General features: G+C 40.4%; 5 protein-coding genes across 9 annotated transcripts; 1 reads left to right on the forward strand and 4 right to left on the reverse strand.

Annotated features, from left to right (window-relative positions):
* Window positions 1–352: 352 nt before the first annotated feature.
* gxylt1 (glucoside xylosyltransferase 1) lies at window positions 353–11,053 on the reverse strand. 2 transcript variants are annotated; one of them, XM_004083006.4, is made up of 7 exons: window positions 10,744–11,050; window positions 9,921–10,122; window positions 8,886–9,017; window positions 8,139–8,390; window positions 7,940–8,063; window positions 6,024–6,196; window positions 353–623 (listed from the first exon to the last, which is right to left on the reverse strand). In XM_004083006.4, exons 1-7 carry the CDS (start codon window positions 10,953–10,955, stop codon window positions 456–458), a joined length of 1,263 nt encoding a protein of 420 aa, XP_004083054.1. In that variant the 5' UTR covers window positions 10,956–11,050; the 3' UTR covers window positions 353–455. The 2 variants fall into 2 exon arrangements, with proteins under 2 accessions (XP_004083054.1, XP_020569856.1); XM_020714197.2 differs by lacking the exon at window positions 353–623 and adding an exon at window positions 3,383–3,653 and having other exon boundaries at window positions 10,744–11,053.
* Window positions 11,054–12,316: 1,263 nt separating this feature from the next.
* On the reverse strand, window positions 12,317–30,423 carry LOC101157658 (YY1-associated factor 2-like). Its single transcript, XM_004083007.4, has 4 exons — window positions 29,547–30,423; window positions 29,062–29,187; window positions 17,180–17,335; window positions 12,317–16,214 (listed from the first exon to the last, which is right to left on the reverse strand). Exons 1-4 carry the CDS (start codon window positions 29,570–29,572, stop codon window positions 15,962–15,964), a joined length of 561 nt encoding a protein of 186 aa, XP_004083055.1. The 5' UTR covers window positions 29,573–30,423; the 3' UTR covers window positions 12,317–15,961.
* A 495-nt stretch (window positions 30,424–30,918) lies between these two features.
* zcrb1 (zinc finger CCHC-type and RNA binding motif containing 1) lies at window positions 30,919–33,619 on the reverse strand. The gene is made up of 8 exons (XM_011491042.2): window positions 33,491–33,619; window positions 33,249–33,351; window positions 33,066–33,094; window positions 32,828–32,939; window positions 32,631–32,738; window positions 32,085–32,194; window positions 31,928–32,003; window positions 30,919–31,253 (listed from the first exon to the last, which is right to left on the reverse strand). The coding sequence occupies exons 2-8, from the start codon at window positions 33,330–33,332 to the stop codon at window positions 31,107–31,109; spliced, it is 666 nt and encodes a 221-aa protein (XP_011489344.1). The 5' UTR covers window positions 33,333–33,351; window positions 33,491–33,619; the 3' UTR covers window positions 30,919–31,106.
* Window positions 33,620–33,621: 2 nt separating this feature from the next.
* Window positions 33,622–53,885, forward strand: pphln1 (periphilin 1). 3 transcript variants are annotated; one of them, XM_004083008.4, is made up of 11 exons: window positions 33,622–33,700; window positions 34,140–34,176; window positions 37,062–37,126; window positions 37,256–37,474; window positions 37,553–37,614; window positions 38,178–38,294; window positions 38,458–38,636; window positions 40,468–40,554; window positions 44,286–44,341; window positions 50,180–50,314; window positions 53,178–53,885. In XM_004083008.4, coding segments are annotated over exons 2-11 (1,194 nt in total). In that variant the 5' UTR covers window positions 33,622–33,700; window positions 34,140–34,175; the 3' UTR covers window positions 53,451–53,885. The 3 variants fall into 3 exon arrangements, with proteins under 3 accessions (XP_004083056.1, XP_011489343.1, XP_011489342.1); XM_011491040.3 differs by having other exon boundaries at window positions 33,659–33,837; XM_011491041.3 differs by lacking the exon at window positions 40,468–40,554.
* Window positions 53,886–55,579: 1,694 nt separating this feature from the next.
* Window positions 55,580–93,313, reverse strand: LOC101165857 (prickle-like protein 1). 2 transcript variants are annotated; one of them, XM_011491044.3, is made up of 8 exons: window positions 93,104–93,313; window positions 67,501–67,698; window positions 65,879–65,992; window positions 63,985–64,122; window positions 58,618–58,821; window positions 58,354–58,540; window positions 57,295–58,269; window positions 55,580–57,203 (listed from the first exon to the last, which is right to left on the reverse strand). In XM_011491044.3, exons 2-8 carry the CDS (start codon window positions 67,684–67,686, stop codon window positions 56,257–56,259), a joined length of 2,751 nt encoding a protein of 916 aa, XP_011489346.1. In that variant the 5' UTR covers window positions 67,687–67,698; window positions 93,104–93,313; the 3' UTR covers window positions 55,580–56,256. The 2 variants fall into 2 exon arrangements, with proteins under 2 accessions (XP_011489346.1, XP_011489345.1); XM_011491043.3 differs by lacking the exon at window positions 93,104–93,313 and adding an exon at window positions 72,477–72,671.
* Window positions 93,314–144,179: the final 50,866 nt, after the last annotated feature.

Below are 144,179 nucleotides of genomic sequence, written 5' to 3' on the forward strand. Positions count from 1 at the left end.
AAATTAAGTGATAAACCGACCAATCAGATGCCTCAAAAAAAGTAGGTGGTGTGACTTCAAAACATTTGACAAATTTCGTGTAGCTCGCTTTCAAGTGGTAAGGGGGCTGGACTTCCGATTGGCAAGGGTGGTTACCATAGAAACGACTCTAACACATAAGCCGTTCTCTGTGAGTGATGTCACACTCGCTCAGTCCAGTTCTCTCGTACAGTCAATGCTCTCATCTCTTCTAATAAGAGTTTGACATCAATTCTCCAATATGGAAATTCCACAACAACGTCTGCTTTTCTGCACTGTTGATCAGCAAAAAAAAAATGCAGACAAACAAAAATGTAAACACCTGAACTATATATTTTTTTTCAAGTCTGTTAAAGCTTTTCAGAATTGGACAATCAAACTGCTCTCCTGGTTCGTCTGTTTCCTCCTTTCTTTCAGCGTTGTGCAGGTTTGGGCATCTAAAGCCGGGGCTTCTCGCCGTCGTCTTTCTTCACGTTGGCCAGACTGTGCGCCAGCTTCTTGGTGAAGAGAGTGTGAGATTTGCCGCAGTAAGTGTGCGTGGTCTTCGATAGTTCTTCCACTAGGGCGTCCAGCAGGGCGGTGACGGGGTCTGTGCCGAAGACGTACTGCCAAAACATTCAAACAAACAGTTTGAAACATTTCTATTCTCCTTTTTACTGCTTCCATGCAATAAAGCTGCTTTAATAAACCCGGGCAACCTGTGGATTAAGTGGGTTTTTCTTCGTCATATAGAAATACATAAACGTTAGCAGTCAGCTGGACTTTACCACTTTACCGCTGGGGGGTAACTTTACTGCTATAGGCTTTGAGGCTCCGTGTCTTCCCAATAAAGCCGAGGTCTTTACGGCGCTCGGAGGAAATCAAAGGGGAATCATCCGGTATGTTTTTATGCCGGCTCATTTGCCTGCAGTTGGGTTGTTGATGACGGGTCGCAAAGAAAACGGCGTTTTTATGAGCGCGTGGCGCTGCACAGCCGCTGCTCATAATGCAGCGTTTACAGTTGCTGTATTGATTCGGTGCGGCTGGCGGGGCCCCGCGGGCTCTGAAAATAAAAAAATACAAATAAAAACCTCAACTGTCACTGGCAGGGGGCGGGGCCACGGGACGGACAGACAAAAGAAAAAGCTTTGATCATGAGCTTCTGAGGTTACAGAGCATGCTCTTTTCGTGCAGGACCAGCATTCATCAGTGATAACTCTAGAAAACGTTTCGTAAATTGTGTTTTTGGTGTTTTTAAAATGTTCTTGAGCCATTTTTGTGATAATATTAAATAAATTAAGTTAATTTGTCAGTATTTTGTATTGTGAATCAGGAGCAGACGGGAAAAGGAGGCTTTGAAAAGGAGCTTATCTGCGACGTGGAAAATACAATGGCCGGGCCACAAGCTCCCTGCTTCTAGCTCTTGGTGATGGGGAGGGAATAGGGGGTGGGGTTCCCCCATGCTAACACCGAAAACCTATTTTTTTCCAGCTGAAAACAATATAATCATAATAAAAAGACCACTGGGGAAACCCTGAAAACAGATGAAAAGATGATCGGTGAGGTTTTTTCAAATCAACACCCAGGAAGTGGAAGAATCCAAAAATGCTACGAAGGATTGCTCCACAGAAATTAAGGAAGGCAGGAATCGGACCATTGAGGTGAACAGGAAATCCCGCCCCCGTTCCCGCTCCCCACAGTGATCAAGCTCTCTTGTTCGACCTCCACCCACATGAATAGAACCTTTGAGAAACCAGAACATTCCAGCACCAGATAAACTCAGAAGGAACCAACAAGGTAAAGAGCCGCAGAACAACAGGCTCCGGAACGGAGGCTCTCACAGCTGGACTTTAGTCAGAATGATCTGAACCAGGACCAGGGGCCTCATTTATAAACGTTGCGTACGCACAAAAGAAGGCGTACGCCACTCTCTACGCAATAGTTGAGATTTATAAAAAGCAAACTTGACGGGAAAATGTGCGGTCCTTCACGCAAGCTCTGACCCAGGCGTACGCACAAAAACGGGTGAAATGAGAAACGGCGACACCGTCGGCAGATGGAAGAAACACGTGAAAGTGAAAATGACAATACTGCCTCTCAGAAATAACATGAAGACTTCACAAAGCAAGTCTTACAATTAACAGCCAACACGAACACCCGTTTGATCGATCAGCAGTGAAACTAATAAAAAAATCAAACGAAAATTACAACAGAAATTCAAATGAACACATATTTGCAAAAAGAAAAGTGAAACATGTTCTGCAATATTGGCATGTTGTGCAATTCATCCTCATAAATAATATATTTAACAGAACGAAATAATGTACAAAACTGATATTCTCGTTAATGTGTCCGTCTGGCGGAGCAGATATAGGAGCAATCAGACAGACAGATGGATAGATAGAGAGAGATGCATTAATTGTCCACTGGGGAAAGTTGTTTTCATAGTAAAAGATTTCTTCATAAGCTACAGAAATATGGTATTCATGCATATGCCTTTAGTTTGTTTTATTTTTGATAAAACAATGTATGGCGTATGTCTCAACCATTCAGAAAGCAACAAGAAATTACATTTGCGCTGATCAATTTCCCATTTCCACGTCGATTATTACTGACATCTGTAGCTTGTCAGATGCAATTAAATGGAGGGAAATAAAATGCCTCATCACAATGCGTAATGACGCACAATGGCTGATCTTGCGCTCTTAGAAGATGTGGCAAATGGAAGAATTCGGAGTGAACGCATCTTTAGACGGCAAGAAGACGTGCTGGCAAACGAGGACGAGTGGCTTATGAGCCGGTTCCGACTTCCTCTGCGGGTTTTTGGGGGTGTGTCACCCGATGCATCTGGCGCTCCGGTGGAGCGCTAGATGTTTTTTGCCTCGACTTTGATGTCCGACTATTTCTTTTTTATTTCGGCCACGGTCCGAGGTTGTGAGGCTACAGCATTTACGGCGTCTGCCACCGTTTGCCACTCACGTGCCTTTTTGGCATTAGTAATGCCCACACTGTGCCCTCCAAACAACATTTTCTCCTCTTTTCCACCTCGCCAACGATAAATTCTACTTCACATTGAGTGAAGTTACGTTTTTTTCATTTCCTCTCGGTGTGTTCCATGGTTTCGCAATCAATGAATATTAATTTGTGGGCGTTTCACGGACTATTTATGGGCAACTATGGGCGTGTCACTAAGCCGCAAAAGCTGCGCTGCATTTAGAATTGGTTGTGATTTATTAAGGGAAAGATGCGTAGGATGTGCGTGCGAACGGTTTTATAACTCCGAATATTTCTGTGCGTACGCACATCCTATGTTTCATCCGTACGCTACTTCTGACGCAAATCCTACGCAAAGTTTTATAAATGAGGCCCCTGGACTCTGAAGGACAGCAGACACCCCTCTGAACACCAAAAAGTCCTGCTCTGGACAGAGATGACAGATGGTTGGACGGTGGAGGTCCGTACTAAAGAAGCTACCGGCATTCAAATGAGCACCCAAAGATCGTCAAAATAAAAGTCCAGAACCAAAAACTAGCAGTTTTATTTTATTTTTTGGTTGGAGTTCCACAGAAGGCTTCCCTTCAATGTTGTTTCCATTTTTCTGTGTCGATGGTTTCTCGTCAACAGACAAACCTTGCTCTGAGTTCAAAAAAATCTGCCTGGAGACAAAAATAAAAATCTAATTTAATTGCAGATCTATAAAAATCCTGCAGTGTTGTGTGTGAGTGTTGTGTGTGTATCTATGTACGCATGTTTGTGTCACTTGTGGCAGCGCTGTAAAACACGACGCTACAATAATTGATCCTGTCCTATAAAAGCCAAAGTCTTAACTGCAGCCTCTGGATGGAGGTATAGATGCGCCATCAGCCTGATCTATGCTCACCTGCCGAGCAATGAGGCTTTGATGGCTTCATTAAGTAAATGCCACTTGTGTCGTCAATACCACGACACAGCAGGTGAGCGGAGCGTGAAACGTCGGAGGTCGACTCTGACCCCAAACGTCCATCCGTGGAGGGCCTTCTGTGTCACGGAGGTCATAAGAACCGCCTTTTTCTGTCACGTTTCGGGCTAAATGAAACCCGTGAGGCTTGGCAGAGCCGTGGACCCTGCTTTTCTTTACGACGTGTGGACCCTTAAGAGACGTCGATGTGGAGCTCTTTACTCAGGAAGCAGCTGCTTTGAAAACCCATGAATGAATGGAAGAATATACAGTCAGACGTTTGATTTTAGACAACTTTTACACGTGAACACAGCAGCAGCAGATGGCGTTTGTCATCTTTCCATCACTCCTCCGTCTCGTCTGTTTTTCAGCTGCTTCAGGTTCTTCCTCACATTTTTCAGCTGTTTTTGTAGTTTCATACGTTTTGTTCCTCACTTCATTTTGATGCAGCCCCCCTTTTTTTTACCTATTAAGTGTGCTTTGAAAAGATGAAGATGTGACTTGGAAAATATTTCATTCAGATTTTAAAGGGAGTTTTCAGGCGAGGAAATTCTATTTAAGGATTAAATGTTTCTTTTTTTTAAATAAAAAAATATTTTTTAAACGGACTAAATAATTAATCCTGATAAAATCGTTAGTTGAAGAACACTTCAGTTTTTGAGCAATCTCAATATTTGTTCTGACGTTTTAAAGTAAAATTCCACACATGGTACGTTAGCTCCCCCTGCTGGTATAAAGTCCAAACTGACAAAAAAAATGTAAAAAGTTTCAAAAATTTGTTTATTTATATGACAAAAATTGATTCCTTATCATCTGAAAAAAGTCAGAATTCAGAAAATGATCATAGAAGAAGGGGGATTTTGTGGCTTGATTTTAATTTTTCATCATAAATTACTACATTTTCTTGGCTTTGCTTCAGTTTTCTTAAACCATTTCAAAAACAACAGCTCCACGCAAACATCTCCAAAAGGTGAAATAACAGCCGTTTCAAAGCCCTGATTGCCACTTATAAAGAAAAGTGAAGCTATTTATTTGGTTTAAGGAATACTGTGAATGTTTCTGAGCGTTTTTCCAGGTTTTCTAAACTGTCTTTCCATCCGCATGCATCAGATTTAAGATTTTATTTTTATGTACAACATACTTTAACATAAGACAAAGGGGAAATGACTGTCCCAAAAGAAAACACAGGCTTAAAAATAGAAATAATAAGTAAAAAAAAAAACTCCCCCTTTCCTTACATGCCTTCACTGGCTGAGTGGGTACTGCACGCCCCTCACTCTCCCCTCCCTGTTTTCCAAAAAGGCTGCTTGTCTGTTGGTTTTATCACCATAGTAACCATTTTATTTTTTGGTCGCCTGGGGGTGAGGAACGTGCCTATGTAATTTTTAGAAGCACCTGCAAAAGTAAACTTTTGGATTCCCTTGGCAACGGGGGCTTTTTGTTAACCACGCCCACATTCCTAATATGTTCATATCGTATGTCATATTGTTTTATTCAGCTTGAGCCAAAAGTTCAAATTCGAGGTCGTTTAAACTCTACAAAGTCTAAAACAGACATTTTTTCCCCCAAGAAGCTTTCCAATGATGCTTGAAGAGTAAGGAGGTGATGGGAGGAGTTTCAATTCGGAAAAGAGGATTTTTTTTAAATTCAAAGGTCAAAAGGTCAAAGGTCAACAAAAGTTTTTTTGTGGTTGTCGAATTAACCTGGTGCCGTTTCATGACGATCGCTAAAACGTAGTTTTCCTTTTCCAGATCGTGCAAAAAATGTCAAACTTGCCAAATTTCCCCCTTTGCCACAAAACAGGCTCTGTGGCATCCCATAATAATTTCAAAACTTCCGTTGGATTTCCCCGACACGTGTTTTGGTTTTGTTGGTGGATTTTAAATATTTTCCGATTTGGCCACATTCATTGTTTTGGACAGTTTCTCCCGCTGTGATGTCATCACTTTATGTGGTCGTTACGTCAAAAAACTCGGTTGAGTGGGAGTTTTTGAGGAAGTGGCGTGGGCTAAGTTCTGGCTCAGAGAGTTGTAGGACTGGAAGATTTGTGAAAAAGACGTAGAGGCGGGTTAAAGAAGCGCACACCCACCTTCTTTATAGCCTGGTAAACGGCCCTGAAAGCCGGCTGCTTCTGGTCGTGGTACACGCCTCTGTTTCCGTGCATGACGCAGACGCCGTCCTCCTCGGCTGAAGCGCAGTTACTGCCGTAGATGCAGTGGTCCGGACGGTAATTCCACTTGCAGGGAAACTCCAGCAGCCTCTCTGAGAACCGCGTTCCAACAGAAGAAAGACAACCCACTCAACGAAAACTGTGTTTTTCACATGTTCTTGTGGCATTTTTCTATAGAAGCATTTGTGTAGCATTAATAAAAATAAATACCAGAAATGCTTTTTCATTTTCAAAATGAAGCTGCGTTTGTTGAATCAAAATTAAAAAGAAAAAGCAATCCACCAAACCGCTTTTTCTTTTTATTCTTCAACACCGCTCCCTCTGTCACTTAATTAAAATGATAAAGAAAATGGTATTTGACATTTCATTTTCAAAAAGTTCTCTGGTAAATGTGTAGCAAAATTCATTTAGAAATGTCTAATTTGACAATTAAAATGGATTAACAAATGCTTTTTCATTTTCACAATCTAACTGCATCAAATGACTCAAAAATAAAATAAAATAAAAATCAATCCTCCATAATAATTTTTCCTTTTCTACTTTAAAACCGCTTATTCTGTGTCATAATTAAAATGAAAATGCAAAGAGTGGATTGCATTTTCGTTTTCGCATAACTCCAGTTAGCATCTCCATTGCTACACAAATGCTGCCATATCTTTCTGATGGAGGACATTTATTAAGAACACTCAGCTTAAAAATTGCATTTCTGATTATTTTTTATCAAATTATAGTAAATTAGGAGCAGACGAACAAAAAAAAAAGCAGTTTTTGTGACATAAAAAACTGGGCGGGGCACAAGCGTCCTGCTCCACTGAAGCTCCGTAATCATTTGGCGTGGGTTGAATAACGTACAATTAGCTTCTGATGTTCACACTAGGCTAGCAGGGAGGGGTTCTTCTTCTCTTTTTTTCCTACTGTTTATTATCCAAAAGAGGCTTGGTAAGAAATGTCAAAGGAGTGCAAATCTTGCGATTTGGGATGCTAGCATACATTGACTGTACATAGAACTGGACTGAGTGAATCCTCCCCCTTCATTTTCCAAACAGGAAGTACCCGCTGGCTCCAAGAAGCCAAAATAAACTTCTACTGAGAAATGAACAGCTGTTACTCAGTCATTCCTGCTCTGATACCTTTTTCTTAACATCTTTTTACTAATTCTATTTTTTCAGATTCTCCAGAGCTGCTTTCAGTGGCCCCGGAACAAGCTCACTTCTGATTCCTGACAGTAGTTGCCATAGAAACGTGACTCAAGCCGACTCGGACCAATCACTGTCGACTGGCTCCAAGCGGTGGTGCTCCTATCGTGGACAAATGGGAATCTCGAGGTAAGACGTTTCCAATGGGTGACATCACAGTCGCTCTGTCCAGTTCTGTGTACAGTCAATGCTAGCTAACATCCTTGCAATGGTAGATGTGGATTGCCATAATGTCAGGAGAGGAGCTTTGGTTTACCTTTTTCAGAAAAATCAAACGCAGAGATCGACAGAACCAGCTACACTCTTGGATTTGGTAGTGATGTAGTTAAACTCCCCAAACTCAAGTCCTTGATTGGTCAACACACAAGACGCGCATTTACGCAGATGTTTTTCATTGGAAGTGGCTTGTTGAATGCGCGGACGAGGACGGTGTCAAAGTAACTTGGTGGATCCACGTTCAACTTCATTTTCCTCAACTGGAATCTGGCTCAAAACTGTACGGCTGGATAGTACTTGTCATTTTTGTATTATTATATTATTTGTCTTTATCAAAAGACCACTGGGAACCCTTTGAAAATGGATCAAATGATGATCGGGGTGAGTTTTTTCATAATAAAAGCAGAGAGACGACGGTCGTACCGGGGTTGTGGTGGAAAATGATATTGAGAAGGTCCTGATCTCCCCAGGTTATGTTCAGCTTGTATTTCTGCAGCAGAGGCATCAGCAGCTCCTCCCACAGCAGCCCCACCGGCGTCATGTCGTTCTGCAGACAGACAAACCAGCCCCCGGTCACTTTACCGGGCCTGCAGCCGACCAAAAGGCGGCGCTTCGGCTTCACCTTGAAGTAGGCGCTCCTCATCCTCGTCATGTTCATGAGCATGACGCCCGAGTTGACGCCCGTCCTGCCGTAGAAGGGGTGCATGGCGAAGCGGTTGTACCAGGCTATGCGCGGCTCCTCGTGCTCTGGGGCCATGGCGGCGAGCTGGGAGCGGTCGAACCGCGTCAGAAAGCCCCACAACTCGTCCACGGGCCGCAGGAAGAGGATGTCCGAGTCGACGTAGACCACCGAGTCCACGTCCTTTAGGATCAACTGACACGGGGTAAAGCCAGATGTGTTACAGGGACTGAAGATGATGATGAAGACTACTAATCAGCACAGAGAGTCCATTTCCTGTTTGGCTAAGAAAAGATTTCAAAATAAACCTACGAACTAATCCAAATCCAATGAAATTGAGTTTGTGTCTAATAATAGAAAACGATTCATATTCAGCACAAATTAAACACGTTTGTTGTTTTATTATTACACTAAATTTGCTAAATTTCATTTCCGTGTTTGCATCAACTATGAATTTTTGTTTTATTAATGTTTACAACATAAACCCAAAAATCTCATTTGGGTAACAAGAGTCCCCCCCATATGCATTTATGATGAACAACATGTTTACAATTACAACTAATCACAGTTTTTTTTAAGTTGGAAGTTTGGTTAACCAAACTATGAATAAAGAGAAGTGTCCCCTTTTTTGGGTTGGGAAGTTTCAAAGTAAAAGTTGGTTTAAGGGACAGACGTTCGCGTGAAACTCACAGGCAGGAAGAGTCTCTGCGACGCGCAGGGTTTGAAAAGTTTCTTCCATTCTTTTGCATTTTCGCTGGGAAAGCTGATGGGGTGGAGGGTGTAGGTAAAGGTGGAGCGAACGAACCCAGGCCAACTCTCCAGCTAGAAAACAGACGAAAAAAAAGAAGCGTGGATGTTTGAGGAGGAAAAAGAAATATAGTTGAGAATGCCGTTGTATGGCTTGCCCTCGGCCCCCTCCTTTATCCCATCCTGGGAGGCTAAATGCCTGCACATAACAAATTCATTAAAAACAAAAATGTTTATTTTTCTATAAATGGTGGCTTTTCAGTTGGTTTTATCTCCGTGGTAACCATTTTATTTTTTTGTCGTCTGAAAGTGACGGACAGATTGTTATTTTTAGAAGAATCTGCAAAAGTACAATTTTGGATTTCCTTGGCAACTGAGGTTTTTTTCAAAATGGCGGCTTTCTGGTTGGTTTTATCTCCATAGCAACCATTTAATTTTTTTGTTGTCTGAGGGTGACTGACAGATTGATGTCGTTTTTAGAGGAATCTGCAGAAGTAAATTTTTGGATTTCCTTGGCAACAGAGTTTTTTTTTCAAAATGGCGGCTTTTCAGTTGGTTTTATCTCCATAGCTACCATTTAATTTTTTTGTTGTCTGAGGGTGACTGACAGGTCGATGTCGTTTTTAGAGGAATCTGCTAAATTATATTTTTGGATTTCCTTAGCAACAGAGGTTTTTTGTTAACCACGCCCACACTCCTAATATTTTCATATCTTATGTCATATTGCTTTGTTCAGCTTGAGCCAATGAACTATGTGGCCAACCCATAATAATTTCAAAACATCCTTCCCCGACACGTCTATGTTGGTTTTGTTAGTGGATTTTGAAATATGGTTTTGAGCCCCATAAGAGAATTCTGGCCCCATTCATTTTTGGGATAGTTTCTCCTGCTCTGATGTCATCACTTGTGAGTTTTTGAGGATGTGACAGGGGCGATATTTTTGCAAAAACAACACACAAAAATGTAAATGTTTCTTACAGCTTCTACAAAGCTAGCATGGAGCTGATCTTCTGCAAAGATGTGCAAATGGAGGGGCTTGATGCTGAACAGCACCCCCGATTTGATCATGGTGAGGGTCTCCTCCAGCCTCTCCCCACAGGTCACCACGGCCAGATGCATGGGGGGCGGGAGTCGGCTTTCCGTGCTTCCGACAGCATCCCTGCCGTCACGCGTGACATTCCTTAAGAGGGAAAATGCACGGAGATGCAAGACCAGCACATAATTAGTATAAATACATACAAACTCTCATGGATGTCAAAGAAATTAACGATACTGTATTTATCAAAAAAAACTTTGTTTTATTTATTTTTTAATTAACATTATGTAAATGCAGACCAACTAGCTTTTTTTTAAAGAGGCAACAGCGGCCTCTGCCGGCGACCAGAAAATCTACTGTCGTCTCATTTGCTAGTTCTTCCTTTTGACTGTAGGTTCCTCTTTTCTTAAAAAAAAAAAGATAGTCAAATAAATAAGTATGTTATAAAGCACTTTTTTAACTTTGTGTTTTCACAATTTGTATTTACAGTAAAAAAAAAACAGTTCTAGTCAATGTGTGGTAAGCGTAATTTGTGTTGGTTTGTTGCTAAAACAGTATGAACGTTGCATAAATGAGAGTAGATGATAATTATAATATTATTTGCCTATTTAGTGACTTTAGATCTGATTTGGGTGCCAGACATTCCTATGCAACACTGGTCAGAACCAGCAGTTATGAGCATGTGTCCACACCATTTACACTAAATGCTATACTTTATGACTGTTTTTGTTGTTTTTATTTGTAGCCTAAATATCCCGTCTTTACCTGTTGGCCCGGTGTGGGTTTCGCTGCTCAGCGCCCGTGGCGGCTCCGTCTTCTTCTTCTCCTCCGGCTCCGGGGTCTTGCGGGGGGCTGACCAACCTCTTGGCTCCGCTAGCGACTGAGACGTCGGAGTAAAACAGTTTACTGTACACGAACAAGCCCGAAAACACGGCAAACACCATGCACAGCACCAGTGCACGAATGTAGCGCCGCATTATAGGATTTCAAGACGCGCATTGGAAGGAAATTCATGACACAGAAACTGTCGCGCGACACTCGACGCTAATTTGGACGCTTTGACAAAGCACTTCCGGTTAGCGTTTAGAAAATAAGAACCCTTTACGACGTTTTTGACAAAAAAGATTCATGAAAGTCATTTGGTGACCAACTATTATTTATATTTTTCAGATATCAGCTGATTGCAGATTAGAATATTTTACTTCTCTTATTTTCCCCTATCAATTTTTGCATATTAGAACAAGACAATTCTTCTATAAAACATTTAAACGACATTCAAGTTAAATTTTCTTGTATTGAAAAAAATAAAGCTATCAATTTTATGGTCGTATTATTGTTTTCATTATTATTATTTAACATAGCTTCAAACATCAACTAGTGGTGACTGATTTCCGTTTTTGACACTCTTAATTTGAAGGACGTTTGAACATTTCCGGAATTGTCCTTTGATTTTTCCGTTGAACCTGACCCTCCTCCGTCCGGATCCCGAAACAGAAGCCGGAGAGCCTCTGTGGGGGAAGGGTGTGAGCCAAATGTGAATAATGGCTTCACCTCTGAAAAGATTCATTCAGTGTCGCCTTTAAGAAAGTCGCCCTCTTTGAAAGGGGAGCGTCTGACTAGCAAACATGAATGTCAAGTGAATTTTTATTAAGTGTGGGAAAATTGCATGGTTGACCGATGATACTCAGGAAACGACAGTGGCACTGCAAAAATAAAACCAGTATCTATATATATTTAAAAAAGAAAACAATTACTTTTACAAAGTACTTTTAGAAATTAGTTCTGAACAACCTAACATTGATTAATTGTCAAATCGATCTAATTTCAAATGTAATTAATTACATTTGAATTGTTTAAATTACAATTTAAAACCAGTTTTGGTCTATTTAAAAAAACGGCTTAGCACATTTATTAAATTTAACAACCACACAAACATTACTAAAGTTTAAATTCCTTCATTTAAAGAAAAAAAAATGACATTAAATCAGGTAGGGTGTTAAGAGAAATATACTTCTTGTAAAGTAAAATCAATTTAATGTATTTTTTAAAATGAAAAGCAATTTGGTTGAGTGATCTAAATCAGCGCTACGCTACGGAAGGCAAACACGGTCTACACCATTTTTTTTTATCCCGGGAAAACCAGCAAAAAAGAAAAAAGGTAGTCTGTTCTCGACTTCCATGGAAGTTTTCTTATGTTGTTTTTTGTTTGTTTACATTTTATTCACTTTATTTTATTTTTTTTTAAATTAAAGGTAAAACTTAAAAACTGTCAGTCGATTTCCCAAAATTATATTTTCCAGAAATTTGTTCTGTTATTAAAAAAAAGGTTTTTCAAAACTTTCATTTTAACCATAACTTTAATTGAATGCAAATGAGAAAAAATTAGGCACAATTATTTATGATCCAAACATATTTTAAAGAATTCAAAAGTTGTTTAAAAAAAGAGGAAAATAAACTCATTACACAATAAAAAATGGACAAAATACCTCTAGTTTGTCATTTTTCTTAAACAGACAAGTTCACACATGTTCAGACAAAAACAAAAAAATGTGGAAACAAACAAAAATAAAAATTGACTTTTCCTTATCAAACAGTCCTTTCTACAGTTCACACACCTAGTCCCAGCTAGAGTAGTGAACGCGGCATAAAACACATTAAACAAGGAACCACATTTAACAACACTAACTAATAAACACAGCCCGTCCCACAAAATATATATAGACTTTAATATCATCATGCCATGACAATTCTCAGGATGTGTGCTAAAATGGTTGGTAAAAATCTCAACAACACTGAAATGATAAGTAATAACACCACATCAAAAAACAAAACAAAAAAAACCCAGCTGTAGTACAATATTTAGAAATATGTGTCATCTTTGTATTTATTCTACAGGTTTTATAAGTTACTGTGTACGGTTGTTCTTTGAGAGTTAAATATCCTCTAAATCTCTGCTTTACCAGTCCAACTCAAAACTCCCCCCTATGGTTGGAAAAAGTTCATCCAAGAAGTCAGTTTTTTTTCTCCCCAATTGGTATCCAAAAAAGGGGGAAGATTGGGGGGGGATATGAAGCGGGGTCTGTCTCCTGTGCTTTTCTGCGGAGACGTCAAATGAGCGCAGTTCCGTTTAGTCACTTCTCCGTCTTTCTCCTTTCGTCTTCCTGACCGAGTCGAAAGTGTCTTTGAAAAGGAAGCCAACCAGAAGGGATTCTGCCTTATATGGTCATAAAAGTAAAAGCACATGAACTGAAAGCACAAATGAGAGAATTTGGACATTTATATCAAGATGTTCTGAATGGCAAACATGGTTTCTGTTTAATCATGATCTGTAAACAGGATACAACAATTTAAGCGTGACATGAAAGCCAGGCTATGTCCAAATTCCCGACTTACTCCCTAACCTGTGAAAGATGATAGTGCGGGACTATCTACTCCCCTGGATTTTAACAATTCGGACACATATCCACTATTTTTTACTTTTTTTTTTAAAATGGAAAATATGATGTCACACATTTGCCTAAGTAAAATTCTAATAAATACAAGTATTTTGCAAAGATAACTTGGATGGTTTATAAAAATAAAAAAAAGAATGAACATACATTTTTTTTTTTCTAATTATTCAAACGTAATGCATTGTGGTCTACGTTTGCCAATCAATCAGCATCCATGCACATTAGTTTAGCAGAGACTTCTGGGATATTTCCAGGGTACTGGATACAGGAATTGTAAGTTGGGGACACCCCGAAAAATAGCGACCGCTCTTTATAGTGCACCAAGTAGTGAGGGAATTTGGACACAACCCAAGAAACTTTTGAAACATTATCCTACTGCCTCAAACTTTGACTACTTTCTTTTTTTCCCCAGCGCATTTCATGTTGAAAGAAGCAACAAGCCGAGTGAATCCATGCTAACTGCAGTAGCACTAAGGGGAACAGGTGAACGCCAAAGCGATCTAAGGTTTCTTTAGGTGTGATGCTAACTTTTTTTTTTTTTTTTAATCAACGCAGACCAGTGCCCCCACTGCAAAATGACAGTTGCCATTCAGGGCAAATTTTTTCACACTTCAATAGACTACCGTAGTTTCTGCACTATAAGACACACTTAAAAGCCTTATTTCTATTCCAAAAATGACAGTGCTTCTTATATTCTGGAATGGCTTTCATATGAGTTAATGTTAGTTATGTTTACTGATGTTTTTTAGAGGTACGCAGTGCTCTGTCAAAATGTCTTTTTTTTTTTGTACAAGTTGCAAACAAGGTTTGGTGTAAATATGCTAACGGGGCTAACGTGAAGCTGTGTCACTGTTATTTATTTTTTTAACGTGTTACTGACAAGGTTGGGAGTCAGCATAGTCACAGTAACACTTGTTTTAGTGAGTCTGTTTTTTTTAAGTGTTGCAAACACTTTGTTTGGAGTTAAAAGGTATTGTGAATACGCTAATGGGGCAAACATGTAGCTTTGTCCGACTGTTGTTTTAAATGTTACTAACCAAGTTGGGAGTTAGCATAGTCACAGAAATGTTTGTTTTAGCGGTATCAGTCTGTTTTATCTATATGTAGTGTAAACAAGGTTGAGAGTTACAGGTATTGTGCATATGGTAACACCGCTAATGCTTCTAATGTGGTTTACATGTAGCTGTTAGAATGTTTTTATACATTTTACTAAAAAAGTGGAGAGTCAGCGTAGTTGCATTAACGTTTTTTTTAGCAGTATCAGTCTTGTTTTTTTTTATGTGATGCAAAAATGGTCAAGTGTTCTACGCTAATACGGTTAACGTGTAGCATTGTCGGACTTTTTTTATGTTACTAACAAGGTTGGGAGTTAGTGTAGTCACAGTAATGTTTGTTTTAGTTGCATCAGTTGGTTTTATTTTACGTGATGCTAACAAGGTTGGGAGTTACAGGTATTGTAAATATGCTAACGCTTCAAATGTGGCTAACATGAAGTGTGTTTGTTTTTAAAGTCTGACGGACTTATCTCTGGCTCTTTTGTCCCGCTTAATGCACCTTATAGCTTACAGTTTATAGCCTAACAGTTTATATACGACTTAGGTTTGATAGACCATTTATTGATGGTGTGTTTAATAATCCGGTGCGCCTTATAGTGCAGTAATACATCAAATTAGCTGAAAATAGAATCTGGTCAATGTCAGAGAATAAAACCCCTCAGAGTATGAATTCAAGTTGCTTGTGGGAGATCTTGAAAAGAGAATTTCTCCAGGAGTTACAGGTATTGTAAATATGCCAACGAATTTCTCCAGATAGTGAACGCTCCAAACCTTCAGTTTTAATTTTAAATCACTGCATCCTTCTAACTGGTATCTCAATATGCAAAATTACAATCATTTCTTTAAGATGAAACCTGTTTCATATTACATGTAAATGGTTCACACAGAGCCAGGAGCACACACTCTACGAAAAAGCTATCCGACACCAGAGGCAATCCAGAAGGAAAAGCTTTGAGTATCAAGATTACGAAAGAGTAAGGGTTTGGTGTCAGTGTAGGGACACTTTTATTTCTTTCTCCATTAGATGAGTAAAGGTTCCAGCCAGAAAACAGAAATAGTTTTGGGGGGAAAATGGTCGTCCTGATGGCCCATTGCCACAGCGTTTCCAGAGGAGGATCCAGCTCTGTCTGAAGTTTGTCCAAAACTTCTAGTCCCATCCATACGTCAGTTCTGAGGAAGCCTCACATTAGGATCAAACTGTCTAGAAGTAAAGGTTCTGGCGGCTCTACATGGGACTGGCATCCTTTTTCAATGTCACAAAATATTTTTTTCCCCAAAAAATAGGTTTTTGCAAGGCTCCGGAATTACTGACTTCCACCTGTTGGAAGAATCCTTCAGCAGATGTAACACGCCAGGTCAGAAGAAAACAAGGTCCACCTGAGGTAAGAGTTAGGAACGAACTAAAAAAACATGTGGAACTGCAGGAAGGTGAGGAACACGTGGGGGATTAGGGTGACGTTTGTCTGAAGGAGTGACTCAGTGGGACTCCCCGTTGACTGAGCCTCCTTCTCCTCGAGGCGACGACGAACGGGAAAGCCCTCTCTCTGTGGTTTCCGAGCTGGAGCCGTTCTGGCTGTGATGATCGGCCGACGAGGCGGAACCGGAGGAAGTGGCCGAGGCGGCGGATGGCTTGGGCTTCTCCTTAAAGTCCGTTATGATGACCGTCAGGTCTCCAACCGTCACCTCCAGGTGCTGGGCGCTGCTCCTGTCAATGTTTTTTAATCTGGGCCTGACGGGAAAGAAAAGACGGAGACAGTTTGACTGGGTATTTAAAAACGACCAATAAAGAAACAAATTGGATGTTGTACCAAAAGAAGAAAAAAAGTCAAATGGAAGAAACCCTCCACCATAAATGTCATTGAAATGTTGATTGAATTGGGAAGGGAGGGACTAAACTTTTTTGGGAAAGGTACGTCTTGAAATAAGCACCAACCAAAGAAGTGTGAACATTAGAAAGAACATCAACACTGTTAATGGGTTAGCAAAACCTAGCCACGCCCACTCTGTCACTTTCACCGGTTCTCGGATGCATGGAGCAAACCAGTCAGTCAATGAGCCTATACGACTTCAGGGATGTTTTTTGGCATTTAGATGTCCATTATCTGTCCAGAGTATAAATGTCTGTCCTCCTCACTACAGCCCTTTAATGCATGAAACGTGTTGGGAATCTGTCTTCTCTTTAGTGATGTAGTATTTCAAAAATGTTCTCTTCCAAGTTTCCTGCGCTTACAATGCAAAGGGATTTTGACTTATTTCCTATTGTTGATTTGCTGGGTGGTCTGCTTGCATTAGCACTGTTGCTGAACCATACCAGGATTCACGTGCAAGTGAATCGAAGATATCGTTCTTATGCTAACTAGAGTTTTGCTCATTTGATCCACGGTTGAGGTAAGCTTTTATATCCAACAAAGAAACATACTGTTGTTGTCCAGTGGAAAAGCAATTTCTTTTTTCTCAAATTACTGAGTAAAAACAAATCTCAAACTGAGTAAAAATTGACCACATCTTGTCAATAAAAGTCTTAAACCGAAAACGAATATTTCTATTTTGTCAATAAACATCTTATCCCTTCACAAATTAAAAAGCGAACTAAATTGAAAGCTCTCAAAATGTGCGACACTCAAAAACCAAAAATGGAATAACAAAATGGTTCATTTCCTCCCCCCGATGGTCCTGAAGGAGGCGGTTGTTTACCTCATCTTCTTATTACTGTTCTTCTTGAGTGTCGGCTCTTTGTCACTCTTCTCCTTCTCGACCCTTTCCTTTTTCTCTTTTTTGGGCTGAGACGGCAACACAAACTGCTGCGTTACCTGCTGCTGGGAGACAAGTTGGGAGACGGGACGAGGCTTCCTGCATCCGACAGAAAAGAAAGCGGGGGAGGGAGGGGGGGCAGATGAATGGGAGGGAAAATCAGAGTGAACACGTGGCTTCATGCTAGCCTAGCACAGTAATCGAGAGTCAATAATCGCTGCCAGTGCTGGTTAGGGTGGTGGTGCTGAAGTGTGCTTAACACCGGCTGAAAAAAGGGAACACGTAGCTAAAATGAGATATCGAACATTTGATACTAAGCTCTGTGCAGACGAATTCAAAAATACACTTGGATTTCCAAAGATCTGTTTCTTTCTAAGACATCTTACTGGAAGGATAAACCAAGGGGGTTGTAACTTTTTTTGAAGGGTATTTAACCATGTTCCTCTCTGATGACAAGTATAGGAAATTGGATTTTATCCAAGTTGACAGATACCAAATGATGCTCCTGTGGTTTCCATGGCAATCAGCTTGATTTTTTTTATTGCAAACCTGTCCACAACAGCTGGTACTGAAAAATTAACTTCCAGCTCAGAGGAATGGTGAAAAGATGATTAGGTGGTAGATTATTGCATCTAGGAAAGCATCACAGTGTAAGAAAAAAGTCTTTGAGTTGTAAATGTCTAAAAGAAAAGAGAGGAGGTTAATGGAGCGTAACCCTAAACCTAATTTTTTATCACTTTTTACCATCATCATGACACGTGTGGGCATTTATTTACAAATCAGTATAATCTGACACAGATATTTACTCTTCTTATGTAGGCTGTTCCTTTATCTAAACCATACAGACCAATGAAACACACCAGTTTGAGTCTTATAGAAGAATTAGTTCACTGCTTTACTTTGTTTCAAACCTAAAGACCCCGCCCACCCACATTACGGACTGTTCACACGTTCGCCCTCAGGCCAGACATATACAAGTGTGAAATGCAAAACAAGACTCAAAAGCTCTTCTTTTCCCAGTTGACAAGATTCCTATTCATGCAATTACTTCACTACACTACAGACTACGGTACTTCAGTGTCTTTGCCTCGCAAAATCATTAACCAAGTTACTGTTGACTTTATGCATTTCTGCTTTGATTCTATTTTGCATTTTAACTTATTGCATTTCTTACTTTTATTTTTTTTGTATATGTCAGTATGGTGTAGACTACAAAGTAAGAATTTCATCGCACGGAGAACTTTTCTTCCCGGTTGCTCATTGTGACAATAAACACTTTGAATCTTACAAACTTGGTGCAAATTTATGACACTAATTATTTTAGACAACTTTAATTCGACTACCGTAAAGCTTCAACTGTTTACACAAATAATGTAATTCCAGCAGATTTGGAAGCGGAGAAGAGTGCCTTTGCGCCTTTACATGACGCTACATTCACAGCAAATGTGTTGCGTTCAAGAACATGCTACACAGTGTTTCATGAATGCGCATACAGCCTGTGGTATTCACAACGGACAATCACGCCGACAGAAGGGAGGGAAATCTGCTTCTTTAGTTTTTCTACGGTTTACAAGCTCTTGTCTTCCTAGAGTTGGAAGAAGTTTTGTGCGAAATGTCGTTTCAAAGCTCTATTCCGATGTATGAAACACTTTGAGTCATATAATATAAACTACGATTATTAATTTCCCCTTAATGATCACTTTTCTTGGCACTTCCTTGTTTTAAAAGGGACGCTACCCATAAGTCACTACCAAATCCGACTCCATAATTGGTCAAAGTTTTGCTGTTTGACGTTCACATGGTTGAACTTTCAGCGTGCGTTCAGTGAACACCCATTTTTTTTCGTAGAGTCCGAGAACAGACTTAAATACTTGCATAGTGACGCGTGGATTCAAGGGTTTCAAACCCAGAAGCCCGAAACGAGAGTTTCAAGGGCATTTATTGGCTTTTCATTGAATGTGGCCGCTTGCAGCAGCCGGGGTGAACATATCTGAATGCTTTACGTTAGTAACGTCTTGGATAACAGTGCAAAGCAGAAACGAAAAGCTAGTTTTCTTTGCGTCAGGATAGGCCGAGTCCTGTTGATCTCACGAACGGTCGAAGTGTTATGGTAGGTCAAAGAACGTGTGATTTATAGGCGTCACCGTCGACATCCCCGGTGTTAAAGGGTTAAGAAGGTAGTAAACACGTGACTGAGAGGAACGACTTCCGTCAAGAGTGAGTCACGGACAAATGTGGAATCCAGTGGTTTTAAATAATAAAACTTTTTTTTAGAAATAAGTAAATAAAACAGAAAAAAATGCAACTTGAGCCTTTTTTGCTCTGCGGCCTAGTACTGTGACCCATATAACGGTACCGATCTGCGGGCAGGGGACTACCAAGTGTCTGATATGAAGACTGAGACCCACTAATAAAACTGAGTCATCAGTAAAATAGAACCAAACTACAAACTGTTGTTTTCTTTCTACAGAAGCATAGTTTTTTTGTTATTTTGACAATAAATACAAAGATACATTTTTTTTATGTTGAACAATTGCAATTTATTTACAAGTTCCTTCTTATGTGAATAATATATCTATAATGTAGAATTTAGCACATCTTCTGCTGAGAACGACTCCTGAAGTTGAAGAACTGAAGGTGAAAGAGGCAAAGCAGCAACTCCCAACAGACCTGCTTCTGTTCACTCAATCAGCTGCTGTTTATCTCCCCACTTCACTCCAGCGACCCATTGAGGTCATGAGTGTCTTTTTTAATTCCACAATACCTTCTGCATGTAACGTTTCCTAAAGGGATTCAAGTCTTTCCCCTTATATGCACCACTTCGTTCTCACCAACCTGCTTTCTGCTGGGATGACTCCACACCTTTTTCCAGATTCTAATTCTAAAACTTGAAATGTGAGCACAACTGACTTGGGAACTGTGGGAATAAAATGGTGCAGACGAATTTTCTTGTTTTTTATTTCAACAAGGAACTCTGGGTGACCCCTTCCTCAATACATCTCACCTACGTCTAGCTTTGTGGCACCCGTTGACCTTTCACAACACAACGCGTGTTCCAAGAGGTCAAACTTTACACAATCAGCACGTTTGGCTTCACAAACTTTATTTCTTTCCCCTTGGTGATGTGTTGTGTTTGGATTTTTTTTCTTCCCCGTGCAATGCAAAATGCATTAGCTAGACTGACATTGATTTTTTTTTTCCCCCCACCCGTTTTTCTGAAATGGCTCCAGCCCCTCCTGTGACCCTGAACAGGATGGGATAGAAAACAGATGGATGGAGGGATCATTTGAGGCTATCTTGGCTTGTGACAATTCACAATAGACACATATTTATTTAAACAATCCAAGAAAATAAACCCTGCATTTCTTTTATATTTCATGTTTATTTTACTCTAAAAAAGCTTGAAATGCGGCGTTTGTCCTGACCGAGCAGCTGGAACAGTGTTTGGTGCACATGAAATATTTAGAAGTCGTGATGTTTGAGCCGATCAGTGTGTGAAACGCCGCCTCAGGACAACTGATGGTCTGCAAATATGCATCAGAAGATGAGGGTTTGAACAAATCTGGTTTTGTTTGTCTAGGATTATTGTAAAATGGGATATTTTACACCCCGATGAACGCCAAATGTGTTCGTTTGGGTGTCTATGTGAGGTCATATTTTTCTATTTTTATTATCAGCAGATTATACGCTGCTCCAAGGAGCTCCTCCAACCTCCATGATGGATGTCTCTCCTCCTGCCTGTACATGCTGCCGCGCTATGCGAGCGTCGCACACAGACAGATGGCTCTCTCCGCGTCCCGCGGCTTATGACACCTTCCGCTGTCCGCCGGCCACACTGGGCTCCATTCTCCTCTCGCACGCGCTCTGTAGACACACGCCGTGCGGAGTGTCATGCATCAGTGTCACCGCAGTAATTACATGCTTATTGCGTCGCCGCGATCTTGAGCCACGCGGACGTGATAACAGCCGGCATTCGTTTGTGTGCTTTCCGTCCTGTACACAATGTGAGGCTTATTCCATCCAGGAGGGGATTCTTCAGAAAAACACGCCGACACATGGACGCTGTGTTATTAATAACCTGCTTGATGAGTGTGCTACCTGTCAATAAACCGACATTATGTCTGTCAGTCACTCTACTGCTACCACAGCTACTGTTAAAGTTTTCATACATGATGTCATATTAGTCTGACCCGTTCAGACCATCAGAATTGATTAAAAAAAACTCCCAAATTATCCGAACAAAGAAATGTCCCCTTTATGGATTTACTAACATATTTTGTCTTTACCGCTCTTCTATGATCGCCAAAGGAATGCCGAAAAGTTTCACATCTTTATTGGTTTTTGCTGATTGGTCACTATATCTACTTTTGATTTTTTCTGTCCCAATACCCCTTATATAATGGTTCGGGTCAAAACTGACCCGTTTAAACACTTGAAAATGGGTCTAGAACTACGTTAATTGTGAAAACGGTCACAGTGGTCAAAATAATGCTAAAGGGTTAAAGGCAATCAGACATAGTAGTGTTGGACAAAGAACAAAGGACGTAGTGACTGTGGCAATACATGGTGATGGCAACATCACGAAGAAGGAACATGAGAAACTGGACACATACCAGGGACTCGGGGAAGAACTAGAGAAAGCATGGAGGGTGAAGATGACAATGGTCTCTGTGGTGATTAGAGCCCTTAAGGTATTAACCCCCAAACTGGAGAAGTAGCTACAGCAGATCACTGGAAAAAAAAGGACCCTAAAGCTCCCGGGCTTCTGGTAGACGACCCAAGCTTGGGTTAGAAACCAACCGTGGAGGGTGAGAAGAGATTTTTACATTATAACAATATCTATAAACACAATTATCTGAAAGAATATTTAAAAAAAAAGATTAATAAGCTAGATTTTTTTATCCTCTTAGCTTCTCATCTCAGTCTGATCAACTACAGATTTCACCACATAACCTGGTTCTTTGTTTTTATTGATCTTTTAGTGATTTGCTCATCTTTGATTTATACTTTAGGCTGTTATTATTCTTTTACATAAAGTTTATATGTGTTCCTCAAATTCCATCAAGATTCTAAGTAATACATTTGCATGCACACTGTAAAGAACTGCAGCAGGGTTCACTTGCAAGTGAACCAAGGCCTTCCTTTCCTAGCAGTTTGCTCCGGCACGAGAAGGGCTTTTATGCTGGTTAAAAAGAGGAGACAAAATGTGCAGATTATAGAAAAACTGCCTCAGAAACTGTGAGATATTTAATGCCAGGAGTCTAAGACTCCCTGAAGAGAAACAAAAAATGAAATCTAGCCTTATTTTTTTAGTGTGATAAAGATCTGACTGTCATCTTATTTATTACGCAATCAGATTACTTAAGCTTAACCCATCAACAGCAGAGCTTTAGCTTCAGTGTTGACATTCCTTCGACTCTTTAATCATTTTAAGCAATTAACATAATTCCAGCAGATTCTGAAGTGGAGAAAAACCGCCTCGCGCTGATTTGTCCCACTTTACAGTAGTAGTGAGGTGTTTACACAGTCAACATGAAGAGAAGTCCATATGGAAATCGGCTTTTCTGCGCATCACACATGACGTAAACCATAGAAGTGTTACGGTGGGTGAAAAAGCGCACGTTTTTAGGCATCATCACTGCTGTTAAAGAGTTAAACCAAATGTCTTATGTCGGATAATAGCAGATATGAAAAAAACGATTAAAAAAATTTATATTTTTCATTGAAAATCTGATCATTTCCACCAATTATAACCATTTATTACTTACTTGAAAACAAAAAAATATAGAAAATAGATAGTACATAAAATGTGTAGCCATGTTTAACAAGATCAAACCAGTTATTAAAAAAGAACATCTCCGATTTGTTTACTTCTTTTTACACATTTTTGATAGTAAAATCGCAGAATCCATAAGCAAAGCCCTCCATTCGGTTATTCAGACCCAAAAACCAAACAAACAAGTCCATAGCTCTGAATGGTTTAGGATAAAAATAAAAAAGGTGCCTCTACGTTAAAATAATTTGCATTCAAACAGAACAGATGCAGATGTGTTGAATCCAGGACAGACTTGTCTCTGCAGCTCTCCCTGACTCACAACCTCCTGTGGGCAGATTCCTATCTTTCCTTCATCTATATTACATCTGTGATTGAAACTGGCAAAGACCGAATTCATAAAGTTCATGTTAGAAATCCGACTAATATACGCAGGTTTGAACTCCACATGAAATCGAGGCTTTTCCTGTGATTTCATTAGTTTTTTAGGTGACCTGCCTAAAGAGTTTGATTTAAAAATTGAAAGAAGAAGGGGGATTTGCAGCTTTTATAGACATCTAATTCTTTAGGGGTTTTCTGCAAAACCTGATTCATTAAGTTCTTTCTTTTCAAATATTTCAGCAAGATTTCATAGAAAAAAAACATTTTTTAAACTTAAATCAACTTTTTTAATTTGTTTGAGGCAAAACTCATGAAATCTTAGATTTTTCTTTTCAAAATAAAGCAGCAAAAAGAAACAGTTTGCAATTAGTAGTTTCTCTTAATTTCTCGAGCTTTTTTAAAAAGATGAATTAGTTTTACGATATTTTGCATTCTGGTTAACCGGCAGTGGAATAGCTTTTGGTGTGTGGGCTGCACAACGTGTTGCAAAGCTTAAAAATAAAAGAACAAAATGTCATGAGTCAAATGCCGACTTGTTACCATTAAAAAACGGATTGTGCTTGTCTGGACGAAGATGGAAAAACATTCATCAAACCTGTCAGAAAGATGCCCACAGAGACGTTTAAATCGAAGTGGAGGAGAAGCAAATGCTGAGAAAAGAGCGGTAAGGACAGAGAAAAATTAAAAATGAGGGGTTGGAATGTATGGAAGCATATTCGATTCACTAAAATTTTTTATTTTTTGTGTTTTTCCGTGCCATTTTTTTTTTCGTGTTTGTCGACCTCATTTTTTTACAGTGCGTTTTGTGTTCATTTTTCTTATTTTGTTTTCCGTGTTTGAGCTATTTTTTTGTTTAATTTTTAAAAAATTGTTTTTCGTGTTTGTTTTTTTGAGCCAAATTAAAAAAAAATGTGTTTGTGATAATTATATCATTGTTTTTCAAGATACATATTTATATCATTTCCGTGCCAGTTTTACATTGTTTACTTCGTGGTAATTTTTTTCATTTCAAACTAAATTTTTATAGTTTTTTTCGTGTTCGTGCCATTTCTTCTTTTTTTTTAACTGCGCACTTTGCGCTAATTTTTTTTATGAGTTACTAAAACTTGACTTTGTTTGTCTGAGGTGTTTTCCTATACTTACTAGATGGTCTCTGACTCTTTTAAAAGCAACATCAAGGTAAACATCAAAGCTTAGAACGGGCGGATCCTATTTATCAAAAATCTCCGGCTGTTACTTATTTTCTGCATCACCGCAAACAAAAATAAACAGTTCATACTAGTAACTTATAGCTGGTGTCACGTTCAAACCGGCATCAGCGACGCACGTTCAAGCAACCATTTTCAAAGACAAGTCGATGTAAACGTGTTTGTAGTTCTTAAAAAAATTCGCACAAAACCCACTTTTTTGGTTTGTTGTTGTTGAATGCAATATGCTTTAAAGGAACACAAAGAGAAAACAAGTAGGACCTGCACAGACGCTCTGTGAAATGCTGCCGAACAGGCTCCTCCAGCCCGGCGTGTCACTGGTGGCTCTGGCTTGTCAGGTCGTTTCAGCCAAGTGTTGCTGGTGGAGCAGACACCAGAGAAGGTCGCACACGGCTCGGCTACACCCTGCAGTGTTTGGCTAAGGAGGCTGTTGGGGGGGGGTGCTGTCAGCGGCCAAACGCTTTACGCATCAAACGGAAAACAAATCTCAAACCAGCTTTTTGTGTTCTTAATCCTGACAGGCCATTATGGATAAAAGCTTATGCTCTGAAAGTTTCAACTTTGCACCTCCTTTATTAAACGGCCTCCTTAAATAGCGGCTGTTAAACATCCATTTGCACAGGCAGCTTCTGACTTTTTTTTCCCTCCTGGGGAAAACTCGAAATGACATTTTATGTGCCCAAAGCTACTTAAAAGGGATATTTGATTAAAAACGGGTTAGCAATCAATGTTGTGTGTGAAGAAAAGGAGGCGCGGGGATGGGTGGAGTGCAGCTCCGACATTTTCTTCATTCTCAAAAGGGAACAGCTCGTCGCTCATCAGTTCCTGCCTAGTTGAACCGTTATTCGTTCACGCCATTTCTATAGACGAGCATGACTGTATACGGGAACTGGACTGAGTGAGTTTGACGATTTCTATAGAAAATTGCTTATTTCTGGTTCCAAAGTCAATTCAGCCCCCAAGTTTTCAGAATACAGATGTCGCCATGATGGAACCAGTAATTCTCATTAAGCAATGACTGGTCCAAGTTGGTCTGAGTCATCATTTCTCTGGCAACCACTCTGGCTTGACTGTATGTAATAACTGGACAGAGTGAGTGCGACGTCACCCATAGAAAATGACTTGCTACCGGTTCCAACGACGTATTGAGGTCAATTCTTTTTGCGATACGGACGTCCCCATATTGGAACCGGACATCTTCAGCAAGCAGTAATTGGTCCAAGTTGGTCTGAGTCAACGTTTCTATGGCTACCAATCAGGAAGAAGCTTGTTGGAAGGCCACACCCCTACCACCTTAAGGTGGGCTCAGAAAGATCTGTAAAACATTTCAAACGTGCGACCACCTGCATCCATTGAGGCATCTGATTGCACAGTTTATAACTTAAATAACAACAAAAATATGAAAGGATTAGGATTAGCAAGAACGTGTTAAACAAAAAGGTATCACAGCGAGAATAGTTATTCGGATGAATAGAATGACTGAGTAACAGTCGTTTATTTCTCTATTGAAATCTATGGGATTTTGGGTTCTTGGAACCCGAGGTGGAGAGTGGTAACTCAGTCCAGTTCTCTTATACAGTCACCCCCCCCCCCCCCCCCACACACACACACACACACATCTAATTTTGTCCGGAAGAACGTCCAGCAGCTTTCATCTGATCTCATCCTCCACATACCACCTTCATAAAACATTCATCAAAATTATCCGAACACCTCTGCACTTCAAGGCCTTCCTCTAGACGGTTTTAAACATCCAGATCTTTGGTCTTTGCTGGATTGTAGCTGCTGACACTAGGCTAAAAGCGTTGGTTGTGCTCTTTAGAGGTCTCTGTGGCTTTAGATTTTCCCCCTTTAATGCTTTAGTCTCAAGATCGAAGCCTCAAGGCTTCAAATTGGTGGAAACAACATTAGAACGAAAAGTTTTCACTGAATCATTACTCGTCTGTTTGACTCAAGAAAGGTTGCTCTCCATTTTCTCTGTTTTGTGTAACCGCTGGAGTCTCCACACCTCCTGTCAGACACCAATTCATCACTTCTTCACAGCTGCTCAGTCATGCTGATTTGGTAACCTGTGTCCTTTGACGGGGTTGGTCGAGCCTCGCGTTTGCTTGCTTTTTTTTTTTCCCTTCTTCCCCCTGCATTGCCCTTGAGAGCCTTTTGGTTTTGCTGGCAGAAAGAAACCCACTTGTCTAACAGCTGTGACCACCTGTGCAGCCATCTTTGCTGCAGTGCAAGGCCACGTTTGGCATGTGTATCCATGTGTGTCATCCCGCTGGAGCACAGCCACACTCCCAACACTTTTGCAGCAGTGCAGTTGCAGAAACCTCAAACAGCACCTTCTTGGCATTCCTTTCTTTTTATTTCCTTTCATTAAAAATTCAGCTTCATTAGGAGGACTGTTCTGGCTTTGGCCAACTTTCCAGAAACGCTCGTGAGATGAAGTCTGTTTGCAGTCACGTTGAAAATGAGCATGATGAGTGCATCTGGATGCGTGTGTCTCTTGATGACAGCCGGCTGATTAAGCTGTTGAATAGTAATGAGCTAAGCCTGTCTGTCTGGCAGCTGCTCGGACAACCTCTTTTATACAAGCAGCCCTCCCACACAAAGCAATAAACAAAACCCTTAAAACAAAAACAAAAAAACAAGTGAGCCCACAAGAGCCATCCAATGATTTCTGTTTATGCCTAATCGTTCGGAAAGTTGTGCCGTTTGCAGACGATGACTGGTGATGCATTAAGGAGGCGGATCATGAGAGCTTGTGTATCTTTGTTGTGTTTTCATGGTGATGGGTTACATATGCAGCTACACACACACACAGGGCATTTGACGCACGTTAAGCCCATGGTGTTCACACTGGACAGGGAGGGGATTCTTCTCATTTTTTTCTTTTTCTTCTGTTTATTAGCGCCAACTACCGTCGAAGCCTTTGCCTTTGTCTTTCACAGCTCTTTTCTGACATATGAAAGACTTGGTGTTGTATAATTGCGCCCGAAGAGACACCGATCGGAATTGATCATTTCTCCTTCATGATTCATTTTCCAACGACTGGCGCTTGGCAACTCGCTACCAAATCCCTGATTAGTCCATTTCAACCATGCATAACTGGTAACGGGGGCTCAATGGCCATGTGTTTGATGTGAAAAGCCCGAAAACCGTCGTAAAAACTTGCTTAGCGAGAGTTTTGAACACGGAAGCCCCAAACATGCATTTTCGTGCGTTTACGTAGACTTTTCATTAGTAGTGGCCGTTTGAACGTAGCTTTAGGGATGTAACATCCACTTTCCCCACGATTCGGTTCAAACTTCGATTTTTGGGTCACGGTTTTGGTTCAATGTACGCTTTGTGTATTACAAAATAACAACAAAACACAAAAAATTCGGGGACATCACTGTTTTTTTAAATTTGCTAATAAGCAAGGAACAAAAAAGAAAAAGTGTACAGTTGGCTGATTGTAAGCCTAGCGTGATGCTATAAAACAATAAATTCTTCATAAATTAAGCCCACTTTCAACCACTGACTGTATATGAAAACTGGACTGAGAGACCAAACTCGCATTCCAAACAGGAAGTACCCACTAGCAACAAAAAGTCAAAATCCCATAGACGTCTATTGAGAAATAAACAGCTACGACTCCGTTATTGTATTTGTCGGAATAACCGTTCTTCTTCTGCTACCTTTTTTAACACGTTCTTGATAACCCGATATCTTTTCCTTTCACGTGTTATTCAAGTTATAAGCTAGCCAATCAGATGCCTCAATAAGAGTAGGTGGTCTCACGTCGAACGTTTGAAAAATTTTGATTGGCATATCCACCACGATGGGTGTGGCTTTCCAACAAGCTCCCTCCTGATTGGCGAGAGTGGTTCCCATAGAAATGTCTACTTGGACCATTCTGACACGGCGATGTCAGTATCGCGAGAAATGGCGACTGAATTGACTCAGTTCGGCTTTTCCTGTGGGTGACATCACACTCACTCGGTCCAGTTCTCATTTACAGTCAATGCTTTAGTCGTAAACATAGCAGTAAGGATACACTTTTCCCACGCTTCTGTTTCTGATCGACGTGCCACTTCCTCTTTTGATTTCACCGGGGAAGCATCACAAGCGGGAGTGAAGGTTATACCAAGTGGACACTTTTCCTCCTGCTGTTTATTTGTGAGCGAGGTCATGTGCACCGTTCAGAGAGACATCCATATTCCCGCCTGACTTCCAAATATCTCCAGGGCAACAAAACCAGTGTGTGCACATGGAGACTAACGTGTCTGGAGAAGAAATCAGTCAACTGCGTGCTTTTATTTTCTTAATCTTATGTACAAATGGTATAAACAGTGCCCTGTTTCAATCAGATCTTTACATATACATTATTTTTTTTTAATTTATTTCTTCTATCAGGGACCTCCCACCCCCTCGTTGAGGCCCACTATTATCAAACACATAAAGGTATGGTTGATCGGTCGCCTTACCTTGTTGATGTTCCCTTTCTGACATCACACATCATGCACTTAAAAGCCTCCGCTGTGTTCTTGTATGTGCACACGCTGCAGTCCCAAAACCCCTCGTCGGAGGAAGGCTTCAGTTGACGCTTCGGCCTTTTTTATAAGACAATAAATAAAAAGGAAACGTTAAAAAAATAAATTACTGGAAGCAAAAACATGTGAAAAGGAAGAGCGACGTCACGTCGGCTTTTATCCTGAAAGGATTTCGACGTTTGAAATAAAAACACATCTATACATATTGCGGGGTTTTAAGGAGAGTGCTGGATCTGACACTGATGAGGTTTTAAGGCGCTCAAACACAAGCGGCGAGGGAGAGGGAGAGACCTTAATGAAAAAAGAAAAACGCATTTTTTTCTCTTCTTCACCCCCCTCCCCGAACAACCGCCAATGTCCGCTCCCCCCTCCACCACCCCCAAGCACGAATTTTTCGGACGCAGGAAGGCGGTAGTTACCTTGTGGGGCTCCTCTTGTCGCCCATGCCAGAGCAGGGTTTATCGGGAGAAGCTGAGACAAGCAGGAGTCCAGTTTTTGTCTATTATTTCAGGGAAGAAGCGATGCGCCGCTCCGCGCCGCTCGGCTTCCAGCTGTCGTGGAAACTCCGCTTGGGAAACAGACACGTGACTCGGTTGGGCCAATCACCGGTCGGGTTACTTCCCGAGGACATTCCTCTTCTTGAATCATTGCGGCGTTCACGTACTCGTGGTAAAAATCCAACCTTTGTGTTTTTGTGTTTGGCAGCTGTTCAAAGTACTCCTTTTTCTTTTTGTGGCAACTTATAACGCACGGATTCTCATTCATATATCCGTATGGTGTAAAAATAAGAAAACAATGCTACAATTTCAGGTAATTTATTGATATGAGAAGCCTTCGACACAACACACCATAAATATTCTGAGCTGCACACAACAACCACGTTTTTGTCCGCCATACCATGTCAAATTGGCTTTTCCCCTCACAAATGGGCTTTAAAGACCCGCTACGATGAAAAGGCTGTTTTTAATATTTATGTGGAATTGGTTGTAGGAAATATATCAAGGAAATTAAACCAGATTATTTCTTTATTCAAATAATTGTGAATAAGGAGCGGACGAAAAATAGTATTTGTGACATTAAAAAAAAAAGGCTGGGCGGGGCAACAAGCTCCCTGCTCCGCTCCATTCCACTATATTCACTTTTAGTATACTAGATCCATGCACACCTTTGTTTTCCTTGTCCGAGCTGGAATCCGGCTTGAAACTTCTACTTTCCCGGTGTGTACGGGCCTTTAGGCTGGGGTTGTAAGAGAGGCTGTAAACTAGCGGGAAAGCATGTTAACAGATAGATGATGGGAAGTGGGGGCAGAATTCGAATAAACTCCTGCCGCCCTGCAGAAACTATGTCCTAGAAAAGCACATAGGTTTTGGAATTTTGGCTAAAAGTTGCTTAGTTGAAAAAAAAAAACCCTCAAACAATGCTCGGAGTGAGACTTTAAAAATGTAGCACCATAAATGAGGAACAAAAACATAAATAAAAAATAAGGAATTTATTTCCTTTCGTCTTCCTGTTAACAACTTTTCAGCGATCTAATCTGGCAATCTAGGTGATAATAATTATTGCTCTTTAAACCACAAATAATTTACAATTATGAAATGAATTTTTAGTTTACTTTATCTTTTAAAACCAACATAAAAACTACAAACCTCAAAATTTGTCTAAAATATATGTTGTGAATCTTGTAGTTTTATGCAGGTTTTAAGCTTTTAAACTGTACATTTAAAGGAATTTAGATTTATTTCCTATTATATTGTTGTTTTTCCAAGAAATCAAGAAGCTCAGTCATTCAGATTTTACAGTTAAAACTGCATAAAAATGGCAATGACTTTATTCAAAGAAGCAAACTATACACTCTGTCTTCATAAAACATCAAATAACTTTCCTCAATCAAAAACCTTCAAACTATAACATCTACAATATGTTTATGTAAAAAAAAAATTGACATCATTCTATACAGGAAAAAAAACAACATTTGCGTTTTAGTCACAGAGCTCCTCCTCTTCATCACTAAAGTATGCACTCTTTTTGATGCGCGGTTTCTTCGCGTCAGAGGAAGTTGAAGCACGAACGCTGTCCTCTTCTGCTTGTCTCTTCTGTTTTCTCTCTTCTTCCTCAATATAGGCTTGCTGGAGAAGAAAAGAAAAAAGTTAAATAGTTAAGATTTCCCACAAACAAACAGACAAACAAAAAGGGACAAAATAAAATAGACATTGGAAACTGGAAAGAAATAATAATCACATTTAATTTGAAAACAGTTTTAAATACAACCTAAAGGTGATGTTATAAATTTGAAAAATAAAATTGTAAATGAAAAAAAAAAATCAGATTTCTGTATTGATGATACAGGCCCTTTAACCACGGAAGAAAATCCAGACCAGTAAATTACTGAACTCTTTGCTTTCAAAAGAGGTTACCACGGATACAAACCAAGACGAAGATAACATCATTAAATCTCCATAAAGTTTAGAGAACTTAAGAACTAAATTTGCCACTTTGTAGTCAAAAGTACAACCTGGCTGCTCCTCACTCATTTCCCTTAGATACATAAAAACCTTCCAATTGAAATATCTTCCATGAAATGAAAACTTTAAATAAAATTAATATTCTATAATAGAGACTTAAACAAACCAAATGTGCCTGATTTGAACTTCTGTTTTCAAATACATTTCCTTTAAAAAGCATTAGTCTTGGAGTTCCTCAGGGATCTATACTTACACTCTTATCTTTTTGAGTGCTTTCGCAGTATAAAAGACACAACATTTGTCAATCAAAATGTAAAAACGAGTGTGCTCACACATACCTGAAAAGCTATAGCTTGACTTAAACTTTCCAAGGCTGGATCTTCTCCCTCTTCTTCACTTTCTTCATCTTCTTCACTAAACCAAAAATAGCCTTGAACGTTGAGTCACCCCATTGTTAAAACGAAAACCATTTCTGGGTTGGCTAAAAATACTCACAGGTGTTCAGGTTTTTGAGCCTTTTTCTTCTTTTTCTTTTCCTTTTTCTTTGGGGGCTCCCTTTCTCCGAGAATGTTTTTTGGACACGCGTAGCTCAAATGTCCCACATCCTGGCAGATTGCATAAAAGGAAATACAAATCTATTGTAAAAGCTTTCCCAGTGGTCTTTTAACTAAGATTATGCTGTTTTCAGCCAAAACTAAGAAAAACCTGAATCGTTTTCCAAGACATAGTTTCTGCAGAGTGGCAGTAATTCATTAGAATTTTGCCTCTGGGTTGTGGGCAGGACTGTTAGCTTGGGTGAAGCCCATCCAAACTTCCCATCATCCGTCGTTTGTCACAAATACATCTTTTTTTAAACTGCTTTTTTTTTTGTCTGCTCCCGATTCACAATAATTTGGATAAAGAAATACTCAGAAATGCAAATTTTAAGTTTAAATTTCTTAATCTACGACTTCAATCATCACAAAAAGGTCAAAAAACATGTTAAAAACACCAAAAACAACGTTTTCATAGAGGGAGGCTTCAAGTCACAGATGCACTGACCCCACATTCGTAACATTTGGACTTGTCTGTGTAGTTTCGTCGTCGGATAAACTCAGTTGCCCGGCCGTTGTCGATGGCAATGCTTGCTTTAATCATTCTGCCAAACAACTAGAAAACAAAAGAAGCGAACAACATCCATTTGAGGAGGTGAAACTGCACATTTCTGTGTTATGATACCCTGTAATGTACCATCTTACTTGTTTGTTGTTGATTGCCCTTGCACAATTGTGCGCAGATTCTCTATCAAGGAAAAGCACAAATGCAACGCCTTTGCTTTGACGAGTGTCTTTATCTTTCACAATAGTAACCCTGAGGAGAAGAGAAAAAACATTAAATCCTTTTTAAATCCTGTTTTTTTATTCTATTTTGTATTTAGCGATTTATTTTCCATTTAGCAAATAAATAATGTAACAAAACAGTAAAAAATATACTTACTTCACAACTTTTCCATACTTGGTAAATAGCTTAAATAACAGGAAAGTGTTTCAGTATTACAGTAACTAGGAGAATATTTGGTCAAATGTACCTATTTGCAGTAAGTTTAGCAAAAAAGCAAAAAACTACATTCATGGAGACACATCTGGCTAAAACTGTGGATGGAAGTCCTATTATTATTACCTTGTGCAGATCATTGTTGGTCAGAGAGAATGGCAGGTTTGACACATACACTGTGCTTTTGCTTGGTGCTAAACCGCCGCTCATACTTGCTACAAATAGCACTCTAGAAGAAAATAAAAGTACATTAAATATACTAAAACAAACATAAACACAGCGCACCGTCTCTCAGTTGAAGCAAATACGGTCACTTCGAAGAAACAAAATGTAGGTTCAGACAAAAAAACATTTCATAAATCAATTACCAAACACGAAATTTTGATTTAGATCATCAAATTATCCGACGTTGTGTGTATTAATAGCAAAAACATAAAAATAAATAAAATCCAAAGCGCAGCAACAAACGATCTTCCTGTGCGTCGCAGATTGATGACGCAATGGCGCAATGTCACGTAGATAGGTCTTTCTCCCGTGGCTAAAGGGGCTAAGCTAGGCTAACTAAACGAGTGTGGACGGTACGAATATTTCACTTCTTTGCTCGTCTTTGTTCACAACAATTCACCTTTGGTTACGAAATGTTGCAAGTAGACGCCCTCATTTATCAGTAACATGTAGCAGAAATAACAACAAGTCTTCAAAGGAAAACGTGGAGGTAGTTGCTGCACTGACGTAGCTTAGCTTGTTAGCAAATGCAGTCCTGAATACTGAATGGATCTCGGTGAAAATTCACTGATACCGGGAAAGCTGTGCCATATTGTTGCTACAGCTATCATATTAAGCTGGTTTAATGTGTATATATTTCAATGGTGCATAACGTCAGCTGTGTTAGTTGCAGGATAGCTCTATCATGGTTTCCCCAGCCTGACTTGAGAAATGAAACGTTTTCTCTATGATATCTCTCACATCAATACTGTCTTTATGTTTACAATTTATGTTTTATCTCTTTAATTACAGATTGTTCTCCAGGGCTCTTAGAGATTTCCTTCAAAAAGTAAGTGAATATAATATAAAGTGCATTATCTGACACCATGTTTTCCTATACTTGATAAAAATGAAAATCAACTTTTATTATAAGCAGCCATGCATTAAAAAATGTCTACTAGTATATATATTTTTTATGTTTTGAATCCAAACATCACAGATGTTCTTTGAAGAAATCTCAAAAATTGAGTCATCATCAATAAAAAAATGCAAATGTGTTTAGTTGTACAAAAAATATCTTTTGTCGTATTTGTCTTAATTCCTTTCTGCATTTATAGTAAACCCTCCAAACATGGCAAATTTTGCACGACCTATAAAGTTAATGAATATTTTTGTCATCTTTAAATCACCTACATAACAAAGTGACAGATAAATAAAGCTTTATTTCTGTTAAATTTGGGAGTGCATACACTTAAAGCTCTGAATTTCTATGATCTTGTTAGTTTTCATGCTGTTCTTTTAATGTAAATAGTTAAAAAGAGGTTATTGCCAAAAATGTGTTTATTTTAAACAAAAAATGTGAGCGTGATCTCAGTTTATATTTATAAACTGTTTATATTTCTTTTCTTTTTTTGTTAGCCCTGGAACACTTTCGCTATAACAAGTTTCACCGTCACGTTTGGCGGGTAATTTTTACCCGATATAATATTCCCAACAAAAAGTACTTCTTATAAAAAAAAAAAAAAGATCAAAATGTGACAACACATGATAAATTAGAGTGGTTGTCTTTTATTTTCAACTCTGGGATGTGTAACTAAATGAAAAAGAAAAACAGAGGTAGTTCCTAAAAATAAAATAAAAACATGCTCAAAAATTACTGAAAAATTTGGAATTTGAGAACAAAAAAATCCTTAAAAATAGTAAAATGAAACTAGACTTGGTCTTTGGTCCTCCCATTCCTGGGACATGTCAGACTTCCATGGTGAAGGCCCAGACTCTTTGACACGCGACATATTAAAATTCATGTAAATAGTTTTGCTCGGGTGAAAATTACCCGGCGATACTGCTTTAAGGTGAAAAAGATGGAACATTTTTGTTAAAATTTGACTGAAAACTGTGTTTTTAATTTGCATTTTAGCTATTGCTGTCCAAAAATGGAAAACCTTGGTGGGACTTTGTCTCAAATGCTTTTTGACGGAGACAGAAATGTAATTAGGACCGGCGGAACAAGCCACTACCTCAGCCTGCATTGAAAACGATTGAAAACCTGAAGAAGAAGAAGAAGAAAAAGTCAACTTGAAAAAAATATTGAAGATTTAAAACCTGAGTTAAAAAAACTGTGTGCAACGGTGCAGCACAGTGCAATGTTTGTCATGAGGTGGTATACCTATGGAAATAAAAAGGGCTACAGCACATACATTTATCCGGGGTTTGGCTATGCAATATGAGGAAAACTCGCGATTTGCGATATTAATGATCAATATTGAGATGACAATATAACTTGCGATAAATGAACAAATAGCAAAACCACCAAAAACATAATTTCCATTTCACTGCAACAGTTTAATTGAAATAAGAGTCAACATAACTTAAATCACACTGCAAACGACCCGAGTCTACATCTAAAATTAAAGGCTCCATCCCATTGGTCAAATGCATTAAAGGATTTATTTGATTCAAACAAAGCTGCCATAAGATTGTTTTAGCACATTTAAGGGAACCATTTATTGCAGTTTTTGCCGTCTTTTGCGATGTGCGTATTGCACAGCTTGATATTGCAATAACGATTTATTGTGCGGGCCTAATCCTCGCCATGTATCAGTGGAACAGAAAAACTCCAGAAATGTTTTCTATGTTCCAGCTGGTTGGTGGTATATTCCACTTGATTTTCCTTTTGGGAGAAAAGAGTCTGGCTTCTTTTTAGTTAAAAAGATCATTATTACTGTAATTTCCGAACTATAAGCCGCTACTTTTTTCCTGCGCTTACAGCCCTGCGGCTTATTCAGCGACGCGGCTAATTTATGGATTTAATTGGCGGCCGCCGTGCACGTACTTTTGGACTCAGTGAGTGGTTCGAATTCTCTATCTAACACTAAGCACAAGGCATTTATTTTTCAACACACCTCTTAGCAGACAAACAGCATGGACTTGGCTTCAGGTCTTAGACACTTCAGTCATGGTTCAACAAAACGAAACACGCATGCCCGGCCGCATCCCAGAATCCTTTGGTGCCATTAGACCCAACGTGCACGTGATCGCCATTACAGTATGATGCAGCTTTCAAGTTAAAAGCAATCGTTAAAAGCAGCGTTAAAAAATCCACCATCACCAACGGGTTTGGAAAAGCCGGTCAGCTGCATGCAAACACGCACAACAGTATGGCGAGCCGGGCGTTGGCCCCGCCTTTAGCCCCTAAGACTCATGGGAAATGGGGAATCGCGGATGTAAATTTCCTCATCATAACTGAGGGATGTAATGTTGATTATATGGTTACTGTTTGTAATTTTATGTATGATACCTAGATTGTCAATAAGTAAAAAAAAAAAAAAAATGTAATAAAAACACCATAACTGAGGAACTTGTGAACAGAATAGAGGTGCGTGCTGTTTGACGGATGTTGACATATTCAAAGACATGACCCTGAGTCAAAGCTAACTCCACTCATGGTGTGCTAATGAATTGCACTTACTCTGGGATTCAGGACGTGATCTGTACGTCGCCTAACACATGTGCGGCTTGTGTATGTATAAAAGTAATTATACACGTGAAAATGGGTGGGTGCGGCTTGTAATCGGGTGCGCTTTGTAGTCCGGAATTTACAGTAAATAGTTTTATCAATATAGATCATAAATAGTTTTGCTTTTCAAACTTTTCTATGAAATGAACTTCCATTTTGTGCAAAATGCGTACATTTTCTATTTTTTATGGATTTTCTTCATCATTTCACCTCGGCAGTGACGTACAGGAGGGACAGAAGTATTCGGGAAGTGTACGATGAGCGCTATTTACCAGAAAGACCAGTAAGTGACCCGCTGGGTCGTAAAAGTTTTCATGCAAATGTCCTTAAGCATGAATAAAAAAGTTCTATAAAGAAATGAAAGGCCCTGTTTTTAAAGTGCTTCATGGAAAGTCCTTTGTGCTCACCTCAGGGCCCCTACCCCCGAGGAGGAGGTGGGGTAGAGAGGAGGGGTCCTTTTGGCAGGCCGGAGGACGACTATGGAGGTCGCGGCGGGTACGACTACGAAGGAGGGTCTCGTTTTTACCCAAATGGAGGGGGCCCCAGGGGTTTTCATGAAGACCAGAGAGGCTACCAGGGGGATGGCCCCCATTTCCCAGCAGAACGCAGAGGCGTTCCCCCATCGAGGAGGGTAAAAACGGTTTTCCTTTACGAAACGGTTTAGTCTTCTTGGATTTTTCCTTAAAATGTTCCATTTTGTTTTATGAAGGAGGAGTATCCTTACAGAGGACCGAGGGAGGACCCCCACCCGGGACGGCCCATGGAGTTTAGGTAAATCGTTTAGTTATCAAAGCCCCACTCCCACCATCTTTTGTTCGTTAGCTAAAGCGTTCCCAGCGGTCTTTTAATCATGATGATGCTGTTTTTAGCTAAAGTAAAAAAAATGCGTGTCGTTTCTTGGACATAGGTTCTGCAGAGCGGCAGCAGGAGTTTGATAGAAATTTATCTTTGACCCAAACAAATCACATTCTATGAAATCTTTTACTTAATACTGTGCAATTTGATGTGTTTTTGGTCAGGATTCTCGACAGTGAGTCGACCTCTGACCTTTGAATGCAAAAAAAAAGTAGAAATGACTTCAAACTTTTAGTTGTAAACTTATTTTTAAAATATATTTATGCATCTGCTATCATACTTGTATATGTTTTACTTTACATATTAATTTGATTTAGTTTTAAATTTCTGGAGAACGAGGAGGATTAGTAACAGTAAATTCCATCAGTTTCAATTTTTCTATTTTACGGTTTGGAAATCTTTTTGCACATCAAGTTTTTGTGTCCTGACTGCAAATGCACCGTTTTCTTTTTCTTTTCTTTTTTTTTTTATGTCTGCAGCGCCCGTGCTCCACCACCTCATAGCGTTCGAAACCAGGGCATCTATCCCGCCCCCCGGTCGCTCCCTGAAAGCGGGGAGGACACGTTGGTGCAGGCCATCCGCAACCTAGACAGGGGGTATGGAGGAATGTTGTCTCAAACACAAGTGTTTACACACATTTTCATTTTGTTGTCTTTAGTTTGTCGTTTTAGTTAAAAAAAATAGGGGGGGGGGGTTTATTGGAATATTAAGTAGGATTGGCGAGATTCCTCTCTTCAAACGTCCTGCTGTTCTTTCCAGGGAGGACAGAGACCCCTACAGGAGAAAGGCGGCACTGTTTCCTCCCATCAGAGAGCGCTCCCCTGTTCGCCGGGAGGCTGCCCGCTCCCCCCACAGTCGCTCCGGCTCCAGCGTGAGCAGCAGAGGATACTCGCCAGACAGAGCCAAGAGTCTTCCTTTCCCCTCACAGCAAAGCAAGAGTACGTACTAATGATGTCAAATTAAAGCCATAAGAGACATTATTTTAGGTTTTTTGGTTTTTGTAGTTTATCCACTGACAACCCAAGTAGGGATATACAGTGGAGCAAAAAGTCAGCCACTAATTGTGTAGTTCTTCCTACTAAAAAGATGAAAGAGGCCTTTGCATCATAGGTATACCTCAACAGTGAGACAAAATAAGAAAAAAAAAACATCCAGAAAAATCACAGTCTGATTTTTTTTTTTTTTTTTTTTTTTAAAGAATGTATTTGTAAATGATGATGAAAAATAAGTATTTGGTCAATAACAAAAGTTCAAATCAATACTTTGTTACAAACCCATTGTTGGCAATGACCACATTTAAACATTTTCTGTTATTTTTTCACAAAGTTTTCACAAATTGTTGCTGGTATTTTGGCCCATTCCTCCATGCAGATCTCCTCTAGAGCAGTGATGTTTTGGAGCTGTTGTGGGGCTACACAGACTTTCAACTTCCCTCCAAAGATTTTCAATGGGGTTGAGACCTGGAGTCTGACTAGGCCTCTCCAGGACTTTGAAATGCTTTTTACGAAGTCACTCCTTTGTTACCTGGCCGTTTGGGATCGCTGTCATGCTGAAAGACCCAGCCATGTTTTATCTTTAATGCCTTCACTGATGGAAGGAGGTTTTCACTCAAAATCTGACTATACTTGACCCCATTCATTCATTTTTTCCTTTACATGAATCTGTCGTCCTGGTCCCATTGCTGAAAAACAAACCCATAGCATGATGTTTCCACCCCCATGCTTTACAGTAGGTCTGGTGTTCTTTGGATGTAACAGCATTCTTTCTCCTCCAAACATGACGAGTAGAGTTCTTTCCTAAAAGTTCTATTTTGGTTTCATCTGACCATAGGACATTCTCCCAATCCTCTTCTGGATCATCCAAATGCTCTCTAGTAAACTTAAGATGGGTCTGCACATGTTATGGCTTTAGCAGGGGGACACGTCTGGCAATACAGGATCTGAGTCCTGTTGTGTGTTACTGATGGCAGCATTTGTTACTTTGGTCCCAACTCTACAGGTCATTCACTAGGTCCCCCCGTGTGGTTCTGGGATTTTTGCTCACCGTTCTTGTGATCATCTTGACCCCAGGGGGTGAGATCTTGAGCCCCAGATTGAGGGAGATTATCAGTGGTCTTTTATGTCTTCCATTTCCTAATAATTGCTCCCACAGTTGATTTCTTCACATCAAGCTGCACACCTTTTGCAGATTCAGTCTTCCCAGTCTGGTGCAGGTCAACACTTTGGTTTCTGGTGTCCTTAGACAGCTCTTTGGTCTTTGTCATAGTGGAGTTTAGAGTGTGACTGTTTGAGGTTTTGGACAGGCGTCTTTTATAGAGATAACCAGTTCAAACAGGTGCCATTAATACAGGTAACAGAAATCTTGCTTGTTTGTTATTGACCAAATACTTATTTTCCACCATAATTTGCAAATAAATTCTTTAAAAATCAGACAATGGGATTTGCTGGAATGTTTTTCTCATTTTGTCTCTCATGTTCAGGTCTACCTATGATGAAAATAACAGACCTCTCTCATCTTTTTAAGTGGGAGAACTTGAAGAATTGGTGGCTGACTAAATACTTTTTTACCCCATTGTACTTTTACTCTCATTTTAAATATTTCAGAGCAAATATTCACTGATTTCAACCAAAACATTTTCACATTTCATCTTTTAATATAATAAATCTTTGGATGAACATTTTTTCAACAAGCTAAAGACAATTGAATATTTTTTCCTCACTAATATTTGACCATGTCCAACACTGATGATCTGGCTGATTGGCTTTTCAGGCGTGGACGGTCCAGAAGGTCATGCCAGTGTTTCTGAACACCTCTGGGGGGCGATGTTTCCTCAGCAGAGTGGACATGACACTTTGGGTCTGTACTCTGAGCCACTTGAACGAGCTTCAACTTGGGTGACACTCTCTGCTGCATCCTTGTCAAGTAGACTTGAGAAGGATGTGAAAACAAAAAAAATGGAGGCAGGAAGTCAATTTTTAGGACTCAAACACAAGATTGGAGATACTTTCATTCCATTTACCAGTAGCGTTTTTTTGTTGTTGTTGTTGTTTTGCATGTTTTCACCCAGGTTCGAAGTAAGTTTCCTTTTGAACTTTTTTTCTTTGAATTGAATCCAGTTGAATCTTTAGTATTTGACTCGTATGTCATTTTCCTGTCATTTCCTGTCCTGTCAGAGGTACATTACCACTGTTTGTGCTACTATTTAGCCATTAAAAAGAAATATATAACTAAATCTTCATGGCATGGCAAACAGAAATGTGAAGATGTTGCTGCAAAATGCATTTAAGGTGCTAAAGTACCTCACTGCATGCTCCTAGTTTCTTCTAAATCCTCCTAGTCCCCCTTTTTCCAACAAGTGTTCTTTTGTTCTTGTCCATCGTAGTTTGTTTATATGGTGGTGTCCATGTTTTCAATGTATTTTCCATACAGTAACCCTATATTTCACCCACTACATTAAAGAATTGACAAATTAAAAAAAAAATTGGAATTAAGATGCATTTAAACCCCTTTGAGGAAATCCTTAAATACATTTCAGTATTTATGAGACTTTGAGGGCTGCAGCTCATCTTACAGTTTGCACTAAAACGGAGCAGCTGTGTCCTGCACGTCTGTTTCTCATCCAGTAATAATAGAAAAAAAAACAAATTTCTATGTCTTCTGCTGCAGCTACGCATATTTCTGCGTTACCTTTTCACCAATACAGAGTTCTCTCGTTTATTGCAGGAGTTACGTTCTAAATAGGCCTGCACAATATACCGCAAATTTATCGTTATCGCGAAATCAAGCTGTGCAATATGCATACCGCAAAAGACGGCAAAAATTGCAATAAATGATTACCTTAAATGTGCTAAAACAAACTCATGGCAGCTTGAAATATTGAACAAATGAAATAAATCCCTTTATGCATTTAACCAATCAGAAGGACCCGTTTATATTGTTGATCAATTAGATGAGCCCTTTTATGTTTGATGTTTGCCTCCTACGTCGACAAGGGTCATTTGGAGTATAATTTTTAAACTGTTGCAGTGAAATGGAAATTATGTTTTTGTTTTTTTTGCTATTTGTTTATATACCGCAAATTATATCGTTATCGCAATATTAATTTCCAATATCGCATATCGCGAGTTTTCCTCATATCGTGCAGCCCTAGTTCTAAAAATAACCGGTGATCAGTGAAATCCACTGAATGATTACAGACCCTAATCTTTTCTCAGACAGACATGAACATTTTCACCCTTTTCTCTCCTGTTTAAATTCTCAAACCTTCATAAAAAATGAGCTCCAGGATCTTAGAATGAAAACAAAGATCTGATCGTGATCACAGATTTCTGATCTGAAGAGCTCCGCGTTTCTGTACAGGAGACATGGAGGAGATTGATTGACAGGGTCTCCAGCCAATCGGGACACAGAACAGGGTGCGCTGTTTAAAAAAAGCAGCATAATCGCTCTAAAATGATGAGCTAAACGGGGAAAGATGAACTGCGACGTAGAAAGGGAAGACTGTCTTCTGTTCTATTTGATAGGAATGTTAGAGGGTTTCAGGTTGGAGCACAGACTGCAGAAGGGTGGAATAAAATGGTACATTCTATGCGGGTCTTGATCGTGTGGCCAGATAAAAATAAAAAACATGGGTCTCTTAAATTGTTCAGTGGGCCGAACCAATCCTGGAGGCGGGCCGGATCCAGCCCGCGGTAGTTTGCCCACCCCAGTTCTATATCATGGGTCGATGTATGCTCTATAGAGTTAATCAAGTTCCTAAAAACGGGATAAAAGTAACAAAAAATATTTGCTGTGCTAATATACAATAATTTTTCCCTCAACATAAAGATTTCAAAAGTGACAAATAGAAAAATGATTTTAATTCCGCTTTATGAAATTCAAGATTTCTGCTCTTTTAGGAAGCTTTTATTTAAAAATAAGTACAAATTGTAAAATCTTCAATTAAAAACATGCTTCTGATTATCTGAATCCAGTGGGGTTTTATTTCTAAGAAGCTACTAAGACAGAATCAGCTTAAAAAGAAGAAGCTGGAAAATGTATTATTTTTGTCAGTCACCATCTATTAGTGAAAGAAAAAACCTTTTAAGTATGCTGAAAAAAACTAAAAATAACAATTTAGTCCATGCATATTAGGTTTTTACAGATTTTAAAGGCTCTTGTCCAGAATTTTATATGGTAGTCATTTTTTATTTTGACATTTAAATCATCCCTTTCTCCTAAAATGTGATACTTTAAGTACTAGGGGAGCTTTATATTACAAGGAGTGTTGGGTGCCATAACTTGATGTTTTACTCATTACAACTCAGTTAAAGCAATCTGAGGTGACACTTGGAGGATTTGTTTCTGATCTATGCACTACCGCTCTGTCAGGCCTCGTAAAGACGGCTCCAGCTCGTGCATGAAAGTCAACGGCGCGGGTGTAGAGTGTCTGATGGATTTTCCCGAAGCCCTAGCTTCCACTTTGGTTTCCTTTTCCTATTTCTTTATTTTTTGGTTGCTTTGGTTCTCGCTAAACGTTGTAGTTGAAAACCAGACAGCCGGGTTTCAGCCAATGCAATGGGTGGGCGGGGTCTGTCATTTCCATTGACTGTATATGAGAACTGGACAGAGTGAGTGTGACGTCACACATAGGAGGAAAGTGGCTGACTTCCAGTTTAAAACAATTCAGTCGCCGTTTTTTCACGATACGGATGCCTCCATGTTATGGCCAGATGGCGTCAGTAAGCAGTGATGGATCCAAGTCTGTGGGAGTCGGCGTTTCTATGACAACCACTCTCCCCAATCAGGAGTGAGCTCACCCCTACCACTAGAACGCAGGCTCAGGAGTTTGTTTGACGTCAGCACATACTTTATTGAGGCATCTGATTGGTCCATTTCTAACTTGAATAACTTAAAAAAATATGACATTAAATTTGGATTGGGTAGAATATGTTAAAGACCCACTTTGATGTGTTTGGGCGTTTTTAATGTTTTCTTGTAAAATTTTTCCAATGGTGGAGGTCATGTATAAAGAAAATTAATGGCAACATTTTATTCTGAGTATTTCTTTATTCAAATGATTGTGAATCAGGAACAGATGAAAAAATTCCGTCTTCCAGTCTGAGTCGTCCACTTGTAGACGACTAGATCAGCGTACGTCTTCGTTTGTATCAGGCTCTAAACTGTACGGGTGGATGGCTCCAATATTGCTCGCTGTTTTTGTTGCAGCGCTAACGTTAGCTTGCGGGTGTGATGGTCAGTGATGAGCGTGTAAACAGAAAGCTCTCATCAATAGGGAGGGTAAGGGGGCGGGGTTTCTCTGTGCCTGCTGAAGAAACGATGTCCTAGAAAATACGTATGACTGAGTAAAAGCCATTTCTCAATAGAAAGAGGGGGAGTGACCCCTCCCCCTCTCGTGAAGGGGGAGGGGTCACCCAGTCCAGTTCTTATGTGCAGTTAATGGCTGAAACCATCCGTTCTGTAGTGGTTTTTACATTCTTACTCCACTGTTTTTCCTCATTTTTTCCCCCTCATTAAAAGACCAAGTTTGGCCTTTATTCATGTCACGATGTTTCACCTTTTGACCTTTTCTCTTTTTATGATTGTAGACAAAATTCCCGGCCTGTCACGAGAAGGATCCCCAAACAGCACGACGTTAACCAAGGTGAGCTCAAGCCGTTTCTGCGTCCCAAACCTCGTTTGTTCCACTCGCCGCTGTGTTCGCCGGTTTCTGTCTCTGTCATCCCGCAGCAGGAAGCATCTGGAACTTTTTAAATCTTTCTTCTAAGCATTCGGAGCACGTTAATGGGTTTTAAAGCGGCGCTCGCACACGCCGCTCAAAAGCCAGGAGACCCGGGTTTTGTTTACCTGCACTGTAAGCAGACTTCAGTCACAAGGACTCCTAATAGTTCAGGGAAAAGGGGTCAAGTGTTGGCGATTGTGAAAATACTTTTAGTGCCGCATGCGGACGTTTCCTGAGCGATTTGCAAAGAGCAGTTTGTTTTGCTGACGCCATCCATCTTCAGCCGTGCCAGGCGGGAGTGTAAATGGAATCAGATGTGATTAGGAGCGCCGGGTCTGGCCGCGGCCACCCAGAAGCGTAAGGTCAGTCAGTAGCCCGAGTCATGACTTTATCACATGATCTTCACCGCAGAGCCGGGTGGAAGTCCCTGCGGAGGTCGCTGGGATTTGTTGACGCCGTTTACAAGGAACAGTTGCTGCCTGATGCAGATGAAGAAAATCTGTCTGTTGGGTTATCTAAAGTAAATTTAGTGAAAGTTTACCTGTCAATCACAGGCCGCTTTGCTTTGAGTCTTTAGAGCTTTTTAATGAAACTAAGTCTGGCTGACTTTTATTATCATTTTTTGTTATTGACATTTGATTACGAAGGCTTTACACCGCCATCTGGGGGAATGCTCAATTAAAAGTGATAATGGACAACCTGCAGCCAATCAGAATCGGACTCCTGTTTGGGGAATTCAACGGATTTAAAGACCAGCAGAAGAGATTATAGGGAGATGAGACACAAGGAGGCGACATCGGAGGAATTGGACCATTTAGACTTTGTTTGGATTAAACTTTATCTGCATCATTTGGACAAAAACAAGTGGTAAGAGGTGAACCTTCCCTTTCAACTGTTGCTTTGTATCACATCGGGCTCTGTGGGCGTTACCATGTCAACACATCGTGTATCAAATAGTCTGCTTCTTGTTAAAATCGATTTAGACCTAAAAAAAAAAAAGCAAGATGATAGTACTAATATTTGATTTAATATTTATGTCTTTTGTATGTGACCATGGTATAGGCAGCATAATGCCTTTTGAGGTGTACATTATCGGAAACTAACGGACTTCGTGGAAGCAAGCGTCCGACCTGATCAGGCTTCCGCGTTCTCCGTTAACTTCTGATTATACACGCCTCGCTGGGCGTTACCCCTCTATGAAACCCCCCAAAGAAGATACCAAGAACAAAAAGGATTCTGTCAGTGTGGTTTTCCCAAACTGAATGGTTTCCATTCTGATTCAAATGTTCTCATTAAAATTTGATTTTCACTTCTAAGAAAAATGTTTTATCATATAAAAATCCATGAAACAGTTTACCTTAAAGCAATGGTACCTGCCAATCAGACATTGGACCAATACTGATCCGTTAGTCACTTGGTACTGGGCTGCAGAGAAAAAAAAAACATAATTTCCGTTCTATTCAGTACTTGATTTAATTAACGGTTGAATGAATTATTGAACTATTTCATCTGGTAGTATAGTCTAGTAGTAGTCAGATGAGGCTGAAGTTGGCCTCCAGTTTTTGGCCTCCACTTTTGTCGATGTCACATTTTATGGGCTCCTATGCGACATCTAGTAAACAAAGAAAGTTTAAACCAGCTGCAGATATTTTAGATGAATATATTTCCCTTAAAAGTTAAGGGAAACCCAAAGCTACGAATTCCATTCTAATATTAACCTCTTCCAGGCCCATTTGTGAAAATATTGTCTGTCTTTCATTAAACTGGAGACCACTGCTTTAAAGCATAGTAATAACATAGTAATAATTGGTTAATAATGAGTGATTACTACCGTTGTACAATGTTTTAGCCGGCTAATACTAGTGAGTATCGCATGTTTATACTAGGCAGGTATTTAGGTAAACCGTAGGCTTCGACTATGACTGTGAGAATGGTGGAGCTCCAAAATTTGAGTGTTTCTGTTTTAAAAAACTTTAAAAAATGTGTCTGTAACGACAAAAGGTGAAAGAATGACCCTGTAGCGCTTGCAGTGGTTTTTGTATTAAATGAGGAATTTTTGTATTAAACTTAACGGAAACAGTTATTTTTTGTCAAAAATATAAATTTTTCTTTGTGAATTTCTGTACTTTTAAGATGTATAGTTTTTTTTTAGCGCTTTAAACAATACAATGCAGAGTGTAAATAAACGACGCAACGACCCTCAAAGGAAACAAACAAGAGAACTTTAAACACGAGGAATGACGAGATGCCAGCTGTAAACGCCTCTCCATCAGACGCCGCGCTCCACCGCAGATGAGCTCCATCCGCGCAGACGCGCTCGCTCGCTCTCACTGCAGCCCCCGCTGCTGCGTTTGATCCCGGTCGCCGCATTGTTGCTCTCTCTTTGCCGACTCCTAACCCTGACCGAGATGAAAGGCCCCAGCGAAGCTCCCCCCTAATGGCTCTGGTCGCCGCCTGTGGTGGAGGGTCAACAAGCGCAGGCTTCCTGGAGCCCCCCCCCCCCCCCCCCCCCCCCCCCCCAGTACCCAGAACGTGAACGGGGCCGTCCTACAGCAGAATCCAGGTCACCAGAGCAGCCAAACAAATTCCCTCCAGTCACAGTTCAATATTTCAGCAGCAATGATTTGAGCTGAGGAGCCTGAAGAGAATTCATTGTGTTCATTTCTTTTAGGGTTCCTTCACACTGTACAGCAGAGGAATGTCAGATTCCCAAACTTTTCTCTTAAATTATTTGCAAAAACTGACGCCTTTTGGGATTGTGGATGTCGGCCAACGTTATCTTCATAAGCTACATCAACAGTGGATCCAGCAACTTGCTTTGAAGCGACGGTTGAATAACAAGTCTACGTCAGGAGTCCCCAAATCCAGTCCTCGAGGGCCGGTGTCCTACATGTTTTCCAACCAACCTGCCATTGAAGCTCCTTGCTGGCTAAACACACCTGATCCAGGTTATCGTCAGCAAATAAGGCAGGTTTTCTGGAACACCAGCAGGAGACCGGCCCTTGAGGCCCTTGGATTTGGGGACCCCTGGTCTGCGTAAACACGCGTATGTGCACGTTTCGGGCTTCTCCGCTCAGTTTTGAAGTTTGTTTTTGGGCTGTACGTACGCAATGTCTGATGTGCGTTGAAAACTAAAACCATTATAACTTTGACCAATCAGGGACTCGGATTCGGACGCCGTTCTTTTTAATTCACGGAAGTGATCATGAGGGAGAAATTAATAATTGCGATTAGCGCCCAGCCAGAATTAAATGACAAGTCTTTCATATATCAGAATAGAGCTGTGAAAGAAAAGGAAATGTGAAATTTGCACCGCTTCGGCGGTTGGCTCCAAGCCTCTGCCAGGTGTGGCTACATTCATCGACTCCATGTGCTAAAAGCGTCACATGCCCGGTGTGAACGTAGCAAAAAATATATATTTCATAGCAAACTAAATTCAGAATGAAAAAAGACAAAAAATCAATGCGTTTTAATAAATCAAAGTATTCATATTTGCTAATGTACAGTGAAATAGAAATGTCTCCTCATGCCGTAGAGCCAACTGCTGCCTCTGGGTTCACGACATTCTCTATTTAGGCCAGTTGGCGGCAAACGTCTCTGCCCAGCTTTGAATTGAGAACATTTCCAGGTTTAACCGCAGCCAGCCAGCCGAAATGAAAGATTCTGACAGGGAAAGTTTTCCCTTTTTTCAAATGAGGCAAAGGAGGATGGAGACTGCCAAACTGGATCTCTCCTACAAGCTTCTACATGGGGACGTTTCCCAAGCGTGGCTTCAGGCGGCGGGGGCGGATAGGCCGGAATAATTGGATGATTCTTTTATGAGTTGTGTTTTTTTTTTTTTTTGGACCACATTCTGGCCTTGTGATGTACCATTGTCTGTAATCTTGAGTCGGTCATGTAGGGATGTGAAGTGACTCAGAGCGTGGCCCGTTTGCTGTTCTTGTAGGGGTGGACTTTAGTCACGGTCAGGCGGTTCTGCTGCTGAGACTGCGAGCTCCCGTGGAATCGGAAAATGAGCAAAAGAAATTGATCAATGGTCCAAGATGGGCTGATTTCTACAAACCCTTAGCGTGGCAGCTTTTGAGTTTGCAGATCTGTCTATGTCCGAATTTTCTCACTACTCCCTAACCACTAGAAGCCTCCAAAGCGTTCCCAGTGGTCCTCTCATTGTGATTATGCCCTTTTTAGATGAAATCATAAGAGCCGGTTTCATTTTCTAGGTCATAGTTTCTGCAGAGCGACAGAAGAAATTTCATTAGAAATTTGTCTCTGAGCTGTAGGCGGGACTGTTGGTGTGGAGCAAGCCCGCCCCCCTTCCCCTCCCCGATGCTGAGAGCTCTCTATTTTGCAGAGCAGGGGTCTTATGACCCGCATGGCATATTTTATGTTACACCTAAGCTCTTTTTTTTTTTCAAACAGTATTTTTTGTCTGCTTCTGATTCACAACAATTTAAATAAAAAATAAATAACATATTTTCTGTATTATAGGGCGCACCTGCGTATTATATAAAATGCTCCATCAATGAATGGTCTTTGTTCAAACCCGTCATATATAAGGCGCATTAAGCAAAGAGACATAAGTAAGTCAGTTTGTCAGACTTTTAAGTGTGTTCCCAACAACACTAGAACCTGTTTGTAACGCGCTACATGTTAACCACGTTAAAAACGTTAGCCTCGTTGGCGTGTTTACAATATTTGTGACCTTGTTTTCAACACACATAAAACAGACTAATACCGCTAAAGCAATCATTAGTGTGACTACGCTAACTTTTAACCTTAAAAGTAAGACATTAAAAAAAAAATGACTCCGTCGAACACAAGTTGCGCTAGCATAGTTACAATAGCACCCATCCTTGTTATGAAGTAAAAAAACAGACAGATACAGCTAAAACTAACATTATTGTGACTACGCTAACTCACAGCCTAGTTAGTAACCCAACTAACACCGTGTACCTCTCAAAATGGCTTTAACATCTATAAACGCAACCAGAAGTAATCCATGTATAAAGTGCTCTAGATTGTAAGACGTACTGTTTTTTTTTTGTTTTTTTTAATAATGCTTTAATGTGTGCAAGAAATACCATACTCATCGTCAGTAAAAGGCCACAAGAAAAAAAAAACATTTTAATCGCCGTTCATCTTTAAATGGAAAATATTACGTCATCCATTTGATTAAATAAAAACCATATATATAATATTTATGATAGATTTCTGATCAAATATAATAATAAATGTAAATACATTTTTTGAAAGACAAATCATTCTAACGTAATGTGGTCTATCATTGTGGTCTATATTCGCCAATCTAGTGACCATCAATGCACAGCAGCCTTTTCCAGGGACTTCTGGGAAATAATTGGAAACTGGATTTCGGAATTCTAAATTTGGACATCCTGAATTATGGCGACTGCCCTATATAGTGCACGTAGTAGTGAATAGTGAAGGAGTTTGGGCACGGCCTCTATGTGTCTAGAGTTCTTAGATCTGCTAGTTTGCTTCCACAGAATCACACAGCGCTAACTTTGTGTAGAGCTAAAATAAGCCACGCTTCCTCCTTCAGCGCGCTTCATCAATCTCATCTTTTTTGTAACGTCGGTAGACAGGCAGAGGGTTGGACTGATGTTCATCTGCCAGCTACTGACTCACGTTCTATATATTCCTCTCTATAGAGAATTTTGTCATCCCTCAGGTTACTTTCTTTCCAGTTGTGGTGTTTTGACATCTGTCCCACTGAGTTTTGAGTCCTTCCATCCCTTCCAGGAGGACAGCCATCCGCCAGACGTGGAAAAAGAGGAGCCCGCCGTGGCGTCGGTTGTCAAGGAGAACAAGTCGACAGATAACTTCCAGGAGAGGCGGGCCTCGGCCATCTCAGCCAAAGCTCTGGAGATAGAGAAGGTACAAACTGTTCAAAACTAGCCAGAAATAAGGAAATTTAAAAAGAAATGTGGAAAATTTAGCTTTTTACTTCTTACAATATACATATTGTGTATATTTTTGCAATTCTACTTCTGTTGAAGTTGGAAAACCAGAGCATTTTACTGGGATCTTGTTAAAAAAAACGTAATCGTCTTCGCATCAGAGTGGCGTTTTCCATTTTTTTTTTTTTTCCAATTTTTAAGAACCTAATTGTTTTCCAAAAAGACTTAAACCAACTTAAATTTCTTGAATTGGCTGGATTTTTGTTTTTTTAATGTTGATTTTGAGGTACAGGAGGAAAAAACTGGTTACTCACACTCAGATTTGGAATCATCCTGAATTTGACCCCCTTTGGGCTACGTTTGGATAATATATCTAATATAGAAATGTCGGCCTAAAGTCAGCAGAGCAGAAACTTGGTCATGAGGTGGAATCCTGCACGCCTTAAATCCAGCACCCAGCTGCTGAGTAGAGCTCCGAACCCCCCAGGCTCTGCTCATGTGGCGCTCAGACATTCCAGCTCTGCTCAGGTATCTAATGAAGGTCGTCTCTGCACCAGTGAGCGCCACCGAGGCCTCCTGCGAGCGTTAAACCCATTGACTGTATAGAAGAACTGGACCGAGTGAGTGTGATGTCACCAATAGAAAGGGATTTACGGCTGGCTTCAGCCAAATGAAGTTTTTTGACATTACAGGCGTCCCATTTGAAAGTAAACCCAATGTTTGGAACATTCTATGTCAGATTGGTCAGTTTTTAATGATGAATAACTTGCACTATAGAAAAAAAAGGATAGAATTAGCATTATTAGCAACACTATGTTAAAAAAAGGTATCAGAGTGAGAAAGGTTATTCTGATAAATAGAATGACTGAGTAATAGCTGTTTATTATTTTTTGGCTTCGTTGAGCCAGCTTGTACTTCCTGTTTGGAAAGCGAGGGGGGAGGAGTCACTCAGTCCAGTTCTCTTATACAGTTAATGGTTAAACCTGAGGCAGCTTTGCCCCTGAAGTACTCATGCCACTCCCACTTGAAGCTCCAGTACCCAACATTTTTCTATCCCATCATTCCTTTCTTCTTGCTGGTTTTTTCCACTGTGAAAAAATGGAAAAAATAGGAAAGGTTTCTTTTAAAATGTACAAAAAAATAAATTTTCTGGATTTCTTGTTCTTAAAAATCTCAAATCTCCTCTTTTTAAAATACAAACATTTTTTTTGATGACGTCTTTAAGTAGTCTAGGTGCTTTCGTCGCTTTCCTTTGTTTACTAAAAACTTGATTGTTCCAAAGTCAGGAAAATCTGTAAAAAAAAAAAAAAAGTAAACAATTTGTGATTAAGGAGTAAAATGTGCCTCTGCCTGACGGCCTGCGTGAATCGGTGAACGCTGATTCGCTGTGGCGACTGAAGGGAAATGCTGAGAAGTGAACAACAAATGTGTTTTTTGTCGAGTTTGTGGTTTATCATGGAATTTTGGAATATTTAAAAAAAAAAAAAAGTTATGGAATGCCACACAAAAAAAGATTTTAAAGGTAAAGTATTAGAGCAAACCTTAGATGAACAGCCTGTTTCTTTACAAAAGGCATTTTTTTAGGGGTTTTCCTCCACCTCTTTGATTTTCAAGGATTCTCGTTTTGGGGATCCACAGAATCCCCCCCACCCCACACATCAAGAACTTGCTCCTTCCTGCCTGAGGGGTTAAGAGGCTGGACTCCAGGAAGTGCGTTTTCACCACATTGTACTCTCCGCTCGTCTCTGAAAATGTCGTCCACACCCTGATGAGACATTTCCTGATTGGACGCTTTGTAGGGAACAGAAAAGATCACAGACACGACCGGAATGTGTGTCTGAAACACAAAAAGAGTTTCACGACAACACCGTTCTTTTTCCGATTGAGTTTGTAAACTAAAAACTTCAGTCTCGCAGCAATCAAAGCTCATTTCTAACAAGAGTTTATGTTTTTAAAAGCAGGAACAACTCATGTCCGCTCTCTGTGTTTTATCCTCTCATTTAAAAATCTACTGTTAGGAAACAGAAGTAGTGAGAGCCAAATGGAGGCAAAAAAAGTCCATTTAGCAGGATCACAAATGAGCCTGTTAGCCCTCGCGTGGTTTTATTTTCACTATTTTCACGTCTATCTCAGCCCAAAATGTCTAAAAATAGATCAGGAAGCCTTGATGGCTTTTGGTTCCTTCAGTCACTTTCCGTTGCAGTTTGTGACCAAAACTTTCATCTGTTTTCCATATTCACACACGCAGCCATCAGTCAGTCGTAAAGGGTTTATTTTCTTTACATCATGAGAAAAATCCCACAAGAGCCACCAACTGCAGCCGTGTGCTGTTGGTCACGCTCGTGCACCACATTTAGGAACGGGAACGACGGCGTTGGCGCGGTAACTCGCTTCGACAGCAGCTCTTTATTTGGGGTTTTTCTCCGTGCGGCCGTTCTGTTCTGGGATCATTGTGAGGATCCAGAAATAAGCCCGGCAGGCGACAGAAGCCACTGTTGCCATCCGGCGAATGCCGGCCCTGACCCGTCTGCTCCTTCCACACACTTGTACACACGAAAGCGTGTTGCTGTCTCTATGCAGAAACGCCACACGCTACATAGCAAACAGCAGCGTTAGATTCCAGAAGCTCTTTCTCTTTGACAAACATGAAGCATGAAGAGTTCATGTTTATAACCATATTTATCCCCTCTGTGTTCAGCTGGGAGCAAAGATCTAAAGTATTTGGAGGTTTTTAATGTATGTGATGTAAGCATCTAAACATGAGCATTTGCGTTTCTTCAAAACGGCGACTGTTTCCCGTGCATCGGTGTGTTCAGTGCTCCTCCGCTCCTCGCTTTCAGGTGTACCGCAGGGACTGCGAGACCTTCGGGATGGTGGTGAAAATGCTGGTGGCCAAAGACCCCAACTTGGAGAACCGTCTGCAGGTGCCCCTCCGGGAGAACCTCGGGGAGATCCGCGAGCGCTGCTTGGAGGACCTCAAACACTTCATCAACAAGCTGGACCAGGCGGCGCCGCATTCAGAGCCTCCCACCTGCGACTCCACAGCTCCCTCCACGTCAGCGGCGCCCAGCAAACACTCAAAGACAGGGGTCAATCACAGCTCGTCCTACTGAGGCGTCAAACTTTCAGGATGCTGGACGAAACCATCTCCATAGCAACCCCACCAACAAAATAGGACAGAAAAGAACAGTATTATTTTTGAACACTTTTTCTTTTTTTCTACGGTTGTGTCTTTTATGTTAGAAATGAATTCAAATGGTTTTGATTTTTCTGTTGAATTTTGGTAGGAAATGTATTTAAGAATGCTTTGACATCACCGTGGAAACGGTTCCCGAGTGTGCTCACTATTTAAACGTGATTTTTTTTTTTGAGAAAAAAAAACAATTCTCAAGCATGATAACACTTTTTGTACATTTTCTTTTTCAATATTGTCATACTTTGTAGCAGTCAAATGTGTTTTGTGCTGCTAAATTTTGCAACGCTTGTATGTTGGCAAAACGAAACTTGTATAAATTTATACTATACATAAAAGAAAGTGGAGTTAATTTTTCTGCATCTACAAAACTAGATTTACTCTGATTGTAAAGAGAATAACACTTCACCCTGATGCACAAAGTTTCATTTCAGATGTGTATTATTTTCATTGTTGTGGTTATTACTCATTTTAATATGGAGGCTTTTCAAAGCCACAAATTCCATTTCCCAGCAGGCTTTGCCCCAAACCAACAGAAAAAATACAATCATGATTTCATGGCCGTGTCACACAGCCACTATGACATTTTGCACATATAGCACGGATGAAAAGTAGTCATACGCGGAAAAAGCGAGAAAAGTTGTGGTCTTTACGTTACATTTTTACAGAGGCATGTTAAAACCACGGAAAAAGTACGGATAAATCATGCAGACAACACGTAGAGTAAATCTAAAGGCCACACAATATGCCAATCATACATGAACTGTTTAGGATTATTGCACTGTTTATATGCTCTGATTTGTGCGTCAATTATGTTATTTTAACGTATACACAATATCAATGTTATACATTGGATGGTAAATCGATGCAAGAAGTTCATACTGTCTGTCAGCCAGGAACCGGGATGAGGGGGGCCTTCCAGCTCTCCCATACCTGGAGCAACATCCTCCAGCAGCAAACGGACAGCAAGTTGACAGGTGACTCCGCCTCAGTGACGATTAACTGTTTTTATGTACGTCATGCACAATCAGCTGATGACAACTCTGACGATGACTGAACGTCCGTCGAAACATGTCATGTATGTTTAAACATAACCCATGTCTGATTGAGCAGTGTGGGGAACCCACAGGGCACTGTGCTCTCTCCCTTCCGGAGCATCCTCTCTATCCTGTTCTTGACAGTCAGTGGAGCACCTTCTTCAACAGACTAAGGCAGCTTCGCTGTCACACCAACCGCTACAGAAGACCATTCCTAACTCACTCCATTGGACTCCATAACTTGTCATCCATTTGCAATAGATAAACTCATGTAACCCTTGTGCTATCCTAGGCACTTTAACATTGGGAGTTGGGTCATCTAGACCCACTAGACAGTGCACTGAACCTTTTTTCTTCTATGATTTGTGAACCTCACTGGTGTCCATGGATTACATGAAATCTTTCCACCTTTATCCACCCTTGTCATGGTAGGGAGAACACGTCAATTCAAGGGTGGGGTCATCTAAGATAGCATAAGGGTTAAGGTCTGTCTGTTATTCTCCAGAGCTGTCATGCAATACATCTGTTTTTCACTGATGTTTCTTTCTGATTGATTCTTCTGTTCTCTGTTGTCACCCCTTGTTTGTATGTTTGTATCTTGAGCCTAATGCTGCAACAACCCAATTTCCCAAGCTGGGATCAATAAAGTATCTTTATCTTTATAACAAGAGAAGCAAGAAGTAAATTGGTGGTACATGCATTAAAAGTCAGTTGTGGAAAGCCACAGATTTGCATATACGTTTTGAAAAACCCAAGGACAATTGCATAAGATTTACGTGGACTAACTAGGAAAAATACGCATAAACTGCGTAATTCTCAACAAAAAAAACTTGTACAGCTCAAAACAAAATTCACGTAAAGACCCGTTGGCGGAAACCCTCAGACATCTGCGCGCATCAACGAACGCAAGAAGCTCTTTGGAATCATCACGCATGTGTCACGAAAGAATGAAATCTCATACGTGGAAAACGCACAAAATGTTAGTACAGGGCATGTAAAAAAAATTAAACAACCAAACAATTCATCACCGCTTTTTGTTTTCCTTTTATTTGAGGGAAGCAAAATGTTTTTTTACAAGCATCCTTAAATCACAAAACATTTATTTGTGTTTCTGCGACTTTCATTATCAAACAGCTGGAAATATTGCTGCCTGCTGGTTTATGATTTCTACACCAACACCGTGTTTGGAGACATCCGTCTTATTAAATAGCCATGAATTATTTTTTATGCACAAATGCTATGTTTTTAATTATACATTTCAAAATTAAACAGTTCTTCAAACCGTGTATAGAAAAATACCATTAATAAAATCTTAACTTAATATATACATTTTGATTTTGTGCTATTGTGCATAAAAAAAGGGTTAGTTCTTATTTTCTACTTGAATGATGCACTTTTGTACAATAGTGTTGCTTTTTTTAATGCTCAAATGAAGAAATGGGACGATTTGAAAAGCACGATGGGAATGACAAAAAAGGCGGGGGAAGAGTTTCCATGTCCACTGTAGACTTTGTTTAGTCTGTTGGGTCTAAATGAGAGCGTCCAACTTCAGAGTTTTAGCAAAAAAAGGCAGCAAGGTGAATTCCTTGCTGTTATCTTCCATGACGTTTGAATTTCTAAAACCTGTGAACTGAACCATCGTAGTTGGGGAAACAACCTGACAGAAATGGCTGTTCTGACGTTCATATGTTAAGAAATTATGCAGTTTTTGGAGCGGCGGTTCTTCCGACGACTGGTCTGAGAGCCTGGGCTCAGGGCGGTTACCCGAGTGGGGTAGTCCTCTGCATAGTATTTCCCGGCAGGTCTTGGCTGAGGAATCGGTTGGCCCAAGAAATAGCCCTCTTCTTCAGAGTCCGAGGATGACGAGGAGCAAGTGGAGCACCAGTCGTCCTCGTCTCTCTGAAATTCCGCAAAATGTGCAAGCCGCGGGTCGTTCTGTGCCGAGCAGCGGAGCATGTAGTCGGATCGGGTCTGAGAGTAGGCAAGGGGCAGCATGTGTGGGGGTTGCTGGAGGCGTACGGCGCCACATTGAGGGTCTCTGACAATCTGCTGTTCAAATGGTCTGTGAGCTCGTTCCACGGGCATCATGTGAAGGGCGTTGTCCGAGCGGGATTTGCGGCTCCTGTGGTGCCGGCTCTGTCGGTGATGGTGCTGCCTGCTGCGCCTGTGGTGACTCGTGGAGTGGCTTCTCTCTCTGCCCATCTCCTCTGGGCAGAATAGCCTCCTTTGGGGTTTCTCGCTCATGGGATGTTTTGCCATGCTAGCCTCGTAGCCATCATTGTATCCATTGTCCACAGTGTCTTCTGAGAATTTGACCATCTGAGGTGGCCTGGACTGCGACTTGCTCCTCCTTAGGGCTGGAGGTTGTGCAAACGATGGAGAGAGGCACTCGGGTTGTGGAGAGTGAAGTCCCACTGGTATGCCTCCCCTCATTCCGAGCACCACTCCCTGCTCTGCCTCTTCCACTCCCTTTTCTATGCTAATGGTAAGCGAGTTGGCGCTGTGGTGAAGATGGGAGGAGTTAAAGGTCCCCATGTTGCTCATCTTGTCGCAGCCCTCCAGCAAAGAGGAATCCTGCATGGCATGAAGAGAGTAGAGTGCAGGTCTGTCCCTGGTATCTACATCCACAGACGTGCCTAGGAGGGGTAAAACAGGAAGAATCAATCACATGCACATTTTTTTTAAATACATACACTACAGAGCTTGTTCTTCAAGTACAATCCTTACCTGTAATATTTGAAAGTGCCAGAGAATCCATGGAATCTCCAACGCCCTTCTCAACTTTCCTCAGCTCGTCAGCGATACATTCAAGGGAGTCTTCATACCACTCCCTTGTTTCTGGCCAGAAAGCCTGTCTTCCTGCACCTGACTGTTCCTGATCTTGATCCAGCTCCAGTTCTTGGATCTTTCTGGCACTTGCAGGACCTGGGTGACTCCCATAAGCCGAGTCTCCCAGTCCATCCTGTGACTGGGCCCAATACATTTCAGGTAGGTGCTTCTTGTCCATTAATCCAGGACTGAGACTGTTTGACAGGGATTGGCTAGAGATCTGGCTCTGGGTGGGGCTGGCAGGGGTGGGAGAGGAGCTGTTGATCCCCAGCAGTACAGACTCAGCTTTCAGCCATGGATCAGATACACTTAATAGCCTGTTTCTATCGTTGGTGGAACTGGGTGATTTAGCAGATGGCTGCTGAAGTTGGTGTAGCATTCCGCTGTCTCCAAACTTGAGTAAGAGCTGAGTCATGAAGTCCTCATGCTGGGCCCATTCCTCTGGTTCCTCCTCACCACTAGGATCCTGTTCCTCCCTTTCCCTCCAAAACCTCTCTTCCTCCAGGTCGAGGCGGGCAAGTTTCTGCCCCACAATATCAATATTGCCATCAGCATCTCCATCCCCCTCGCCGTCCCCATACTTGTAGAGATTGAACAACTGCGACTGTCTCCACTGTTCTGCAGGTTTGCTGTTCTTCCCGATGCGGACACTGCGGCGTGATTCACGAGATCGGGCCGACTGGAACGCAGAGTCCGAGGAGTCTGAGGCGTGAATGTCTTCCCCCTGACTGCACGCCTTGGAACAGTATATACGACCTTGCTTGGGCAAGAAGGGACAACCTAGCAGTGACATCTTACACTGGGCACAGCAGAAGCACTGGTCGGTGGCGTGCCAGTGCACACCTTCGTAGGTCATCTGAGCATGATCGACCCCTTCAGATGGTTGTGTGGAGACAAAAAAAAAAGTCAGGTCCTGAAGTTGACCCTACCCAAAGACAAATACCATTCTTGACTTACCAATATTTTCGCCACAGGCCTCACAGTATTCAGCATACAGGGACTCGAAGCAGCCACAGCAGAAAGGTCTTCCATCCTTCATAATGTACCGCTGCCCACCCAACATCGTCCCGCACTCAAAGCAAGCAAAGTGCTTCATGTGCCAATGTCGGCCCTCGGCTTCAGTACACTCGTCAGCAAAGATGATCTAAACAGAAAAAAGACGTAGCTTTGATAAGCATTTGTCCCTTTCGATGACCTAAAACCATAACTACTGGGGCCTACTTCGTCACAAGAAGAACATCGTGGTTTGAGGAGCTCGGCGTGATGCCTTCCACAGAAAATCTTGCCATTGTTGAAGAAATAGATCAAATCCACCAGTAGTTCTTGACACGTAGAGCATACAAAGCATGCTGGGTGCCAGCAGGGGGTTGGCCCGGCTCTGGACGCAAAAACTGCCATCTCACCTCCATTAATGCCGCTGCAACACTGGGGAGTTCACACAAACAGATATGAATTGTTGGTCACATTTGAAGTTGAATGACAACTGACAACGCACAATTAGCAAAAATTTTTACAGTACAAAATTGATAGCTAATAAGCTTAATGAAAATTTATGAATGGGTCATAACAAAAACAAAGGAGATGGTTTTCATTTTTTCCAGATATTTTGTAGCAGTGAGTATACCCATGCAGAAAAAGACAAAAACCAAAAGTATCTTACGATAATCGATACAATAATAAAGTTATTACACAGTTATACACAGGCGCTTTAACTTCAGTATTTACAGCGTTTCCACCACTGTAACTCTTTTCCCACAAATAATGTAATTCCAGCTGATTTAGTCTCAGGGAACAACAGCTTTGTACAGTTCTGTAGTATTTCGGTGTAAAGTTGAAATGAAAAGCATGTGTTCGCATTGTTACGAATTGACACAAAAAGCAGCTGTTTCATTGTGATCAAGTAAACGGTCAAAGATTTACAGAAAATCAGAGGGCCTTTTTTTTATTTTGGTGTCGTCTGTGACATTTCTGGTATTAATGGGTTAATAAAACCATATTGTTGTCAAAATTTAACGACACACAGGAAGTCAGGGTTCAATTCCCAGGGTTTGCAATGAGCTTCATCCAGTGTAGGCCTTTGGGCAAGACTATGTGGCCAAAAAGGGGCCCAAGACTGGGTCTTTCTTTGCCGGTCCCCAGCCTGGATAAAATACAGGGTGGAGGCCCAAAACAGGGTCCCCCTGTGTCGGTCCCCAGCCTGGATAAAATATAGGGTTGTATCAGGAAGGGCATCCGGCGTAAAACTCTGCAAAGCCACCTGCAGGAATTGGTAAAAGGTAATGTGCTCTGGAAACCCTTGACATGCCAAAAAGCAAAATTCAGAATGTTTTCCAGTTTTATTTGTACAAATGGCAGTTTCACGTAGTTCTAAAGGCATCAATTATTTATGGTGCTGCACCACGTGTCTCCTGGAGAACCATGGCCTTGATAGATCTTACGACTCCAGGAATCTTTACATAGCATGCCTCAACTTGCAGTATTTATATATCTAAGCATTCAAGAGACACACCAATGGGCAGCTAAGGGATAGCATACCCAGCTGTTAGCCATTATTACCAGTTTGGACACACAGGGGGCCTTGGTTATGGGGGTCCCTCGGGGTTAAAGTGCAAAGAAACTGGAGAGGTGTGTTTATATTTGTGCAAATGCCTTCCTGATATCCGAACGCTCTATGCCCCGTTGACCACAGGATGTATTTACAGAGTCCTTGTGAATGTGCAGGTATGTTCATGAGTGCAAATGCACACCCATTGGTATTCCTGTGAATCTCTTTGGCTTATGCGGGGGGGGGCTTGCATCCGTGTTTGAGCAATGACAAGCTCCATCTGCCTGTTCAGCAGGAATTAGCGTGGCTGTTGCCCCCGGATCCCAGCGCACAATGGGGTTTAGTCACTTGTCATGGATGCATTTGGACAAAACCACATGGGAATCCATGTTTAGCACTTGGGAAGGATGTTTTTCTGAAATACGATCATGGTTGAGGCGACTGGTGCCAAATTGGGTCGACAAAACATGAGATATTTGTGTGTTTTTTTGTTCTTTTTAAGCTGAAATGTTAAAAACTTTTAGGAGGTTTTTTTTCATACAGCGGGGTGCATTGCATTCCATAAAATTTCCTGCAAAGCAGCCGCACACAGGGAACAGATCTAATTACAGCAGTTAATGTGGAATTATCCCCACATACTGGGACTTGTTATGCTGGGGGGGGGCAAACAGAACTCTGCAAGAAGGACTAATTAGCTCGAGTGTTTTTGTGGTCGTTCATGCTGCGATGTAGATGGGTGGCAGGAAATTGGCTGAACTTCTCACGAGGAACTGGCCTCGTCATTCGGCTCGAGCAGAAACCTTGCAGCCCCCCCCCCCCGCTTCCTCCTCTGTTCTAATGAGGAAGTTTGTGCCTGTGATTAAAACTGCTATAAATATCAAACAAGATTGTCCTTTAGGCTACCATAGATAGGACAGTGGATGCCACACAGGATAAGAATAACCCCCAGTTGTTCACTTTTTTCCGTTGAACTTAGACGTGGGTACTTAAGTAGATTTTTGATTTAAAAATTGAGTGTTTTTACTCCGTTACAATGGGCCGGACATGTTTTATTAGTTACTATTGCACCATTTTATTGAATGAATACAACCACATGGTTGTAAAATTGGTAAGAGGCAGAGCAGGTATATATTTTGTGCTAATAAATCTCGCCATTATAGATCTATTTTGACGCTCCAAACATAGAAATACCAGCATGCATGCAACAAACTTCCACTTTTTCAGGATGAAGAACTGAACTGTTTTTTTCTTTTTTAGTTTGTAGGACAGCTTTGATGTTTCTAGTTTATTTATTAGCATAACTAAAGTCAAACAAGGCGCCAAAAAATAAAATCCACAAGCGAGAAAGACAACAATTAAGTAATTAACAATAAAAAAAAGTAAAATATAAATATAATTTTAAAATAGGAACACTGATAAAAGCAGGATCAAGTAAAAAGAATAATAAAAAAAAAAAAATCTTGTGCCATGTCAAAAGACTGGCCATCAAAATGGGTTTTCAGATGTTTTTTAAATCTGGACAGTGAGGCTGCCAGCCAAATGCTCAGTGGTAACGTGTTCCACAGCTTCAGTAGAATAAAAGTGGTCCCGATATAGAGCCATGTGGAACCCCAAACAACAGCAGAGCAGTTAAAAAATAGGATCCAGAAGATTCTGTCAACCAGATATGATGAGAACCAGTCAAGTACAGTTATGAACGTTTACCACTGAAAATATCTTATTTAGTTGAAAATAGGTTTGTACTGCAAAGACATAATCGAGCGTGTATTATTTTAAATGTAGTTTCTAGTTTATCTGATTACACTTGATATGAACCAAACTAACTAGTTGAAACAACTTGTTTTAAGACAATGAATCTTGAAGTAATAATATCTTGAGTCGTTTATTCAGAAAAGCATAATGGATAGGATTTAACTGCGCTTTTCCAGATGCTCAAAGAGCGTACAATGTGTCCATTATTGATTTGATTTTTGATTTTGATTTAATGATTTATTTCAAGTATTGTAGTCAAAGCAATAAAGAATTTACATGTATTTATCAAACGCATTACAGAAATGTTGCATAGTTTAAAAAGACAGAAAATAAAGCAAAACAAAAAAGTCACTTAAATGACATTTGCTTAATTAAATACAGTGATAATTAACTAAAGTCAAGTGGATCTTGATTTATTGCTTGAAAAGGAGTGGGAGGAAGTGAATTTAAATAATCCCACCCCTACTGAGTTCATTCATTTTATAGTTTTACAGTTTTTGTAATCTGGTTCTGATCAGATAGATTCTTTTCAAGTAACAAAATAATTCATTATCTTCGGAAAACAGTCATTCATAATTTCAGTAAACAGTATCTATAACCAATATGTAATAATCATTGATTCTTATTGGAACATATTATCACAATAAATCAGTAATTATTTCTACATATTGCAGATCAAGTAAACAAATCAATAGCTTATTGATTGTAATTTAAGCATTTTAGTAATCATCATTGCACATTACAATATATTACTCATTGGTTGTAATCAAAAGAGCTTTGATTATTTCACCACAATCAAGTTCACACATTTCTGGAAATAATTTGGAATTATTCAAACACCTATTGAGCCTTTACTCCTCTTATCTTCAAATCCTGAAATAAGAGTCTCTTTATACATTTTCTTGAATATTTGGATATTGGAACATTTTTTGAGCTCATTACTTAACCCGTTCTAAAGTTTAGTGCCACAAACTGACACACAGCAACTTTTCTTTGTGGTTCTTATCAGTTTGATCTTGAAGTTCCCACATCCCCTCAGTTTGTAGCCTCCTTCATTTTCTAAGAACTGTTTTTGGATGTTGAATGGTAACGATTTCGCACTGACTCTGTATAAAAGTTGTGCATTGTCAAATCAACATGGTCATACAGTTTTAAAAGTCTAGATTGATAAACTAGATTGTTTGTATGATCAAGATATCCGGCTTTATGTACAATTCTGATGGCTCGTTTTTGAAGTAAAAAGAGAGGATGTAGTGAGCTCATGTAATTATTCCCCCAAATTTCTATACAGTTAGTCAAATATGGTAATATTAAGGAGCAGTACAATAAATATCTACCGTTGTATTCTAATATATGTTTAGACTTATTTATGATTGAAATTCTTTTTGAGACTTTAGTTTGTAAATGTCTGATGTGTCGCTTCCAATTTAGTTTGACATCGATAACAACCCCTAAGAATTGGATTTCTGTAACACTTTCAATTAGGACATTGTTTATTTCAATTGAGAGCTCGGTATTGGCTTTGTAGTTACCAAAAAACATCACTTTGGTTTTATCAATGTTCAAAGATAATTTGTTGTAATCCATCCATAATTTTATTTTGTTTAACTCTGTGTTTACCAGATTGATAAGTTCCCTATGATTGTCTGTAGAACAGAATATGTTTGTGTCATCAGCAAATAATGTGAGTTTCATAAGCTTTGAAATATTGAGTGTATCATTTATGTATATATTGAATAGCAGCGGGCCCAGAATTGATCCCTGTGGGACACCACAACTTATCTCTATAGTTTCTGATTATTCATTCACTCTTCAATTCACTTTTTATTTACTCTATACTTGGTGATGGCAGAGGTGTGGCTGCCAATTCGCGCTTACAGTCCCTTTGACCATCATCATTCATGCGCATTCATGCTGGTAAGGGTCTTGCCCAAAGGCCCTCACTGGGTGATGTTAATTGCTCGCCGTTGATATGGTAATTGCCCCAGTACCATTTTTCAATCGAACTCTGGTTTCCTGCGTGGCGGTCTCTCACCTTACCAACCGAGCTACCGCTCACCGAGCCGCTTGAATGCTCGAATGAAATACGTTTTTTCTAACTCTTAGTAGATGTTTGATTTGACTTACAACATTTACAAAGACAAATTTATCTAAAAATGTGTGATACTAGTTTTATTTTAAGATGACTGTGGTCTAGAAATAGGGACAGTTGGACTATTGTAGCGCTTAAAATAAGATAAGCTCAACCGCCACCAACTGACGGAAGCAAGCGTGTGAGTGATGAAACCTACGTTTTCACAGCGAGCGTGCTGCAAAGCTCTGGGAAGGATCTTCGGCGCTCCTCGCCCCAGTGCCTCCCTCTTCCTCTGGGAGCTGAACATAAGGAGCTCCTTCTTTTCCTCTTCTGTCAGAGAGTGACAATAGCTCACCTGATGGGGGGAAAAAAAGTAACAAAAAACACGTTTTTGAAGAGCTAAATTCTCACAGTTGCTGCTGATAGACCTGCTTTTATTTTGCTGCTCAACCTTAAGAGAGAGAGTCGAACAACAAAAGTCCATATATGGTCATGAAAAGGGTTTAATCAAAGCCAAATTCCCCTGAAGGCCCACTTTGGAGGAACACGCACACATCCTTCATCTGTGTTTACAAATGGGGATGAAAGTCAAGATAAAAGACTGTCATGACGGTTGTTTAGACAGTCGCTTAGAATAACCGCCAGATCCTTTTTTTTTTTTTTAGAGTTTAAAGAAGCGACCCGGCTGTTCGCTGTTGTGGGACGAGCTCGTGCTCGAATGTCGCTTTGATACGCCACTTCATTCCTCCTGCACGACAAACATCATAAATGTGGTGAGAGCCCTCCAACCGCATCATCGAATGTAAACCCCACTAACGCAGATGTGAAAGGAACGCCAGTTTGCACGCCATAAAACGGTCGTACGGGGAAAGCCGCTGTGTGCTTTGCCGTCACCACACTTTTTCTCGTCTGGTTTTCGGAGAATGCGGCCATTGTTGTGGAAAAAGAGCAGAATGGCCGCACAGACTTTACTCAGCTGCAGCTTATTTCAGGGCTAAGTGCCATTAAACTCTTTCTCTTTTATTACCTGATAGTGAAACAAAAGACGGCCTTTTTACACTTGATAGGCTTGCCCTTGCACGTACAAATGATGCTGTCGTTGGTGTTTAGTCTTGAGTGCTGTCCTTGCAACACTCTGTAATCAAGCAATCCAGATTCTTTTAAGGACGCTGCGGGTTTACAGCGCCTTTTACGTCCTTAACTTGAGGACTCCACTTTCCACATGGCAGCTGAAATAACGCCCACAAAGGGTTATAAGGAGGTAAGGAACCCAGCAGGTGTCAAAATTAAAAATCGGAGGAATTCCATCTGCACAAACTACCAGATTATTCATTCATTTTTGCAATCCGTGCACACAAATTATTCAAGTAATTATTTCCTAATCTGCACATGGATTACAATGTTAACAATACAATTGCTCTATCTGTGCATAAATATTACTAAATTATTGGTAAAAATTTTTAATCTAAGCAAACAGATAATTTAGTTGAGAGAACGATTTCTTAATCTGGGCATAAAGATGATTAATTTAGTAGAAAAATGTTTTCATCTGTGTATACAGATTACTTAATTGAGGGAGCTATTCTTAATCTGTACACACAGATTACTAATTAAAGAGAACCATATCTTAATCTACTATTTTTTTCCAACCTTCTCCAAAGATAGCAGAGATCAACTACTTCCTGGAAATATTACCCCGTTTCTTTTCTCTTTGGAAGCTAAATTTGTCATTTTTCAGATCCGAAACCCAACTAAAAGCGCTAATTTTCTTTGGTTGAGTCAAGCGTGGGCTTGTCTTTTGCAACACCTCATGGGTAAAACCACCACGACAACCTTTGTGAACAGTACTATAGTAAAAATGTCTATTCATGTCTTTTTATTGTGTTGATCTATGACAGCTTTAATGTCATAGATAAAGGTCCCGCCCACAACTCATAGGTGAACTATGAACTCCTGCCGCTCTGCAGAAACTATGTCCTTAAAAACGACACTAGTTGTTGGATTTTGGCTAAAAAACAGCATCATCGCGATTAAACTCTATTACAATAGATCAAAAGATGATCCAAGTTTTTCCATCTCCCAAATAATAATCCAGTTTCTGTTTTATTTACCTCGCTGTCATGTGGTGGCAGCTGGTAGAGGAGCTGACGGATCCTGTGCTTCTCTCCTGGGCTGTTGATGTACGGCACCTTGTCGTCAGGCAGGCAGGAGAAATACATCTGGACCTGCACACAGGAATCGCACGAGGGTTTTTAGAAAGACGGACAGCAGTGAAGTCATGTCAGGTCACGCGACTTGACTGTTCCTGTACTTCAAGGCTCCTGCTTTTACCAAAGTATTGGAAAGTTTGTCTTTTTTCATTGACTGACAGCCAAAGACGTCAATGTGAATCCAGTCACTGTGAGATCTCAACCCACAAGGAGACACCAACGGACTGGAACGCTTAATGTTTGGGTTTCTTAATTCCCCCTGACGAGAACAAACCGAAACGTCAGCAACATGTGGGGCAATTGAACATAAACAATGATTTCATGGCATCTGACTGAGAGGAGATGAAGGTTTTTATTGAAAAAGAGTCAAACCTCAAACTTTGAGAGCGTTCTCACTGTACAACACATCAGAGGGAGGCCATATGCAGAGCCAACAACAGACGCTGTTGTGTTGCTAAATTTACACCATATTCTCCCTGGGGATGTCACTCACGTCCCAGCAGCCAATGGGCACAAAGCGCAAAGTACACTTTTTTTCATTTGGTGACAGTTTTAGGGTTATAGTTTCTGTTTTATTAAAACTTTTAAATATACTTTTTATTTTTCAAATTCTCAATATTTTCTTTCAAGTTTACTTTTTTTCCAGTTAGAATTTCTTACCGAGTAAATTTTTTTTTCCTGATTTCAGTATTTTTTTTAACGTTTTAAGTATATATTTTTTCAGAATTTCCTTTTTTTAAATATTTTTCTTTAAGTTTAAAATATCTTTATTTTTTGAATTTACATTTTTTCTACATTTTTAATGTTTTTTAAAGTTTGAATTTTATGTTTTTTCAGATTTCCTTTTGTTTTAATTTTGTATTTTTAAGCTGAAAGAATTTATGTTTCGAAAAAAAGCTGAAACATTTTCAATATTTCTTTAAGGTTTAAATATTATATTTTCAGATTTCCTTTTTTTAAATTTTCTCAATTTTTTTTAATTAAAAAAAATATTTACAAAAACATTTTCCCATTTTTTGAAGTTTAAAAAATATTGCTTTCAAATTTACAATATTTTTTCAAGTATTTAGTATTTCTTTAAAATTGTGTTTCTTTTAAATTTCCAAATTAATATTTTTTGCAAATTTGTTAAATTTCTTTAAAAAGTATTTTTTCTGATTGTCAATGTCTTTTAATTTTAAAATGTATTTATTTTTTCAGATTTACCTTTTTTATGTATGTATTTTAATTTCTTTCAAGTTTACTATTGAGTTTTAAACTGTTTTCAAATTTAAATTTTTTTTCCAATCTGTTGTCTTATTCCCTTTCAGCTGATTCTGATCTGACTCCACAATAATCTTCCAGCAAAGCGTAACAAACAGCGTTTTGGTACAAATCCCCTCATTTGAACTCAAACACTGTTTCAAGCCAACTGAAATTCCACTTCTGTGGGTTTTTCCAGCTCTTTTCTGGGTGACAGTCAGATCCACCAAAACACTCGGAGCTTTAATTATTCAACTGACATCATTGGAAGGGACAGCTACCTGCTCGGGCCTGAGCCCCGGGGGCACCCAGGCGTACTCCTCCAACGCACATCCGGAGTCGTCGTCGGAGGTGGAGCTCCTCTGGAAGCCGACGCTCGTCTTTCCCATTTTCCCTCCAGCACGGGTTTCCACGTCCGGGCCTCGAGGTGAGGGCCGCTCCCCTCTGTCTTTGCGCTCTAAATTCATTGCTCTTGGGTGCTGCAAACAGATGAAGACAGATGGAAGATTGATGTTTATGCACGTTTTTATTTTGAAGCCACGCTCACATCGACATGGCGTTCAAGCGGCGACTATGAGTGAAAAGTCTATGTCAACGTGCGTAAACACGCTTTTCGGGCTTCAAAACTCTGATATTTACGTGTAGCTACAGCGGTTTCTCTGAGCATGTACGAACAAAACGTGTGGCCATTGAACGAGCATTGCCGTTTAAAGCAGGTTGAACTTTGACCAATCAGGGACTCCGAGTTGGTAGTGACTTATGGATGATCTTCCTTTGAATTCACGGAAGTAGGGAGACGAGTAAATAAAGTAATAATCGCGGTTTGTGCCCGGATGGAACTACATGATGCAGAATCTTTCATATTTCGTAATATAGCAAAGTTTGTGCCACTTCGACATTCCGCACTTAACCTCTTCCAACTTTAGGCGCCAGTAAACAGTAGAAAAATAAGAAGAATTCAGATTTTCCAATGTGAAAACCATGACTGTTCCAAACCTGCGTTTAGCGTGCATAAGGCGTGTAGCGTGTTTAGCATGTTTTTGAACCAATGCTTGGTGTGTCCAAACTTTAATTAAACATTCAGATTGATCAGTTTTTCTTTGCACAAACCATAAATTCCTCAAGTTAGTGCTTGCAATCAGTCACTTTGTCCGTGTTTATTTTTGTTACTCAATAAGATAAATGCTCTCATCCAGGCAGTGTTAAAAAACTTTTATCAGAATAGCCGCATAAACATAAAAAAACCCAAGAGGTTTCTTCTTATCAAGACAAAAGAATCATTTAGTCACACTCTGGAAGTATTTTTTGTTCCCATTAGTGCTTTTATTTAGTCAAACTTCCTTTGTTTAACCATCCCTGCATACTGCTTGATGAAATAATGCCTCCAGACAAACTTAAAAAGATCGAAGATTGCATTTTATTGCATGCTTCAGCAAACATGTAGCTTTAAAAGCCCCCATCTCTTAAAAAGTTTATGTAACGATTGAACATTTCCAGCTGTTTCTTGCAAAACATCTGTTGCTTTTACTATCCGCTGCTGACGTGGTCAAACTTTGCCTCCAGAATAAAGCTGAGCAAACGTCCATTCAGGCTGCATCCATCTCCATGCAGCAGCATCTCAAATCGCTTTTGTTCTCCGTCTTTTACGAGCTGATAGCAGCCGGGTCGGTACGTGAACTCGTCGCCCCCTCCCTCTTTTAGCGGTAGCTTCCTTATCTCAGCTGCTACGTTCTCCAGGCCCTGATTGATAACAGGCCGCCGGATGTGTTGAAAAGGCCAGTCGTCGGCTGGCTTTGCCTTCTGCCTCTTTGGCATGCAAATCCCAAACAAGAATGGGAGTCGTTTCACAGCAGCCCTCCAAACTGTATGGAGATTCCACCTTTTACATAAGAACAGCACTTTCAGGGGTGTTGGCAACTCCACGGCTTCTGTAGTGTGAGTTATAACCCTGTCGAAAGTGACTTTGGAGCACTCAGATGAACATTCAACTGCAGAAGTACTGTTACTTAAAAAAAACCCACAAATTTGCTGTAGACCCTACTAAAACAGGATATTATTTCTTTAAAGATCATCTAAACCTATAAACTCTCATTTGGACCTCCTAGAAGTATAAACACACAAGGCCCAAGAGCGCAGAATTCAGTTAAAGGTCGACCTGCTTTTTTTTATTTATTTTTTTAATCACAGGACGAAAAGGTTTGCGAGTGTGGCTTTGTTCTTCAACAACTAATCCAGAAAGGTTTACGGTAGGGTAGATACTGTTATCACGCAGAAACTTTCTTCTCTGCCTGTCCTGCTTTATCTCATCTAAAGGCCTGTTCACACCGGGACGAATTTCGTTTAACGCCTCGTGACTAAACAAAGGGCACCAATGAGAGTGTGCACACCGACGCGAAAAAACGCCACGCGTTAAAGCGGCAAAAAAAAAAAAACGCCTCGGGTTCGTTTTTTTTTTTCGACGCGTCGCGTCGAAATCTACTCGACCAATGAGAATGGCGCTTTTGCTCACGTGTCTGGAGCTTCTGAAGTTACAGTAAAACACAACTTGGGGGCGCTCAAACACAAAACTGCCTTGCTGAGCACTCATACCAGCGAAGAAGATAGACGCCAAGTAGCGTCTACACTGCCACAACGAAATAATGACGGACATTTTAAAATATCCCTGAACCAAGCACCAGTTGGAGTTACTGGTGCTTGAAATATTCATGTTTTCTTTGTTTGATTCTGACAAGCGTGTAAATACTTGCTCTCTTCTTCTGAGTGAAAAGCGACTTTAAGAAGCGTAAAGTTGTGCAGCGCCACCTTGTGTACAGGAGTATTTCTGTTTACATTAAGCGCCATCTAATGTCAGGGAATGAAATAGCATGTTCACTCCACTCATCGTCAGCGAAAATCGACTGGGTGTGAACACAAAAAACGTGGCGAAAAACGCTGGCGAATAACGCCTGGCGAATATTCGTCCCGGTGTGTACGGGCCTTAAGCCAGTTAAGGTCGTGTCACACAGCCACTTCGTACAATTTAACAGTGGTGGGCCGTCAGGGCCTTCAAGCCTTCTCTGAAGGCCTAAAAAAGATCTGAATCATGGGTTCATTTTATTTTGTCCATGCATACTTATTAAATCATTCCAAATGGTCTGTCCATTCCCTTGAATTGTGTTTATTATGGTTATGCTGTAGCCGTAGCGTCAGTTGTTTTCTGAAAAGTCCCGCCCCTTTAACCGTCTCCGCCAATCATTCTTGAAAGGCTTAATCACACGTCATCAGTCTGACCAATCAGAAGTGGTTCAAGTCCTCACTTCCTTGTTCTGATCAGCTCATAAAGTCGCTCAGTTCTAACAAAAATACCAGTTAAAGCTCATCTTTAGCGGTGTAGCTTTCTGCAGAATCCGGTGTCAGACCGTGGAAAAGTGAACAAAACAATGAAGCTCAGAGACGCTTGTCTCTCTGCGTTCGGCTGCTGTTTGCACTACATCTCCCATAATGCATTGGGTTAAAGTGACAGCGTCTCAGCGCACAATGAGTCTCTCCTCTTAAACGTCTTGAAACAACGAACACACACCAAACAGTTTTTAAATCTTCTAACTTAACTTCTATTACATCTTTTAAAAAAAACAGCGGCAGCTTCCTGCTTTTTCTGCCACAATTATCACAAAAATGCACGTGTAAATCAATACAGACTATGAGTTTCTCCTTTTTTTTTTCCATTTTTGGATGCTGGTGTGCCGCGGGATTTTTGTCAAGGTCAAAGTGTGCCGTGGCTCAGAAAAGGTTGAAGAACACTGCGTTAGACATATACGGAACAGTCGTGGAAAGCCACGACTATCTCCAAAAAAACCATGCACAATTGAATAAGATTCACTTGACAATTGCATAAAAACTACGTAAAATACTACTGCTCAAAACTAAATTCGCGTGAAGACCCGTCAACCCACACCCTCGACGGACATCTGCGCACATCAACGAACGCAAGACACACTGATGAAAAAACAAATAACTAGGGTGCGCCAATGCTCACTAGATTGGCAAATACAGCCCACAATGCATTGCACTGGTGACGTCACATTGCTAGTGAGGTCAATGGTTGACATCATTAAAAAAAAATACCCGTAGTGAACCAGAGTCCCACACAATCTTAGGGGTTAGGGGGCATTCAGACACAATGACTGATTTTAAAACACTTTTTATCAGAAACAAGAAGCAGATGATTTGAACTGTTTTGCACTTAAAATTTGTTTTTAGGATGTGTGGTATATGTTTGTTTATTAAACCCCTGACTCCTGTTTGCCCTTCAGCTCCTCATCCTCGCATGGAAAAGGTGACTGAGCCTAAACCTGCAGCAAGTCACATTTCACCGTGTCACCACTTGGCAATAACACAAGGGTTGTCTTTGTCAAAAAAAAAAGAAAAACTGTCAGAAAGTTCACCTTATTATGGTTCAGGCAGCTGTGCAGACATGACAGAAGGTGGTTAAGTAGTCAAATGGAAAAAAGCACTTTTTTTATTTTTTAACTCCGTAAAATCCCAATACATCAAAGAATTGACAGAAAAAATAAGATGTTTTGGGGAAAATCCAAAGAAAAAAGTTTTGGAATATAATTTTTTTGTTTGCTGTAGATCACATCAATTACTATTTTTTCTGTACTTTGTGTCACTTGGACAAATGGGCGGGCAACCCGGGAATTGAACCCACAATCTTCCGATCAGAGGTCGAGGCTGAACAACATTTTACAAACACTGACAGACTTTTTTTTAAGGGAAATGAACTTTAAAACATTTTTATCATGCTACTGAGATAGAGGGTCTCAAATATGTTTTAAAATTAAAAATGATAGTAGTGGTTGAGCCTGACGTACTTTTCAGGATGCTCTAGCATTTAAACTAGCTTCCTTAAAAATCAAATATGTGCTCAAGCTGATCCTATAAAAAAACTTTATTTTCTGACAGTTAATTTAGAGGACAAATGTCAAAAGTATAGTTTTTTTATGTCGTAAGATTTACTTTAAGAAAACTATTACTCAGTGTGGTTCAAAGGTCGAGGTCATTGCTCTTTGCCTGCTGAAGAGTGTTATTTTAAGGCCAAATGGATATGAGTGATGTGGGGGAGGGGGGGGGGGGGGGCACGGAAGACTGGACCCAGCTGGAGGGAGACCACCTGCACCGCTGGAAAATAACCGAGGCGTGGAGCTACACGCACACATCTGTTAAGGATTGAAAGATTTGTCTGAAAACAACAGTCTTCAGTTGTTTTGAGGCTTACCTGCTGGAAAGGAATCTTCCTATCCACCTCCGCAACAACAAAGCTGCTCTCAGATCCGCTCCTGTGGCTACATCTCCGCAGCATCGGAGCTCCAAACAGATCCAGATCATTCCAGATCACCTTCCTCTGAGTTTGAAAGTCGACTGTTAGGAGTGTCTGTCTGAAAGTCTGCAGGTACCGGAGCGACCTGTTCAACACTTAAGTGTGGAGAGTCTGATCCCAATGAAGGTCTGTGCCCCTGGGGGAGATGCTTGCCTCACCCTTCCCGCCCTCTGTCCTCCTCCCCCAGTGCGACCGAAAGCCACTGCATGTCAACTTCTCACACCGAATCAACAACCTCCACACCCCTTCCTCCCCCCACCCTAAAACTACAGGATTCCTGAGAGCCAGATGACATGACATCTCCTCCTTCCTTTGTCTCTTTTTTTTTTTTCCTCCCTCTTTCAGAATCTTTCGCTCTACAAGCCAGACGAGTGCTCACTTTCATGGATTGAATCCGCCTTAAGCTTTTGGAGCAAAAACTGCAGCTAAAGCATAAAAACCCACTGAATTTTCCTCTTTTTTTTAAACATTTAAGACAAAATAGCTCTATTTTCTGTCTCCTGGTGTCTCTGAGGTCATATGATCCCATTATGTCACATTAATTTGTATTCAGGTGCTGATTAGATCCCCAGTGTGGGTCTTTAATGGGGTCCTGGCCCATCTGCTCCAATATCTCAGCCACAAATGTCGGCGCTAGCTTTGGAGTTGGCCTCATGCATCTCTGAATATTCTCACGCACGGGTTCTGCCAGCTCACCCCGTCCCCTTAAACTGGCCGCCCCCCCCTTTCTCTCTCATTCTGGAGAACTGAATGAGTCCGAAGAATAGGGTCCTCCTGTTCTCATCTCTCACTTCGCGCGATGACAATGATGTCATTGTTGAAGAACACTTAAGGCAACTCCCAGCCATCCAGATCTAGTTATAGAGGAGACTTATTCTAACTGCGGACGGAGGCAAGTGAGTACCAAACAATACGAGGAGGAGAATCCGCACTCGGACGAAACTCGCAAGAATGGGTCAGGCGATGTTTGACAAGCTCCGCACTATCAGTCACAGCAAAAGGACAAGAAGAAGAAGAAGAAGCAAAGGCTGCATTTAGAGAGTCACAGATTACAAATGAGTTTGCTGAATGGTGCCGTCCACAAAGCTGCCCTCTCCTCTATCAACGCCACAAAGTCAGAGAGGGCAACAGGGCTGTTTGTCACGTTACCTGTTACAAACAATAAATGACTCCGTTGGAAAGGAGGTGGAGAACTCTTTGTGTGAGTTAAAGATCTGCTCCCATGAAAATGGGATTTTTGATGTTTTTAAAATGTTCTTGTGGCATTTTTCTCATGATGGAGGACATACAGAGAGAAATTTTAGATTAAAACTGTTTCTGAGCAATTTCCTTATTGAAATCCTCATGAATAAGGAGCAGATGAAAAAAAGCTGTTGAAAAAGAACCTATTTGTGTAAAATATGCTGGGGGGGCAACAAGCTCCCCGCTCCGCTCCATTTTGATGCATCCGCTTATAGGCAACTACATCCGTGTACGTCTGCGTCCTCATCTGAGGTGGCATCCGGCTCAAACTGCACGACTGGATGGCTCCAAATATTGCTCAGCACTTTTTTTGCACCGCTAATGTTAGGTTGGGGGTGCGAGAGGCTGTAAGCTAGCGGGACAGAATGCAAACTGATGGATGATGGGAAGTCTGCCCATAATGCAGAAGTGAATTTTCTAATGAACTACTGCTGCTCTGCAGAAACTATGTCCTAGAAAACAACAGGTTTTTAGGATTTTGTTCACGCTTTTAGCATATAGTTTTCACACAGGTCTGTCGCTACGTTGGCGCACGTTGGAAGAGGCTTGGTGCAAAATATTAAAGCGGAGCAAACCTTGTGAACTTGCTCCAGCCTTTTTCTTTCACAGCTCAATTCCGATGCATGAAATTACAGCTGAGCACAAACCCCAATTATCAACTTCCTCTTTAAAAGCGATTTTGGCACCTAGGTGTTGCGAAAACCCAAATGCCACTACCAAATCCCTGAGATTTGGTAGTGGCAAAGTGGTTTAACTTTTGGAAACAGAGAAAACGGAGTCATGCGTGGACACACAAGGTTTCAACGCAGAAGCCCGAAAACACTCATTTACGCCAGTTTACGCAGCGTTCGCTTAACACCCAAGTTTCCGAGCCTGGTGTGAACTTAGCACGAGACGTTTTATTCGCAGACATACTATCGTGTATTAGAAGCTAGGTGACGCGATGGGCGGACCCTCACTGTCCAGCCTATCAGAGAAAGCCCTTAAAGCAAGTGGGTTCTGCAAAAAATCTGGAGAGGAATTTCACGGATCCTTCAGAAGCCGTTCGATAAACCATTGAGGAAACATTTGTGTCTTTCTAGAAAAGTTCTTCATTATATGTGAGGGAAAGAGAAATTGAGATCATATCTGGTGATGTTGGGGTGTGGGGGGTCTATTTTCTCAGACAAAAAATGAAATCTATTCCTCAGACATAGGTTAGGGTAGCGGCCAAAGACCTGATTATCATGAAAAACCACAAGAGGACAACAGACCTTGTAGTTTCCTCAACTTCCTTCTAAAAGACAAAAGATTACAAAACAAAACGAAAATAAAGACATTTCAAAAACTCACTTTTAGGATTTGTCACTTGACTATAAGCAGTGACCCAAACAAACTGTGGTTTCATGAACTCATAAATTTGCATAATCTTGACGTTTTTTTGTCCAGAAAGCATCTGAGCATTATTAACTTTTCACAATAATCTCTCTGAGATGCTTTTGTGGTGAAAGGCTGGTGTCCCGGTTTCATTCAGACGTTGAAGACTGATTACCAGGAACTTAAGAACAGAGTTTGGTGCCCTATGGCCCCATGTGACACAAACGCACAGAAAACACTGAGAGATGAATGTTTTTAAAATAAAAAAAAAAAATGCAGTTAGTCTGGTTTGTTACAACAGCTCCCAAGTGAAAATGCAAAATAAGGTTGCATACAAACCTTTTACTTATCTAAAGGCAGCCTGTGGCTGGAACTCCACAGAAAGTACCAAAACAGGATGAATCCAGACTATTTTACAATTTATTTTTGGCCAAAACCCTGAACCAGGGCTTCTGGGTAAAAGGAAAATGTTTTTGTCACCCATTCTACCGATTTTTGTATGTTGCCTCTGAGGCGAAGACCTTGTTTGTACACAAATAGCCAGATATTTATAGAAACACAACAGAAAATCCAATTCACTCCCTTTAAAAACAAAAAAACAAAAAAATCATTTCCAGCATAATCGTTGTCAAAGAATCTTACATCAACACACAATGCTGCAGTTTATATGCCAAACCCCTGGGTGGCAGGAGGTTATGAAATCTAGACCCATTTTTGGCATTGACTGTATATGAGAACTAGACCCATAGAAAATGACTTACTTCCCTCTCCAACGAAATGAAGTCAATTTAATCACCGATTTTTCCTCACGTTGGAGTCAGACAGCGCTAGTTAGCAGTGATTGGTCCGAGTTGGTCTGCGTATTGTTTCTATAGCAACTACTCCTGCCAATCAGGAGTGAGCTTGTAGGAAGTCCGCACACTGAAAGCGGCTCTGGAGAGTTTGTCAACAAGTTTGAATGTTTGTTGTGAGAGCACATACCTTTATTGAGGCTTCTGATTGGTGCGTTTCTAACTTCAATATCTTGCACAACAAAAAAAATTAGGGGTGTAAAAATACCGTGTTAGTCACCGTTAATACAGACAAGTTAGAGCATTATTTTTTTTCGAGTCAATCCCATTTTTAATCTTTAACTATTATCTATTGTGTAAGAGATAAAGCCCAGACAAAGACAAATTATCATAAATTAATGATGATGCAGGAGGCTGATCACATCAGGCGTATGCTTCCGCAAAATCCACTCATTTCTGATGATGGACCCCTCAGCTGGAATTATCCTGCTCATACCTCGATTGCTTATCAAATAAAGGGATATTAACTATCCAGTGACTGTTCTAAGTCTCTGTCATGTTGTCGTTTCTATGGCAACCACTGTCACCGATCAGGAGTGAGCTTGTTCGAAGTCCAAATCCCCTTTTACTGAAACTGGCTCGTGAGTATCTGTCAATCAAACATTTTGAACGGTTTACGTGAAACCACATACTTTTGTTGAGTCATTTGATTGAACAGTTTACAACTTGAAGAACTTGGGATAAAGAAAAAATTCAGATTAACACGAACATTACAAGAAATGTGTCTGTGAAGAGTCTCATTCATCCAGGATGATTCCATCACAGTAGTAGGTTTAAAAATTGTCATCTGGACTTGGTTTTTCAATGTTGAAAACGTTTCACCTCTTACCCATAAGGCTTTGTTAAAAGCTTTAAAAACCAAGACCACCAAATGGTTCCCGAGCACAGCTGTGTCTGCAGCTCACCGCTCCCCTGGGGATGGGTCAAATGCGGAGAACAAATTTCACACACTGAGGTATGATGGTACTTTAACTTTACAGGATTAAAGAAAGCTGTTAAAGAAAAAAAATGAAAATGAACAGTACTTTTAAATTTGAAGGTAAGGTTCCTCTGGGAAATTTTAACACTTTCTAACATTCAGACTTGTATTTCAACGACAGGCTCTATATGAAGGCCTCCTATGCAGATGTCAATTACCATCTATTGCTAATCCACCACTTGACCTCATTCTGCCATATTCCTGCTGACGGATGTCTCACAGCCGCTTTTCATGACAGGAAATGCAAACCTAGGCTGACTAACCTCCCTGGCTGGACTTGCTGTTGCACATCAGATCCCTCAGTCCTTCTGCCAGGTCAGTGCTAATTTTCTTTGACCCGTTCAATCCAAGAGTAATTTAAGATTCTGGTCGTAAAAGCTAAGATTAACCCATGCAGAGTGTTACTCACACACATCAGAGACAACAGAGGATCCAATAAAAGTGCAATAAAATGCCGGAAATGGTGGAGTGTGAGGACGGCTTTGGACCACTAATGGTTCTTGAGTTTCCCCTTTTTATAACAGTCGCTTAACCTAATACATGACAAAATCCTTCCATCAACACATGCAAAAATGTCAGGAAAGCTCTGGATTCTTCTTAGATTTATGGTTAAATCTAAAAATGACTGTTGTATAAATCCCTGTTATAATAAATTATGATAATTCTGGTGTTGCAGAGATCCCAGAACCACATTTACAGTTGAACGACAGTAAAATTCACTTGATGAAAACCCAAAGATGATTAAAGGATCTTGTCTGTTTTGTTTGTGCTTCCATCAGTTATTTTTAAAGACTTTGGCAACAGCAAAGATAAAAAATAAAAACTAAAAACAGCCGAGCAGAGAAAAAAACAACCTACATTTTTTCCAATTTATTTATAATCTGATTGTGAAGGAAGTTTTATTTTGAAAAACTACTGCATCCTTTCCAACACATCCGACTCATTCTTGACCCATGTGAAGTCGATAAATAATACATCCGCTACCACAAGCTAGCAAGGTAAAACCAAGCCAAATGTTTTAGGAAAGTTTCTTTTCACAAAAAAATGGAAACAGAAGAAGAGCCTTCAACTTCAAACCGGTTCGTGGCCTGAAAGGGATGGAGACCACAGATCTATGGTTCTGCATCATGTTGGTGCGTATTGACATTCACCTCTGCTTTATTTAAAAGCAGTGAGCAGACGTCCCTTCACAGACGAAACGTCAACAACATTTCTCCAATGAGGACAAAAGCTTACATTCAGCGTTATCTTTGCATGCCAACAAAAGAAGAGAATCGACACTTCAGTAAGGTGGTTTAACCCACTCGTCTGCCCCATTTAAATAAATAGGGCAGACATTTATGCATTAAAATGGCAGCATTTTTCTTTAATTGGAGGATTTCAAGTACCGTAAGTCTTTTTCACAAGTGAGGAAAAGATGCAGCACAGTCGACAGACAACAACGTTTGATGTCTGTCACTTACATGAGCATTTACAATAACAAAAATGATGTTTGACTCTGCTTGGTCCAAGGTGGTCAGGTCGCATGTTCAACTTTGTCACCACTGTTTTTTTCCTGTTCCTGTGGAAGATTGCAGAGGATGCACCTCTTCATGCGTGTTTTTATGAGGATGGACATCGAGACCGCTCCTCCATGTTCCCTGTACAGTTCCTGTGGAGGGTCACCGGGGCCGCTCCTCTTCATGTGTGTGCCTGAGGAGGACCGCTCCTCCATGTTCCCTGTTCAGTTCCTGTGGAGGGTCACTGGGGCCGCTCCTCTTCATGTGTGTGCCTGAGGAGGACCGCTCCTCCATGTTCCCTGCCCCTGAGGATTCCTCTTGGCTATGTTTCCTGTTCTAGAGGAGGGTCACTGGGGCTGCTCTCCTTCTATGTTGCCGTCCCTGTCTGTGAGTCTTCATGCCTGTTCCTGAGGAGGAGTTCTCTGAGACTCCTTTAATCTGTTTGGCTGCCGGAGCCCTGACTGTTTTCTGGTTTAGCTGTTTTTTTTCCCGTTTTTTTTTTTCCAGGTCCTCTCCTCTCATGTGTGGCTTTGTCTTTGGACATCTGTGATCTGCCCTTTTAGGAAGGGGTACTGTGAAGATTCTGGGGTTTACTTTGGTTTTCAGTTGTGTTTTTGGTCATGTTCTGAGTCAGTCACTCCATGTTTAGGTTAACCATCCACAGCTGTTTTCATTTAGTTAATTACTCTCAGTGTATTTAAGTGTCTGGTTTTTTAAGTCATCTGTTTTGCTTTGTCACCCTTTTTGTTTTTTTGCCGCTCCTTTGGTTTTTGACTTGTTCTGGTCAATGTGTTAAATGTTGGGTTTCTGTCATGAAGCCTGGTCTCCTGCATATTGGGTCCACCAGTCCACAAGGTCGACAAACTGAACTGAATCTACTATGATTGGAGTTAAAGTTAGTTTCTTATTAACAGTCAAACTTGCTGTTAAATGGCTGCAGCTAGGCGACTCATTAGTATCTGTCAGCCTTTGTTGCCTTTACTGCTCCGCTTCAGCATGAATTCTAACATTGCACGAGGCTTTTCTGTAAATACCTGCAAGACTCTTGATTAGATTAGGCTGAGGAATCATTTTGCTGTTAACTCAAGTTGCCAAAACATATTACGGAGGCTCATTCTGGACATTATTATCAGCTTGTTCACTTAGGCGGAGTTAACCTTATCCAATGTGCGTCGATACCTAAATCCAGCTGCACACATGCACAACACCCCTGCGGGTGCTTTATGTTTTTGCCAAATGTTATCGAGCTTTATCTGATGATAGGAGGCGTAATAATGCAGACGACTAATCATGATGGATCGGAAACAAATGATTTTCTTTCTACTAATGATGTTGCAGCTTAACAACAACATGGTGAAAGCACTGAGCGGCTCACCACAGAATGCTGCCTTTCATTTTCGCTTGCTCCATTGCAGACTCTGATTAAACTGTTGCAGAAAGGAAAATGCAAAATCAGCGATTATATTCATTGAGCATTGCATTTGTAAAGTCCCACTCCAATCATCTTTTGATGTATTGTAAAATCGTTCTCAGTGGTCTTGTAATTTTCGTTATCCGGTTTTTAGCGAAAAATCTCAAAACCTTTAATTTTCTAGGACGTGTTTTCTGCAGAGCGGCAGGAGTTTATAAGAAATTCACCTCTAAGTTGTGCTGAGAAAACCTGCCCCCACTTCCCATCATCCATCTGTTTGCACACTCTTCCTGTAGCTTACTGCTCCTCACACCCCCCAACCCAGCAAGACTGAGCGAATGCATCAGAATGGAGCAGAGCAGGGAGCTTGTGGCCCCGCCCAGCGTATTTTCTACATCACAAATGCAGCTTTTTTTTATTATCCGGCTCCTGATTCCCAACGAATTGAGTAAAGAAATAAAATGTTAAGCCTAATTTTCTTCATGTAAAAAAGACTAAAAACACTATTTTTTATTTGAAGTGGGTCTTTATTGAAACCTATTAAAGTTGCCTTTCTATAATAGGTACGAGTCTGTGTGGAACAAGGAAAACAGCACATCCAATTACATTTAATTTGATTTTGTCAAGCGATGCATTCCTTCTCTAATAAAAGCCAGGTGACATTATCAACATTGTGACCACCTCTTCTGAGAGAAATAGGTGTGTCTAGTCTGTGCTTGTTACCTTATTAGACCTTTCCTTGGAAAAAAACACCAACTTTGTTGACTAAATAGAAAGATGATAATGTTATGGGTCACGATTAGGATCATTTAGATGTAAATAGAGGTTAGGGTTCACAGATGCAAAGTAAATAGAAGTCTGACCTAATAAGGAGAGCCGCTCAAACTCTACACGGTTTCTGAGTGTCCTGCGTGTATGAACACAGATGGAATGCTGTGTTGATGTGGTGCTGACTTGCCTCCAAGCTTGTATTTTCTTAATTTGATGTATTTCCAGTGCGAAAAAAGGATTTTTGTGGAGGGAGGGGGTTTAGCTTCAGTCAATTTGAATAAATAAAACTTTAAATATAAGGTGCTCTTCTCATGGCAAAGATAAAAAACTGACCTAACTTTGCTCTTGTTGACCGAGCAATAAGAGCGACACACGTCACCTGCACTTGTTGAAACGTTTTATTATTTTTTTTAGTATTATTGTTGGCCTTAATATTCACAACGATATTCAGTCCCATTCTGATAGATCTATGGCGTGCAGCGTTTCAGCCAAAAGAAATATGGCTTTAATGAGCCGAGCACCAATAAAGACGCAAGTCATTTCCTGTATTACAGATTAAAAAATAACAAAATGAGGTAAAATGAGCCAGATATGATGATGTGTGTATTAGATCATGTTGAGCATGGGAAAACCGCGCTAACTTGACGTTACGTGTCCTGTACGTGTGAACCCCCCCCCGCCACCATGACTTAGAATAAGAGATAAATGTGGGCTAAGGATCGGGGTTGTGTACACAGAGGCTTAATGATAGGACCCTGAAGGGATACATCGGCAGTCGAGCGGAACAGACAAGCAGACACATATACACGCACATGACGTCTTGGTGTTACACAACCAGCACCTTCACTTTCCCATCATTTAGCTTAGAAAAAAAAACACACACAAAAAAAAACCTGGGAATCGTTAGTTTGGAGTTCTTCGACTCTGAATGCAGTCAATCGTTCGTGGGATTGTGAGATTCCTTACAATTCCCACCGAATATCCCATCATTTTTTGATTTTGAGAGCTATCGAACAGTTCAATTAACATTTACATCATATAGTCTATAGTGAAATATTGAATGATTTTTTTACACTTTTCCCATGCCCACGTCACTACCATATCCAAGTCCCTGATTGGTCAACCTGGTTTAACTTTTGACGTGCCTTCAATCATTGCACTTTTTGAATGTAGAGCCCCAAAACTGACTTAAGAAACTTGCATAGCAATGTGTGAACGCTAAAGTTTCATGTGCTCGTGTGAATATGTGCTTTTGTGTTCAACTGTTTAGTTTTTTTTCTTGTATCTACATATTGTATCACAGTGTTTAGATATGACTTTTTTTGTCACCATTGCCCCTATAACCCCCCCCCCCCCATTTGTAACGTATCTACACCCATCCTAAGAAAGGCAGCACATTTACTATGATCTTGTTCGGGTTGTACTGGAATTCATATCGTATGTCAGTGTAAAAGCTGTGCAAATTACAATAAATTCTATCTATCTATCTATCTATCTATCTATCTATCTATCTATCTATCTATCTATCTATCTATCTATCTATCTATCTATCTATCTATCTATCTATCTATCTATCTATCTATCTATCTATCTATCTATCTATCTATCTATCTATCTATCTATCTATCTATCTATCTATCTATCTATCTATCTATCTATCTATCTATCTATCTATCTATCTATCTATCTATCTATCTATAGCTTTGATTGAAAGTGGTCACTCACTCAAACACATGTTGCAGAGCCCATTGGGAACGCATGAGGCAACCAGGTTTATTTTTCTCAGGGCTTACAGAGAACAGCAGCAACATATATTTACCGGCATATTCGGACTGGAGGAAGTTCTGAAAGTTACACTATTTCTGCAAAATAAAGCAGGTCGAATACTAGAGTAGATTTCTATGTTAATCGGCATAAATCAGATTATTCCCGCTTGTGGGATGTTTGTGGGCATGTAAATGGGCTCACTGGTGGAGTGAGAGTGTCTCAGACGCTCCGTGGAAACCACACACTTCTACTTCTACAAATCACATGTTAGCAGCTCCGCGTGCTAACATGTCGGTGACACATCTGGATCCCACAAGGGTGATAGATATCAAGGCAGTGTGTTGTGTGAACGTTTGCCTTCCACTCTTCACAGTGGGAGTGGCGTGAGCGGCAACTTTAGCGAAAGGTTTGTCTGCTATGGACCCCGTGGTCGGATTTGCTTCGACCCTGGACGGCATGCGGAAAGCAGGTTTTTGGTCTGTGACTTCAGGGCCTCTCTCGCCCTCTCCACGTCTGCAGCAAACCCCACGCCACCCCCACCCCCCATCCCTATCCCCCACTCCCACCCAACCATAGGCCTCCGTCGGCCCTCTTTGTTAATTCAGACCTACCTGACAGTTCTGACTAAAAACCCTCTGGGTTTGCTATCAGCTGCACTCCGCAGCAGGCTTTACTCTCTAAACACACAGGGAAGACTAATCTGCAACAGATGGGAATCCAACCGAGGAGAAGCAGTACAAAAGGATGCACAACAATTTGTACCCTTCAGAAGGAAAACGGTGGGATTTCAGCTAAAGTTCCGAGCCTGCAGAGGTTTATAATGGCAAGTAACTCCCAGAGGCTCAGCAACACTTATTATAAGAGATACGAGCAGATGTCTGAGAGGCCCTCAAGCTAAATCCTGGGGACTTTTTTTCTCTTTCAGAACCATTAAACCTTCTTTCATGAATCAGACAGTAACCAAACCTGTCAGTATCTTAGCAGGATGGGGCTTTTTCTTTGTCAGTACTCAGCAAAAATGCAACTCAATTGAGAAAAATGATATTTTATTCCTTGAGCGATCTTATGGGGTCACAATGACCCCACTTTTTCATTGTCGTGTTAGTCCTACCATGACAAAGGGGGACAAAGTTGAAGAGGATTTAATATAATCCATAGACACCAGTGAAGATCATTGAAGCAAAAAGGTTCAGCGCACTGTCTTGTGGGGTCCAGATGACCCCACTCCCAACGCTAACGTGCCTTGGATAGCACAAGGGTTATAAACCGCACAAGACAAATTTGTGCTATGTTGATCAAAAACAATCCCCTGGTTTAGGTTGTTTTAAAGTGTTGTGGCTTGCTGTCAGTCAAAAAATAAAACACGTCGCCTTTCAAAATAAAATGTACTTCCTTAAATATTAACCCAAATAAAACACAGAATGTTTGATCAAGTGGGTAATATTTCTTCATCTGGTTTACTTTTACTCATCACATGGCAAAGACTAAAATGGACCAATCTATAGTTACAACAGGTGACCCTTTAGTGGCACTGCTACCCAAAATGCCCCGCTTTGATCATCTTGTTTTTAAAGCGTTCTCAGTGGTCTTTTAATTATGATTATGAAGTTCTTCCGTCAGTGTTCTTTTCTAGGACACATTTTGCAAATCTTTTCAGTTTTATGGATTTTTGTGATCAAAGGGTAACTTATCACGAGCTTTTACGTGATTCTTTCCTATTTAACGAGGATTTTTTTTCTTTCTCCAAAGAAAGGACAGGCTGGTGACCAGGCTAGGGTGTACTCCACCTTTGCCCAAAAGTAGCCAGGTTGGGCTCTGGTAGCCCAAAAAGAATAAAAGCGGGTTAAGAAAATGGATGGATGGGTGGAAATGACGCAGCGCTTCCTTTGATTAATTTTTAAACACTGATGCCGACTTTAACTGTTCAAATGAGTTGAAAAACCACACGCGTGTGCAAGAAGCTGTGAAGAACAAATACAGATCTGGGTCGGCAGGACTCCAACTTTACCATGACGTATGCTAAAAGATTTGGTTTTTAAACAATCTCATTCAAGTGGACACAAAAGAATCTGCATTTGTTATTGATACTATTTTGATTTCCAGTAGGCGTCTACTATAGATGTTTATTAGGTATGTAATATACATCATGTGGGAACCGATCAATGACTAACACAAAGGATTTGTTACATCCTAAACCCAAACTTCTGCAAACACCAAGAAAAAAAAGCTGCATTTAACAAATTTCTTGAAAACGCTGTAATTTTCTCCCCCCTAACATGTACTGTGTTTATCTAAAGAGAGCATTTCCTGACTCTGGGGTGGCATTAGATTTGGAATGAGGGAGGGAGCCATTTCCAGTGCTCCTTTGGGATGTTGTGAGCTGATGTGGAGACAGCTGGAGGCGGGGCGCGCCACGACCGCCCTGTTATCAAACCGTACCAAGAACTAGTCGAGCACATTGTTTTCAATCCAAGGATTTAGCTGTTTGACGGTTTATGTTTGGAATTTCGCCGCACAAAAATACTACAAAATAAAACAATAGAAGTGGGGATAAAAGGTACACAGCGCTTCGGATGATCCAACACAGGACATGCCCCCCCATGTGCCGTTACAGCCCCCAAATGTGATGGCCCACAAAAATCCACAATTAATTAAAGAAATTCCCCCCAAAAAACAGAAACAACCTTTAAAACAAACACAATAAATAAATAAATAAATGAAATGCAAAAACCTAAGAATGGATGGTCAGACATAAAAAGGGAAAAAAAAATAAAACCAGGGCCCTGCTAGTGCCTGTCCCAAGCCCGGTAAATGTGGAAGGAAATGTCAGGAAGAGCGTTGAATACAAAACGTTTAGATTTATGAATAGATTAACTGATATGACGATAGGATGTTTTTCTTTGATTTTTAGGGGCAGAAAATAAACAAGTTAAGCACTTTTAAATTATTTTAAAATTTAAGGAAAATTTTCTTTTTGATCCTTAAAAATATAGGACTTAAAGAGCCTACAATTGTGCAAAATCATCTTTTTGAGGTTTTCAGTGTATTATAATTGTATTTACTGACCAAATAAAAACCCCAAAACGATATTTTGACCTTGAGTATTCCTCTAAAAACCTGCATCCTGACCACTAGCCCCACCCAATCCATAAAAACAAGTGGGTTCTCACATTGTGACATCACAAAGTGAGGAACAGCCACTTCCAGGAAGAGTCTGCGCTGCCAACCCCGCCCCCAGGCAAACACAAACACCCACTTTCTCCGCGGAGCTTGCGGGGATCGACTAAAATATATGCACAGTATGCAAATCCTTCTTTGCAAAAGTTTGGATGTTGTTTGTTTTCGTGGGCGACACTCTGTTGAGGCCGAGTCTAGGTTGACGTCATGAAATGGGCGGCACCCAAATGGAGCCAAAGGTAATATCATACATAAGGATATAGTTTAAGGCTGGCACAGAAATACTATGGTATGAAACAGTTTTTTAAAAGAATCATCCAATTTGAAACATATCGGTCCCACATGTGTTAAAACCCCTGAAATATCCACCAGTGGAGTCTTAAAGACCTAAAATCCAGTTTTTTTCTTTTCCTGCAATGTGTCTGAATGGCCTCTGACTGCATTCTGAAGAGCTTTTCATGTTTTACTCCAATCAAAAACAAAATGGAAGCCTATCATTTGTGCGCCGCCTCAGGGTGGTCATTTGACTGAGAATAATTGTGAGGTTTGTTCCTCAGCGGTCTTCCCAACAGAAGAAACTCCTCTATTTAAATATTTTCTTTTTTTTTTACCTTTACTTGAGCTTTAAAGCCTTTTATTTATTGTCATCTAATAATCATTCCTTTTAATGTCTCCGTAGCTGGCGACTGGCAGTGTCTGGGCAGGTGTGCGTTTCAGTGCGTGAGTGGCTTTAAATCATCAAATAGAGATTTGTGTGTGTACGGGTAATTAAGCTGGTGCCGATTCGACCCCCAATCGAGTCGGGGATTCTCGACAGCACCAACAGTTCTGGTAAGCGCTGCAGGCCACTCGATCCCAGCTTTGGCTGCAAGTTTTGAACGCAGCTCCATTACTCAACGTCTCAAGGACTTCTAAAGACTTGGATTACTTTTGCTTCCCACAAGCTGACCATAATAGCGGGTTTGCGAAGCCAGCGTGGCCTCGAGGGTTTGGTCTGAAACCACTCAATGAGTACAAGGATCATAACTTGTGTTTGTACACGAAGTCGTGCTGTCTCAGCCCCCCCACGCGCATGAAAGACTCAACCGAGACTGATGCCTGACGGGCATTTTAATCACATCTCATAAAAGCGGCAAGGAGCGTTTGAGTGCAGTTACAACTCATAATATTTTTATAGTAACTAGGTTAGGGCTTGACGACGGCGTCTGTAAAAAATAAAAGACCGGGGCGCACATCTAGGTAACACAAAATCCCTGTCGGGATGGGTTTTGTGCCCATCCCTGTCGGGGTTTTGACTTGAAGAAGGCCTCCACTCAAAGATGTTGAGACAACTTGTCTAAATTGTGTTTTTAGAAACAATTTCAGGATTAAAACGCCTACTTTAGCGCCATTTGTACAGCACAAATGATTGTTAGGCTGACTTTTATCCCCCAAAATGGACTTTTATCCTAAAAATTGAGGCTGTCTGGTCTTCACTGATTGCTGCTTCATCACTTAAGCTATGTTCACACCGCCCTCTTCCAATGAAAAGTCTACAGGAACGGGATCCAGCGTTCAAAACGCGTCAAGTTTCTGCATTTAGGGCCCTCTATCCAAAACGTCAGTCCTTTGATGTGTGATGAAAGTTAAACCAGGTTGAACTTTGACCTAGATTTGGTAGTGACGCTTGGAGAGCACGTGATCAGTGGAGGTAAGTATGACGCCTGAAGAATGCTCACAGAACCTATGCCTCGATTGTCTAAGGCTACATTCACACTGCAGACTGAAACGACCCAATTCCGATTTTTTTGCCCCTTTCAAATACGATCCAGGCCATTTGGGTATGTGGTCCTGTATCCGATACGTATCTGATCTTTTGAAATGCGACCTCCGTCTGAACGGCCAGGCCGCATGTATTCCGACCCGTACGTTATTGATACGCTACAAACTTCATAATTCTGCATTGAAGTAGGCGGGAACGAGAACATAGACATCAACCATGGCGGACGATACTGCTGAGACCAGTCAGTGGAAGGGATGCGAGGTCACCGATTTGATTGATATTTGAGGTGACAGCTCTATTCAAGCCAAACTCAAGGGCTCTTACTGCAACCGGGCGGTTTTTAAAACGTTTCGAGAGAAATGGCCGAGCGCGGTGTTGAACCTTTCCCGCAATGACTATTTTTACTTTCCGACTGTGGTCAGAAGCGCGGGGTAGACCTTCTCCAGGGCCAAAGGCGGATCCTCCTCCAGGGTTCACTTCCCCGTTCGGACCCTCAGATTCTCCAGGGCGGATTAATAAAGAGTCAATAGCATTTAATCTGGGGGAAGCCTTCTTTTATTACCGTTTTCCTTTCTTCGTAACACATAACACGAATGCGCGCACCTTAAACACTTCCGCTGCCCCCCCCCCCCCCACTCCACGCGCTCTCTCCTCTCTCTTACACACACAGGCGCGGTCCCAGCACATACACATCCCGCATTCCACAACAGTGGGTACAGACGATCCCGGCTCCATTGCCTTCTTAAAATGAAAAGATTGTAATTGTGCTGGCTCCTTTGTGAAAATAAATTTAATACTGCAAAAAGAGCTCCGCTGTTGACAACACTGTTGTTGACATCCATGTTAACGTTAGCTACTTCAGCAAACAACAGTGACGTTGTTCACCGTTGAGTACTCTTCTGCGCATGCGGGTCACTTCTGGGTCATTTCACGGTCACACAGGAGATCACAAAAGTTCGCATTTAATTGGAAATGTGAACGGCCTTTCAAAAAATCGGAATTGAGCATTAAGCCCTGCAGTGTGAACGTAGCCTAATTTCTTAATTTTCTAAAGTTACGTTCACGACATTCACTTTCGCAATGCCAGTCAAGCCACCAATGAAAAAGTCTTTGTAAATGCGTGTTTCAAGCTTCCGTGTTAAAAACTCTCGCATTCATGTTTTTAAGTCAGTTTTTAGGCTCTACGTGACATAAAAAAACACGCCTCCACAGGACGCGTGTCAAACGTTAAAATAGGTTTAACTTTGACCTAGATTTACTAGTGAGGATTGAATATGTTCTTGAGGACAGGGACTATGATCCGTAAGTGGACGTAAGTAGAACACCTGTAGGATGCTTACAGTAATGTCTAAGGTTACGCTTACACCGCCAATAGTAAGGCGCTCAAGCAGCTACTTCCAATAAAATATCTATGTAAATGCACGTTTTAAGATTCCATGTTCAAAACTCTTGCGTTCATGCGTATCTACACATGTTTCTATTACCATTATCGAGCTTTACATACAAAACCTGCATTCATTGAACGTCAGTTGAAAGTCAAATCAGGGACTTGGATTTGGTGGTGACGTATGGATTGTGTCAATTTTTGTTAACAGAAGCGCTAACCATTAGAAAATCAATCTTTTACAAGAAATGAATATTTACGGTTTGTGTCTGGCCGAACTACTACAACACCAAGTCTCTTATATATATTGGAACAGAGCTGCCAGAGAAACGGCCTAAAAAAAGATTTGCGACATTTGCACCAACGCTTCGCACCGACCCTCTTCTAGCAGTAGGTGGCGGACATGCGCTAGTATCGGGTAGCGACCACCTGAAAGCGCGTTCGAAAACACACTTTTGGCCCGCATGTGAACGCAGATTTACCCACTACCGCAAAGGACGGCTGCTTGGAGAAGCATGTGTGCACAGAGATGAGATTTTAAGGAATTCTGCCTTTTCTGAGGTTTGGAATGATTTACACGACTCCACACTCGATTAAATCCACTATGACTGAACAAACTAACCTCTGTGTACGCGTGTTGGTTTTAGGCTCAGAGAGATGTATAAACAGAACAGTGTTGACTCACTAATAGATGGAAGTCTCTTTTTTGCCCCCCTGTCTCATATGCTCACGCTCACATGTAAGTATAAGACTGGCGTTTCAGCTCACGTCCTTATTTGCCCTGCTTATTTAATCTGTGTTCCAAGCCAAACAGTGGGACACAAGGTGTGTGTGAAAGCTCCCCCGACCCCCCTGAAGTTAGCAGTTTGCAGCAAATCAGCTCACAGCCACACATTAACACGGAATAAGGCCAGGTTTGACATGACAAATGCATGCAAAGTTTCATTTCAGGTCAATAAATAACCCCTCTAATCAATAATCAAATTTGCTTCTTTCTATCGAGGTCTGCAGGCAGCACTTTTTGGGGCTTTTTAAAATCACCATCAGCTACCATGATCACATTTAAGTTTTGGAGCCAATAATTCTAAACCCAGAACTCCCAAAAAAAAAAAAAAAAAAAAAAAATGGTTTTCCAGGAGACCATCCAACAATATCAAAATAATATCCAGGCTGGATTTTCTCTACGGCATTCACCCCGTCCCCCAAGCAGAGGAGTAGAAACTGGGTTGCATAAGGGAAGAAATAGAAACTAGGGAGACTCTGCTCTGAAATCTAATCTGAAAATGAAAATTGTCCACTAAGTCCTTCAGAAGTATCTGTATTTGTTCTGCATATGCTCGACTCTTTCACTTGATTTGCTTTTCTTTGGACTATGAGGCTTCACATCAGTTAGCTCTGCTTCCTTTCTTGCAAAGTAAAGTAATACAACAAAGTATTAAAAGACTGAAATTGTAAAGAGAATTAAACTTAAATTTGCATTTGTGGTTTTCTTTATTTAAATCGTTGGGAATCAGCAGCAGACAAAAAAAGGCAGTTTGGGCCACCTGAGCTTCTGAGCTCCCTGCTCCGCGGGGGCTGGGGTGGGGGGGTCTGTCAATGGTCCCGCCGACAACTCAGAGGTGCATTTCTAACAAACTCCTGCCGCTCTGCAAAAAAGTATGTGCTAGAAAACAACATCGATTTTTTATTTTGTTTGATTTTAACTTAAATATGACAAAATCAAAATTAAAAGACAACTGGGAATGCTTTTAAAATTGATCAAAAGATGTTTGCAGTGAGTCTTTAAACCAAGCACAACCCATTCCAGACTGAACCTCATTTAAAACCCAAATATTTGTATCCAGGTGCAGTTCCCCAACTAACCACTAGAGGCTGGTTTCACACAAAAAAGTAAATGCAATGCAAAACAGCTTAATTCTACTACAAAAATAAACACACACAAAAAAGAAATAATAAGGGGTGTAGGAAAAAGTCAGTTCGGCAATAATATCGCGATGTATTTGGCGGTATTTGTATCGATTTAAAATCCTGTTAGGGCAATATTTATTTAATTATTCATGAGCGTCCTTGTTGTCCACCTAGACCCCCGATCGGGATACGTATCGTATCGCCAGGCTCTTGCCGATACACACCCCCTAGAAATAATATAGGGGTATCAAAAAGTTTTTCACTACATCGCTCAAACTTTTTAAAAAATCCTGATAATGGGATTCAGGCAAGCAACATAAATAAACAATGTCATTTGATATTTTAGCTTCAGAACAGCCACGTTGTTTGTGTCCTAACAACATTTGCCGACTGTAACACTGTTAATGTTCATTTCCAGAAAAGTTAGCATAGGTCCGCATTGGCCAAAATAGCTACAAACGCAAAAAATCGTCAAGTCAGCACAAATCAGTGACATGACCACATTGATTTAAATAAAATCACTACCATTCACAATAGTAGAAAACTGCCCATCAGACTAATTAATTTGGGAGACACACTGATTATTGCTCACATATCTGGTATACCCTTTTCTACCTTTTTGTAATTATATAGACAAAAATAAAAATAAAACCACAAGTGGCCGGGATAGGCTCCGGCAGCCCCGTGACCCCGAAAGGGAAAAACGGTCTAGAAAATGAATAAATGAATGAAAATAAAAATCACATTTTAGTTTTTGGTGCTTTTAAAGGTGCCATAATGACACCATAAGTTCCTCCTCTTTATGCATATTGGTGTGAGCAATCAGGCTACAGACCTGAATTGCTTATTTATACAGTTCTTAGCAGGCATAAGAGATTGTGGGATGGCTTTTTTGCCCTAATTTACATTTTTTGTCCTCATAATCTGGTCTCAACAAGACTCGTCCAGTGGAAAGACATGGGGTGGAGTCCAGTAGCCCACCCCATACCACCTTCAATGAAATATCAGTTACTGAAGTTTGCAGGGTTTGTATCTTAGCAGATGTTAAGTTTATTTTTTCCAAAGCAGTGTTTGTGTAAAGCCAAGAAACTGCCCCCCTTCCCCCTTTAACGGCACACTTAGAGGAGCAACCAGCAAGAATGTTCCTCATAAATATAATTCTCTTTCCAGCCTCGGATGGAATAAATCCCAGAGTGGGCAGCAATCAAACCCAACATCCTGATTATTTTAGCTACTGCTTGACTTCAAACTCCCATGTGGTCCAAATGGCTAACCAATTAACAACCGGTTAACTTTTGAGTCCAAACACCTCTCTTTGTATCCCAAGCACGCACATACACGCACATACACACAAGCACACGTGCATGAACACAGGAAAAAAAGAGGAGAGGCTTTCAGGAAAGCGGCACATTCATGCACAAACACATTAATAGTAATGGACGCCCACATGCACAGGTACTTAGGACCCCGGTACCACACACAAACAAGGACACACACAGATACATACTCATTAACAAAGGCTTAGTATCACAGGGTTTGTATACCCCCAGCAAAGTTTTGGCTGACTGGCCTCCCACAGGGGCGGGGGAGATACACTTCCAGTCACCTGATTCTCTGCCGCTCCAACTCTGGATCAACAAACAAGGCAGTTTGCATGACCACATCATGCTTTAAAATAAACTATTTTTTTTATTTCAAGGTACAAAATAGACTAATAGTTAAGATTTGTTGCAGAAAAACAATAATCTGGCTCTAAACGGTTGCATCTCCTTCCTTCCACTAGATGCCACCACTGCATACATTTCTGAAAGTTTGCTGCACATCTCCGCGCGCCTGACAGTATTGAAATAAAGAAAAATAAAATAAAGGATGGAATGCAGAACATAGATTAAAGTCACTAAACATGCAAATAAAACGGTTTTCTCAGAAATGCTGTGCGTAACTTTACGCGTGAGTTGGAAACTTTACGCACTTTTGCGTTTGGGGAAGAATTAGAAGAAAAGAAAAAAAACACAACGTCAAAGGAGCTTTTGAGGCGAACAATAAAACAGAGAATAGAAGGAGAGTCCACCTGAGTGACAAGCAACAGCTGAGTCCACACATCTGGAAAGCCGGGGAAAAAAACACATTACGTGCGTCTTTACGCACCGTTTTAAAGGTTCAAACGCAGCCCAGGCGCAGAATTCTAATCTGCCGCGGGGAACATGTCAAAAAAGCAAAGCTCCTTTGAGTTATGCCTGGCAATTAAACTGCTTTTAGATGGTTTTAAGAATAATTCTAAAAGATGTAAGAAATGTCGCACTTTCTTTGTTTCGCTTTTTCCCTTCTACATTTAAGGTAAAACACCAAAAGAAAAAAAACGCATCAAAAGCTGTAATATCAATAACAAAGTTAAAATGTAAAGCTGCAAACACTCACCTGGTTGTAGAAGTGGGTTGAATATTTCCTTAATATTTAGGATATAAAATCACAACTGTGGATGCATTCGGATTGCCATTTTTTTAAAAAAAGGAAGGAAAATGGAGTTCTGTTCGGGTCCAGACCGGCTCAGGAAAGCATGGCCGTGGACGGATGCAGACAGCCGGACAGAGAGCGGAGCAGGCGCTGACCAGGGCTGAGCGAGGCGCAGCTCTGGCACCAAATGAAAGCGTCCAGAAAAGACATAAGAGCTGCGCTGCGCTCATTGGCTCAAGCTGGAGCGCACCCCCCCCCTCCACACATACAATAACACGCCCCACCCTTTCCCCCACGCCCCGATGGATCACCACCCTCCCAACCATAAACATGTACATGATTTTAAGGGATCAAACCCAAATATGACAGAATAACTGCTAGAAAGTATCCTCATTTTTCTTATATGCCAAAGATTTTAGGTAAATCCCTAATTAGACTGATCACAAAGCCTGATTATTTCTCACAACAAAAGTTGTCCTTCCTGCTTGTGTGGCATTTATCGTCACACTGACTGACAGCTGCAACAGTTTTTCAGATTTTTAGCAAATGTCACAACATGTGCTTCTGTTTTGGAATAGTTCTCCAGTTATTTTAGGCAGAGCTGCTCAAGAAATGATGAAAAGGGGCTTCCTTTACTTTCTTTTAAGATTTATAAAGGTTGACTTTGACTAGTTGCCCACAAATATTAATAGAAAGAATAGAGATTTATTTATTTATACTCCCTAAAAGAAATGCCAACCAATCTGTCTGCAATGGGGAATAGTTTTTTTTTTAGTAGCCAGAGGCAATCCTTGTCATTTAACAATTTTGTTTCTCAACTTTTGACAAAACATCTCTCAGTATGTTGTAAAATCTTGGGATCTTGTGGGATTTTTCTGATGATGCAGGATATTTATAAATAAAACTGAGCTCAGAGTTGCATTTCCGAGTATTTTAGTTATTAAAATTGTTGTGTCACATGAGCAGATGAAAAAAAATGCAGTTGGAAAAAGCTTGAAGTTGTGAGGTAACATATAAAATTGGGGGCTCACAAGCTCCCTGTTCCGCTCCATTCCGATGCATCCGCTTTCGGACAAACACATCCATGGACGTTTTTGTTTTCCCCATCCGAGCTCTGATAATGTTTAACATTTTTGTCTTACCCCTAATGCTAGGTTGTGATATTAGCTATAGGAGTGCGCAAAAACAGAGGGATGACAGCAAGGGGAAGACAAGACACAACTCAAGAGGTGAATTTCTAATGAACTCCTGCCGCTCTGCAGAAACTATGTCCTAGAAAATGACAAAGGCTTTACGATTTTGACTAAAAACAGCATAATCACAATTAAAAGACCACTGGGAACACATTTACAGTGGATCAAAAGTTGATCGGAGAGATAATTTAGATATTAAGTGTTCTAAGAATCCATTAAAACTACAATCATAATCCATTTATGAGCCTTTTTTTTTTTTTACCATGAACGGTTTGGGAAACAATAAAGAAGCTTAACGTTGAGATCAAACTGATAGAAAAATGTAACATACAGTACAAATGAATAATTTATAAAAATAAAAATGCATTTTTGTCATCATTAATAATGTTGAAAGGTTAATTTCATTTCAATTCAGTTTTATTTATATATCCCAATCACAGTTGTCTTAATGGGCTTCCCTTATTGTACAAAACATAAGATCAGTCATAAAATACAATTGCTGATTGCTAAACTAAACTAAACGGGGCATCCCTGCCCTTAGACCCTCCTTCTCCATAAGGAAAAACTCCTAAAAAAACAGATTCCAGGGGGGAAAAAAGGAGAAACCTCTAGGATGTCCACATGAAGGAGGGATCCTTCCCTAGGATGGACCGATGATGTACCAGAAGTCTTAGAGAAGAATTAGCTTATGTAACTCTACAACTAGATGTTTAAATAGTCCAGCAGATGAGCTTCATCCAGATGGAGTTGGAGGACGGTTGGGGGCGCGAGACGAGCCAGAAGTGAGTGTGTAACAATTCCTTTTAACAACGATACTGTGGTTGCAAACTCAATTCACTTTCAATGTTGGTTCAATTTGGACGATTTGATTCAATTCACTGACCTAAAATCGATCCAGGACATCTTTAGACAAAACCAGAGTGACTCAGATAAATACCTGGAGCACGGGTGAAATTTTCCAGAATCCTGGTGTTTCTTGCAAAATAATCAAATGTAAATGACACGTGTACAAAAATATGTGTACAGATTTTCAAAACAATGAAGCTGATAATTGATGTTAGCTTCAGGGTGCATCAACTTTGTATCTTTAATCGGTTCCTGATCAGTGCAGCTGGGTTTTCCTGGTTTTCTTTTTGAATATTTGGCACATGCAGACCATTGAATCTGTTCCCAAACTGACCAAATGTTCTGAATTACTGACCACACATTGCATTATGACAGAACTGTTTTCTTTCTTTCAGTGCCTTAAAAAGAAAGCTCTGAGCTTTATAACTGTCAAAATAATAAAGTATTTTAAGAGCAGGAGATCCTTATCTGTGAAGCTGAGCATTCAGACAGACGAGTAAGAGATGGAGTGGAAGGAGAGAGGCTCGGGAGTCTGTGAAGCTGGCAACTGGGCAGACGGAGTGGCTTGAACAGTACGGCTTATTGTCCCCGCCAGCCAGTTAGCCCACACAGCCAAGGACCCACTGACGCCCTCGTTCACCCTGCTGGCTGCTCCGCCGGCGCTCTGACAGCTTGATTTACAACATAGAGTTACAGTTCATACCTTGGGCAGATTTGGCCTGTTTACTCTTGCAGCCAACTCACCTGCAGTGCGCCTCAAACCCCTTAGTTACAAGGAAGTCAAATCGGGAATGTGACGCGCGTTCTTGAACGCATATGGTGTTCACAATGGACAGGCAGGGAGGGGCTTCTATTTCTAGTTTTTTTCTCTTTATTCTACAGCTTACTAGCTCATGTCTGGAACATAAAGTTAGAAGAGGTCAAAGTTCAAACTGGTTTAACTTTCAACTCGCGCTCAGTGATCACATGTCTTGTACGTAGAGCCCAAAAACAGACTTAAAATTGTGTAGTGACATGCGAACATGAGAGCTTTGAACGCGGAAGCCCGGAACGCGCATATATGTACTTTAACATAGACCTTTCTTTTAGAGGAGTCACTTGAAAGTGTGTTACTGATGGCTGTGTGAACGTAGCCTAAAATTTCCAGGGAAAATTCCGAGCATCTGTGATCCGATTCTTGTTCCCTTTCACTAAATTCAGAATAGAATCGGTTCCCCGTGGCCCCGGCACTTTGTGTTTCCACGCGCAGACATCGGTAACATTAAGCCTTTTCTTTTCGCAGCAAACACAGACAGCAGAACAGGGGGAATAAAAGGTAAGCCAACACATGCAGCCGGAGAGGAAATCAGGATCAGTGCTATGTGGAGAGCACAAAAGGGGCCTCTGGGTCAGAAAATCCTGCCCTTGTCGCCTTCTGTTGTGCAGAAACACAGCCCAGTTGATAAAAGTGTCACGGTCAGGCGGAGCGAGTCGCACATCTCTGATGTTGTTGTTTTCTCTCCACTTCACAAAAAAACAATGACTAATGACATTTTATTTGTAAATAATAAAAAATCATAATTTATCACAACTCTTAACCCTATTAAACAATTCATATCATATTTTATCAATGTATTTCTGAGACCCCTATCCTATTAGCATGATTAAAAATGTCCTTAAAGGGCCCATATCATGCTTTTCGTAAGCCTTTCAGAGTAAACTACATATATATGAGAATATATCACATTTGGCAAACATAAGAACGATTTTGTTCTGACTTTGTAGTTTGGGAGGGGCTGTTCTTCACTTTCATGCGTATAAACGGGAGAACCTACTTTTGCTGGTCAAAGCGCAAGTTTTTAGACAAGATGCGTGAACGGATCAAAATACCACTTTGGGGTTGTTTACCGTGAGGAATGAACATTATAATACACTTAAGCTCAAAAAGTTGATTTTACATTATTTAGGCCCCCTTAAAGACCCATTGTATATAACTTAGTCCATGTTTTCTGCCCTGTAGTACATCATCGTTCCACTAGGGGCAGTAGAAAGGCTATTCCTGCTCATTTCAAAATGCTGCCTCCATGAACACTTTTGGTGGGAAAATATTTCAGCTAATTTTTAATACTTTACGGTAAGAATAACTCATGTATTGTTATCCGATTTTGTAATTGACTACTTGAGAGAATGATAAATTTGTTGATTAATTATTTAAACTACGGTTAATTTATGTTAAAAATGTGTGGATCAAATTTAAGACGGTCTGTCATTTTGTTGGTGTACTGGGCTTTACAGGGTTAATTATTCTGCATTATTATCATATTTTTTTAGGATACATGACAGATTATTATAGCAATGAATTTTTGCGTTAAGGCGACATTTAACCCTGGGAAATTGTGGCACGAAAGACGAGCCTTCTTGTTCCACGGACAACAAACTAGCCGCATGTGTTGTTGTGCAAATTCCTCCATTTGGCTCCAAAAGCTTCAGATACAAGCAGAATTGATTCTAAATGAATAATATGCAAAAAAAAATTTCCTTTCCTGGTATTGACCCACAACCTCTTCTTTCCATGACCCCATGCAACCCGGCTTCAAAACCCTTTGCCCCCTTTTTTTGTGAGTGAGGTAAGTGGTTCCATATTTGGCCTGAAGAAAAACTGCCAATCAAACTGTGGGAATCGGTGTTTCATAATACCAAAACATTCCCTGACTATGTCTTTAAGAGAACAGTTTAGAAGAATCATTCCCCCATTTAACTTTGTTATTCGTTTCCTGGCTATTGCTTTTACATCGGTCACATACAAGTCCTGACAGTTTTTATCCCTTCTGTTTGTGTTTTTCTTACAAATGCTTTCTTTTTTCTCCTTTGTGTATCTGTTTAAATAATCTTAGTCATTGAGTTGGGGTTGGAGGAGGTGCACTGTTATCACTGAGCTATCTGTCATCACACACATTAGTTCACTCAAATCAGAGAGGATTAGGTAACTGTAGGAATGTACAGTAGAGACACATTTCTGTCAGCTTCCTAAAAGTTATGATCTAGATGTACTAGTGGAATAATAATGATCCTACTACCTCTAATTTGATTCAGAGATTGAGCTGTGTCTGAGTGTAGACTGCCTTCTTGCCCCCAGTTCAAGTCCCCAGCCGGGGAAACAGAAAATCAATGCGGGACCTTTCTGTGTGGAGTTGGCATGTTCTCCCCGTGCATGCGTGGGTTCTCTCCAGCTTCCTCCCAATGTCCAAAAACATGCTCTATAGGTCAATTGGCAACTCTAAAACACCCTAGTGAGTGTGAGTGTGAATGGGTGTGTGATTGCGGCCCTGCGAACAGTCCAGGGTGTACCCTACCTTCGCCCACAAGTGGCCGGGATAGGCTCCGGCAGCCCCGTGACCCCGAAAGGGATATTACGGCAGAAGATAAATGGATGAATGAATAAGTATTGTAAGATTGTAAGATGGCTTTTCTCAGAATTCTAATCTTTATTTATAAAAGTGTGAAAACAAGCGGGAAAAACAATCCAAACAATTGTTATTACCTTTGTGTAGCCTACTTTTTTTTAGGCAAATTGGAGTCTATTTCATGACAAAAAATACCTAACTACAGTAGCAAATACCCAAAATTCTATTAATTTTTAAAAATGTAATCTGGCCCCAGTTACCTTTATTCTAAAAGAAGCTTCAGTTTAATAGCAACAGAATTTCTAATTAGCAATTAGCTAGCAATTTCCAATATTTGCTAAACCCATAAATCGATGTTTCCAAAAAATATTGCTTCATTTAAAAGAGACATAAACACGTTTCCAGTAGTGTGGTAACCCTTCTTTTGCCAAGAAACATTGCTAAAAATAAAAACAAAACACTAAGGTTGCACCCAAACTCTTTACTACTTAGAGGGCCAAATATATAAGGAATATACCATTTTTTTGGGGCGTCTGTATCTACGGTTATGTCCGAGTTTCTTTACTACTCTCTACATAGTGCACTATGGTGCGTTCGCCCTATTGTAGAGATGTCATAATCTACCATCCAAAATTGAGTACCTTAGAAGTTTCCCAGGAGTCTCTGCAAAAAACCCATGTGCATCGATGCTCACTAGATTGGCAAACATAGACCACAATGCATTGCGTTTGAACAACTTTTTTTGGGGGAAAAGTATTTTAATTCATTTTTTTATAATACATCAAACTTTTCATCAAAACACAGTTGATTCATTAATTGTATTCGTAAAATGTTAATATTTATTAGGTTGGTACTTCGTGACATCAGTGAAGACAGATTTGTCGTTTGATAAAAAACAAACTAGTGATCCAGGGCACTAGTTAGTCCTGCACTATATAGGCAAGGCAAGGCAAGGCAAGTTTATTTATATAGCACATTTCCTGTCCAGAGACCATTCAAAGTGCTTTACATAAAAAATTAAAAGAACAATTAAAAACAAATAGTAAAAATGTGATCATTAAAATAAAGTTAAAAGATAGTAAACAAGATGTGAATTAAAAACAAGCATAAATAAACAGTGCGGACATAAACTTTTGAATACATATTAATTAAATGCAGCTGAGAACAGGTACGTTTTTAACCCGGATTTAAAGACACTAAGTGTTTCAGCAGATCTGATGTTTTCTGGAAGTCTATTCCAGATCTGTGGAGCATAGAAAGTGAATGCAGCTTCTCCATGCTTAGTTCTGGCTCTAGGGACTGATAAAAGACCAGATCCAGAAGAGCGGAGAGGTCTGGCTGGTACATACTGGGTCAGGAGGTCAGCCATGTATTTTGGTGCTAAACCATTCAAAGCTTTGTAAACCAGTAGCAGAACTTTAAAGTCTATCCTCTGACAGACAGGTAGCCAGTGCAAAGACCATAAAACTGGACTAATGTGGTCCACTTTTCTGGTCCCTGTGAGAACCCTGGCAGCAGAGTTCTGAATAAGCTGCAATTTCCTGATAGATTTTTTTGGCAGTCCTGTAAACACACTGTTACAGTAATCAAGTCAACTAAAGATGAAAGCATGCACTAGTTTCTCCAGGTCCTGCTTAGACATCAGATCTTTAATCCTTGAGATATTTTTGAGATGAAAATAGGCTGATTTTGTAACTGCCTTAATGAGTTTATCAAAATTTAGGTCTGTGTCAATCAATACACCCAAGTTTTTGGCCTGGTTGGTAGTTTTTAGTTGAATGGATTGAAGCTCTATGATGACGTCCAACCTTTTTTCTTTAGCCCCAAAGACAATAACCTCAGTTTTGTTTTTATTTAGCTGAAGTAAATTATGGCACATCCAGTCATTAATTTCCTCAATGCATTTACGCCTGGTGTCAGTCTAATATATATCTGTGTATCATCTGCATAACTATGGTAGCTAATGTTGTTGTTCTTTATCACTTGGGCCAGTGGGAGCATGTAGATGTTAAATAAAAGTGGTCCCAGGATGAAGCCTTGGGGTACTCCACATGAAATTTCTATTGGCTCAGAAGTGAAGTTACCAATGGACACAAAATATTTCCTGTTTTCTAAGTACGTTTTGAACCAGTTTAATACTGGCCCAGTGAGACCCACCCAGCTTTCCAGTCGTCTGAGTAGTATTGCATGGTCGACTGTATCAAACGCAGTACTGAGATCAAGTAGAACTAGCACTGACATATTCCCACTGTCTGTGTTCAAACGTATGTCATTAATCACTTTGATCAGGGCCGTTTCAGTGCTGTGATTCTGTCTGAAGCCTGACTGGAAGGCATCATAGCAGTTATTTTTTATTAGGAATTCATTTAGCTGATGGAAAACAGCTTTTTCAATGATCTTGCTTAAAAATGGCAGGTTTGATATCGGTCTATAGTTGTTCATTTGAGTTTTGTCTAGACTGTCCTTTTTTAGAAGAGGTTTAATTACAGCTGTTTTCAGTGGATCTGGGAAAATGCCAGATGTTAACGACAAGTTGATAGTCTGGAGCAGGTCTGGTTCCAATGTCTTTGAGACTTTTTTGAAAAAGCTTGTGGGTAGAATATCCAGACAGCAAGAGGAGGAGTTCAGTTGCGATAGAATGCCCAGCAGTTCTTTGCTGTTTATGGGTTGAAACTGAGCCATTGGATTAATACTGGTTTCTAGAGGATAGGGTTCATATCTTGAACTTGTAGTTGATGAAACTATTATTTGTCTAGTGTTTTTGATTTTGTCCCTGAAGAATTTGGCAAAGTCATTACAGCCTTTGATGGAGTAAAATTCTGGTGCCACTGTCACAGTGGGTTTTGTCAACCTGTCGACTATATTAAATAGGACCCGAGCATTATGGGAGTTTTTGGTAATAATTTCAGAAAAATAGGACTTTCTTGCATTGCACAGTTATAAATTATATAAGTGAAGTTTCTCTTTATAAATGTCATAATCTACCTGTAGTTTAAATTTTCTCCATTTGCGTTCAAATTTCCGACATTCTCTTTTTCCATTGTTTACAATAATGGAATTTCTCCATGGAGATTTTTTCCTACCAGAAATCACCTTCACCTTACTAGGAGCAATATTATCCATGATATTTGACATGTTGGAATTAAAGCTGTTAACAAGTTCGTTGACTGCATTCCCTGAGAGGGGAGGAGTCAGAGAGAACATCTGATTGAACAGCTCACTAGTATTTTCAGTTATATACCGTTTTGTGATCTCCTCCCTTAAAACATTTGTGCATACTGGAATAATGCTCTCGCAGGAAACACAGCAGTGATCAGACAGACCTAGGACACATACAGTAACCTTAGTGATGTTCAGACCTTTGGAAATCAATAAATCAAGAATTTTCCCCCTGTCGTGTGTGGGCTCAGTTACATGTTGAGTCAATCCAAAATTGTCCAGAGTGTTTATCAAGTCCTTAGTCCCTTTGTTCTCAAGATTTCCATAATGGATGTTAAAATCTCCAGCCATGATAATACAGTCAAAATCAAGACAAACTATGGACAGAAGTTCACTAAACTCAATGTTAAATTCTGCACAGTATGTAGGGGGGCGGTAGATATTTATAAATATGGTTTTGAGTGAGGCCTTCAGCTGTAGTGCTACATATTCAAAACATGGAAAGCTTCCAAAAGATAACTTTTTACACTGAAACATTTCATTAAACAAAACTGCAACCCCCCCTCCCTTTCTGCTTGTTCTTTCCTTACTAAAAACACCATAGTTGGGAGGTGCTGACTCTGTGAGAACAGCTCCATTGCTGTTCTCATCTAACCAGGTTTCAACTAAGAACATAAAATCAACTTTGTTCTCAGTGATAAAATCATTGATTACAAATGTTTTTCCTGCTAAGGATCTGACATTTAAAAGTGCTAACTTAAGAGGTCTAGGAGTAATAATATTTTTATTTAGATTTTTAGTAGTTAGGACGTAGGACGGGAATTAGCCTTCAGTTCCAAGATCTTGTGTAGAAATTTCCCCAGAATTTCCCCAGAAGTCTCTTCCTAAAACTAGCATGCATCGATGCTCATTAAAGATGCTCATTAAATTTGGGAATATAGACGACAATGCATTGTTGTGTTTGAACGATTTGTCACTTGAAATTTTTTTTTTACAATTTATTTTATAAGTTATCTAAGTTTTCATCTTTATAATACAGTAGATTCTTTAATAGTCTTTGAAAAATGTTCAGATTTGTTAGATTTTTACTTCTGTAAACAGGTGACATTATATTTGCAGTGAAGTGACCATATGTCCGAAATGCTTTAAAATCCAGGGCACTAGACAGTCCTGTACTATTTAGCCTTTTAGGGGTTAGGGAGTAGTGAAGGAATTCGGACATAACCCAAGTCAAATTTCCTTTCTTTTGTGTCCCAACTTTGTTTCCGTAGAGCATATAGTGAGCTATGCTAGCAGAGTAGCCATTGTGCCAAACAACTTTAGTCCTCACCCTCAGTCTATATTAAACAAAAACATAGAAAAGATAATTAAACACATGAAATAAAAAACTTAAAGAAAAAGTTCACACATAATCTGTTTGAAAACTTAAATAAATTTAAGCTTTCAACTATAGAAGTCATTTTCCTGCCGAAGAGCTCATACCCTTTCCGAGTGAATTGCTTAAGTGAGAATGACAAGTGGACCTCTGAGGGTGAAAGATAGTGTAACAATAAAAAAGGTTAGCCAACTAATTCTGGTATGTTCTTTGTGCGAGAAAAGCTCATGATAAAACTGAACACAAGCCATCAACATTTCTGGAATTCCTGCCCCCATGGTGAGGTCATTTTTGAAACTAGTAAATCAGCAGTCTCCAGCCCCCCTGCAGAGATAGCTTCCTGACAGTGTGCTATTTTCATAAACAGGTGTCTGAAATCAAGGAAACGCTGGTCAAACCTTAATCTCATTTAGTAGATGAGTTGTTCATGGTTGAAAGCACACCTTGTCCCTACACTCACACACACACACCTCTAATTAGGCATCTACACACATCTCAAACGAAATGCTACGACCCAACTGAACAGGACCACCAGCAGGTAATCTGCCAAGTAAGCACACCTCAGAGCTTTGTCAGGTATGATGGAGAAGTGGAATGTTTCACTTTTGAGTTTCTGACCATATTGGGTTGGATGGTGCTCAAGCTATGTTGTCTTCTGCCCCCATTTTCTCACTAGTTCTTCTGTCCTGAAAGCCATTTCATGACAGTCGGGGTTTAGACAGAAAATCTAAAATGTGTCTTGCAGAATCTCTTCAAACTAGATTCTTATGGAATAGGTATTGTCGCACGTCTCTGTCCCAAGGTCATCAGCTTCTCTTTAAGGAAAAAAAAAAAGTACCATATTTTCCGCACTATGAGCCTTCCACAAAAGTGTGCCTTATGACCTGGAGTGCTTTATATAGGGATTCATTCTGCTGCAAACAAGGTTGGGTGTTATTGTGACGCAGCTAACGTGTAGCGGTGTCAGGATGTGGTTTTTTTTACAGGTCACTAACAAGGTTCGGTGTCAGCGTGGTCATGTAACAATTGCTTTACTGACATGGGTCTGTTTTTTTACTTGTTGCAAACAAGGTTGAGAGCTACAGGTATTCTGAATATGCTGATGCATCTACGTGGCAAACATCTCTAACTTGGCTAACACTTCTAACATGGCTAGTGCTTTATGTGGCTAATGCTGCTAACGTGCCTAATGTTTCCTACATTTCTAAAGTGGCTAATGCTGCTAACATGGCTAACCCTTCCAACATGGGCAACACTTCTAACGTGACTCATGCTTCTAAAACGGCTAACACTTCTATCATGGCTGATGTTTCTAATGTGGCTAATGCTTCTAAAGAGGCTAACGCTTCTAACGTGACAAACCCTTCCAACGTGGCCAATGGTTCTAACCTGGCTAATGCTTCTAACATGGCTAATGCTTATAACATGTGCTAACGTGTTGCATTTTCCAAACAAGTTCTACAGTTCCAGCCAACATTGTGTAACGACCCAGCCGGGGACGTCACTTTAGTGGGGAAGAGAAAGCCAATCTGCTAATTAGATGGTTTCATTGGAGAGCTGTCCTTGCCCCATACACCGCACGACCCCGGACAGTCTCAAGGAATAATAAACAGGCAAGGAGGCAAATTTTCCTTTTGAGCATCAAGCCCGTTTATTGAAGCACACATTAACAGTCCAAACAGCATGGAGCTCACTTCAATTCACAACCCTCTCACTCAAGGGTTCACCCCAAAACTCCCCACTTCCCATGAGCCTTAGGGGCTGAAGGCGGGGCTAACCACCAGGTCGCTACACTGCCCCCACCTAAGAGGGTTAAGTGTCCACACAACCCTCACATAGCTGCAGAACACCACAACACAAATAGCAAAACATATGGACACACTAGCCGCGGTTACATGGGCAGAATATCTTGATCGGATCAATGGTCGGGTTAAAATTCACCCGTGCACATGGGCACAGAAAACCTTTTTCCGATTAGAACAAACGTTCCCATGGCTCACGCTTTCGTTCGGAATGAATAATCTGGGCATGCGCACTGTGCAGTAGTGTAAAATCACCCGGATGCGGAACTAGATCCCGTTGTAAACAAACCGCTGCCACAGAGAGACAGCATGTGCTGCAGCTCCGTAATACGAGACGACCTTTCAAACGTGCTTTTATTAATGTCATGAATATTATGAAGCGCCTGTTCGCTCATCGTTATATTTAATCTGTGTGGTCAGTGCTGTTTTGTGAATGAAACAGCTGGAAGAAGGCTGAGGACAGGCTAACACGGGCTAACAACGTTAGCCTTGATGGACACGAGAATCCAGGACCGTGCGACAAACGCAGCAATCTGCATATTAGCGCACATAAATGTCTGGAAATAACAGCAGCCTTTATTTTGTCGGGACACAACTGGAAACACAAATCCACGTGAAACCCCGCGACATTTATTTCTGCTCTGATTTCTGCTCTGAAAAGTTCACACAGACCGCCCCAACCAAAGCCACTCTGAGCTAGCGGCCGGAGCTCAGTCTGTTCGAACACCGTTCCTCCTGAGTCCTGCAGCCGCTAACCCAGAGCGGCGGCGCGGCTCGCAGTCTGGATTCTCCCACACATAAAAAAACGCACACGTAACAAAGCATCCTCCCCCCTCGGACACAAAATTATTAATCCAGCTCCTCTGTTCACTCGGGTGCCAGTGGACCGAGTGAGCGTCGGGGGGTACGAAGCGCCCCTTCCCCGCATTCCCTTCGTAAGGGGTGTAAGAGAGGGGAGAGCCAGCGGGGCGAGAGCGGAGCGGCGCTTTTCACGGGGCGTCCGTAGAGCTGGACGGTCCTGTATGAGCTTTCTCACAGCCAAACACCGTCTATGCGTGACGTAAACCAGAGCAGTAGTGACACACGATCGGAATGACCGTTTACATGCTCCACGATCGGATAAACGATCGGTATAACCCACCTATCTCGATCGGAAAGAAATTCTGATCCGAATGAGTCTGATCGGGGCAGAGTATTCCGAACGGGGCGTTTACATGACACATTTTCTTTCCGATCAGACGTTCATTCCGATTACTTTTGCCCATGTAAACGCGGCTACTGACTGAAGACTCCTTCACACAATCCTGGGTTACAACCACCACCGTGTACAGTCTTCCTCCCAACTAGCTGGGTTAGCACATCTGCAACTGACACAGTCCCATGTCAGTATGTGCCCAGCCAGGAAAATCAGTCCCCGCCTCCGTGGAAGCACCACCATCAGGGTGCACGTCACCATGGGGGAGCAGACCCTCTCCCAGCGAAGAGCTGCACATCAGCAGCGTAGGTCCCCAGGCATCCCAGGTGTTCGTCTTCGTCGCTACGGCGACGAGACTCCAGCTGCTGTCAGATCCGTTACGTCGAACCCTGATCCCCAAAGCGAAGCTCTGCTTTCAGTGCCTGGAGTGTGGCGCCCTCCAACGCTAGGCCTGGGTGTGGGATGAGTCTCCTCGGGACTACAGCCCTCATGGCCGGTCGCCAAGTTGACCTGAGCCAGGTGTGGTTCCAGCGGTGAGAAGCCATTGTGTCGTGAAAGTTCAGCTGGGCTATGCACCGTCATCACAGACTGCTCCGGACGGTCCATTGATGGTGTGAAGACCCGACTCCTAGGGACAGGCTGCAGATGACGGCGGGTGCTCAAACCATCAGGGAGATGATGTCGCCCTTACTCCTCCCTTCTCCTGAACTGCCTCCAGGATTAGTTGCCGCATCTCCGCATCCACGGCGTAGCTCTCCATGGCGTAGCAGCGGCCAAGCATCCCACTTCTGACACCAATGTAACGACCCAGCCGGGGACGTCACTTTAGTGGGGAAGCGAAAGCCAAACTGCTAATTAGATTGGAGAGCTGTCCGTGCCCCATACACCGCACGACCCCGGACAGTCTAAAGGAATAACAAACAGGCAAAGAGGCAAAATTTCCTTTTGAGCATCAAGCCCGTTTATCAAAGCGGACGTTGGATTCTACCATTCTGTGCCTCTTTTAATTATCTTTGTATGGGGTTGTGCGGTGTAAGCACAAAATTCCTTCCCTTGGTGTTGTTCAGCTCTGTGCTAGCTAGCACAGTTGAGTCCTGATCCATCCAAAACCGCATCTGTCTAGTCAAGGGAGATTCTTTGATATGTATTTGAATCTTAGACAAAATGATTGAAGACCGTAAAACAAAAAGAACAAGTGCAGACTTCGTCATTGGAGAACAAGACCTCCAATATGAGTCGGCAGGGAATCAGAAAGGACTATCAAAAGACAGTTTGGTCACACTTTATAATAACTACACACTATGATGTATTGGCTAAGTGTTACAGACAGCTTCATTGTTTTTCCTTGCTTTTTCTTTTGAGGAAGTAAAAATGCAGAAAAAGTCGACACCGTGATCATTTAACATCTTTCTGGTGACCTTTTAGTAGGACTATGAAGGTCATGTTTATACAGAAACTGTGCTCATTGGATGTTCAATGAAGAGGAACCAATTTGGGTGACAGAAGAGAACTTTTCAGGGCACTAAACTGATGGTGGTCAGTTGGGCATTAAACTCCACCGATCATTTATAAATAGTCACTAGACACATATAAAACAGTCAAAACCCATATACTTAAGAAAAAAAAACCCTCAACTTTCTTTTAAAGTTAGTGCTTCTCAGTTCTTAAGGGTAAAATGTCAATTAATCTGAAAAGTTTCCCACATGGCATTTACTTGGTTAAAATATTGCATTATTACATATTTCTTCTATCCTCTGCTTTATCCTGGTCTTTCTGTGGATCTTAAAGCCATGACTTCACTCTCTGAGTTAATACTAAATCCTTCCTATGTAGCACTGTCTAATTTTTAAACCTTTACTGACCCAAAGACCGGTGCATACGATCAGCTCTTCGAGGAAGAAGATGAGCAGTAACCCAACCTCAAAACTACAGATTTTAAAATGTACGATTCAGCTGAAAAAGTGTGCAGTTTTTGTTTGTGTATGGGAATTTAGGATGTACGACTGAGAAAACTGACAAACCCATGAGAAAAGGTTAATAATTAATAATGAATGAATACTTTAGGCTGAGAAGAAGTCTTAAGCTACGTTCAACACCCCTTGGCAATGCGTGTTCAGGCAACCATTTCCAATAAAAAGTCTATGTAAGCGTGCGTAAATGCGCATTTCAGGCTTCAAAACTCAGGCATTCATACGTCGCTTTGCATGTTTCTAAGACCGTTTTCAGGTTCTATGTACAAAACACATGTTCAATGGCTGTTCATTGAAAGTAAGACCAGACTGAACCTTGACCAATATCGGACTCAGATTTGGTAGTGACATATGGATGGCGTCCCTTTTAATTCATGGAAGTGCCAACCATTTGAAAATTGATCATTAAAGAGAAATAAATAATTATGATGTGTTTCCTGCTGGAATTATATGACACCAAGTCTTTCATTAATCAGAATAGAGCTGTGAAAGAAAAAGCCAGGTGCAAGATTTGCGAGATTTGAGCCGCTACGACATTTCACTCTAATCCTCTTCCAACTTTAGGTGGTGGACATGCACTGGTCAACAGTAGAAAAATGAACTAAGAATTGCCTACCTGCTTGTCCAGTGTGAACACCATAACCTAAATGTGCGTTCTGTGTGATTATAGGCTCAGTCAGAGAAGCCAGACACACAGAGTCCAGAGGGAATATCTAAAAATGTAATCCATAGGGCAAGCCAAGTTCAGTAGCATCAATTCACCGCAGAGCAGACAGATCCGGAGGCTTTAGGGCCTTTAAGGGGCAGATAATTTTGTCAGGGATTTATGCCGGTACCAGGCGACAAAAGAAAGCTCAAAAACACTGATGAACCAGCGTTGGTTTGGAGATTGTGAGAACAATACAAACTGAGATAAACAAATGAGGAACATCATATTTATTGCACAGGATAGAAACCCAGGAGGACCAAAAAGATGAGGAAGATCAGGCGGTGGAGCAGTTTATTTAAAAAATAAAATAAAAAAATGGCAGAGCAGTTGACCCCAATTGGAGGATTGCAGGTTCTGTTCCCGCCTTGCCCGCCCATGTGTCTATCCTTGGGTAAGACACTGAACCTCAAATTGCTCCTAGTGGTTATAGATTAGGACAAGTGTTAGGTAGTGGATCTGCCATCTGTTTGTGGGTGAATGGGACTGTGACTCTAAAGCGCTTAGGACCTTCAAGGAAGGTAGTAAAGTGTGATGTGAAAGTGATGGGAAGGGGGCTTCTGTCAGGCAAGAATGATAGAGCAGTACAACCATTGACATTAATTATCATAATTCAGCCTCTCTGCAGGTTGAATTTAATCTCATGTGTACTGCACACATCAGCTTAAGTTTCACCAAAATATCGAGATATTTCTCGATTCCTTTCCTCAAAGGCCTTTTCGAGCAAGAGTCTTCCTTCTTCTTTAGTTGAGGCCAGAACCTTGAGGAGGAAGTTTGTGACAGCACATAGCTCCTGAGCCACCCCTTAGGAATTTCTCACACACACACAACCATCCACCATCCAGGAGACGTGTCAGCCAAGGGCAAGGCTGGAGATCAGAGGGTGGGCGAAAGGAAAGAATGGGGGAGGAGAAAGAAGACCAGGGATCACAAAAAAAAAAGCAGAAGGGAAACAGAGACCTTAGATTGCACCCCAACCCAACTTGGGAGGCGGGAGAGAACAAATGCCTTTGACAGCCTGGATATGAATTTTCCTGTTGTTAAAGCAGCAAATCATCCTTAAAGCTACACGACAAGCCAAACATAGTAAGATATGATGATGGCGTTTGATTTGCAGACCATAGGAACTTTTTTAGCATCTCTGGGGTGGGTCGCCTGCACATGTAGGGATTTCGTCCACACATATCAGAGGTTTGATGCTACACCTCTCTTGTGAGCGATTTGAATTTGATGAATTCTTCCAACTTGCCAACCTCAGGTATATAAACCCAAAGCTCAAGGAGAAACTGGCTAAAATAGCGATGAAAAACACATGTTGCACAAAGAAGAGCTTAAATGCGAGTGGCTTATACTAATGCACACTTCAGAATTTGAAAATTTCTCCAGTGTTGGGTTTCAGATGATATATGCACCGTTGTGTCTCTACGTGCAGAGACCCGGCTCCTATAACTTCATTGGCTGTGATATACGCTGCAGGAATGATGCAATAATATCCTCCCCGACAGCCGGAAAAAAAAGCGTGCAGGGCTTTAACTAATGCGTGCAGACTTGTTTAGCAAAAGAAACAATAAAAATCCGGTCTCCCGAAGTCTTGAGAAGAAATTCAGATTTTGGCCTGATAATAAGAAATAATTTTCTTGGGGGGGGGGGGCCTCTCTGGCAACGAAAACAACAAAAAGAAATATGTGACTGGCAGATTCACAGAATCAAATCAGGATAGCTCACTGTATTGCACAGTTTGGAGTATGAGAACCTTGCTGTTCACAAGTTTAAATAAAGATCTGCAATCAATTCCAAATCTTACGAAAAATGATGTGGTTGAAAACAGCAGATCTCAAACAAGACCAGATGTTTTTGTTTCGCCTTGTTTTTGAAGTAGAATTAAAGCCTTAGACACATTGGACCCGTACGCGTGCTGCAGGTTTTTGGGTTGACTGGGCCCATGGCGTGTGTCTTGGAAATCACCTTATGGCCACCTCAAGTGACGCCATGAAAACAGAACGTAGGATTGTAGTGTGTATCGTGAAGTATTTGTCAGGATAATGTGTGTTGTTCAGGGTGATGCTGTCATATGGTGTCCTTGTGTCACCTGCTAGTCCAGGGATCACCAACCTTTTAGAGGATGATGGCTATTTTATGGTATCTGAGTAGTAGGAAGGACTACACAGGACCTGTTTACCGCAATTTTCCCAAAAAACCAAACCACAAACTAGTATAGTAACAGTAATGATAATAATAGGTAGCTGTAGTTATTTGAAAACTATGCTCACATATCTACAGCAATAATTTTCCACAATTCTAAACCATGATTTAGCCAAAAGTAATGACAGACAACAAAAGGAATAAACATAATATATGCATACATATCTATATATATATATATATATATGTGTGTATATATATCTATCTACCTATATATATATAGATATATATATATATATATATATATATACACGTGTATATATACATGTGTATATATATATATATATATATATATATATATATATATATATATATATATATATATATATATATATATATATATATGTATATATATATATATATATATATACAAATCTAAGAAAATCAGGGGATGTTTGAATTTACCACTTTACATTCTCTTGCTGTGCCCCCTGCTGCTATGAAGTACCTCTCACTGGTTGCAGAGGAGCATCAGCTAAATAAACCGGATCTCTCATCATCCGCGATGAGGTCTAGAAAAGCTTTTGACCTCCTCTGCCGCATGTGGGAGGAGCTGGTGTGTTGTGTGCAGTGTTTCCATTCAAACAACTTTACGTAGAAAAGTTTCCTTATTTAATACCTATTTAGTACCAACAAAAGTGGTTTTAACTGTTTTAGTTTATTGAGTAATTTGCAAAGTTGATTTTTCATATGTTTTTTAACACATTTTTCACTTTTACAGCTGCCGATTGCTCTGCATCATTTTTTGTCCAAAAAAACGTGCAGACAAGCTTGTAGGGAACATTTCAGACAGATGGAGGACATCAGGGGGAGGAAAAGGAAAAGAAGAGGCAGGTTTGAGGGATGGTTGGAACGCAACGTGCTGAAGGGGCCTGAGAAAGTTTGGCTTGTATTTAGCCAGCATGCCTCCTGGTTCCTGGTCAATCAGTCATCCTGTCTGTAGTGTTACCCCTTTAGTGTTTTGCTGTTTGTCTGTCATTCACCTGCACTGAAAGCCACATTCATTCATGTCTGGAAACTATCAGCCGAAAGTGTTGTTGCCTTTCAACCTTCAACAAAAATAAAACTCAAACAAAGGTTTAAAAATTTGATCTTTAAGTCCAGATAAAAGGAAAAAATTCTATTGTGTAGAAGTTAAACAGCATTTAAGTCATTTAAATAAAATGTTGACTTTTTAGACAAAGCTACTTCCTGAAAGTGGGAAGAGAGTGAGGAAATTTCCATTCTTCTGAATGACTGAGTATGACAGCTTTACACCTGCCAGAGCCCTCCCAGGTATGCCTCTGTTTAAGAATCGACACACACAAGTGGGATCAGGTGTTTAAAAGTAGAAGAAAAGGACAGACAACTCACTTTTCATACTCTGACAATGCCATTGTGCACTTTGTGACATACTATACACACCAGTTTCAAGAACTTGTATGTGTAGATGTTTAAATGTAGAGCTGGGTTGGAGAAAAAACAATTTAATTGATCTTTATTTTCCTTATATTTATTAATCTTAAAGCAATTATTGCATAATATCTGGCAAAACATGCGTTAGTCTGTTTTTTTTAATCTAAAAATGATGAATTTTAATCTTTAAAATTGAATCTTAAAGTGACACCATCTGGGTGGGATGTTTTATAAGGATTCCTATTGTTTTTGATTGACAGATGAGCACTACATTATTTGTATGTGTTCAAATACCCCTTTATACCCGTGCATGCATGCAGTCCTCCCCATAGAGCTCTGCAAACAAGCACACCATCCTCATCTGCACAAATATGCAAACAAATCGCAGACCACTTGGCTTTGTATCCGTCTTCTAGGTTGCTTCACTGGATCGAGCTGCAAAGTTTCTTGGAAAACTCTGTTTGTTTGAATCTATTTCATGTGGATGTGAGGTCAGATTAGAGAGAAATAAACACAACATACAAAAATATACAAACAGAAAGCTGGAAAAGAGGACAATAATGGTTGAAAACACACAAAAAAAAACTGTCAGTAAACCTTGCGCCCACAATGTGTTTGGCCTCTTCCATGCCCGGATCCTGGGTGTCCGAGTGTGAGCTCGCATACACACTGATGACTCCACACTAGCTTCTCCAGCTCTGACTCAGTGTCACTGATGTACCAAGCTGATGGCAACTCAGTCAGCCGCCATGGCGGCAAACCTCCCACAGAGTGAGCTGTGAGGGTATAGAAGGACAGATTCCCGAGGCAAGTGTCACTTGTTCACTTTTAAGATCCTTTTAGGCGAAACATTTGATGCAGCTAATGCCAGGAAACAAGATTAAATCTGCTGAGATGAATGGGTCCCTGAGGATTTAAACCACCAGTGGGTGCTTGGGTGAATAAGCCCCCAATTTTCCCCTTTAATGCTTGAAAAACTGTTTACTTAAGTCTACAAGGTTTCCTTCATTTCCTAAAAAGTAAATCTTGAGAGGGAGATCTTCCAACAGTCTCTTAAGCTACGTTCACTCGCCCTCAGCAACACATGTTCAAGCACCTACTTTTAAGGATAAGTCTGTGTAAGAATGTTTCAGGCTTCTGTGTTCAAAACTCTAGCCTTCAAGCTTAGCCATCCAAGTTTCTGCAACCATTCTTGGGCTCTACGACCATTGCACAGGCGTTAAAAGTTTAGCGCCGACCGCTAAATTGACACCCCCAAGCTAGCAAAGTTAGCAAAAAACAAAATTATTTAGAAAGTTTCATTTGAAGAAGCGACCCCTTCGAATAAAAAGTCTGTGTAAATGAGTGTATATGTGCGTTTCAGACTTCTAAGTTCAAGACTCTTGTGTTCATGCGTCGCTACTCAAGTTTCCGCAACAGTTTTTGGGTTCTAGATACTCAACACACAGCCACTGAATGCACGTTGAAAGCTAAATCAGTTAAACTTTGACCAGTCAATGATTTGGGGTTGGTAGTGGCGTCAGGATGGCGTCCATTTTAATTTATGGAAATGCCAACCGTTGGAACATTGATCACGAAGGAGAAATTACTAATTGCATTTTGTGCCTTGCTGGAATACTATGACACCAAGTCTTTCACGTATCGGAGCAGAGCTGTGACAGAAAAAAACCTGGAGAAAAATTCACGAGATTCGTATCATTTTGACATTCCACACCAAACCTCTTCAAACTGTTGGACATTGGACATGTGCTAGCAATGTCCTAACAATAGAAAAAGAAGGAGAAGGTGTCACTGCTTCTCCAATGTGAACTAAATGTGCGTTCTTGAACGTGCTAAATACGTGTTCTTGGGTGGGTCTGTATCTTTTTTGTTATCAGATAATCTGAAATTAGCCTCTAATCTCATCCTCAACACTTTTTTGGTTAATTTCTGAACGTTTTACGATTTTTATTACACAGGAGAAAACATTGGAAGAAAAACAAAAAAAACGTAATACTTATTCCAGAGATGGTTCAGTGCAGCAGAAGGACTTGATGAGCAATTCACCAACAGATGAGAAGCCTGCAGGAAGTGCACAGACTGTTGCATAATGTTTGGGAACCCAAGGCTGGTGGAAAATGCAAACTACGATATGGAGATGTGCAGAGTTAATTGGCTGCTTTGTTTTTGGGCTGTGATACAGAGAATCTGTGTGTGTGTTGTGGTTTTTTTTGACCATTGGGTTAGGGATGCCAACAGTGGAAAATAAATCCAAGATGTTCCTGTTAACAGAAGAATGTACAAAAGCTTGTTATTTTCTAATAACAAAGTACTTAAGTGAAAGTTGGATGTGTGTGAAGTCATTTTTGATGGATATGGTGACATTTAGAAAAAAAAGTCAGTCGGTAAAAGGAAACGATAATGCCCTTAAACTGTTGCACATAAGTGTTTTATTTAGCAAAAAAAGTCAATACTCGGCTTGTAGATAGTCACGGCTGCATCTTAAAGGGAGTACAGACGTGTCTTGCTGTTCCTTTGATTCTTGTGCAACCACCCTAAAGGACGTCATGAAAATGGAAAGTACCATTGTTGTGTGTGGCAAGTGTGTCGTGAAGTAATAATAAAGATAAAGTAAGTTACATGCACTTCTCACCTATGATGCTATCGTATTGGGGCATTGCGGCACACTTTAGTAAGGTGTGACTGATGACCCCTTAATTATTGTGCGCAACTGCTACTAGCACGGTGTGTAAATGAGATACATAAGTAGAAAAAATGAATACCTGTGTCTTGCGTACTTCACCCTTACCCTTGTATGAGCAAGTGTACACTACTACCTGGTGCTTGATCACTGAGCGGTCCACGATCGTGATATTTTGTTTGGGGCACCTTCGTGCCCTGTACGGGTTTGTCGATTTCCCCCCGCAGACAGACCGTATCCACCAGTAAAGGCTGATTTCCACTTCTCTGTCTGTGGCGCGTCTCCATTGCATTGACGCAAAAAAAATATATGAATAAAAAAAGAATGTTCATTATCTTAACCAGATTATTTGCATCACCTCCACCATGTCTGACATCCGTTTCTCCTCACTGCAGGCTTTAAACAGGTCAGAGTTTCAAAATAAAAGCTTCTTTTGTACTTTCAAAATAAAACTTTATAAAAGATTATTTTATCTTTAAGGTGGCATGCTCACGCGATAAAACACATTGACGCCACGGATGACACCGTGGACAAATAAATAGGAATAAAGGCAAGTCTGACTTACTGGCGGACTTATGTCTGACTCTCATCTTGCTTAATGCACCTTATAGTTCGCTGTGCCTTATTTACTGCAAGTTCAAATATAGACCGGTCATTGACGTTGTGCCTTACAATCCTAGATTGCCAAAAATACTGTAATATGCAAAGACCCAAGAAATTAAGAAAAGAAACGGGGGATCATTCCGAGAAAAATAAAGTACAACAAACAAATAAGATTTAAAAAAATCCTATAATTTATGAATTAGCTTGCATGCTGGATCAAATCAAAGTATCGTATCTACTGAGTATTCATCAGTTCATCTCACTACATTGTTACCCCAGTGTCCACAAACACGCTAAAGGAGGCCAGTCTGACGGTGGCTGAGGGCAAAAATCCATTTGGTAACTGAGTCATGCAAAACAGAAGGGCAACACATCAGTTTAAAGGCCGGCAACGCGGAGCCACAAACACAGAAATATGCTTTCACTCAGAAACACACACTTACATAAACGTGCACAACCAACACAGCCAATCCCACTTCATTCTTAATGAATGCTTTCATTATGCCTCTATGGCCACTACTTAGAGGGTCTTGTAGACTAATGATACCCCATTTGCACTGTTCTAAACTCTGACACCAAAGACGGTGGCAGTAAATCTCTGCTGCATGTTGCGCTAATTAATAAAGCAGCGCCAGACTTTGTGTCTCTGGAGAAATTCAATGATGTCAAAAGACAAACCTTCAAAGTCAAAGTTGATAGTTGTAACAAAGACGTCTGGGAGTGGGTTTTTTGCTGACTGAGCAGCAGAGCTCAGTGGGTATTTTGGATGTGTTTATGCTTGTGAATGCATGCACACTTCAATCTTGAATGCGTGTGCTTGTTGCCTCGGGCTTCCAAAGCCTCCAGCACCCCTCAGTGGGAATCCAGCCTCGTAACTGCCGAGGTCAAAGCTTGATGACCTCCAGACTACCAGGGGGTTAAAGGTCCTCCATCCTTTAGGGAATCGGCTGCAACACCCGGGACCTACAGGCTTGAGTCAACAGACGTTGACTTTAATAAACCAAAGTTTAGACTCCAAAAAATGACATTCCTGTTGGTTTCTAGTGGCTAACACTGATTGCACAATATGCAGCACGAGGGATGGGATCAGACTCTGAAATCAGGCTTTTTTTTGTAACTCTTCAGGTTAATTTAGGTTGGTTTTTACCTTCAAATGCCAAATGGAAATAGCTGAGCTGACCAAATTGAAAACAGACGTTCACATGTTTGTCATGTTTGTTGGCAAAATGCTAATCAATGATCAGTACTTTCAAATAATCTTGAAGAACTGCGTATCATTTCCAGGAAAATGTTGATCACTACTTGTGTGCACTGCATGTGAAATCTTTCATAGGACGAATTTGAATTCCTCCTCTACTCCTTCAGCTGCTCCCTATTCCTACATTTATCCCACCAAGCAGAGAGATTTGGAAAGATAGTGTTTTCAAATTCGGACCACTCAATGACGTCATGAATAGTCGCCGGTCGCACATGTCTAGCGCATAGCTGCCAGCGCTCGGAAAATACACAACATCGGTTTTACAACTCTAAAAAGGGGAAAACGAAAAGTCAACACTTAGATTTAAATATAAACTTCTGTGCTGTTCTCCTCCCTGTGCAACACGGAGGAGCCAGAGCAGTAGGGGCTGAAATCGGATTCTACAGACCAGAATTAACGAATTGGTTTTATTGGTTAAAAATACTAAAACTTTTCCCATGGTACTTGTGCGTTAGCATCCTGGTGCTATACTCTGCCACTTATTGATAGCATTAAAAAGTAAAAGATAAAAATAATTTTAATTTTTTAAAATGATTGTTACTTTGTAAAAGTTTTAAGAAGGGCCGCCAAATATTACCAAAAAGTGTTCTTTTACTATCAGATTCTTTTTTCTCTACTTAAGCCACAAACACTGTTTGTAAGATGCACTAAATATCCTTTTCAAATAATGAAAAACGGAAAGTGCATCTGACGCATGAATTCTTGTCATTTCTACTGCCCTGGTACTAACTTTCTGTGAAACACAAGGCTCCAAAATCTGTCCAGATGTTTTAGTACAGCTTTGGTACGAAGCCACGTGGTTTGATGAATTGTTGGAGCATTATGGGTACTGTAGTCAGGAGCCTGGAGGGGTGAGATATTCTGTGCTTCAACATAATGAAGTGAAAAGGAAAAGTTTTGTATTTTATCTGTTTCAACTTTATTCATTATTTTTGTGAATACAGTTTGACTTATCTGTTGTTTTCCTTCTCTGCAAAGACTGATTATGCAGATAAAAGACATGAACACAGTTCACTATAAAACTTCCCATCAATTCTTCTGACCAATCACCTGTCTCTTGGTCCCTAAAGGTATTTTGGGTACTGTAGTCATACGGCATTATATTACTGTTTTGTTTTGATTAATAGACTCCATATTCCTTTTTTTGGTATAACAAAATACATCTTTCATACTCAGTTTTTTTATTTTTTTTATTTTGTGCTTTATGATCTTATGACGGATTTCCACCCAAAAAAAAGTAATATTACAAGATTTAAATTTGTAAATATACGATTTTCTTTTTGTAAATGTAAAAATTTAAAGTCCTAAAACTGCTACTTTTTTCTTGTAAATATGTAAATTTAGTAAATGAAAAGGGCAGAATAAAGTATCCCAAACGTGTCTCTGAACTTCGTATTTTACATATGAAACTTGAGTCGCCAAAAGGTTCAGAATTTCTTTATTTTTGAAACCTATCCAGAAATAAGACTTCACATATTGCTCCACATCCTTCATCTTAAAGCAAGGCTTGATGAAACTTTAGTGTTTTTTTCTCATTAATTTATTACTTTTTTCTCGTAAATCTGCGTGTTTTTTAAAGTCGCAAAATTTACAAAGTGAATTTTTACGTGAATTTGGTTTTGAGCTGTTTAAAATTTTTGGTCAGTTGAGAATCATACAGTTTATGCGTATTTTTCGTGGCTTATAGGCAAAGTACGCAAATCTTACGCAATTGTGCGTTTGATTTTTGCTAGATACGACCGTACCATGTATGTCTAACGGACATTCCACGTATGTTCCACTGATGTATAACTTTTATATTGCGAGTAGAAAGCACTTATCATGTTAAAATTATGTAAATGACTAATGAATTGCATACAAAGAGTGCAATAATCATGCACGGTTCCTGTTCTACATTGAAGCCATACATCACCCCTGATTATGTCGTACTGTTGTGCGTCCTGAAGCTCTGATACTTCCACCAGTTAAACTGATTGGCAGGGAGAAGCATCAAAGACAGATGCAGCTTTTAGAGCATGGATGCAATTGACCAGCTTCATGCTCTGCGTTGATTTATGTGTTCTTCGCGGGGTTTATTCGTACTACTTTCATGGTTTTAATGTGGTGATATATCTGGGAAAATTTCACCTAAAGACCACAAGTTTTCAAACTTTTTCCACTTATTTTCACATACCACCAATTTCCATCAGTGAAATATGCACAAAATGTGCCAAGTGGGTGTGTGACACGGCATTTTGTCGGTGTGCGTTCACACTGTTGCAGAGCAGCACCAGAGTTCACTTGCAATTGGGACTAAGACCCTTGCATTCAAGCCATTTCGGGTTGTTCAAATGTCTTGAACGACCTTCAGCTGTCACAGTCCTGACACATGAAATGCAACCGTTTAAAAGGCACCCCTTGCAGTTTTACTTTTGCCCAATTCAATTAAATTAAGCACAATTTCAATATTTAGTCAGACACTAAATGGGTTGGCTGTTGGTTTGATGGATGGGCGCCTCTTGCCAACAAGCTCCCGCTCTCACATAAGGCCATACATCACGCCTGATTACGTCTCACTGTTGTGCTCCCCGAAGCTCTGACACCTTCACCAGTTAAACTGATTTCCAGTGAGAAGCATTACAGACGTTGTCCTTCAGCTTTTAGAGCTCGGAAGCGATTGAACAGCTTTCTGCCAATCCTATTATGGCCTTTTAATGTTGTTACCACTTCTCTTAAAAACCACACTCGCAACCGGTTAAAACACTTTTGTTTTCTCCTGTAGAAGCAATCTGTCACTGAGGAGTTGGAAAACTTATGTTTCAATTTGCACTTGAACTAAGACCACCCTGGAGATGTTTTTGAGTAGCCGCTTGATGCAGCCATCCAAGCGGAATAAAGACACCATTCACCGACTTTCTGGCCCGATTACTGTTGACTTAGGGATGGGAAGGGGGCGAAAACATATGCTGATTTGGATGCAACCTTCGGCCCTGCCTGAACGCATTTAAATGCACCTTCTGAGTAATTCAAAATAACCCGATTTAGAAATGCTATCCATTCCATACGAATCTGATTAAAGCACATAATAGAATTCACCAAATCTCTATTAGGAAGACAGAGATGAATGGCCTCATTTGATCTTTGAGCTGACTTCTCTAAAACTCGATCGTGTCTGTTCGCATACATATACCTGTGTGAATTAGTCTCTCACCCCTCCTTTTTTCCCCCTTCCCTGAACGCTAAAAGGTGGAGCTTATGGCCTGTTTTACACACACCTTTGAGTCACAATAGATACAGAGCAAATCTAATCATATTTGGACAAAAAGGGAGTTTTTTTAATTGAAAACCAACATAAATAGTAAATAATCAAAAAAACCTGAAAAAAGTTTTATATTGGAAAACTGCTGGTTTCTCCCCAACAAATCCAACTTAATCTCGATGCACATCAAGTTGCCCGGTCACATGTCGAAAATACATCTGGTACTAGTCTACAGTGACACCTTCAAGCTAGCAAAATTAACAAAAAAACAATGTATTTGGAAAATTTGGGTTTGGAGAAGCAACCGCTTTCATTGAAAAGTTTATGTAAACCTGTGTATATGCGCTTTTTGAGCTTCTGTGTTCAAAACTTCTTTTCAAATCTTCCAACTCAAATTTCCATGACCATTTTTGGGTTCACACTTTGACAAATCAAAGATTTTGGATTTGCAAGTACGTAAGGATGGCGTCTCTCTCAATTCACGGAAGTTCCAAACGTTTGAAAATGGATCATGGAGGAAGAATTTAACAGTTGCAGTTTCTGCCTGGCTGGAATTCTTTGACACCAAGTCGTTCATATTTGGGAATAGAGCTGTGAAAGAAAAAGCCTGGAGCGAGATTTGCAAGATTTGTATCGCTTCAACATTTCACACCAAGCCTCGTTTCAACTGTAGGTGGCGGACATGCGCTAGTAACCAGTAGAAAAAGAAGCAAAAGATGCCCCTCCCTGGTTGTCCCGTGTTTACAAAGCATTACTCGAAATAAATATTTATTGGGACATTTGATCCCACACATACCAATAATAATGCATAATATTCAGCACCAGCTGTCCAACCTTTAAGGATACTACTTAAAAAAGTTGATCAAATGGTGAATTTTTGTTTATGTTTATACTTAGAAAATACCAGTTTTATAGACCATTTACCTATAAAAATTGAATAGTTCCTAAACTAAATTTAGGGAAAAATTCAAGCTTAAACCAGCTGCAGATATTATACAGAGTATGAATATAAACACTACTGTGCAGCTACAGTCTAAATCTAGTTTTATCAATTGAACTTTTATCTTACAAGGGTTGGACATAAACAAAGGGTTAACATTCACTTGAGCATGATTGGTCAGTTGAAACAGGTGTGCTAATTGATAAAGAGCCACACCTGATGAGCCTGAAGACGAAAAACAAAGAAAGATGGTCACTAGAGATTTGTGACAGATAAAAATGTAAACACAAAAGTTAAACAACGTGAGCATGCACGACATTGGTTATATCCGAATTCCCACACTAATCGCTAAACCCTAGAAGACTATTTGCGGCGGAAATATGTAGTTCTCTGGATTTTAACGCAATTCAGACACCATGCTCACTACTTTTTTTACTTTTAAATATGGTAAATTATGATGTCATCCATATTTACGAAGACTTTTTATAAAATCCACTGTGTTGTAAATAGTTGATGAATAGTTAGTAGAAAATACATGTAAATGCCTTTTTTTCAATTTAAAAATTGTTCACCAAACGTAATGCATTGTAGATTTTATTCACCAATCTAGTGTGCATCGATGCACACTGGTTTTCTTGTAGAGACTTCCGGGAAATTCTAGGGAACTCGATTTTGGAATTGTAGATTCCCCGAAAAAAAGGCAAACCCCTTATAGTGTGCATTGAGAAGTGAAGAAATTTGGACACAACCAGGCATTTTAAATTTGGCTGACGAGAAGTCAAACACTAAATGAGGTGGCTGTTGGTTTAATTTATTAATTCATTTCCTTTTTAAGTAAATTTCTTAAGGAAATCTTACGCAACTTGCATGATGCATGTGCAAGTTTTTGACTCACAAATCACTAATGAATTGACAGCACAGCACAATAATCATGCACGGTACGTTCTACGTTGATTTACGTGTTCTTTGCGTGGTTTATCTGTGATACATCTATGCAAATTTCATGTAAACAACTTTTCTCACTTTTTCTATTCATATTCACGTGTGACCAATTTTCATCCGTGCTACATGGCTATGTTCAAAATGTATGTAGTGCCTTAATTTAGTTTTTTTTTTTTTTTTAACTTGTCCTGTCCAACAGTTAGGCAGGCAGGTGAGAGCTGAGGGCCTCTTGTGTTGGACATATTTTACTTTAACAAGAGGGGTTATTAATCTTCAGACAAGCCAAAGGCCTGACTGAATAAACCCCTTTTGTAATTGAGGCCAAACTTTATTAATTTCAACCATGTTTGTAAATCTTTGGTGTTGGACCGGACGGAAAATGAAAGAAGGGAAGAAGAGAGAGGGATGTTAGGGGGGGGGGGGGTAAGACCATGAAGCAGCATTGAGCAGACAGGTTTACTGGTTGTTTATCATTGCGGTAAGGTTCAAATGTAGTACAAAAAGGGCGGGGCCTGTTCACACACACTCAAATGTTATCAACACACCTGCTAGCTGCAAAAATGTCCACATGTCAACATGTACACAAAACAGATAGTGTTCACACGCATACTTATGCCTTTAAACCAACTAGTGTGAAATCTTTCATTCATTCAATCATGCAAACTATTAGTGCAAAGGCGAGCTAACACCTGTGCTCAGGTGAGTGTTTATGTTCTTCTAAAATGGATGGTGATAAATAATAGACATTTTCTGAAAACTAAAAGGTTTGAAATATTTTACCTATATATCCCAATCCTTTTACATTAAAAGTTGCTTTTAATGAGAAAATGTATCTCGCTTAATGTTTATATTTGGTTCCATTTTAAAGCCAATCTGTCACGCAACTTTATTTTAGGTCAAATGGCTTTAAAAACCCATTTGACTTATTATAAGGACTTTAAAAGTTATTTGGATAATTTTATTAGTTTTAAATCATAAAACACTGTATGTTCGCATCAACAGAGGTTTTCACACCATGATTAAAGAGCAACTTGTTTTTAGATTCAAATATGACAAGAACCTTTGCTTAATGTTGCTTAATCTTTGGGTCAAAGTTGTACTTTAAATTTTCAAGAAACAGCCGTTAAATCTGGTCAACATCCATGTGGGTCACACTAAAAAACGGGGGCTAATCCTGGAGCTCAGCGGGATGTGGAGTATCAATTGTTGCCGCTGTAGGTACCATAACCGTTCGGCCTGGTTCGGGGTCCTTGGACTAATGCTGACGTATCATTATGTGATTGGCTGTACGTTGGTCCGATGACGTGTCAGATAGTGATTGGTCTGGACAAATAAGAAAATATTATGGTCTGTTGTAAACAGAGCTCCGACATAGAGTGAGGTTGTCTTCTTTATTATGCCTTTATTATTGTTATGATTATTATTGAATGCATGTTCGCTTATAGTTTTTTAAATCCGTGCGCCCAGTGCTTTATTATTGGCAGAACAGACCCGGGAGAACAACATTTTGTCCTGCTAACAACATTTTCAGGCACGGCTGAACTTAAACTGGAATAACAAGCGGATTGTGGCAAAATGTCTTTATAAAAATGACAAAGAATATTGTCAGACACAATTTATGAGGGAAAATAACTTTAGGTTACAAAAGGGAACGTGAAATGAAAATTTGTAGATCCCGAGCAGATCTCGACGCTACGTAGTTTGTCCAAGTGGGGTAACCGTAGTGTGACATTTCCTTCAGTTGTAAGGACCCCGAACGGAAGTTCCAGGCCGAATGGTTATGGTACCTACACCGCCTAACAACTCTTTGTCACTCAGCCTACCTCACCTTTTTTTAAAATTCTTTTTATTTTTCACAAACGTTCCCTCACGTTCCCATTGGCTCACACCGTCCCCCTCTGGCAGCAGAATGATGTCCTCATCTCCACAGACAAGCCCGTCATTAACCTGCATATTTAGAAAAGACACTTTATAAATAAATCAAACACTGCGTGACCTGTTGTATGTGACGTTAACTCCGGCGTTTGGAGGCCAGCAGAATTCATTTCAGGGCTTCAGTATTTATTTACTTGAGCCGTGAGGAGCCACGTCATTGGTAATTTGTGATGAAGATTGCTTCTCAGGCAGCCAGTAGAGTATGTAAACACAGCAGTCTGCGCTGAAGAAAGCATATAGAATAAATTAGTGAGCATGAGATCACACGGATGCGTGTTTACTCTTCCAAATTAGGTTAAATCTTTCCATGCTAACTCCCAACTTTTTACCAACGTACTGTAATAAAAAAAAAACCACTTTCTTCATGAATTAGATTCCCGACTTTTTTTGTGTAGGAACCTAAAATGTGAAAAAGATTTCCCCCCCAATCCACAACTGTTAAAGTGAATGGTAAAAAATTGAGGCCAACTTCAGCCTCGTTCGACTTTTAAGGCACTACGGATAAATACAAAAACAAAAAGGTCACTAAAACTGGTATTTTCTAAATATAATATCAACTGTGAATGTACTGTAAATTTATTAGCACTACATACACAAGTGCTAATACATTTTTTAAAATTTGAGAAAAATGTTAAAATTTCGTCCGTCGAGGGTTTCAGCCGATGGGTCTATACATGAATTCGGTTTACGTGGTTTATACGCAACTAGTATGTAAAACTTACGCAACCATTCATGTCTGACAGATTTTTCAGGAATGTACCACTGATGTATAACTTTTATGTTGCATTTATGGCGCACAAATCAGAGTAAAATTACATAATAGACGCACAAATCACTAACCAATTGCATATAATCAGTGCAATAATCCACAACATTTTACATATATTCATGTATGACCAATTTTAATGATGTACGACGCACATGTCCCATTAAAATGACATAATTGACTGATGAAATGCGCACAACAATCATGCACGGTTCATGTTCTATGTAAATTTACGTGTTCTTTGCGTGTTTTTTACCCCGTACTTCTGTCATAGTTTTAACGTTGCTCATTCGTGATACATCGGTAAATGATTTCATGTAAACAACTTTACTCACTTTTTCCTCACATATTCACATTTGACCAATTTTCATCTGCGCATTATACCTATGTGCAAAATCTATGTAGTGGCTGTGTGCATTATTATTATTATGGCGTGTGGGAACAACTGGCACAATCCGTCCATATTCGACTAAAGACACTTTTTGTCAGCTTAATGCAGATTTCTTTTATTTTGAAATTGAACGCTTTCATTCTGTTTCTCACTGACTCTTTCCTGCAAAAAGAAACTTTCCAAATTTGTTTGTTTTTTGTTAACTTTGCTAGCTTGGTTAGTTTCAATCTAGTGGTTGGCGCAGCCGTTTTAAGAAAGTATTTTCGACACGTGGCACAGGCTTTACCAAATCCTAGTCCCTGATTGGTCAAAGTTTCACCATGTTAAACTTGAAACGTGCGTTCAATGGATGCGCATTTTTTACGTAGAGCCGGAATACTATCGTAGAAACAAACTTAGTGATGCAAAAACACGTGGATTTACATTTTACCTTTATGCACCGTGTCTCTGAGTCTCATTCAAGCTGCATTTAGATAAAGCTTTGCAATTTTTTCAATTCCCCAGCAGTTTTTTTCCCCTCTATTTTTATCCACTAATGTTTTTAAAAAGTAGTTTGCCTGTAGCCTGAAGAAAAACAAAAACCTAATCATTTTTTGCAGGTTGATGTTAAACTGTGAGGATTGTGCTGAATTGTTTCAACTGTTTTTCTTGATTTTTTTTCTGTTTTCAGGCTCATTCTTCTGCTGTGAGTCTCACCTGCTTTCATTTGCTAATTATCCACAGCTGTCCCAACACGCACTGATCATCCTCAGTGTATTTAAGAGTCTGGTTTTCAGTTCACCTGCTTTGTCTCCCTTTTAGCTTTACGTTTGAGTCAAAAAACTTTCCTGATTTCTGCCAGTATTATGAGATCAGATGATGGAATCATTCTTGAGTTGGAAAGAATGGAAAAGTTGACACTTTTGGTGAACAAAAAATGTAACGTAGTATTTTAGGATCCTTTTTGACTCATGTAAGTCAAAGGCGCCTGAATTACTGAACATTTTCTTACAAAACAAATATATACAACATAGAAAATAAATCCACTAGATGAAGGATGTGCTCCTTCTTTTCATTTCTCTTTTGGAGGATTTGCACATTCATCCATGTACAAAGCCTTTTTGCGTGCACTGCTGCATGACTGCACCCAGGATGTGGCAATTTAAGCCTGACTGCTTCTGCATTGTCTCAGCAAGAAGTGAATCTGCAACACATACTGTATAGGTACACATCATTCAGAGCAATACTGTATCCAGGAAATGCCCTGTTCTTCAAATGTGGCGTGCCAGCTACATGTGAGGGGGATCCTAATGAGCAAAACAACAAGAAGCTCATGAGTCATTAAAGACCCACACTGATAATTGGGTTTTTGGGGTTTAACATGTTCTTGTGCCAAAGTTTATATGATCCATCTGGATATAGTTTACTATAAAAGGCTTAAGAAAAGCATGACATAGTCTCTTTTAAGCTTAATTTTCCTTTTTGAATTCATTTCCATTTTTAAATGGACAAATATAATGGATATAAAGGATTTGACAAAATAGTTGAAAATCCTTTAGAGAGACATCCAGCTTTTGAATACAGCATGGAGTCTTCTAACCCCAGGGCCTGTTTTTATGAATCTTTCTTGACAGCTTTGGCTGCTGCAGCCTCGCTCTTTATTTATCTCTTCGGTGTCTTGTCTGGTCATTTTCTAACTTTACCAAAAGTATGAATAAAATAACTGAATCTATCAAGTTAGTCATAACTAGGTCGAAACTAAACGTCAACTAAACACAAATACACTTGCATGAATTCTGATGTCTCTCATGGCAGCAGACAGAGGCCGGGGGATTCCGACTTTCTTCTCATAACTCCTACAGCTCTACGTCACCATGGAGACGATGGTGATGTAGAGCTGAGTCAGCTATGTATGTGGGCTAGCATGCAGCTGACACTTATGCAGCTCGACAGAGAAGCACAGCCCCTGCAGCTAGCATCAGATGTGATGCCGGAGATATGAAGGTAATTACTGGTTTATGTTAACTCGCACTAGTCCTGCACGATCTAAACCTCCCACTTCACTATTACTCACTCATTAAAATGTGAAAAACTTTGGTTAAGAATATCATTTGAATGAACAATAAGGAGGTTGGGTTGCTTGTCTAAAGCGACAAACTCAACATATTATAAAATTTTAAAATAAAAGCTTAAAATATTAACAAATTTGAAAACTGTTAACATTTCGAAAGAAGTTGGAGCCTGTAGGAGATTGAGAAGAATTAATTTTTCTGATGACCTGCTTGGGTTGGGTCTGAAAATAGATGTGAACTCTGGTATGAAGGACAATTTAAAAATAATTTTTCTTCAAAATAAAAGTTTGGGAACAAACATTGACTGTATGAGAACCGGACTGAGTGACTCCTCCCCCCAGGTGTTCCAAACAGGAAGTAACCGTTGTTTCCAAGAAGCCAAGGTTCTGTAGACTTCTATTGAGAAATAAACAGTTGTTCTCAGCCATTCCATTTGTCACAATAACTACTCTTGCTTTGGTACAGTTTTAATAACATTTTCTTGATAATCGTAGTTGTTTTTTCCCTCACAAGTTATAGACTGCCTTAAAGTATGTGGCCTCATGTTGAACATTTGAAATGTTTGACAGATTCTCCCGAGCCCGCTTTCAAGTGGTAAGGATGTTGACACCCAACAAGCTCACTGCTGATTGGCAACAGTAGTTGCCATAGAATTGATGACTCCAACCAACGATGTCTGGGTGATATGACACCTACTCTGTCCAGTTCTCTTATACAGTCAATTGTAGCCACATAGAAGCCTGAAGCGTGCGTATCTAATATGTGTGTTTACATAGACTTTTTATTGGAAGTGTCCTATTAAACACGCATTTGTGAGTCTGATGTGAATGCAACATCTCGGGTTTTGGTAAAACGCTAACGTGGCTAATGTGTGGCGTGTTACACTACTCATAATGATACTGTCAGCGCAGTTAATAAAGTTTGACTGACTGATAGACTTGCCTCTGACTCTTGTGTCTCCCCTAATGTGCCCTATAGTTCAGTGCACCTTATATATAACATCAGTTGGAAAATAGACAATTCATTGATATTGCGCATTATATTCCTTATAGTGCGGCAATACGGTACCCAAAGCCTTGATGTGCAATACAGCCAAAGATACTAAGAGACTTCAAGTGACTTCCTTGAAACTGCTTTTTTTTAACTGAAAAAAAAATAAATAAAATAAGTTCACCAACTGATGACACTGTCATTTTAGATTTAAACATTTGTTTCACAAGAAAAGAAGTTTCAAAGTCTTTATTTTAATGAGCCACAGTCCTCATTAAAGGCTCATTCTTATCCAGCTATGAAGCTAAATGGACATGATGAACTCCCTTTCTACTTTACCACATCATTATCACAGATTATGAGCAAATCAGAACAATTACTGTGTGAATGACCAACTGCCCATTTTCTGAAACTAAAGCGACCTCATTATTTGTCTTCCATCCCCCACAAACTGCGACAAATCTCACCTGTAAATGTGTCGTACGTTAAAAGAAGCAAAAAAGTAACAGACTACATAAAGTGCTGCCTATTTAATTTTTTCACTTTGAGTGTGAAATTGCACGTTGACATGAGTATTCCTTGTTGGTTATCTTTAATTATATTTATTTTCTTTGAATGTGCAGACAGGCATTTAACCCCAATTTGAACCCAAACGCAGACCCCCACCCCCGGTCTCAATGTCCATATGATGCGGGGCAGCCTGGGAAACAAAAGAGAAGCTTGCAAAGCCTGTCTGAGCCGTCCCTTTGTTTATATCCCTGCAAAGTTCCGATGTAAAGATCGTATCTTTGCGTCAAGGCAAATTAATACCCCCCAGGCGGTGGTCACAGATCTGACAGGTCTCACAAGGATGGACTCATGAAGCTGATCCAAAGCCATGAGCTCATTTTTAAAAGTGATTTGTTTCAATGCTTTGAAGGTACATGTAAAACCACATATTTAGGCCACTTCTTTGGCTATGAGCTTGAAAGATTTATTCAAACGTGGTCATTGTGGTCACATCATACGATCACCGCAGAGGTTATAGGAACTTGGCTCAAATAAGATCTGATGCAACATATCTCATCCACAGAAATTATCTGGATAGCTTTTCATGCTATTGTCAAGCCAAATTAAAAAGAATCTGTATGTTATGTGAGATGAATTCATCACATTACGTCCCTATTAAGCCTTACTCACAACTGTCCTTGCGGGTGGATATAGGATGTCTGTGGTAGAAAAACAGGCAATCCTGTACACACTAAATATTAAGGTCGTTGACCACCTGGTAAGCGGTGGGATAGCTCAGTTCACTGAAAACTGATTTGCTGTGGTGACCCCTGACATATGTGCCAAAAAGACAACTTGGTAAGCCTACGGGCATGCTGCCAGCAACAGGTCCTACAGGACACCTAAACAAGCAAAAGTGAAATAGGTGAGATGCAGGTGTGTCGAATCTTTCATTTTTTTAAAACCCCCTACATCCTGCACTAGGAGCCAGTTAGTGCTATTCACGAGATAAGTGTACGTTTCTAATGTGCAGCCTGACAGCCAGAATTGAGGATCTTAGACAATCTGAGTGTAGTTTGTGCGGATGACCTACAGGCGTCCTATGAGCACTCAGGTATTACCTGCACACCCTGTGTGCGCAGCATTTGCGCTGTCAGTAAGGAGCGGGAGTGGGAGTAACTTCCATTATCCCTACAAATACTTCACAATACACTTACCACAGGCACTCGTTCCACTTTCATGACATACCTTGAGATGGCCGTATGAGCCTCGAGATCTGCAAAACAAATCTGCACTCCCCTTAACCCACGTGCTATCCTATGCACTTTAACGTTGGGAGTTGGGTCATCTAGACCCACTAGACAGTGCTCTGGACCTTTTTTCTTTATTGATTTGTGATCTTTACTGGTGTCCATGGATTACATGAAATCTTTCCACCTTTATCCACCTTTGTCATGGTAGGGAGAACACGTCAATGTAAGGGTGGGGTCATCTAAGATGGCACAAGGGTTACGATGCGGCCGCTCGTCTAGGGGGGGGCTGTGTTCCAGAGGTAGAGTGGGGAACGGAGGATTGCTGGTTTGATTCCCACCTTGCCCGCCCATGTGTTGAAGAATCCTTGGGGAAGACACTGAACTCCATCTTGCTCCTGGTGGTAATAGGTTATTGTTTGATTTTCTTTAGTTCGCAAGGTGCTTTATAAATAAAGTTTGATTTGATGATCTGGTATTTTTGATAATATACCAGTGTTGGAATCCAACATTTTTATTTAATAGTTTTATACAAGTTTATGCAATTCTGCCACCAAACGAGCAGTTTTTGATGCCACGTCACTATTCTATTCAGTATACTCCACTCAAGTAAAGCAAAGTGAACCAAAGGAGGGTGGGAAGCATTCCTCTCCCATTACATTTGTTTACACTCCCAAAAAGCCTATAAAATATGATTAGATTATCTGTTGTCGTCTAGGTTTTTTAATTTTAGACAAAAAAGTCCAGATTTATTGTATTTGGACATCAATCTGTCACTTTTTTTAATCATAACAGTACAATATTCTGACGGATTGCTTCATTTCAAACAAATAGCTTGGTGTCCCACTGTTTGACGGCAATTCTGACCAGCTTGCACACGTTTATGCAACGCAGAAAGGCCTCTCTGAGGAATGCAGATTAACGAGGAGAGAGGCTGGGTTGCAGTGGCTTTGGCGACAGGGTTCTCTATCTCTGTCCCCCTCTCCTCAACCCCCTGGAGTCCCACAAAACTCAGTCAGGGCCCCACTTGGAAGCAGAGCCCTGGTCTTAATTCATACCACACGCATGAAATGGGCATGCAAACACTCTTCTTTTTCGTTTTTACCGTGTCAAAGACACAGTCCTCTCGAGGCAAGTACATAAAACCTTTTAAGTGCAAGCCTGTCCATGCATGGGGATAATCCCTGATAGTTTCCGAGCAGCAGGGACGTATTTCGTGGACAGCTGGGGGATGAATCACCAAAAGAGAGAAGCACTAATAGGACTAGATGAGAGGTGGTAAAACACTAGAAAACGCAGGAAAAAGAGCTTTAATATTTGTGAATAAGAGGTTTAGCAGTGGAAGTGCCCTGGAGCTTAATGGGTTCTTCATGTCAATTACTATTTGTTACCAGAACATACAAAAGTAGGATTTGGGAAAGCTTAGCTCAGGTGAGTGTTTCTGCTCCAGAAATAATGGAATACATGTAGATATTTGAATTTATTAACAATTTAATTTCAAAATAAGACTTGATTTTAATGCTGTAAAGCCCACAACATCTAATAAAGCACATAGAATTCAACATTTTTTTTAAATTAATATACCTTTTAATTAAATACGCACCCTAAAAAAGCTATTTTGTTTTCAAATGAGACATAGAGGGTATCAATTATGCTATGTTGTGTGATTTAAGTTTTTGCTCACAAGTTAGTTTAAAATGCAAAAATATTGACATGAGTGTTCAGAAACAAGACTGTCTCACATTTGATCCACACGTTCTTTAACATGGTGTAAATGTTTTATAAAGAATTCTTTATCAACAAATGTTGCATTATTTCCATATAGCAAGAAGTCATTCAAAGAAATGAATAGTATGAGCATTCTTACTGTAAAGTTGTGAAAATTAGCTAAACCTTTTCCCGCCAAAAGTGTTTTTGAGATTTCATGGAGGCAGCCATTTTGAAATGAGCGGGAAACAAACTTCTGCTGCCCCTAAAGGAATGATGAAGAACAACGGGGAACAAAATTTTATTAAAGTTCTAGAAATGTAAAAAACAAAACACAATTTTGCAATTATATTGTCTCCATTAAATCATAATTATACAAATGGACACAAACCAAATCAAGTGATAAGTCATACAAAAACACAGCGACAGAAAAATACTTTGATTTACAGCAGATACACGGCTCTGGCACTCATCATCTATCAAAGGAGACGTCGGCGTCTTATTCAGGCTATGGAGCGGCGAGCTCCTTACGCGGGAAGTGGCTACGGATTGTCGTGTTTCCATTAAGCAAATTTATTATCGCATATACAATTTGCGTATTTTAATAGTTAATTGAAATGCAGCTTTTTACGTTTTTAAGGAAAGTTTGATTTGTCATCATGAGATATGGGTCTCAGAAATGTATCAAATTCAAAACAAATGGTTATATAGCGTTAAGACTCTGCCTTAAGTGTCTAAAAAAGTGGGGTGGCATCCTAAAGTAATGAGAAGTGAATAAGGGAAATAGAGGTAATGTTGGAACATGGTTTACCAGTACCCATGACCGCTGGGTCCCCGGTTCCATTGAGGCTTTTCTTAGGCCCTCCATCCCTCCTCATTCCTCAGCAAGCCCACATGTGTTTTATTAGCAGGCAAGCTCGTTGGACTGTAAATTCCAGTGAAGGGCTGGCCTGAGGAGAAGCACAGCCCAAGTTTTAAGAAAAGATCAGGGCATTTTTCACAGGAACCAGTTATTCATTCCCCCCTTTTTTTTTTCGTTTTTTTTTTCGTTTTTTACTTTATATTTTGCGTAAAATTTCAGTCTTGTGTGTAAATCGTTCCTTTATTTTTTTTGATTTACCCATCCGGTTTTTCTTAGACTCTCATAATTCCTGGTTTGTCCGTTCTCCAAACTTTTTTTTTCATTCGTCTGACTTTCACCCCCTCTTCACTACATTCCGGTGACGGTCGTACCGTGTTCTTGCCTCCATGACTCCAAAAAACCGCCGCATTCCCACAAGGGCAAACATTAGACAAGAGCTGCGGCTTAAACAATGGTTTCTGTTTGCCTCAGGACAAAATAACTCTACCCCCCCCCCCCCCACACACATACACACACAACTGCCAGCCCTCCCCTTCCTGATGCAAGCATGCACACACTCCTACACAAGCACTCAGACACACACTCACGCCTCGCTACCTATCGCCAAATTTATGTTGGCTTGCTAATTTTCCAGCCTTTCTCCCCACCATCAACATGACAATCATGATTAAGGCGTAACATGGCAGGTCATGGCCTGAGCTGCCCCCTCTACCGCCCCCTTAAAGAAAAAGAAAAACCCTGTCACCCTTCTCAGGGTGATAACACAAACTGAAGGAGCCTTTAAGGGGGAATAATGTGATTAAATTTGATGTTGTTGCAACTCTTCAGCAGACAAAATGACATTTGAAGTCTCTCCTTTGAGTTTCCTTATCAGTCACTTTCCTTTTTCAAGATATTTTTTGTGTTGTTTTTTTTTGCTGTTTTTAACATGTTCTTGTTGTCATTTTTCTAATGATGGAGGACATTTCTAAAGACAATTAAGCTCAAAAGTTCATTTCTGAGTATTTTACTTCAAATCACTTTGAATCAGGAGCAGATGAAAAAATGCAGTTTGAAAGAAGTCAAATTTTTGGTGTAGAACAGTGTTTTTCAACCTTTTTTGAGCCATGGCACACTTTAACCTTAAAAAAAATCCCGCGGCACACCGGCATCCAAAAAAATAGATAAAAAAAAAAGCTCAGTCTGTATTGATCTACAGCCGCTCCGCAATTTCACATGCATTTTTGTGATAATTGTTGCAGAAAACCCTGGAAGCTGCAGCTGTTTTTTCTAAAAGATTTATTAAAAATTCAGTCAAAAGATTCAAAAACTGTTTGATGTGTGTTCGTTGTTTTAAGACGTTAAGAGGAGAGACTCATTGTGCGCTAAAACAGTCACTTTACTGTATCATGGGAGATGTAGTGCCCGTAATCCGCCGACCGCAGAAAGACCAGCGTCTTTGAGCTTCATGGTTTTGTTCACTTGTTCCAGTCTGATACCAGATTCTGTGGAAAGCTACACCGCTAAAGACGTGCTTTAGCTGGTATTTTTGTTAGAACAGAGACTTTTTTGCGCTAAATCGAAACAAGGAAGTGAATACTTTAACCACTTCTGATTGGTCAGACTGATGACATGTGATTAAGCCTTCAAGAATGGTTGGTGGAGACAGTTAAAGGGGCGGGACTTTTCCTTACACACTTATAGCTGCAGCTAAATCGCGGTATCCTGTTATTCTTATCAAAATATCTTTAATAGAATCATATAAACACAAAAAAAAATATTTTATGATATTTCATATTCTTAACTTCTCAGTGTTTTATCAGGGCCTGTTTGGATGAACAAAGAGCTGATTTCCTGGAGATGGTAATTGCTTTTAGATCAAATAATGAGGGCAATTTCTCACGGCACACTTGACCATCTCCCACGGCACACTAGTGTGCCGCGGCACACTGGTCTAAAAACACTGGTGTAGAACATATGGTGGACGGGTCACGACCTCCAGGCTCTGCTGCATTCTGAATCATGCACTTGCAGACTAGGATTCAGATTCATGTATGTATTTGTTTTCCTCATCTGAGCTGGTATCTGACTGAAAACTGTACGGCTGGAGAACTCCAATATTGCTCCCCATTTTTGTTGCCCCGGTAATGTTAGGTTGGGTTTGTGAGAGGGCTGTAATCTAGCGAGAGTGCATGTAAACAAAGGGATCTTGGGAAATAAGCACAGGCTTACTCCACACCAACTCAGAGGTAAATTTCTAATGAACTACTGCCGCTCCACAGAGACTGTCCTCGGAACAGATTTTTGGATTTGGGCTAAAAACGGCAAAATCCTAATTATAAGACCTCCGGGAACGCTTTTAAAATGGATCAGAAGATAATCGGAGTGGGATTCTTAAAAAGAAAAAAATTACCGATGATTTCATGCTAAATTAATGATTATTTTGGCTCACCTGTCAGTTTAGACCCTAAATCCGGCATGACCCTACAGGACGTCAATTTTCTGGAGCAAACCATCAAACCATTTCTAGAAGTGAAATCAACTCAATTATATTTCTTTAGCACAATATTACAACAATAGTAATCTCAATGGGCTTCATAATTGCATAAGAATATGAAATCTGTCATAAAATTCAATAGGTAATTGCTAAACCTAGCTACACTGGGCATCCCTGCCCTTAGACCCTCCTTCTTGGTAAGGAAAAATCCCAAAAAAGGGACCAGACGGATAGATGGACACATGGTCCTGGTCATCTGTTGCCAAAAATAGTACCTGAGTTGTCCCATTTTTGGTTATCAGCATAATAAAACATTTAACCTGGAGGCACACTTTTGTTTCACAAACCAGGCATTAGGTTAAAAGGCAGAATAATTTGGGGTTACTTAGACCTTACTGGAATTCCTTTTACTGTAATGGCCTTACTTTTTTAAGTGCATGGAAGGGAAAAAAAGTGGCAGAACCTTCAGCAATTTGTTGCAGTTTAAGAACAATTAGTTACAAAACTGGATTATAGCCCCCCCCCCCCATCAATTTAAATGACATTAAAAGTAAATTCTGTCACCAGATTGGGCAGGTTGACCTTTTTCACAGCTGGTATTCATGGAAAAAAGGCTGTGGAGAATGGAACATGTCTTAAAGAGTTTATGAGTGGTGACGGCATGGTGTTCTGCAGTTTCATCACCTTTCTATCAGTAGGCCTGTTTCCCATTATAGCCCAGCTCTCCTTTTTGCCGCTTTGTCCTCAGCTGGCATGTCTTTTACCACAGAAAAACAAAATCTTCAGATTTAACCCATTGCTTTAGCTCAAAAATGAAATAAAAAACCATTAACATTCTTGCTAAATAACTTTTATTTTTTATTTTCTTTTGTTTCTTTGAGGAATGGTGCTTTCCACATTAAAAAGTTGGCAATGGGAAAAGGGCACGCATGCAGATGTAAAGGTAGGAAATCCGCTGGCAAATTCCTTCAAGTGCTTCCAAGTTGAACTAAAAGGTAAAAAAATGTTATGCACAAGAACCTTTTTTTCTCTCTTTTACTGTATATCAGAATTCCTATAGGAGTAAAAGTCATATATCAGTAAAGTATCATTTTATTTGTAAAAGCATTTGTAATGCGTTCTCAAAGTATTGTAATGTGAGGTTTATATCGTTTTAACTCACTTTAGCAATTTAGGTTCTGGTGGTCAAAATATATCTTACTTTTTAAGAAAACGTCTAACTCAGGGGTCGGGAACCTATGGCTCTTTGGATGGTCAAAGGTGGCTCGCAGACAAATCTTTATTTATACTTTTTTTTACTTAGACCAGTCCTTCTCAGGTGCGATGCGATGCCAAGGGGGGCGGGTGGTAGTAGTGGTGCTTGGAAAAAAAATAAATCTGCACCGCTATCAATTAACTATCATCTATTATTTCACAGAGTTTATAACAGCCTAAAACCTGCGATCCGCCGTCTCTTCAACTGTGCGTCCCCGTCTCTGAGAAAGAGCGAGAAGGTGCAGCGGGATGTGTGAGGACGAAAGGGGAGGGGGGGGAGGCACAGACAGCAAGGTGAATAGCGCAGGGATTGTCAAAATTTAAAACACGCTGCCCGTCAGATACTGCAGCGTGGGAGTATATGTTTGGCTCCACGTCTGCATGTGAGCAGTCTCTCACATCTACAGAACATTCAGACCAACCTAAGATCACGTTTAAAGTCTCCACGCCTGCATGAAGCTGAAACTCACCACGTATCAACCAGACTAGACCATCAGCAAAACCACGCAGCACCAGAATTTGTAATGATGGTAAGAAATACTCATCATTTATTAGTAACAGCATAAAATGTTATTAAAAAAGAATCCACAGACTTATTGTACTTTAAAAGTGTTGAAATTACATCAAATGCACACATTCACTTGTATATTTAGTTTTAAACATATTGTAGCGGACCGAGTTAAACTGGTGGCTGTTGGGTTATGTCCTAAATTCCGGAGTTCATTGAATGCACCAAGCAGAGATCTGATTGGCCCTCAGTTCTGTCACTCAGCCTGTCTTTAAGGACTTTGGACCAATGGGGCTCAGCTATGGGCCAAATAAGGTATATGGGAGGGCTGTGGCGGCAGTGAAGAAATATAAATTTGGGAGAAGCGCTCTCGTCCCGGTGGGAGAGATTCAAGAGTTGCTGATTTAATTGTACGGCGTTTGTTGCGCTCTACAGTAACCAGAATAAAGAACCCTAAATGAGGTTATGTCTCAGTGTGGGAAAGAGACAATTCATTATTGTATGGCTCTTTCGAAATTACATTTAAAAATATGTGTCGTTTATGGCTCTCTCGGCCAAAAAGGTTCCCGACCCCTGGTCTAACTGATCAGATCTTTTCAATGTTTTTCTTCACATGTTTCTGTTGGGAGCTTTTGTGACACTTTTTGTCAATTTACTGTACAGTGATCCCTTGCTATAACGCGGTTTACTTTTCACGGTTTGGCTACTTCACGGATTTGCATCGTGCATTGTGTTCTGCATTCTAATTGGCTAAAAAGTCACTCCGCTTCTTCTCTACCTGTGCGTCAATATGTACTGTAATGTAATGTACAGGTACGTAAAACAGCTTGCCAAATTTACAACACGTACGTGAAAATTCTCTTGCAATTTCGAGTTTCTCTAAAACCCATAGAAAAAGAGCAACAACAACTGCCTATCACTATGTTCTTCTCCGCAGAGCGGAGTCAGGATACAGTGGCTCAGTCTGTAGAGCAGTGAAATACACCTGAGTCACTATTTGTCCGACTGTACTTTGTATTTTTTTCATAATCATTTTAAATTTTCTCCCGTTTAATCCAATTACTCCGGTCGCGGTGGGCGGGGCTAATCTCCGCAATTTGAAGCCGTCTGTTCACATTGATGATTAAAATTATTATTTGACAGTACAGTACAGAAGATATTTGTTAAAAAAAAAACGTTTCTAAAGTACCTTTATTTGTGAAAAAAATGCTTGAGCCTGTAAAATGGTCTGTTCTTTCTTTTCAATGTATAATGAGTATTTAATTGTATATTAATTGTAAGAAAAAAATAAAGGTTTCTACTTCACTGATTTTGCATATCACTGGTTCTTTTTGGAATGTAACCCCCACGAAAAACAATGGTTTACTGTATTTTCCACATTTAAAAACTGTGGAAAATACACAATAAAAACTGCCCTACGAGCTGCAAAGAAAGTCTAGGGTTATTGTGATTATGCTAATGCAGTCAACGTGTAACGGTGCGGGCAATGTTTTTGACGTGTTACTAGGGCCAAAACACATATATATATATATATATATATATATATATATATATATATATATATATATATATATACTTTTTTTTTTTTTTTTTTTTTACTGCTCCTCGTTGAGCAAACTCGCCTTTGTTTGCAGCCATTTTCACATCTGCACTTTGCGAGAAACAGGCAGGCTGACCTTTCTCCCAACAACCGAGAAAGCAGACAGATAGGGCAAATATCCAGATTTTCATAAAAATAGATCGGCTAAAACAACAAATTGAAATTAATTGATACAATGAATTTATCGCCCAGCTCTACGTGTTACTACCTAGGTTGGGTGTTGTCAAAAATAAGATAACGTGTAGCAGTGTCGGGCAGTGTTTTCTCATGTGTTACTAACATGGTTGGGAGCTACAGGTGTTATGATTACGCTTACGTGGCTAACATGTACCGTGTTACAAACGGGTCTAGGAGTTTTAATAAAGTCTGACTCTTTTGTCTCGCTTATTGCGCCGTGTGTCCAAAAGCGGAACATTCGTTGACAGTGTACCTAATAAACCAGTGTGCCCTATAGTGCGGAAAATGAGAAATTGAAATTCTAACACCTAGCTTCTGCTGTCGGATGGAGTATACTCAACTTCATTAAACGTAGCTTTTTAATTTTTGTCTCTCTGGAAGTCCAAAGCCGTTGGTACCAAATGCATAAGTGGATATGTTGAGTCCCCTCTCAGCCCTTTAGTGCTCTCTCGGATAATTTAACACGTGAACCAGCAAACCCACCAAACCGACGCTCAAGCTGAGAATCAATCGATCGCATGTTTTTAGTTCATACCAGACTGCTGCTCGCGGCACTTCTGTGCCAACAGTATCTGGGCTTTCCACACGCTAAGTTGACTAACAGTAAGTAAATAATTACACAGTTAATAATGGGATTTATACACTGAAATAACACACAATACAGCCACAAAAAAAAGTTAAACTTTACCAGTTGGAATTTTTTTTTGCAAACCAGAGTGCATCTCACACATTTGGGTCACCGGTTACAGCAAGAGGGCTGAGTGTGTGCGTCTCCCTTAGAGCTAGATTTCTAACAGCTTGTGTGTAACAGACACTATTTCCCATCAGTCACAGTTTTCTTTCATAGGTCAGTAACTCCTCACAAAGTTTTCTCACAGCTTGACTCAGAAAACACTGTGAGAACAGTTAAAAATGGAATTGTGTCACTTTAGATGACTCTCTGACTTTTTTGAAAGATGATTTTTTTTTAAGTTCAAACGTCTACGGATAAAGCCTGAAGTTAGCAATCCTCTCATTGGGATTTAATAAAAAAAATATAAATGACAATAAAAAATACAGGTAGTTGGGAATCAAAAGAAGAGGAAATCATGAAGCAGCTTAAGCTTCCTGTTAGAACAGGGGTCGGGAACCTATGGCTCGCGAGCCATATATGGCTCTTTTGATGATCACATGTGGCTCGCAGACAAATCTTTAATTATACTTTTTTTTTCATTAGACCAGTCCTTCTCGGGCGCGATGCGATGCCAGAGGCGCGCAGTAGTAGCGGTGCTTGGAGAGAAAAATCTGCGCCAGCGCTATAAGTTTACAATTATCTATAATTTCACAGAGTTTGTACCAACTGGAAACCTGTGAATTGCCGTGCCTAAAAGTGCGCGCTCCCGTCTCTGAGAAAGGGCGCGCAGTTGCGGGGACGGGATGTGTGAGGAAGAAAGCAGGGGGGTGGGGCTGAGGTGTTGTGGGGACAGGCAGCAGGTGAATCGCGCAGGGATTGTAAAAACGTAAAACCCGCTGCCCGTCACTCACTGCGGCGTGTGAGTGTGTGTTTGGCTCCCCGTCTGCATGTGAGCAGTCTGTCTCACATCTACAGAACATTCAGACCTAAGATCACGTTAAAGTCTCAACGCCTGCATGAAGCAGAAACTCACCACGTATCAACCAGACTAGACCATCAGCAAAACTACCACGAGAAATACTCATCATTTATTAGCAATAGCATAACAATGTTATTAAAAAGAATCCACAGACTTATTGTACTTTAAAAATTTTGAAATTAAATCAAATGCACACATTCACTTGTATATTTAGTTTTAAACATATTGTCGCGGACTGAGTTTAACTTTGCTGTTGGGCCGCGTTAAAAGTTCTGGAGTTCATTGACCGCATCAAGCAGAGATCTGATTGGCTCTCAGTTCTGTCGCTCAGCCTGTTGTTAGGTAGTTTGGACCAATGGGGTTCAGCTATGGGCCGAATAAGGGAAATGGGAGGGCTGACGCGGCAGTGAGAGAATATAAAGTTGGTAGAAGCGCTCTCATCTCAGCGGGAGAGATTCAGGAGCTGCTGAATTAATTGTACGGCGTTTGTTGCGGTCTGCAGTAACCAGAATTAAGAACCTTAAAAGAGGTTAAGTCTCCGTGCCTCAGTGTGGGAAAGGGACGCTACATTATTGTATGGCTCTTTCGAAATTACATTTAAAAATATGTGGCGTTTATGGCTCTCTTGGCCAAAAAGGTTCCCGACCCCTGTGTTAGAAGCACATTTCAAAACAAAATTGGTGTTGGTTCAGTTCACTAGTGAACCATTAGGGGGCTTGCTGGAAAAGCAAGTATGGTTCTATTTAATGCATTGGTTTATATGAGAAGTGGACCAGGTGATTGTGATGTCACCCATGGAAAATGGCTCCAGTTCCGAAGTCAAATCCAATGTCACCATGTTAAAGCTTAACTTTAGTAAGCAGTGATTGGTCCAAGTCGGTTTGAATTTCTATGGCAACCACTCTCACCAATCAGGAGGGAGTTTGTTAGAAGTCCACACCCCTACCACTTAGAAGCGGGTTTGGGGGAATCTGTCGAACGTTTCGACTGTTTAAGGTGAGACCACATATTTTAGAGGCCTCTGATATGTCACTTTAAAACTTGAATAACTTGCGGTAAAGAAGAAAATATGAAAAAAAATAAAGAAATAGCAAGAAGATGTTAAAAAGGTAGCGGAGCAACAACGTTTATTCCGACAAAAAGAATGACTGACTGAGAAGTAGCTGTTTATTTCTCGATAGAAGTCTATGGCATTTTGGCTTCTTGGAGCCAGCGAGTACTTCCTGTTTGGAACGTGAAAGTGCAGGGGGCACTCAGTCCAGTTCTCCTCTACAGTCTACGATTCAACTCAATGATTAATGGCACAATTTTACAATGGGTGTGAAAATCTTGGCTCCCAAAAAAATCAACACAACTTTTCAAAAATTCATATTGACAGTGAAATTGCTGACAAATAAGGGTGAGGACTTTTTGATTGACAACTTAAAAGATTACAGTTGACCAAGATGGCGATAAACACAGAGCTAAAGAAATGCACAGGCCTAAAGCAAACTAGTGGCTCATGAGACAACAGTTTGTCCATATATATGTAAATAAACCACATGTACCACTGTATCCGCTGGATAACTCAGTTGGGCTGGCACCTATAAAATTGGGGGTTCAATTCCTGTGCGCAATGGGCTTCATCCAGTGTGGGTCCTTGGGCAAGATCCTTTGCGCTACTGCCAGGTATGTAGCAATAAGGGGGTCCAAGTCTGGGTCTCCCTCTGCCAGTCCCTAGCCTGGATAAAATGCAAAGTAAGACATCCTGAGACAAGCTGATTCACTGTGACGACCCCTGATGAGATATGCCAAAAGGTGAACAACAACCATAAGTACCCCAACCTCAATGTGGTGGAGGGGTGTGAGAGCTCCAGTGATCCCAGGAGCTAAGCTGTCCTGGGCTTATGCACCTGATAGGCTCTCCCATGACAGACAGGTCCTAAGTGAAGAGCAGTTCAGATCCCCTTTTATATGACGTTCCCTGGGTTGGTGTCACCAGGGCCCCACTCTGAGGCTAGGTCTGGGATTGGGGGGCTCACTGGCTCTTCTCACAGACCGCGGTTGGGTCCATCTTGAAGAGATGAAATGGGATACTTCCCCATGGGTCTTACAGTTTAACCCTGGAGCACCATCGCTGGGTGATTTTTTTCACCCGAGCAAAACTATTTACATGAATTTCAATATGTCGCGTGTCAAATAGTCTTTTAGGATTTTTTTTGTTCTCAAATTCCTAATTTTTCAGTAAATTTTGAGGCATGTTATTAGGAACTTCCTATGTGTTTCTTTTTCATTTCGTTACAAATACCACAGTTGAAAATTAAAGAAAACCACTGTAATTTATCATGTGTGGTCATGTTTTGATCTATTTTTTTATGATGAGTACTTTTTGTTGGGTACATTATATCGGGTAAAAACTACCCGGCAAACATGATGGTGTAACTTTTTATAGAGAGAGTATTCTTGGGTTAAAAGGAGCCGGTGCAACGCTGTGGCGGAGAGGGCGTGTCTCACTGGGCGGAGGCCTCGGAAGACTCAGGACTCGATGGAGAGACGACGGCCAGGGAAATCCTCGGGGTCCCACCAGAGGAGCTGGAGGAAGTGGCCAAGGGGAGAAAAGTCTGGGCATCTTTGCTTACAGTACTACTGCACAACTCAGTCAAGGATAAGTGGGAAAAAATGAATGGATACAAAACGTTTTCTTTTTTTAAATGTCCTATTTTGTCCATTTTATTTATGCATATTAAATAAACAGATCAAGTTAAGGTCAAAATACTGTCTAAAATGCACATTTTCTGCAAAGATCTAGTCAATAACTGTATTATTGATGTGATTTTGCCTAAATGAGATGACAAATACCAGTTTTTTTCGACTTGTTGCAGAAACGTTTTCCCATTGACTCACATGAAACGTGCATAACAGTGGTTGAACGTTAAGTGGTCTTTTAATAACACGCTGTGCTTCACAGCCATTTTCTCAAATACAAATTAGTGATGCTCTACATGACAAATTATTATGTACTAACATGTGAACCCTCTTCAAATGACATTTAGCACTTGATTCCCACGGATGTCCGCTAATGTCTTCTTTCACTCCCCCCTGTAACAGATATTCCCACTCCCTCCTATGACCCGCCACCTTATTATCTGTAGGGCTTTGAGGTGAGGAGGATGTGGTCCGCTTAAGTGGGATTTACCAATGCTTTCCCCAAAACAAAGCATGTAAACTCCAGAATTAAAGCCTCGCACCGTCACATATCTATGCATATATGTCCAACAGATTGAGTTTGTTGGCAGACATGAGGAATCGAACTTTAATTTCATTTTTGAAGGTTGACACTTTATGAAAGATCCACTTCTCATCTTTTGATCTATTTTAAAAGAATTTCCCAGTGGTCTTTTAATTATGATTATGCCGTTTTTAGCGTCACACTTGCACGTTTTTTTCCAACTGCATTTTTTTCAATCTGCTCGAAACAAATAGGCTGAATTGCAAATTTTAGATGAATTTTCTTCATACGAGTCCTCCATGAGAATAATTGCCTCGAACATGTGGAAAAAATGCCATAAAAAACGTTTTTTATTTGGAGTGGGTCTTGAAACGGGACATGAAAAGCCAAGAAAACACCAAATCAAAGCTAAACGTGTATAATAGGTGTGTATATGAAAACAGAAGGGCAGTGTGTAGAAATGACTTTGGGAAAAATCTCATTATCTGAAGGGGTGCCACATTCCAGTCAACTGCAGCAGCCGTGTGTCTCCTGTTGTGTGTTTAAGGTGCTGCTAAAGTAGCCATTATCTGCGGTTTTGCTGATAGTAGACGTCCAGTGAAGCTAATTACAGGCTGGCCAGGTCCAAGTGAGTCAGCAAGCTTTGTTGAACTAAAGTGAAATGGAAAAAATAAAAGGTGAATGATAGTTGAATTCTCTTTGAAATCAAAATGATTTCATGTTGATGATATTTTTCCAAAACCAAGGTGAAAATGGTTTAACACATTCAGAAAGCCATCACTCACTCCCACTAGGGGAAGTTCAGCCGTGGGCAGAAGGACCCGTTTGACCTCCTGGTCGACTAAACGATGGCAGGAGTGAAAAATGTCCTGAAATGGACAGATGTGCAGACACCAA

Source organism: Oryzias latipes, chromosome 23 (assembly GCF_002234675.1).
Source record: "Oryzias latipes chromosome 23, ASM223467v1".
NCBI classification, from domain to species: domain Eukaryota; kingdom Metazoa; phylum Chordata; class Actinopteri; order Beloniformes; family Adrianichthyidae; genus Oryzias; species Oryzias latipes.

Excerpts from the sequence above, each read along its gene's own strand:
- LOC101165857 (XM_011491043.3), bottom strand. The coding sequence starts at position 72,560 with ATGCTGCGGAGATGTAGCCACAGGAGCGGATCTGAGAGCAGCTTTGTT. Across the intron at positions 67,699-72,476 it reads GGAAGATTCCTTTCCAGCAG|CACCCAAGAGCAATGAATTT; the intron begins GTAAGCCTCAAA and ends ATCTGTTTGCAG. Across the intron at positions 58,270-58,353 it reads GGCCTGTGGCGAAAATATTG|GGGTCGATCATGCTCAGATG; the intron begins GTAAGTCAAGAA and ends AACCATCTGAAG.
- pphln1 (XM_004083008.4), top strand. Across the intron at positions 37,615-38,177 it reads GGACGGCCCATGGAGTTTAG|CGCCCGTGCTCCACCACCTC; the intron begins GTAAATCGTTTA and ends TTATGTCTGCAG. Across the intron at positions 38,295-38,457 it reads ATCCGCAACCTAGACAGGGG|GGAGGACAGAGACCCCTACA; the intron begins GTATGGAGGAAT and ends TGTTCTTTCCAG.
- LOC101157658 (XM_004083007.4), bottom strand. The coding sequence starts at position 29,572 with ATGGGCGACAAGAGGAGCCCCACAAG. Across the intron at positions 29,188-29,546 it reads GACAAGAGGAGCCCCACAAG|GCCGAAGCGTCAACTGAAGC; the intron begins GTAACTACCGCC and ends CTTATAAAAAAG. Across the intron at positions 16,215-17,179 it reads AACAGTAATAAGAAGATGAG|GCCCAGATTAAAAAACATTG; the intron begins GTAAACAACCGC and ends CTTTCCCGTCAG.
- zcrb1 (XM_011491042.2), bottom strand. The coding sequence starts at position 33,332 with ATGAGCGGCGGTTTAGCACCAAGCAAAAGCACAGTGTATGTGTCAAAC. Across the intron at positions 33,095-33,248 it reads CCAACAATGATCTGCACAAG|CTATTTACCAAGTATGGAAA; the intron begins GTAATAATAATA and ends CTGTTATTTAAG. Across the intron at positions 31,254-31,927 it reads GTCAAGCTATAGCTTTTCAG|CAAGCCTATATTGAGGAAGA; the intron begins GTATGTGTGAGC and ends TTTCTTCTCCAG.
- gxylt1 (XM_004083006.4), bottom strand. The coding sequence starts at position 10,955 with ATGCGGCGCTACATTCGTGCACTGGTGCTGTGCATGGTGTTTGCCGTG. Across the intron at positions 6,197-7,939 it reads CATTTTCCACCACAACCCCG|AGAGGCTGCTGGAGTTTCCC; the intron begins GTACGACCGTCG and ends CGCGGTTCTCAG. Across the intron at positions 624-6,023 it reads TTTACCAGGCTATAAAGAAG|TACGTCTTCGGCACAGACCC; the intron begins GTGGGTGTGCGC and ends ATGTTTTGGCAG.